Raw genomic sequence first — 144179 nt, 5'->3', positions numbered from 1 at the left:
AGTGACATTTTGCTTTTTAGCTGTTTTATTATTTGCATACAGTGGCACATACATGTGACTTGAACATAAATTGCAATTACATTAATTTTATTTTAATCTAACCAGTTGTTAAATCAAAAGTAAACATGACAGACCAGAGGTCATCAAAGGTCAGGACAGTGAAGGAAAGTATAACTGTAATGTATTATGTACCTAAGTACTTAAAAGGTACAGGAGCATTTCCAATCTTCAGCACTTCTACTTCCTCTCCACTACACCTCAGAGGTGTAGTTTTTTTTACTTCACTACAATGATTTGAAACTTATACAGTAGTTACTAATTTGTAGATTTTGATTGCGACATTAGGTCGCAGATTACCTGCAAAACCTATTAGTCGATCCGTCCGTCACTCCACCATATTTGGCCATCACGTCTCGTGACATGTCACACCACCATAATTGTCCATCACGTCTCGTGACATGTCACACCACCATAATTATGGCCGTATATGAAGATCACGACACTGACCTCATCAAACCCTGGATAGCCATACATGGAGAAGACTGGATCATCACCTAGATCTGCATATGGAGCCGGCCAGCAACTCTACATTTGACCTCAGTCGTGCACGCAACTTTGCCCGTCTTACTGGTTATTTTTACAAAATATTATACATTAACACGCCGAGCAGCAAAAACTAAAACTGAGGTTCACCAGGTGACATGGAGGGATATTAACGACTGGTCCGTCCTGCTCCACGTCACCAGCGGGTCGGCACTTTCAACACCGGGATCGAGTCCTTTCAACACTGGGATCGAGTCCTTTCAACACCGGGATCGAGTCCTTTCAACACTGGGATCGAGTCCTTTCAACACCGGGATCGAGTCCTTTCAACACTGGGATCGAGTCCAAAGGTAAACTATAGTACATTGTCGGTGTCCGGCAGAAACCTCTTATCTCTTTTAATGTTTTTTTTGTGTCTGTCTGTCGTCCATGTTTGAATTAGGCTGTGAGACAGAAAGAATAACCCTAATTTAAGAATCGAATGACCATTGCACAGCCAGCTGCTCCAACAGCTGGGTGGGCAGACTCACACAGATGTTAAAGCTGGGAGGCAAATCAACAATGGCACAGTATGGTCGCACACACACAGCAGCGTTGCCCATGATGAAGGCGTGCATGTTCAGCCAGAGTTGGTATCTGTGTCAAACACTGGTGCTTTTGTAAAGGCTCCCCCAGCACCCAAATACATCTTTTACCCGATGATGGAGGTAGTGTGACAGTATGTAACAGGTGGTCGGTCTAGTAGTGCCTCTGGTGTTAATTCAAACACAGATCATTGTGGTGGTGTACAACTTGTACTCCTCCATAGATATACATGGCCTTCTCCAAGACATAGGCTGAGTGTTGGCACCCTTCTCTCTGGAACAGCCCCAGGAACCTTGGGCAGGAACCATCTGTGGGTGTCATCATCAAATGCATAAAGCACGTTGCAGTAAGGAATCCCACCCCAAATGCAGATGATATCCTCCATGAGCACTGCATGCTGTGTGGTACATCTAGGCGCCGGAGGTGGGTCAGAAGGGTCTATATATGTCCCCCTACTTTTCAGCTGTTGACTTCTTTTCTTTCTGTCGTTTCCCCCCGAGTGGCGCGGGTGTTGCAGTAGCACCGCCCACCCACCGTTCCCATTGTCTTGAAATCGTTGCTTCATGATCAACGGGCAAGACATGCTGTTGACTTCTAATAAACAAGTCGTGATCTCTATCCGTTAGTTATTCAAATGACTCTCTGTCTCTCTCTATCACACACACACACACACACACACACACACCCACACACACACACACACACACACACACACACACACACACACACACACACACAAATATAGTGAAATATACAATCTTATGTCCATTTCGTTACATTATGTACTCTGGACTCCAGAACGGACTATATGAAGGTCCTGACGTCGAACACCTGACCATGCCCCCATGACATCACCATAGCCACACCCCAAAAATTGAGATAAAAAACGAGATCAAGACAGAAAAGAAGAAAGTTTGAGCGCTTTTACCACAAAAAGTTAAATGTGCGTGCGTGCGTGCGTGCGTGCGGGCGGGCGGGCACGCGTGCATGGTGCATGAGTATAGCAGCCACTGTGTCAAATAGAAATGCACTCTGTCAAGCTGCCAACTTGCGCTTTGCACACAAGTCGGCCATGAATGGCCTACTTGTGCGTGAGCCAAGTACGCAACTTATCTCTGACTGTTGTCAACTTACATTCTGTTTCACCGACATACAAAGCCGAAAACGGTACTTGTGCACGCTCTGCTCGCACAAGTACCAATGCCAATTTTGAGATTCTCGTCATTACAAAAGGGTGTCTTTCCACAAATAAATGTACACATAGTACCTGAGATTGTATGTGTATGCAGGGTTAGTGTGTTCACCGTCATATCAAGTGATTGGGGAGGCTCCAGGCTGGTTTCCCCTTGAACAGAGAGAGAGGGAGAGAGAGAGAGAGGGAGAGTGAGAGAGAGACAAGTGTTAATATTCCAGAACCAGGAGAGGGAGGGCTGCATGCGCTGGCATCTGCATTAACACCTTGCACCGTGCCGTCTCAGAGGACCTCCAGGAGGCGAGGACGCCGGTGCCTTCCCTTCACACCTCGTTACTCCTGTCCGCCTCCCTTGACCTTTCCCTGCAGGCAAACAACGCAACCCCCGCGAGACAGCGGCACCAATCAGCACCTCTCTGCTCCGTTTCAAAACCCCAATGCACTGCTTCCCTTACACGCACTTTTTGAGGAGCGCTGGACCCTCCCATATTCAGCTATTAGAGTATATTTCCGTCTTACACAAACATTACATTCCCATTGACAATGAATGTAGAATGAACGACATATGTGGATATATGATTTCTTTATGAATAAAATTTGTTTTCTCCAAATTGTCGAGTATGTTAACAGCCTACAATATAACTTAATATGCAATTGTTGTATTTTCTCTCCCTGATCTCTCGTAATATCGTGTCAAAGGTCATGGCTCACCTAGACACAGGATCTTACACAGATTTTGACTTGAAGGTCGAGATTCAATTCATCCCCTGAGCAAGCAGACAGGCTCTATCTATTGGCTCAATGGTAAAAAAGGGGATTTGTTTCCATTGTGGTCCTATGTACTTCAATTCATTAACAAAACATACAAAAATCAACACAATAAAACACACCATCAACAAATACAAAACTATGTACAAAGGCGATAGGAAGATTACGTTTACCTCCCCTGTTCTCTTGATAGATGGTTCAGTCCACTTTTGAAAGAAACCAGTGTTACACATTTAATAGATTATTAAATGCGCAAATGCGCAAATTTTGGTGGCCCTCTGTTGGTACCAGCCGGAGTTAACTTCCACTGCTTCCATTGTTTCGCTCAGAGTTGGAAGCTTGACGTGACCTTGGGGAAGGCAAGTCATGTGTCTTTGAGGAGAGACGACTCTTTGAAAATGCTGTCTTTCATGTCAGTAATAGACAGGAAGGCTGCCCTGAATGCAGGGTGTTTCGGAACCAGTCATTATTATTACAGAGGCGGGGGCTGCTGCTTGAATGTATCAAACCCTTTGAGAAAGAGAGGGAAAAAAACTAGCCCTGCGTCTGAAAAGGAGAATAGGCCCTTCGGCAAGGTCGCGTGCAGTGGTGGAGGAAGTACTCCCATTCTTTACGTAAGTAAAAGTATCAATAACACAACGTAGATATATTCCATGTTGCAGGTCAAATTTCCAATAGTAAATTAATTACGCAGATTGTCCCATCTCAGCTTAATCTATTCAAAATTATTTTGAAAATGGAAGATATACAAGCTCAGGACGTGCAGCATCACGGGGGCCCAGTGCCCCCAAGGGGCGACTGTGGCCCAGGAGGTAGAGCAGGTCGTCCAATGATCCATGGGTCGGCGGTTCGAATCCCAGCTCCTCCTGTCTACATGTCGAAGTGTCCTTGGGCAAGACACTGAACCCCAAATTGCTCCTGATGTGCTGGTTGGTACCTTGCATGGCTTCCACCGCAATCGGTGTATGAATGGGTGAATGTAATGCACAATCTATGTAAAGCGCCTTGGATAAAGGCGCTATATAAATGCACCATTTACCATTTATGAAGGGGGAAGAAGAAGAGAAAAAAAAGAGTCAGGACTAGACGACGGTGAAAGCCTGGTTTTCAGGGGCTATCGGTCGCAGGAAGAGTAACACCAAGCATTAGTCAGTGATGTCACTGATTGACTGGTTTATAAACAGCTTCAAGTCCATACTACTTCCGTGTTGCATAACAGTGACATCACTATCCACTCCACATGTGTGTGTATACTGTGTTCATGGCGCGCTTTCGCTGCCTGCCTGTCATCAGCACAACAAGCTCAGCTGTAAGAAATAGGTGTTGCGACTGGCGAGGTGTATGCCGGTAGGAACGCGCAGGACGGTGGTTTTGAAATGCAGTCGGACTCGGCAGAGGATTCTGATAATGAAAGTCAAGCAGCCTCCCGTGATGGAAATTATGGATTCAAGCAAGAAAAGAAAAGGAAGAAAGGATCAAACAGCTCAGAAAGTGACATGGAAGAGAGATATTTTATTGGGATGAGGGCGGAGTCGCAGGTCGACGGCATTTTCAAGGATCAACATGATCTGGGAGTGTTTGTGGAAAAGAAAGTGGGGGGAATTAAATCGCTAAGGATTGCTAGGAGCGGGCTGGTGGTTTTTGAGTGTAGCGCTAAGCAGGTGGATGATGCTTTACGCATCAGTAAGTATGGGAAGCACCAAGTGAGTACATTTCGACTTGAAGGAAAACGCTGCAAGGGAGTTATAAGCGGGTTGCCATTGTCAATAAGGCCACAAGCATTTGTGAGCCTTGTTGACGGAGTTTGTGAGGCAAAAAGAATGTCCAGATTCAGAGAGGGGAAACGCGAGGAAAGTGGGTCTGTTTGTTTGACCTTTTCAGGAGATTTACCTCAGAGAGTGTACTTGAGTTACATGAGTTACAGGGTAAGGCCATATGAGAGAGCACCACTCAGGTGCTTTTGTTGACAACGTTATGGGCATGTGGCAGCAGTGTGCAGGGAGAACAGACGGTGTGGAAGGTGTGGGGAGGAAAAATGCGAAGGAGAGGAATGTAAAGAAGGGCAGGGAGAAGAAAAGTGTGTACATTGTGGTGGGGGACACTACACCGGATCAGCTGGGTGTCCTAGGAGAGAGAAGGAGGTAATGGTAAGCAGGATTCAAGCAGAAGTGAAGGGGTTGTCTTATGCCGAAGCGGTAAAGAGAGTGGAGAGGAGCAAGGACAATAATGGAAAAGCGGCAGTGAAAGTACAGCAGGCAATTGAGGGGGAAAGTAATGCAGGCTTAAGTGATGACATCTGTATGGACAAGAAGCGATCACTTTGGAGAGGGCACTATTACGTTTGTACAGGGCTTTTTTGGCAAGTTTTAGTTTTGTCTGATCCACACACAGATCAGAAGGGGGCGGTAATGCAACTATTTGGATGACAACCGCCATAAAACCCCACGAAGAAGAAGAAGAACCTCAGCTGTAGACTATTCTGTCACGTTCCGTCGCGCTAATGAAACACTAGATGGGATTATTATGTCATGTCAGCACTATCAGAAGATGTAACCCAGGTAAAGTAATCTGTCACTCTGCAAGTTTAACCCAGTTTGCCCAAAGTCATTTCTGATAGCCTGATAACAATAATAGTTTTGGGGGCCTACACAAGATATCTGCACCGGGGCCAACTGCCATGTAGTTTCGCCACTGGATATCACTGTTGTAATTGTCTGGATATGGAGCTTCGATGACTCCTGGGTGAGGTGTAGAATTGTCTGATTTGTCAAATGTTATGTAAACCTAAAGGATTGAGTAATGTAATGTAATGTGTGCTTTGAATGAGAGCTGACTGTACAGGACAACACCAAGGTTCTTTGCTGTTGGAACCAAAGTCACCAAGGCATTGTCTATGCCATAGACAAGGAGGAGCTAAACATTTCCATAGACTCTATGGAAATGTTTAGCTCCTGCGTGGGGCAGGACTTAGCTGGGAAGAAGAGAAGCTTGTCTGGGTTTATCTAGAGGTGGTAAGAAGATATCCACTGTGAGATGTCAGTCAGGCATGCAGTGATGCACTCTTCCACCAGAGAGAGAGAGAGAGAGAGAGAGAGAGAGAGAGAGAGAGAGAGAGAGAGAGAGAGAGAGAGAGAGAGAGAGAGAGAGAGTTCAATAACAGGGGTCATTTTCAGCCAATCATTTGTTCCAGTTTAATGTGCTCATTTCTTTGTGTCATCACTTCCTATTTCACTTGTTAAAGCTGTATCCTGACTGAGTTAGAAAAGGAATATGCCTGGGGTGGTGTTTATATCCATGAGCTAACTTCCAGTTAAGGCCTGGGATAATGTCTGCCGCTTGAATAAGGCACCTCACTTTAAAATACCCATGGCACATGAATGGACAGAGACTGAAACAATTGTGGCAGTCAAAGAGCTGGAAAGACAGGGAGACTCCGGTTACTGAATAAACACTGTTTTCTTTTTTCAATTATAGGAAGAGGAGTTGAAAAGTGGTGACGTGGTCCTTTAAACTACCCAAGTACAGTACTTTTGAGTAGATGTACTTTAGTTCCTTTCCGCCCTTGCAGCTCTGTGGGCCTGACATGGAGAGTTGACCTTGACTGGGTCATTGTGTTAATTCACACCACCGAGAGGCTGCATGGAACACTTATAAACATCACATGTAGCCTTCATTGTGTTCACGCCACAGAGAGGCTGCATATGAACACTTATAAACATCACATGTAGCCTTCATTGCAGCCTAAAGTAATTAACCCATTAAGAGGATGATTCTACAAAATGCCTTTTAAACCGGTGGTTCTCAAACCAAGAACCCCCACATGGATATGCATTTGGCTGCGAACCCCCATGCATCTGACAAGGTTTTGTGCCGCCAGGGACCCTCAGAAGTCATCCACACTTGAATAATCAACAGATGGCTATTCTCCCATTTTATACTATAGCTAATTGCTACTACTATAGAGACACAGCGCCTACACATTCACACCCCCACTTCTGGTCTGTTAGAATGGTCAGATGTCAATGCAATCCCTATGAGAGGTGTCATAACATTCCGTAATTTCACTGGTTCATTACTGAGGCTATAGCTATTTTATTATGGTGTTCCATATGTTTGATTTGTCCTTTTTAATGCCACATGCCATCTCAATATACAACCCACAATGTCCTATATTATACTCATTATACTTAGTGTGTCAAAAGTGGTAGCATTGTAAATCTCAAGTTAAAGTGGCTGCATTGTATATGTCACGCATCTCTTGAGGTTTATCCTCCTGGATAATGAGGGATCTATATCTAACTCTTCCAATGTAGTCCACATACCTCCATTCCTTAAGACGTCAAGACGGCACAAACACAAACCCTCACTAATGGCCAACAAGTGAGGAGGAGGAGGAGGAAGGGGACGGGGCGTGAGAAACATGTAAATGAGCATGGGATTGTGGGTTTGTCGGGGGTGGGGCTAGACGGCGCTGTGTGCCTCATCCTTTAAGGCTTAACCCTTAAGAAAAGTTAAAAGTTCTAAATTTAATAAGTAAAAGTAGCAATACTGCAATGTAGAAGTAAAAGTCCGCTATTCGAAATGTACTTGAGTAACATGCAGTAATCCTGGTCTCAAAACTACCTCCCCCTGGCCAGCCAGGGCGCCTGATGGAGGGGAAAGGAACTGGTCGGAATAGCGTGTTCCTTCCACAGGCTACGTCCGGTCGGGGAAATTCCCCCTGCCATGCATAGAAGGAAGCATGAGGTCAGTCCGCTACCCCACCAGGTTGGCAGAGCAAGTGTAGCGCCCAGGATTACATTAGATAATTGACACTGGGTGAAAAAATGGGTTGCAAAATCATGGGATTTTTTTTTTTCCTTTTTTTTATTAAGATAAAAAAAGAAAAAAGTACCAAACGTATTAAGTATACTCTTTCTGCAGAATATCCCAGTTCACGAGGTTCAAATGTATAACAATCTCAAATGGCATTTGCCACTGCTGAGATCAAAGTTTTCGAAAATGGACATACTCAAGTATAGTAAAAGTACCTCAAAATTGTATTTAACCCTCAACCCGTTAACCTCCGGAACAAACCATCCCGAGTTGACCCGGGGAACACTGCGTGAGCTTACCAACGCGGTCGCTCACACATCGCTCCCTCGCCCACTCCCTCGCCCACCTCCTCGCGTACGGACACGCCTGCGGGCTGCGGCGACACGAGGAGTGGCGAGTCGGAAGCGAAAGGCAAAGAGAAAGCAGCCGTTAATTGGTAGCGGTCTGCCCAGCCTCCCTGTCAGCCGAGGCCTTTCATGGCCTTTTCATGCCTTCCTCCTGGGAGGAGTGGGGAGGAGAGCGGCTCGCCCGTAATGAGGCGTCGTACCTGGCCGCAGTGCAGTGGGGGAATCATGGAGGGTCACTCGTGGGCAATTAGGGAGAAATAATGAGCGTTCTCCTGTTCCTCCCTCCCTCCCTCTCTCTCTCTCTCTCTCTCTCTCTCTCTCTCTCTCTCTCTCTCTCTCTCTCTCTCTCTCTCTCTCTCTCTCTCTCTTAATCCCCACACTACCTCACTTCCCATTCTCGTTCCCGTTTGGGACGGAGGGATTCATTGGACAACAGAGGGGTCCTGTTTTGGGACGGGGGGATTCATTGGACAACAGAGGGGTCCTGTTTTGGGACGGGGGGATTCATTGGACAACAGAGGGGTCCCGTTTTGGGACGGGGGGATTCATTGGACAACAGAGGGGTCCTGTGAGAGGTGGCGGCTCGAATGCCCAATTCATGCTCCATCGCATGCTGCCGGAAATAGACGATCTGCAAGCTTCACAACGTTACTATAGCTTTCCACAATGTATAATATATACATTGTTTGACATTTTGCTTGTACATTTAGTTTGACTCTGTTCCATGGATATACATTGTGAATCCATGAAGCGAATCAAACAAAAAAGTAATGCCTCTCAACTCAACTCAAATCGAAGTGCTTGTCCGGGTGGGGGGGTGGGGGGGTCCCCATGCAGTTCAAATGTGTTTTTTCTGGTCGGGTCGCGGCCTGAAACGTTTGGGAAACCTTGCCCCTAGCTAATTTATTATTATTTTATTTTTTGCATGGCGGTATCGAGAACAAAAAAACAGCACAAACCCACGTCACAGTGTTACACATGGAAAAGTTCGTTTTTTAGTTTACACTTAATAACCTGGGAAGGGAGACATAACAGGTTTCTTTCCGACTAGCGACCAATGGTGGAAAGTGTATAATTACATTTACCTTTGAGATATTTGTACTTTACTTGAGTAATTCAAATTTCAACACTTTTACATTATATTCTGTACTTTCACTCCACTGCAATTATTTGAAAACTTTAGTTACTAGTTACTTTGTAGATTTGGATTATTATTACAAAACCTACATTATCAACTTCAGCCTCATATACATTTTGGCCATTTGAAAATGGCAGATCTACAAGCTCACAATGTGTCACAATGTGAGCTTGTAGATCAGCTTTTTTTAAACTCGGAATGATATATTCTGCATAACGGCTTACTTCTGTTGTTTTACTTTAAGTAAATTTAGAATTCCGGACATTCACTTAAAGGACCACTTCACCACTTTTCAACCTATCTTCATATAATAGGTCCTTACTAATAATCATGAAAAAATGGCACAATCTTTTTCTACTCAGTCTGTGTCTCATATGAGGGCTGTGGGCAGTTTAGAAACCGTCTTCCAGTGACATCATCATTAGGCAGATTTATTTTTTAAACAATATTTTTTTACAAAAATGTTTAGATTTTCATTATCGTGAGAACGATGGCTTCCATTTTCACATTGCAACTTTTCAGGACTAGAAAGCCTGCAGTTTTTATTAGCTTGTATTCCCCATCGATGATGTCACTGGAAGACGGTTTCTGAACTGCCCACAGCCCTCCTATGAGACACAGACCGAGTAGAAATAAATTGCACAATTTTTTCATGATTATTAGTGAGGACTTATAATTATGAAGATAGGTTGAAAAGTGGTGAAGTGGTCCTTTAACAGAGAGTATTTCTACACTGCCGTACTGATATTTTTACTTCAGTACAAAATGTAAGTATACGTTTTGCACCACTGCTAGAGACGATACGCCAACTGCCAGAGCTCTAACGGATCATGGTGCCTATAGGAGCTTAGAGGCTTCACATCCAGGCACGTGCAGAGAATTGTACAGTGGCAGGGGCTGAAATTCCCTAAAAAGCTTGGGGCGTGACCCCGCACTCTTTAGCTACTGAAGATGTGGCATGGATTTCTAAACATGGGACAAATTATCTCTGCACAAAATGCTGCGTTAAAGTTCAGGAGATTTCAGGGGAAAATGCAATTCTCCTGAATGTTTGCCTTCAGGTATGGCGCGGAAATGGGGGCATTTGTATACATTTCACCATAGTAAATGCTGCATTCATGGTCTGGAGAAGGCAGTTTCTTTTTTACAGACGGTTAAAGGGGCATGGGGCTGAAGCCCCCCTTGATGTATGTGTGCCTGCTCACAGTCCTCCATTATACAAGAGGCTAGTCTAGACACCCCACCACTCATGGGGGGGAGCAAGTGCTTTTCATGCAGCTGGTGTCGGCCTACTAGTAGCTATACCTCCCTGACTGCGTCTGTCTGGGAGTGACGGATTTCCACCTCTCTGACGGGGATTGATACCGCCCCGCCTGTCTCTCCCAGCCCATACAGTAATAGCTCTCAATATCCACTGCACTTAATATCCCCCAAAATGGCAGCAAATCAAAATCACCTTCAGCCGTGACACCCGGGTGTGGGGGTGGGGGGGGCGAGACACCTCCCTGTGCGCTAAGTGACGGCGGACTTATTTACATGCACGGTGCCGATTCATTTCTCTGCGGGGTTGAGAGGTGATTAAGCATTTACATGCAAGGGAAAGTGCCTCGTCTGTTGCCGAAAATTGCCCACCACCCACCACACCTCGAGAATAATGGAGAAGTATTTGAATCCTAATAGCAAGTCGGTTTCGAGTCGTTACATGCCAGGGAGACGAGAGGGGGAGGGGGCGGCGACGGAAATACAGATTGACTAGCCTAATCGAAGTGAAAGAAAGGAGAAGGAGCTCCCTGAGACATTTCTCATTTTAATTAAAAAGAGAACATTTGTGAGGAGAATAAAGCCCAAACCACACCAATAATTAGTGTGGCAACAGATCCGTTTTAGCATTTGTCGCAGCGGTCTGATATGTCCCATTGCACCGCAGCGCATGACGTTGCATTGTGTTGCAAGTGATTCAATATACTGTAAAGGTGCTTTATTGGCACGAGAAGACGGTAGTTTCCATCCAAGTTATCTGTCCGTCTGTGTGTGTCAGCCAACTCTGGTGTGTGGGTGTGTGTATGGTGTGGAGTGTGTGTGTGCCTTTGCGCTTTACGTCAAGTTGCAAAACAATTGTTGCCTTGGAAACCCAGCAGTTATACGTTACGTTACGTTGCGAAAATCATTGCTGTGGAAACAGCATATTTGTTGCAGCTCAGCGCAACTCTGCGCTTGTGTGTGATATCTATGTGTGGTTTGGACCTACGTAAGAGAAGGTTTGAGTCATTTACCCATTTACATTGTGCATTACACCCATATAATAATGGGAAACATTTGACTTCTCCGTCATCCGAAGATCGTATAGAATGCAACCAAATGGAATCATTTGTTTCCATGTTATACAGTCTTCTGTGTGCAGAATGATAACTAAGCATTTATTGTGTAGCAGTTTAATGATTAGTATAGGCTACTGATGCCTTGTATATTTTTTCTCTCCACGCCGCTCTACTCTGGCCTTGCCTTGAAAAGCGCTTTTGCGTTCATTCTGTTTTTGAATTAAAGACTTATGAAGGGTGAAGGCAACGGCCTCAAACTCAAAAGTTTATTCTTTGCCTTCAAAGACATTTTACAGCTTTTTATTTGGATTCGTGCCCAAGTGTTCTGACATAATTATTTTAATACCTGAGCTTGTAAAGGCGCAAGTTGACTCACAAACTAATCAGAATTTGGCATAATGTATCCAAAAGTAGGTCGTATGATTTAGTCACAAGCTGGTCTTCGTTGGTTTAAACATTGGTTTCATTGGTTTAACCACTTAAACCCCTGCATGCGTATTGTGGGGAAAGCCATTTCCAGCTAAACCATGCCCCACAGTATCAGAAAACAGAAAGGGAAATACACTAGTATTGAGCCCTGGCTGAGCCGACTCTGTTCAACCATCAGGGGATTAAGTGGTCAATCACTTTCACTTTCACTTGAATAAAAAAGACGGATCTGCAAGCTCACATTGTGTCATATTGTTTGTAGATCAGTTGTTCTTGCTACGTTACTCTTGTAGGATGAAGTAGGGCATGATATGGTACTCATCGCTTCACTCTACTCATATTAGAACATTTGATTACCCGTTTCTGTATATATATATTTTTGTTTCCTTTGGTCTTCCTGCCATCCTCATGCAGCCTTCCGCCTCCTTTTCCCGAACGCGACAAAATGATGGAGCCTGTGAGTACGAAAAAAGAACATTCACCCCACTTGTTTACACCTGTAAACCTGTGTTATGTGACAATAAAGCCGATTCTGATTCTGTGGTACGGGGCGATATCGCTGATGGCAATGCATCCACTGCGTCACGTGTTGGTACATTTTTTTTGTTGTGCTCCGGAGGAAAGGCCCATAAATGCATCGGTGAAAGCCCTGCTCTCGTAAAAAAAAAAGCTCCATCTGTGAGCGCTCGGGCACACTCACACAGAGCGCAACGTGCGCGACGGAGGAGAGAGAGGCAGTAAAAAATGAATGTGAGGATTGTGAAATGGCCCAGGGAGTCTGTTAAGCTGATAGGAAATGTAAAGTGCTATAGTCATGGATGTAATGCAGAATGATTGTCTGTCTCCCCTGTTTATTTGCCGGTGTAAGGGCCGTAATGGAGACAAATGTTCGCCTGCAGCCCCGGGGTGCGGCGAGGTATAGCGCTTTGCTTTGGCAATCTGGCTCCCTGCAGGTATGTGTCTGTGTGTGTGTGTCTGGCTGTCTGCTTCAGGCCCCAGCCGATAGGCCCAGGATGTAAGGCCAGGGAGGAGGGGGCGGGGGTGATAAGGGGAGAAAAGGTCCTCCGTTTCACCCAACCTGGGTTTTTATGCCTTAATGACTCCTTGTTACTCTCATGGCTATTTCCCAAGTTGCCACCAATGCATCCACCCTCTTGCGTCCATTAGATGGCAGGGAACATGGATCAATATGTGATGCAATTTCCCCGGGGAACAAGAGCAGAGCGAAACCCCCTCCAGGGGTGGCCGGCGTGCTCTCTATCGTAATCTCTCTTCCGTCGTCCACCCCCCCCCCCCCCCCCCCCCCCTCAAAACAACACCTCACCCCACCCCACCCCTGGCCCTGTGCAGTCCCCTTTCCTCTGCAATTGTTTCCCTCTCTCTACCTCTGTACTCCAACCGACACTCTAACCCCCCTCCGACCCCACCGAGTGGATTTCAAGCACACGTTTCAAACACAAAGGGAGATTTGGCCCCTTGTCATTGATCTAAGCGAGGTAAAAATCAGCTAAAGCCACCCAGGAAGTATTTTGTTTTGTGGCGGTATAGCTAACACAAAAACCCCTGCTGCCATTGTTGCCCAGGCTCTCTCTCTCTCGCTGTGTGTGTGTGTGTGTGTGTGTGTGAGTGTGTGTGTGCGTGCATGGGAGCGGAGGGAAGAATGAGTCATCCTAACACCCACCTGATAGCCTGGCTGGCACTCAGCATGCCAGCCGACATCAAGCACCTTACAAAGGGATGCGGTCCGGGCATTGACTCCACCACAATGAGACACGCTTTGCTACAGCAAGATATCACAAAAGGTCAATATCATTTTGCAATCGGAGTAAAGTGGTGTTTTCATAATGAATCTGCCGAGCCCGCACAGTCCACTAAACACATTTAACCTCTTAAACACTGACGTACAACACAGTGTAAAATATCTACTGTATGTCGTTGCTGTCGGGCAGAAACCTCCTATCTCCATATTATAACTTTTTGTGTTGTTTTGAGTTTTTCTTTTTTTTTGCAGTGCCTATCCGCTCCAATGGACAACTATGTGTGTCCCTAATGTGTATGTATGTAGGCCATGTCCGAGGACAACTGCAATACTGCTGGGTGACTTAAAGTGGCACTGTTTAGCAGTGTATGTATGTGGGTGCTTCTACACAGTAGAGTCACAAAGTGTCTCTTCCTGGTTTTTAGACAGCTGGTGGATGGAAATGAAGCTCCACCCACACCACGCGGCAACTTGCAGCATCAGCCAGAAAACCGGAAACTCTTTGCCGACGTTGCAAGTTGCCGCTAGGGATGGGTCCGATTAATCGATTAATCGATTGATAGGACCCGAAATCGATTATGAAAATTAATAATCGATAATCTTTTTTTTTTCATTTTTTTTCTTTTTTTTCCGTTTTTTTTTTAAATGAAAATCTGTTGGAAAGGCAATATTGTCATCCAAACAGGACAGGGCTATAGGCCTACCAAAGTGTGCCTGGGATGTGTCTGTGTAGCTGCATGACTGAGAGGAGTGTGAGTGGAGATTGATTCCAATCAAGATACAGGTTTGGAGGATTTAGCAGGTGTTGGGAATTTACCTAATCAGGCCTAGGCTGGGGTTGCTATGGTGATCAATTGGATCAACAGTGGTCCAGGGACCACCAGTGGTCCTCATTTAAAAGATGGAGTTAGTAACCAAATGGACCCTTATTAACTCTCAAGAGTTACAATTATTATTAATCAACTACATCAGGGGTTCCCAAACTTTTTTGACTTAGGTACCCCTTGGGGGGAAGATTTTTTTTTATTTGTAGGGTTCATTAAAAAAAAAAAAAAAAAAAAGCCCCCCCCCCCAAAAAAAAAATTGATTAATTGATGAATCGTTAATATTGAATTATTGCGAACGCAGTGAGCCACTTACTATGACAGCAAGGGCTGAATGTCTGTGTGTGTGTCTGTGTGTCTGTGTCTGTCCCGCTGTTACACCACCCGCCCGCCACCAGAGGGCGCAGCTGTAGCACACACACACACACACACACAGGGCGCAGCTGTAGCACACACACACACACACACACACACACACACACACACACACACAACCACACACACACGAGCTGCGTTCGCTTCAAGCGTTTGCGCGTCTTACTTGTACAAATCGATTTTCATTTTGGACACATTTACACATCCCTAGTCCATACACCAGCTGTCTAAAAACCAGGAAGAGACTCCTGCCGCTCGCAGCATCTGGCATCTTCGTGACTCTACTGTGTGGATGTACTCCGCATGTCTGTTTAGGCAGCACAGGGCCGTGCAGAGAGCACTGAGCACTGAGTGCCCAAACCCAAGAAAAGTTGAGGTAGTGCATGTGTACATCTTGTTACCGGGGCGGACCGGGGGGTATTCCAAATCACCCCAAATCACTGAATGCTCCTTTAAATAAACGTTATTTGTCATACCTGCTACGTAAAAAACGTTCACAGAAATAACACAATTAAATTGTCAAGTAAACTTTTACGGTTGTGACAGCCCTACCAGTTGCCACTGTGGGTCGAAACCTTGTAGTCCTATGTCCAAAACCGTTTCTTTCTACTGCAAAAAAAAGCATTGTGAGCTTCTAGATTGTCTATTTTCACGAATTCACTACTACTATTTTCACTACTTTCATTACTACTATTTTCACTCTGTGCAACTGTTACGGCCTTATGTGGCCTCATATTGTGTGTTAACCCTCCTGAGTGATTTTTGAGTGATCTGTGCCCTACATGGTGTTGAGGGTGGAGTCAAGTGGAGATTGGAGGAGTGGCTTGTTTGGAGGCACACCTGTGCCTCATCTCATCAGCCAGCCATTAGAGCCTGAGATGAACACCACTTCAGCCATTTGCCATCCGTCACATCCATGTGCTGAACCCTTTGTTTGTAGCTAGAATTTCAATCCTGTGTTCCAAGTCTGTAGGCTGTGTGCCATGCCTTATGCTGCTGACTCGTGCTGAGTGCTTGATAAGGTAACTTTAAAGGGATTGTGACATAAAAAAAAAGGTTTTGGAATTGTTCTTGTTTTTTTTAGGTTTTCTAATCTCAATTGCACCCAAAAAACATGAACTTTTTAACATTCAGTAGATTTTCTGTGATCTGGGGTTTTCTGGCTCAAACAGGTGCTCTGATTTGCCGGCAGTAAGTGACATCACTTACTGCAAATCCCATATATGTCAATGGGATTTGCCAGCAGATTGTTTCACTGTGTTGCCTGTTTTCATTGTAGCTCAAAAGGCCCCAAAAACCCCAAAGAAAACTTCAGATCACAGAAAATCCACTGAATGTTCAAAGTTCAGGTTTTTTGGGTGTAATTGAGGTCATAAAACCTAAAATAAAATATATAAATAAAAATAAATGAAAATGAATGTCATAAAACCTTTAATACTGAGTGTTTAAAGTAAAGACAAGGGAAGCTTGGTAGGGGTGTGCTGCCATTTAATTTAATCCTTTGTTTATGTTTAGTTAGGGAGCTTAGATTGTCATTTTTGTTTGGAGTGCCGTAGCTTAACTCTTTTCCTTTTCAGGTAGGGTGGAGTTTTGTTTGTTGTTTTGGCCTTGGCCTCCCCGATGATATATGCTTTCCCTATTGACATTTTCTATCAACTTCTGTAACCGTAACCTCAAGATTATTAATACATATTCACTTTTTTGGTTACTCTGGTTTGTGTTACTTTTTAGTTATGTGTAACTCCTTAGCCTCTAGACTCCATATAAGGTCGTAACGGCAACACTAGATTGTTGGATGAGGCAAGGCATTAAGTAACAAAAAGAAAAACACACAAGTTGAAAACAGGTGATAGGCCTACAAGGTTTCTGGCCGACATACAACGATGGCGTCCTCAGGATTATATTCACCTAGTGATATCATGTCAAGGCTTCCAATGGATGATGGCTGACTTGGCGTTTCCATGACAACTTTTCTTTTTTTTTTTTTTGTGACTGCAGGTTCTAATTTTGAATATGACAGCCTGGAGGCCGGGGCACGGACTGTGATGAACATTAGGATAATGAAAGGTAACAGGCCAAGGCATTCGTATCATGGCTTATTTTCCCTCTCAACTTCACCGTCATAACTTCATTTTAGTGGATGTGCGTTATGAATCCCAGAATGCCCTTAAACAACCTGTTTCAATAATACTTTTTATGATCCTCGGCACCGGCGGCGTGTGGCGGCAGCACAATGGTGGGTCTGTGTTGTGGCTGACGTTATAGTGTTGAGTTTAGCAATATCTCTGCCACTTTTTGTGGTGGATTTGTCCCTGCATGACGGCTATTATAGTTTTTATTTTTGATTAGTTTAGTTTATGTTTTTTATGAATGAACCCCCAGAGCTTGCTTGTGCCCTAAATGCGGCAAATGCCGGGCCTTGAAATGTGTTCGTTTTAGTTTAGTTTTTTTGTTATTTCTCCTATTATAAGCTCGATTTGTAGCATGTTAATGTCTGGCTACTAACTGTCAAGGAATTTGGGGTTAAACATTTAAGAAACACCTCAAGGAGACCTTAGGGCAGTTGGTAAACCACAGCTGTGGTTTGGAAAACACAGCTGTGGTTTACTGTGCTCTCTTATCTGTTGTAAATCCTTATTGCCTTAGACCTGTGTTTTCTTCCCTCTTATTAATAGCTCTGAGGACCTGTTGTAAATCCTTATTGCCTTAAGACGTTCCCATGAATGGGTTAGGGGTGGGACTTTCTCTTGACTATATCTAGACTGTCTTCTCACACATGTGCTGTGACACACGACTGTGGGTTTCCATTACATGTCAACTGTGGTATACATTGAATGTAAGTTGTGTGTTTCCTTGATGGTACCTCAATAATAATTACTCAATCTTTAAAACGCTTCTTTGCCTCAATTGATTGTCTCCTGACTGAGTTCCCGATACAGATTTCATGGACATTTTGGAGGTTCTAACCGTGATGATTCCGGATTGCTGACTTGCTGCTGACTTGCTGCTGTGGAGGAGTTTGGCTACACGGAGAAGGGTGTCCCTTGGCCAGGTAGTACACAAATGCTAGCCTCATGGCTTTGGCCAGATCACATAACGTGGATTCAACTACGCCTTCGGTGAGGAGGCGTTGTTGAATCCACTTTGTGTCTGGCCAACGCCAGCCTCTACAATTGCACCATTGACAATGAAACGACACAAGCAATGTAAGAAAATGGCTCTATTTGTTTTAAATCAGTGTTCAGTGTTAAATAATCTTTATTAATATTGTGCTCATGAAAAGGGGTAAAACAATAAATGGAATTAGCATAAACAATAGTAAGTAACAAAGACTACAATACTCCACTGTTCTATTATGGCACTGCAAATTGTGTATACTAGGGTACAGGAGTGGGATGCACTTCTTGGTTGATTTGATAAATCCTATGGAGGTTATGTTTGAGTTTAGGACATGGATATCAGATTTGAAACAATAAATAGAACTGGAAGTATTGCACTTTTTTAGGGGATGATACTTGCTTGGTCCGCAGATACATATTAATCACAAGAACATACAAACTAAACGACACATTTTGTGAGTATTAAAGTGCAAGGACACTTTGGTACAGATGTGGGCTGTGATGTAACTCCAAAGGTGTAGGGTTTTGTGATGTTCTTATTGTCAGCTTTGCATTTGGTTACAGGCAAGATGAGTGACTTTGGGAGCTGTTTCACCGTCCAATGAAAGTCAACAAGTCTTCTTTCTTGTTAATATGTAATAAGGATAGGCATTAATAAGCTACCTTTTCGATCGGGTTAAAAGGCTAAATGGCTCACTGAAAAAAAGAGAAGATAGAGAGAGAGAGAGACGCACATATCAAACTACTACTGATCTACGCAGAAAGATTCTCCCTTATAATGTAACTCTAAAGGTCCTTACACACTGGCGAATTGGCGACGAAATTAAGAGACTTTAAGAGACTTTTTAACTCTTAATATTTCACATTTTCAGATCGCTTATTCGCATCGCGTCGCTAATTCGCCAGTGTGTAATGACCTTAAGTGTGTACGAATGTAAGCAATTTAGTCATACATGCATGCGCCACACATGGATAAATCGTCCGAGGTTTTAATTGAGCATAAACGTAAATGTTTTATTTTATTGTATTCTTTTTTGAGTAATGCATTCTCCTATATCTCCTCTTTCTACTCCCCGGAGGAGCTCTGCATTTTAATGCAAACGCAAGTGTTCACTATACTTACACACACCAATAAAGCACTTCACTTCACTGCCGGTGAACACTGTCACTCTCTCTGCGAACTGTACCTGGTTTTAAATGAGTTTCATTTGCATACAATTGGGGCGGTTGGTATACTGTGGGGTGTATGCTATCTGTTCCATGGGGTTATATGAACGGGGTGTTTTACCTGAAGGTGTCTTGTGCGTAGTGTGCTGGAAGTCCCCAAGGACTGGGAAAAACCCTGAAAAGTAAAAACAATTGCAACACCGTCTCCTTCGACCACTTGAGGTGTCCCCTGGACATGGCACTTAAACCCCAGCATCCGTAAGCTTTCCCCATGATAACAGAAAACAGAAAAGACAAGTACATAAAGCCCTGAGGGACTCTGGTCAACGATATTAAGTCGTTAATCTCTGTCCTGTGCTGGGAAGTAACTATAGCCTATGACTCAATATACTGTAGGTAATAGGTGTGTAATGATAACTGCATTGAAACATTTATTTTAATTTCAAGAATCAAAGTAAAATAATAAGTATTGCATTGTTTTGCAATGTAAATAATCAGTATGAATACTAAGTACTTGTGCGTTGTACTGTATTTAGCATTTTTAAGAATAAAAAATAATAAGGTAAAATGTCTGTCTATTATGCTACCTTAGAATAGATGTAGACCTATACGTATTTAACAGTGCATACAATTTGACATTAACAAGCAGACAGGCACGCACGCGCGCACATGCACACACACACACACACACACACACACACACACACACACACACACACACACACACACACACACACACACACACTTATATAATAAGTTGAATATCCCTGAATTAAGCCCTATCTTTTTCTTCTACCGATTTAGCCAATACAAACTCACAACATATAGGCATATCGCACAATGAGTACTGTATATGTGTAAGTATATTGTGTTTTTAATCCAAATACGTTTGCACTTTAAGTTGCCATTTGAATACTTCTACTCAAGTGTTTTATGCACCTCTGCTCAAAGCTATAACCATAGCAGACAAGTACAGTTAGCTCCCCTGTGTGCTGCCTGTACAGCATGCAATTAGTAAACCTTCAGAAAGAAAAAGTTGCCCAATGTTCAGCATAGTCACTAACGATCCCCCCTGTCAAATGTGTTTGTTTTAAGGAGGCCTGGTAATGGCAGGGAATCATCCCCATGCATTTCCCACACAAAAAAACATGCAGCAAACCCTCAAGGTTAATTGCTTCGGGAAAACATATTGTAAATGCAAAAGAATGTTTGTGAGGCATCTCTCTCTCTCTCTCTCTCTCTCTCTCTCTCTCTCTCCAGTCCACTCTCTCCAGTCCAACAGCTTTACGGGTCAGTGATTTTCATATATTTCCCGTGGACCTGAGGTTTTTGTATTTAGCAGCCGTAGCATTTGAGCAATCTGTCTGTGCGCCACGGCGGGTGATTGCGGAGTCTAAAATTGGCCCGGAGAGAGCACAGCTGTCAGAGAGAGGGAGCGGAGAGAGAGAGAGAAAAAACACAACAGTGAGGAAGAGAAATGGAGAAAGCCGCTCCCCTGCCGAGTCAATGAATACACAAGTTCCTTCTCTCTAACTCCCGCTTGCTGCAAGGCATCGAAAAAAAAACACTTAACAATCCATGGGTTTCCTAAGGGCATAATGCTAGTGAGGGTTATTCACTCCACAAATGCCCAGGTAAATGGAGAGGTAAGTGTTCGGAGGGATATCAGCCCACAGTGGGAGATGTTATGCACTGTAAGAGAATGTGTAATTCCGTTTTGCCATTTGTAGACTTCTAAGGCACGTCAATCAGCTTGTTGAGGTTCAGTACCCAGTTCTGTTCGCTGAGTAATACGTGGGTGAAATAGTCTCTCTCTCTTTCTCTCTCGCTCTCTCTGTCTCTCTCTCTCTCTGATCGAGCTCTGTTCTGACATCACAATGCCTGCCTTAAGGCGACAGTCTGCACCTACATGGCTGGTTAAGACTGAGGTTAGGTTAAGGTTGGCGACCGGATTTAGGTTGGCGAACATGCGTTAAGGTTGGACGAACATGCGCAGCGCCGTGCTTGCGGTTATTGTTAGGTTGGGGTTTGAGGTATAGGTTGCCATTGTGTGATGGCTATAGTGGCTTCATCAAGGGTCGCGCACACCACACATAGAGGCACAAAGTGAAAAGGGTCAGTATTGCCTGAAAAGCTAATTTGCACTGCCAGACTATATGGACATATATGGACACACACACACACACACACACACACACACACACACACACACGCGCACACGTACATTCACACGCACTCAATTTCACCTTTATAGAGTGGATACAAGTCTGCTGTGTGTTAAAAAACAAGATGAATGGCGGCATTCATTTGTTTTTTAACACACAGCATACTGAGGGCGATATTTCTCCAAACAGCATGACTACAAATGTGCCCCCCCCCCCCCATTTATCTTTGTGGGGGTTTATCCTCCCAGAGCTTTGGGCCAGTCCTTGACACCTTTAATTAACATTAGGCATTCCATTAATTCATCCTGCACTGCCCAGCCCTTAAACCAGTGTCCCTGGCAGGACGACCACATAGCCACGGCCAGTTGGCATAGGTCAGACAGGCAGTGATCTAGAGCAGGGGTTCCCAAATCTGTCTATGCCAAGAATCCCCATCTAGCCAGCGCTTTTTTCTGGCTGCAGTCGTCATCCCCTTTTGCGAAATGAGTAAAATAGCCTGCCTTCAGGGGTCATCGCCATGGTGGACATTTTTGTCAACATTACATTTTTGTTATGGATCAGAAACACATAAAGAGCTAGCCCTGGATGACCATACTAGGTCTGTAATTCTTAGCATGTTCAAATGGAACCAAACGGACCCTTATTTGTGTATACCCCCTTAACTAGAGTAAATGGAACCGGTCCATTTGGTGCCCCCCTCCCTACAATTGTGTCCAGACCCAGATGTTAGGGAAGCACGGTGCTAGCCTCCCCTGCATGACCCCGGTGACCTCCTGGAGGCTTAACGCTGCCAGGCCTCCTAACCACCTCGCACAAGGCTTCAACTTTACAAGCGTTAACCTAATTACTCCCCCTCCTTCCGTCCCTCCCCCTCCTCCGCCCACGAAAACATGTTCTACACGCTGTCCGGCATGCGTGCGCGAGCGTTGCTGCAACAGATCGATGTCGTTTGGCGAGGGGTTGTTGTTGTCGTGGTCCGGGGCGGTATAGGTCGTCTCCGTATCGCCCCTGCGGTGTCCTTGGCACGGCAACCGGCTGGAGAGAGAGAGAGAGAGAGAGAGAGAAAAAGGATGCTGTCACTGGCTTTCCAAGCTCTGTTTTGTACCAAGGTTAGTTAAAAGGGACAAGGCCATTGGCCAGGCCCCATTTCCAGTGAGAGAGAGAATATCACACCTGATAGCCTGCCAGCACGGCTCTCAAGCCCGAGATGGTATCATGGACATTTTTGTCCAAATCAATTTTCGGGGCAAAAGGGGTTTGTGATAAAAAATGAAAGAGGCCGAACAGATATCCAGGTGCATGGTGCTCCAACTATGTTTTTTCTTTCTTTTTAAGCCTTCGTTCAAAACCATGAAGACCATATAAGAACATGTCCCGTCCCATCCCGTCTCCTCTCTCTCTCTCCCTCTGCTATAACAGTATGTAAGTCTGAGAGGATACATAGGGTCCATTCTGTTACATCTCTAGTCTCCAGAGCTACAAAAGGGGATGAAACGAACCATAGGACTCAAACAATCTCCACTTCAGGGTAAGAACTATACAGCATGGTAAAATCACACAGGTGCCCTATACACTGGTGTAAGCAACAAAGCTGCAGCTATTCAAATTAATAATGGGTGTGTTGAATTTTCAGTATCAATACTGTCTGTCATGCTTGCACATTTGCCCGACTGTGGCTCTGGACATTCCTATTTAATGCACTCATTATGACTTTGCATGGTGCAGCTGTGTCTTTTAGTTTTTAATCTGCTGTAGTTTTTCACCTGAAATGCAAAACTACCCAATCAGCATGAGGTTATGTCCCCACTTGAACCCCAGCATATACATATTCTATGCAGGGACCCGAGGAAGTCGAGGCGAGTACACCCCATCATGGTCACTGACCTCGACTATGCAGACGACATCGCCCTAATTTCGGAAACAATCGAAAAAGGAAGGGAGTTACTATTGGCAGTAGAAAAGGAGGACAAACACAGAGGACAAAACCATTGCCACTGCAGACGGGACGGTGCTCGAGCGAGTCGAGGACTTCAAGTACCTCTGGGCCTGGACTGCCTCAACTGAACAGGATCTGAAGGTTCGGAGAGCACTTGCCTGGAAAGCCTTGCACGGGATGAGGAGAGTGTGGAAATCAGATATGGGAGAAGACCTTAAGAGGCCGCTGTTCATATAAGTCAGTACTGCTGCCGAGACATGGACCATTACAATACAGGGAAAAGCCCTGGATGGAGTCTACACAAGAATGCTACGAATGGCACTATAGGTGTCACATGGACGGACCGCATCAGAACTGTGGACCTCTATGGGGACCTACCACGGGTCAGAGAGAGAAGGATGAGGCTGGCAGGGCACTGTGCCAGGCACCCAGAAAACTTGACCCTATGCATGGGAGCCAAACCAGGACAATGCCAGGAGTGGAAAGAAGTGTACCACCTATGTAGACGTGCTGCGGCGCGACAGCTTGGCTGACAACACTGAAGAGCTCAAGAACCTGATGTTGGATAGGAAATTGTGGAGGGCAGCCATCCAGGAATCCCGAGTTGGTGTTGGCTATACCTCACTCTCGCAGCAACTAACTATGCAGGGAGTGGGGCATTAGCCCAAAACAGCAGATATGCTATTATTATAATGCAGAAGAGATTTGGTGAGGACGAGAAAAAAAACAAGCTGAGGAAGTCCATTTCTCTACGACTAGAGGGTTTCAGTGCTTAATGCTGGGTGCTAAACAAAAGTTGTATTGCCAACCACTTGTGAAGCCGGTACAAATAAATACACACACATGCACACATGCACACACCACACACGTGCACGTCGCATTCACCTCTGCAGACGCAGAGTCTCTGGTGTGCGTCTGGGGTGCGGTGGTGTTAAGCCGAGGTTGAATTTTTCTCTGGGAAAGCGGGGGGGTTTGCAGTTTTGAGCACACCACATAAGCACCTCTGACACCTCCGGCGGTGCCAGTGGGCTCAGGCATCAGCTCACAGTTGACAGCGTGGCTGGCACATGCCTGAGGGGGCACACCGGTGACTTTCCTGCCTCTATAATTGCGTCCCGTGTCAGCCCTCTGTGACAAGTCGGGCCTGGACCAGCCCCGGCGCCGTGGAGCTCCACTAATCACCGCGGCCAGACCTCCTGCAACCCCTGCCTTTAGCCTGCTGCTCTCACCCACCGCCCACTCTCTCTCTCTCTCTCTCTCTCTCTCTCTCATACATCATTCTCCTTTTGTCTCTTTTTGTCTCTTATGCTCCCTGCCACCATTCACCGCCCACTCTCACTCCGTTTGTCTCTGCCTCTGTCTGTGCATCTCTCTCTCTCACTCTCACTGTCTGTCTGTCTGTCTGTCTGTCTGTCTGTCTGTCTGTCTGTCTGTCTGTCTGTCTGTCTGTCTGTCTGTCTGTCTGTCTGTCTGTCTGTCTGTCTGTCTGTCTGTCTGTCTGTCTGTCTGTCTGTCTGTCTGTCTGTCTGTCTGTCTAACTCAATCTCTCTCTTTTTGTGCTACACCCTGCCCCCCTCTCTCTCTGTCACACTGCTCTGTACCAGCCCTAGCTGTCCAGGCCTTTTTTTATTGTATACGTCTCCATCAGTGTGCGTCAGTCAGCAGGTGGACGTGCGGTTCCTCATTAGAGGCCTGGGCTCTACACAGCGCTTCATGTGGCTGTTTGTCATTCACAGCGTAGCATTGATGGCGGAAACCTTGCATGTCCAAAACCGTCGCTTTTGTCAGGAAATTTAACAGAATGGAGTGACTGATATTGTCCTAATGTGTGAGCAGGCAATGTTTTTTCCAATTACTATTTCTCATTTACTTTTAATAACTTTTGGGTGGAAAAACACAGCCCCTCACGAATTAGAAGAACAATATCACTCACCAGAACCAGGGACAGGTGTTTTTCATGAATGCATCATGGTTAAAATGGAGCTTTTAAAATGACCCCACAGACATGTTTGAAAGTGAAATATCCCCTAAGTGATGAAGGTGAACAATGGATATGAGGTTTCTGTCTGACAGCAACAATCTATTCCTGAAGTATAAATTTCTCCTAGGGTGCACCTCACTAGCCAACACACGAGAGGTTGTATTAATTGAAACCAGTGCTCCCCAAAACAACAATGTCACTCTTTAGCAAATGTTTTAGCAAACAAAACAAAGCTGATTTAGACAATATGAACATTGCAAACCCTAGGGCTAAAATCCTTGATTATGCGATTAAATATGCAGGGTTTTTCTGCGCTTTTATGCGGTGAAATTGCAGGAAATTTGCGGAATATGCGGAACGTTGCGGAATATGCGGGAAGTTGCGGAATATGCGGAAAGTTGCGAGTATGCGGAATATGCGGAAAGTTGTGGAATGTTGCTGAACATGCAGGAAGTTGCGGAATATGCGGACAGTTGCGATTATGCGGCATATGCAGAAAGTTGCGGAAAGATGCGGAATATGCGAGAAAATATGCGGTAACTGGAAAAAAGATGATTCTTCTCAAAAATACCCTGTTAGGCTACTACTGAATGAACAGCAGACATATTAAAGCATAGTAAAAGCAAGCTACATTAGTAAAAGCAAGCATCATATTCACAGTTTTAAATCTTAGGTCACAATATACTGTATTGTTACAAAACAAAAAAAGTGCTCTTAATACAACTCGGTTGTAGTAAAGTGCTCAAGTTGTATTCATTCAAACACTATGCATTCATCATGCAGTCATTTTCCTGAGTCACTTATTGTCAAAATTAAAATAAACCTTCTTAATAAAAGTGAGGCAGAACAATATTTTCAAAGACACACCGTTGAAACTGAGTAACTGTTGAAAATCAACTTCCAAACATCCAAAATCACAGGATAACAGCTCTTGAAAAAACAGATCTCTCAATGAGGCAAACATACTTTTAATTGCTGTTGGGAAGAAACCTCATATCCTTGTTTAAACCTTCGTCACTGTTATTATGCCTTATCTCTAAACTTCTTTGCATTTTTTTTTACTATTTTGAAAAACATTTTTTTATAGTTCAACTAGCCAATTTACATTGACACATTGTGAGCTTGTATACTGGCCATTTTAATTATTCAAAAATGTTTTGCAAAATAGTAAAAAAAAGTTTAGGGGAAAAGGGTAGGCCTATAGTGTTGTTTCCCCCATACTATAATGTCACAGTACTATAATGTAACACAATAGTGTCATACAGAAGTAGTAGTGAAAATAGACAAGCATGTCACATTGGGACATGTTGTGAGCTTGTAGATAAGTACATTTTCACTACTAATGTATGACACTCTTGTGTGACATATAGAGGCATACTTTATGGGGGCAAAAAACATGAAAAGTTTAAACATTTAGAGATTTAGATTTAGATAATGCTGACAGGTATTCAAAAGGAACTCAAATGAGATTTTAACGTCCTGTAAGTAGACTTAGAAATAAAACTAGTGTTGACTAATCATTACAAGTAGCTCTTATTTTGATGAGGCAGTTTCTGCACAGGAAGTCCCTCTCACTTGTAAACAAGCTACGATGGATGAGCCGGGATGAGCTGTCAAAGTGCTAGTCGCTAAACCACGTTAGCGACCATATTTACAATACACGCTGGAATTAAACATGGAACCTGCATGCAGCTAGGTGAGTAATTAATTGTGTTGGTGATTTGTTTGTGATAACGGAGAGCTGCTGCCAGTTGGACCTTGTCTGCAGCCACTGTTTGTGACTATAGGCAGCTTTGCATCTGTTGCGTCTGAATCTGCACGTGAATCACATCACCACTTCAGTCAAATTAAACTTTTCATCTGTTGATAATTAGCTAAATGGTATTGGTTTCATGTTCATGTTGGCCTAATGGGGAGCTACTGTATGTAGGCCTACTGTATGTAGGCCTACTGTACACTTAATCATTTCCCCCAAGTGTGTCATTAGACAAGTAAGTGTTTTAAGTTAATGTTGTGTCTTTCTTAGTTACTGGAAATTGCCCTGCTGGATACTGGGTTTTGTGTGTTGTGACATTTTAAGCCGTTAACTATAATAGTCTTCAACAGAGTTACTTCAGAAGTGCTGCCATTTTATGATAGGAACTTTTCTTTTTTTAGCACTTAAATCCTAGGATCTATATATTCTGCAAATCACATTTACCAAAAAATAGCTGATATAGGCTACTACAAGATCACGATGCGTTGTGAGCTTGTAAATTAAGCAAAGTATTGAGAATGTAAGTGGTTAAATGTCTAAACAAAATACTGATTAACATGAATCCAACATATTCATAGCAAATTAATGTACTGTATCACCATTATGATAGTGCTGTCAAACACCTCTATGAAGCTATGCAATCTAAGAACTTTAAAATGCAACGCAATTAATACAATAGGATATGTAGAGGGAGTCCCTGCAGCTGCTCCCTCTACATAACCCAAGCTCAAAGGGACTTTTGGTCCCTTATTGTAATTTGTCTGTTTTTCTTTCTTCTCCTTCCGCCAAACATAGCAGTTCTGGCTTAACAGTGCGGTCGTTTTTTGCGAAACTTGGCAATATGGTAGAGGGCTATGCCAAACGGTGAGGACGTGAAGCACACGACCATTGGCCAAAAACCACTCAATTGAAAATGAAAACTTTGGACAGGCATAGCTCATGAACCGTTTGTATCAGCAATACAACTTTTGAATTTTGAATGATATGAAAAACAGTTCAAATCTATCTCCCGGGATTGTCCCCTTTTGTCAAAATGGGACAAAAGTTGTGGCGATTTCTACACGTGAACTTTGGACCTATACAAACAAACGCGGGAGTATATCTTTTGAAAGTGAAAAAATGTAAGTTTCATGAGCCAATGAAAATTGCAGTTTTATGAAAATGCTTCTTCTGCCCCTAATTCATACACACAGTGTCACATGTTTATGACAGTATGGTAGAGGGTCATGCCAAATAGCACTGTTTCTCCAATTGGCCAATGGGGGAGCGCTATAGCAATCGTTTGAAAATGAAACCTTTGACTCATGCCTCGTTATGCCAAAAGCCATGGCACTTGTTTCCATATGTGCCTTGACTTATGGGGAACACATCTGTCACTTTGACCAGTAGACCTAAGCTCCACCCTCAGATTTGCCACCATTTTGAGCAGTTTTAAAAACTCCTATTTGCGTGAAATGTGTTACACACAATCTATGGACCATTACCTGAAATCCCAGTTGAAGAGAAGTTTGTACGTGAACATTTCTACAAAAAATATAGCTGCAAGCAGCGATACCAGGCACTCTCCCCTGTCAGGTGAAAAGAAGCAGCTTGGACTCCTCATGCATAGAAGGAAGCATGAGGTCAGTCCGCAGTCCGCTGCCCCCCCAATTATTTGTATATATATATATTAGGGCTGTCAAATGATTAAACATTTTAATCAGATTAATCACAGCTTCAAAATTAATTTAATCATGATTAATCACCGTTCGAACTATATGTCCAAAATATGCCATGTTTTCCTCTTTATTGTTGTGGAAATGGAAATATAAATGACAGAAAGCGGATATACATTAGTTTTTGAATGTTTTTTGTTTTCTAATGCATTTAGTATAGCCATGATGTGATGTGAGCATTTATAGGCCTAGCCTACACTTTGAGTTAAATGAACACTGGCTTTTGGCCATGCTTTTGGCCACTGGGTTCCCCCAGGAGGAAGTCACTAATGTTGCTCTGGAGAGGGAAGTCTGGAACACTCTGGTGGAGCTGTTGCCCCCGCGACCCGACTACGGATAAGCGGTTGAGGATGGATGGATGGATGAATGGAGACTGCAGGGTCCCAGTCCAGAGATAAAAATCATAATGAAATGGCCTAGGCTACTTTCTATCAATTTCATTTGGGGGAATCAATGGGTTAAACTGTAGACTATAGTTAATTCACAAAATACAATAATGGCTGCACATAAGCATTTTTGAAACAGCTAGGGCTTGGTTTAGAAAAGCCTATATTTTGCGCTAAAGTAATTATTGAATAACATATAAATGTAGGTTTTAAGGCTAGAATGGCATTTTAGTGGACTGTAGTGAGAGGCGAGATTGTCTCTCTTTCATTGCGGGACTGCAGGACTAGTCTGGAGATAGTTAGTCATAAATGATCAGCTTCAGTCAGTGTTTTGGTTCGTACCTGGAGTTGTGCATTATCTCCGCTGTGCACAGCAGCACAGGGGAACTGTCTTTAATATATCCATGGTCGTTTTCAGTTGCTTTCCATGTGCGACACAAAAGTATCATGTGTTTGTTTTGGTAATAGCCTATTGCAGGCGCAGCCATGCTGATTCACGTAATCGCGTAGGACAACACAAAACCAGCCGGACCAACTTTAATGGCTTAACACTACGACGGCGGAGCAGCCGTTCTGACCGGATATGAGATTTAAAAGTAGATTTTCTTAGCCCATGGAGTCCAGAGAAAGTTCCCCTTGCATGACTTTGTCTAAATATTCGATTGAAATCATTTTCATTTGAAACGTTTTGTAAAACGTTTTGTAAATATGATTTTAGGCATATATCTCTTACTCAGTCTGGCTATAATCGGCACAATCGACCGCCGTCCCCCTTTCTCCCCCACTCGCCTTTTGTTTGCGCTGCTTGATAATGGTGTTAATGGTGATTCCCCGACATTTCCTTTTCACTTGATATCGTTTCGTAGAGACGGCCTACACAACCGATCTATATACCAAATGAAAGCCCCAATTCCGTAGTGTACAATTTTTTTAAATGAGCAAAAAATGAGCGAGTTATGATTTAAAGAAAAGAGGGGTGGAGAAAAAAAAAGAACACACAACACAGACAGCTGGAGACGGCATTGTTCAAGCCTGCATTCCATGTCCAACGAATTAAATCATATACGTTTGGCTGGTTAATTAACTTTAACCAAATTTGTTTATTATTTTGATAAGATAATAGGAATATGAATACAATGATTATTATCCATGATGAGGGTAGGATGTTATTGAATGCATGCTCGGTCAGACTCGACCCGACATTTACTTTCCATGAAGCGACAAGGCTTGCCGATGCGCGATACAAAATAAAAAGTGTTTGAAATAATTCCAACCAGATAGACCTCCCGAACCTCTAAATGTTTTGTCAGTCAAAAGAACAGTTCTTTCTGCAAGCGACGTGGAATGTATGTAGGCCTGCTGCTGTGGATTAATTTGTTTCACAGCCTATTCTGGCATATAGGCTCAATATCGCCAGCTCTTTGTCAGTCAAAAGAGTTCAGCCTGTCCGTCCTTCTTTATCTGTAAACTTTTCTGCAAGCGACCAGACCCGTGGAACAATAACTGCGCGATGTTATAAACAGCAGCTGAGCTATCACCAGGCTGCAGACTGTATAGCCTATATTTTTCTATTTAGTGTGCAAGGCTTCCATCCGGTCTAAAGCCCACCCACTGTATGCGCTGATTTCCATACACAATACATACACAATCCGTATCCTCCCCTCACCGGATGTTGAATTCACAGTGCTAACGGCCGTATTTGAATGACAAAGAAATGCAATGTTTTTTATTAATTAAACTGATATAACAACATAACGTGGCTAATAATTGTTTATTTGGAATGTACTTTGGCTGGTAATTTAGGTAAATATAACACGACTAACTTGTATAAGTAATTTACGCGGACAGGCCGCATTTAATGCAATACATTGGCTTTAGTAATGTTGTTAGCTTATAATATTAGCAATGTAAGCTAACGGCTGGAGGACTACGGACAATCCGGTCAATAACATCATTACACTTAAACATTAATACAATTATGTCATGTTTACATGCCTAGTCAAGCAGTCTGTACATCGCGTGGGGTCACATATATTAATTACATCGATAACACACAAGAAAAGACCTTGGCTCTTTTGGAAGGAAAAAAAGAACAACAAAAGGCAGCAACACTCTTCCATGGCTATGTTGCAATATAGTACTAACGGGCAACGGCAAAATATATATTTTTCACATGTATTATTAGTTTTATACATTTTAGGAGTGAAAACATGTGTTTAGAAACATATATGATTTAATTCGTTGGAAATGGGATGCAGGCTTGAACAATGTCTTCTCCAGCTGGAGAGGGACGAGTGGGGGAGAGAGTGGCCAATCAAAACGCACCAAAAACATGGTCCCCCTGACCGTTCAGCCGACTGAGTAGTAGTGAAACATTTTCAGACTTTCTAGTGTTAATGCACGTAGGACCCGCATTTTCAAACTGTCCACAAGTTTTGACGGACCCGACGGTACTAAAAACATGCGAGTGATTCTTGCAGCGTGCTGATAGCTACACACTAGTAGTGTGCGTGTGTGCATGCGTGCAGAGGAGGGAGGAAAACTGGAGGAGGCGACGAGGCGTGCGTGCGTGCGTGTGTGTGTGTGTGTGTGTGTGTGTGTGTGTGTGTGTGCCTGTGCAGTGTAGACTTATGGGGCTTTGCTAGGCAGAGAAAGTAACGCAACAGAGTTACCGAATCAAACCACTTGGCATCCCAACTACAATACACAAGCTATCTCTGCTCTGGTGTTGTTCAATCATGACTGTGTGCTACACAGTGACATATGGAACACAACCACCGTAAAGACTAATCATTGTGTATATTCCTGCACTATACCTGCATCGAGTGATCTTGGTACATAGAAATTGATCTATTGAAGATTCTGACAAAGTACATAATTTTTGTTTTGATTGTATTGCTGTATTGTTGTATTGTTCTTTCTGCTTTGGCAATGTAAACGTATGTTTTCTCATGCCAATAAAGCCCTTTGAATTGAATTGAATTGACGCATATTTGTTATGCTCTGGACGTTCCTGAGCCGCTCGCACGGGCGCATGTTAATTGCGTTAAATATTTTAACACAATTAATTAACGCCGTTAACGCGTTATTTTTGACAGCCTTAATATATATTCTTTGCAATCACGTGATTTCTAATGAGACTCAAACGGTGACTCATAGGTTGGTGAAGAGTGCATCAAAAGACTAACTTGGCTGAGAATGAGTTAATGCGAGAACAATGGCTTCTATTAGCATACTAACCTCCCAGGATCAGATGGCCTGCAGTTTAGCTTTTATTCCACATCGATGATGTCACTGGTAGGTGGGTTTCTGAAGTGCAGCACAGAGTGAGTGGACAGAAATTCCACATTATAATGAAGATTGATCAAAGATTAGTCAAGTGGCTGTTCATAGGATGCTGGCCATATTCTGCAATATATTTGGTGGAGAGAGGGGGAAAGCAGTTGACCAAGTATAGATCCCGGTCTTCAAAATATGGGTTTAAGTGGAGATCGGTTAGAGTTGTTGCTGGCTGCTGTAATGGGAAAAAATGCCCAATTTTAAATTGTGGTGCAGACGAGACAGTTGAGCACCTGCTAGTGGACTGCCAAAGGTCTAGCTATGTATGGGGGAAAATGCCACAAATTGGTTTTAAACTTAAGATCAACTATAATGCTGCCATGTATGGGGTGTTCGAGGAAAGAATGTCTGCTGTGGAACAAGATTTTTACTGGTATGTAATTTGCACTGTTGTAAACAAACTGTGGAAAACCAGGTGTGCCATGGTAATTCACCAGGAGACCATCTCGGGAGAGGTGGTCTTCAAACAAATCCAAACTGAACTAAAAAGACAAAGAACTCTTGACACACGGAAAAAGAAACTAACACCATGGCACCTACTAACATTGTAAAAAAAAAAAAAAAAAAAAAAAACTTTTGTATTGAAATGCATTGATTTATATATATTTTTGTAACTTATGTGTATTTGTAATTTTGCATAAACTGTAAACCCTGAATAATTTTCAATAAAGTATATATAAAAAGCGTAATGGGAAAAGTGCTGTATCCAAGTTAATGTCAGTACTTATTTTGTAAGTATCTGAATTGTAAAACCAAAACATATCACACTGCTGGGACGAACGCTGAAACCGCCTCGTCTCGTCCCATCTCGACCCTTCAGCTTTCATACAGAAAGACAGACAGAAGTTATGTGCAATAACCACCATGCATGGTTATTACTTATTGTCGTACGTGTACTGCACACATTGTTTCCGGTAATAAAGTTCCTTATAAACTGATTGTGGTATCACATCCCTATTGTGTTTACCAGCCCTATCCAGTGCATCTAGGTTCAAGGTTGTCTTTATTTTTATCTTTGTTTGTATCTATAGAAGCCCCTACACCTCTATTCTGTGTGTGTGTGTGTGTGTGTGTGTGTGTGTGTGTGTGTGTGTGGTGGCACATAGCGTTAATTCTCAGTCTAAATATAGATGGCTGGAAGAGTAACAAGATAAAAAAGCCTTTAATGTATCAAATGTTGCCAGGTAACAAGGCTTTTTAGCGTCATATTCACACATGTCTGCAGCGTTTCAGGGCTGCGAGCGCGGTGACGACGTTTAGTGTTTACCCGTTTGAGTTTAGAGTCGGGTCGCGATCCGGACATGACTTAAGCTGGCGACGGGAAAGGGCTGCAGGACCCCCGCGCGTCTCAATGTGATCCACCCCCCCCCCCTCGCTCCCTCCCAGTCAACCCTGCGTTAACCCTACCTTTCATTAGCCAAATGGAATTGACTTGATTCAATTAAGGAGCAGCAAAATTGCTGTGGGTGACCGCCCTCCCGCATCCTCTCTCTCGCGCACGCTGCCACGCATGCACGCATGCTTTAGGCATTGCGTGCATGCTTTAGGCATTGCGTGCACTGTGTATATAAGCGCTGTGGCTTGTGCGTGTCTGCCAATGTTCCATGTGCACTCTACTTGTCTGTGTGTGGGTATGTGTGATGGGGGGTGCTTGGGGTTGGGGGGGGATTGGTACTCCATCCTTCTTAAACACACGCAAAATGAGCCCCTCATGCATATAAAAGCAAATGACTCTTCTGTGTACGTTCTCCCGTTTGTGTTCTTGCCGCAGGGGCCTCCCCCCCTCCCCCCCCCCGCTCCTGACACTATGGCAGCCGCTCTCCGGTAGAGCGAAGGGGCCCCCAGAGGCCCCCCCTCCTCATCCCCCCCCCCCCCCACACACACACACACACACACACCACGCCTCGCCTGTGCCCTTGCGCCTCACGTCGCGGCAGGGGGGGACACGTGCCGAGGTGAACGCCAAGGAGCCTCCGTGCTACTCCATCAAGCGGGAGCCCCCTCCTCACCCCTACTTTGACCCCTCCCATACACACACACACCCACACGCACCTAGGGGACGCACCAGCCAATGAATTACAGATTAGATCATTGTTACAGGATCATAACGGTGATCTAATTGCCAATTTCTCTTTTTAATTGAATTTGGTGGAGTGAAGAGGACGGAAGATGGGATTCCGGGGACTTTTTTTTTGCATTGCGGTTTGGAGAGTCAGGGGAGCAGATTGTGTCGGAGGGCCCCCTTTTTTCCGCTCGGCCCGTTGACCGGGGCCCCGCCGCGGTTAATGAGGAGAAGGGGAAAGAAATTAGCGGGGAAAGAAAGCTGCCACATGAGGACCGCCATGACCAGGTCCACATGAGGACCTGTATGTATAAAACAAGATTTAAGTTTTTCTTTCAGAATGTCCTTTTAATGGTACCAAAGGTTACGAGCAGAGAGCCACAGTTTCGATTATTTAGTTTAGTTTTATTTTGTTTGGTTTCCCCGTCTCCATCAGTGTGGAGATCACGGTTTGAGCATCGGTGGCCTTAATGGAACCTGTGTGCACTGTGAGCCGAGCCCCGAGTGGGGCCGCACCCCCTGCCCTCCCCTCCCTCCACCACACTGCACAACGTCCAAACCCCTCCCCTTCCTCCACCACACTGCACAACGTCCAAACCCCTCCCCTTCCTCCACCACACTGCACAACGTCCAAACCCCTCCCCTTCCTCCACCACACTGCACAACGTCCAAACCCCTCCTCTTCCTCCACCGCACTGCACAACGTCCAAACCCCTCCCCTTCCTCCACCACACTGCACAACGTCCAAACCCCTCCCCTTCCTCCACCACACTGCACAACGTCCAAACCCCTCCTCTTCCTCCACCACACTGCACAACGTCCGAACCCCTCCCCTTCCTCCACCACACTGCACAACGTCCAAACCCCTCCCCTCCCTCCACCACACTGCACAACGTCCAAACCCCTCCCCTTCCTCCACCACACTGCACAACGTCCAAACCCCTCCCCTTCCTCCACCACACTGCACAACGTCCAAACCCCTCCCCTCCCTCCACCACACTGCACAACGTCCAAACCCCTCCCCTTCCTCCACCACACTGCACAACGTCCGAACCCCTCCCCTCCCTCCACCACACTGCACAACGTCCAAACCCCTCCCCTCCCTCTACCACACTGCACAACGTCCAAACCCCTCCTCTTCCTCCACCACACTGCACAACGTCCAAACCCCTCCCCTTCCTCCACCACACTGCACAACGTCCAAACCCCTCCCCTTCCTCCACCACACTGCACAACGTCCGAACCCCTCCCCTTCCTCCACCACACTGCACAACGTCCGAACCCCTCCCCTTCCTCCACCACACTGCACAACGTCTGAACCCCTCCCCTTCCTCCACCACACTGCACAACGTCCAAACCCCTCCCCTTCCTCCACCACACTGCACAACGTCCAAACCCCTCCCCTCCCTCTACCACACTGCACAACGTCCAAACCCCTCCTCTTCCTCCACCACACTGCACAACGTCCAAACCCCTCCCCTTCCTCCACCACACTGCACAACGTCCGAACCCCTCCCCTTCCTCCACCACACTGCACAACGTCCGAACCCCTCCCCTTCCTCCACCACACTGCACAACGTCTGAACCCCTCCCCTTCCTCCACCACACTGCACAACGTCCAAACCCCTCCCCTTCCTCCACCACACTGCACAACGTCCGAACCCCTCCCCTTCCTCCACCACACTGCACAACGTCTGAACCCCTCCCCTTCCTCCACCACACTGCACAACGTCCAAACCCCTCCTCTTCCTCCACCACACTGCACAACGTCCAAACCCCTCCCCTCCCTCCACCACACTGCACAACGTCTGAACCCCTCCCCTTCCTCCACCACACTGCACAACGTCCAAACCCCTCCTCTTCCTCCACCACACTGCACAACGTCCAAACCCCTCCCCTCCCTCCACCACACTGCACAACGTCCGAACCCTTCCTCCACCACACTGCACAACGTCCGAACCCCTCCCCTCCACCACACTGCACAACGTCCGAACCCCTCCCTGCACACTCTACAACGTCTGCCTGTTATATGGTACCACATCAACACATTATTGAATTGTGGGCAAAATCGTTTCCAGCGATAATCCTAACCCAAAGTCTTCTGGTCTGAGAGATCTCATCAAATGGTGGTCCATGGCTCACATGGTGGTCCATGGCTCAAATGCCAAATAAATAATGGACCTTCATATGAAAATGGTTGAAAACCCTGTAGAATATGTATGCATGAGGTTCAAGCGGCTTCCTGGCCATAAACAATATTGGTGGGCTGTGTGTTGATGATGGCTTTCCAGCCCTAAATGTACATGAGATAAGTTAAATGTAGTTGAGTTATAAGTTATCCTCTTCCACGGAGCACCTTACATCGTCTCACTGCCGTGTGTGTTGTGTGTGTGTGTGTGTGTGTGTGTGGTGGATGGGGGGGTGTTGGGAAGGAGCTGTCATCGGCCCCCTGCATCAGTCTACAATTCTCCCCCACACCCAACCACCCACGTAATCCTCTCTCAATCTCTCCGTATATTTCTCTCCCTCGCCCTGTCCTCACACGGTTGGATCGCAAGCGAGCAAGCACCGCTGTGTTTTTAAAACGGCGGGGAGAGAGAGAGAGCGCCGCTTCTGACACACCCAGCCGAGACCCCGACACTCCCTCTCCCGGACTGACAGGCCAATCGCAGGCGACCGCTTGCTCTCCTAATATCAGCCCCCCCCCCCACCCCACCCCCCCCCCCCCCCCCACACACACACACACACACACACACACACACGCTCGCTCATCACTTGCTCGCTGTCTCACACAGCCCTCCCTCCCTCTCCACACCACTCTCTCTCTCTCTCTCTCTCTCTCTCTCTCTCTCGCCAGCATTCATTCCTGTGCTCTCTTATCTGTGTGTGTCTGTAGCCAAGTGCTTCGTCCCCTCATCCTGCTGCTCCTGCTGCTCCTCGTGCACCTCCTCATCACAACACCTTGGTCAGATCGGGACGAGGGAAGAGACCCAGCCCAGGGAGAGACGCCGTGGCCGAGAGGCTGACACTCTGACACGCCGACACAGACCTCGGGGGAAAACAGCGAGCACTACACAGTGAGTACAGCCATCAGCGCTTCTCTGCATGCCCTCTCACACACACACACATACACACGTGCGCACGTGAGCTGAACCGCTGCCAAACACACACAGATGCTGCTCACACACACAGAAACACGCACACACGTGGACACAAACTGGACGGACGCGCGTGCGTCGGAAGACGCGGCAGGGCTTCTCATTTTACTCCTCCCGATTAGAAGGTGGGCTTTGTCTCTCTCCTCTGGGCTGACACAACAATGGTCCGAAAAGTGTGCAAACAACAGTGGCTGTGGCGCCGTCGGGTTCCCCATCCGCCTTGGTCTCCCTGTGCTCTGTCGCTTTGCGTTTTGGTTATCGTGTACTTTTTTTCAAATTCTTCTCTCCACGGGGGCTGCGCCTGACAGCCAGAGGTGCCAAGCACTGTAGGTATGGATGAGAGAGGGAGAGAGAGGAGGGAAGAGAAAAAAACCCACTCCTGACAGCTTACACAAGGTCACCAGAATAATGTTTCACACGTTCATGTTTTCAGAGATCTGTTGTTCCGCTGCGCGTGCCCCACGGAGTATTTTTATTGCCAATATAGTGGTATACACGGCACAGAGCACAGTGTATGAAGGCGAGCATCCACCACTCTTATCTTCTATCTTCAACGTATAAGCCAAGCTGTAAGCCAATGGATAGATGGATGCCTGAGGGTGGGAAAGAAGAAAAAAGATAAAAAAAGGGGGGCGTTCTTCCCTAATCTGAAGACGACAGAAGAATTCCCCCACAGCAGTCCTCCTCTCCACTGCTTATTGTTTAGGGGTTGGAGCAGGGTGGGTGGGTGGCTGGGGAGTGTAGGGTGTGGGGGGGGGGGGGGGGGTGGCTCCCCTCGCAGCGATCTGTTCCGTCGCGCCACACTATTTTTTGATTATGTTCCTGGTTCATCTCTGGCCGAGGCGATTTCCTATTTCCTTCTCCCATTTCGAGGAGCGGGGCGGGCAGGGGGGGGTGGGTGTGTGGTGTGCTGGGGGATAATGTGATAGCGCTGCTCGCATGCGGGGAAGTGCAGACAGTGGATCCGGGGGGGGGGGGGGGGGGGGGGGGAAGAGAGAGAGAGAGAGAGAGAGAGAGGACACAGATTGCGTTTCCCCCTGAGAGCGGGCTGGCTGCTGGGGGGGGGGGCTGGGCTGTGTTAAAGGCAATCGAGGGGGCTAGCCGCTCGCCGCTTGTCATCAGCTCCCATATAGTAGTAATGCCAGCAGGAGAGGGGCGAGACGTTGGCCGTGTTTTACAGGCAATCTCTCATTTAAACGGCCCCCACTGGCCCCCTTAATGCCACAGCTGTAGTACACCCCCCCCCCCCCCATTTCAATCCAGCTCATATTATACACACGTGTGAGAAGGGGCCTGGGGATATTGCACAGAGATGCTCATAGCATTCGCTTGCAAGAGGAAGTTGGATGCAAAAAGATTAAACATACTGTAGCTATAGTATCATACATTATGTTTGGGGGCATCCCCCCCGCCCCATGCATTGCTGTGTTGTTTCAAGGATGCAGACTAGAGTAATGTGTTGCGATGATGCTTTTTGCATCGCATTAATGCATTTGCATTGTTTTGCAATTTATTTACATAATGTTGTTCTTACGGCGCTGGTGAATAATTTTGAATCTTATTGTATGTTCGGTCAGTCGTATCCCTATGTATCAGCATCACAATGATGATTTCAACGTGAAATAATATTATATTATGTTATGTACGAATGTTTCGCCTATGAATCTTGCGATATCCTCACGGTCCGCCTGTGGTCCCCGGGCCGCAGGTTGGAAATCGCTGTCTTAACATTATGTGCGGCAGCTTTGAGTGTCACATGTTCCGCCCTGTGTGGTGGTGATGATGATGATGAGGATGATAATAGTGGTGGTTGGGTGGATTTTATTCCCATCATGCTGAATTGCTGCGTTAGTGTTTGGCGTGTGTGTATGTGTGTGTCAGAACAAGTTGAATACAAGAGTGTGACGCTTGTTTATTTTTTCTGTGTGGACACTTTTCCTGTAAGAAGTTACACCGAGCATCCTTACTGTGATGAAGGCTTTCATAGAAAAACAAAAAGACACTAAACTACGCCCTGAGGGCGTAGTTAAGCCCTATACAACAGTATGCGAATATTTTTGAAAACTCTGCCTGTCATTGGTTGTCGGTGGGGTAGGGAGTGCTCCGCTGTGTTCATTTGGACCGCATGCAGGTGGTTATATGCTTAAACCTAACCCTAAACTTAACCTCACAGAGAGAATGTGGTTATGCTTAAACCTAACCCTAAACTTAACCTCACAGAGAGAATGTGGTTATGCTTAAACCTAACCCTAAACTTAACCTCACAGAGATAATGTGGTTATATGCCTAACCCTAAACTTAACCTCACAGAGAGAATGTGGTTATATGCCTAAACCTAACTCTAAGCTTAACCTCACAGAAACTATATGCCTAACCTCAAAAACACTATGCCTGACCCTAACCTTAACCCTAACCCTACTTTATTGCCCAAAAATGTAGTCCGGATCTGGAAAAATAGTGGCAACATTGGGATTCAATTGTGTAGTCTAATGACCAGCGAGGCACGCTATCGAGCTGGCTGCCAGAATGGGTTTTTCTGGCTGTATTAGAATGTGAGAAAGCCCCACTCCACTAGCCGGTAGTGTAAAACAACACTCCCTAAAAATGTGTCTACTATGGAAACAATATTAGTCTATAGTATACTTTGTGGTACGGCAAATGCCAAAGCTCAGAATGTGTCAATATTGTTAGATTGTCTAGATCTGCTCTCTTTCCTATTTCTGTAATCTTTGAACATGTATGAAAATGTTTATTTGAAGATGTCAGATCATGTCCCCCCAAACATTTTGTTTAATGACCCGTTTAATGAAATGGTGACGTCAAGTTGAAAGTTGAGGTAGAGCGGCTGCTTGGGAAACGGAAGGTTCCCAGTCCCCCCCCCCCCCCCCCCCAACACCCCCTGAGTTGTAGTCTCGATGAGCAGGTTGGTGCCTTGCTTGGTTTGTAAATGTGTGTGTGAGAATGGGTAATGCACATTGTAAAGCACTTTGGATAAAATGCTCTATATAAATGCACCATTTACCAAACCACATGTAAACACATCGGGCTAAAAGGAGATAAGCTATTCTGCATGTATCTCTCTTCACGGTTGTATTTCGTGTGCAAGCGGCGTAGTCACTTTGACACGTACAACATGGCCCAGCATGCCTCCCATATACCTCACAACAGGCACCGAGGCCTGCACAGCATACGCACCAGGGTATAATGACAGTGACCATCTCACCCAAATAACATTTAATTAGCAATTTAACCTCTCTCAATTAATATCAATTTCCTTTTTGAATATCCCTGGGGCCTTTTGTGTGGAAAAGTGCACCTAAATTCCCCATTCCAACGCAAAACAACCTTTCTTTATAAGGACGTTCAGTTCCACCAAAAGACAACAGTGTCCTCCATGAGAGCAGATGTTACCCACGCGTTGAGCCCATAACCACAGTTGCAAAGTCTGCTTATAAGCGACTTGTGGGCTGTTTTTTCCCACATAAAGTTGCTTGCAAATATTGGTAGTTTCGGGTTGCGCTTTTCTGGGCTTGTTTCCAAAGTGTAGTTGCTTATTTGGACTTGCTTCCTAATGTTGTTTAAACCCAGAGGTTCCCACATATTTTCATGTCAAATTATCATATTTTGACCCCATCTGAAAATATTGGGGACCCCCATAGAAGATTTGTGTTGTTAAAATGTTTAAAACCAAACATTCCAACTTCAGATTGTTGTTGACAATAGCAGATCTACAAGCTCACAATGTGACATGTCTTGATGCTATTATCGGTATCGTTTGTGCGTGCGTGGTGTTCGTAGACCTTGTTTCTCGTTTTTCTCGCAAATCTAACAACACTATAACCCTTTTTTATAACCGCTTTCACCTCTATGAAGACAACGGGTGTTCTCTGCACAAAAGAGCAGATATTATGCACGTGTCGAGCCCATAACCTCGGCAGTTACTTAAGCCGCATGCGGGGGCAGGTCCAATTACTGTCATTCCTCTGTGTTTATCATTACCTTGCTCCGGCATCTGCTGCTATCGATTAGCCAGCCATGGTAACTAGTAGCCATTATCAATACGGAACCTTACAAGACGGACCGCCGGATAGTCTTTCCCGCTTCTCCCTGCGGGCTCAATTACACGTTATTGGCCAGGGAGCCGCGCGCTGCCTGGATGCGAGGGCGGACGGGATCAGAGCCCTGACAAGGTCAAATTAGACATGTCGGTGTGCTATGATTTTTGTTGTAGTGTTCATGCGTGTCGTCCGCATGTCGGACCTGAAACCTTGTATCTCCGTATTCCGATGTTTTGCTTTTTTTAATGATAAATGACCTACTTTGTCGTAAAAGTAGCAAAAATTGTAGATCTACAAGCTCATGATGCGCCACCATGTGGCGTCGTCTGCTCAAACCCACAGCATCTGCAGTGGTTGGCAGGCACTTCACCACTGCACCACCTGAGCGCTGTTTTTCTCATTGTTATTGTTTTTAAATAAATATTCAACCAATGCAAAGTATTTACAAGAACTTGAATAAATAATAACTACATTTGGATTTTTTTATATTTATTATTATTTCCTGACACACAAGGTTTCCACGCGACCGCAATGATATATGCAATAGGGACGGGGGAGGGAGGGAGGGAGGGGGTTGAGTGGATGAATGTTGCATGCCACAGTTCTTTAACACAGCATCCACAACGGGCTGATTAAATTATGACCGGCGAAATGGAGGGGCTCTCCTCTCTCCCCCACTGGCTATTTTTGATATATTCTCCACTAAATCTCCAGCCGACCTCGGGGTATTGAGCGGCGGTAATTGCATATCTCGAATAAACAAGTGATGGGATTTAGTTTTTTGGTCCTCTTTGTGCTAATTTGCCCGACTTGTTACAGTTTAAATGGTGTCTATTACAATTATGTGACATGTAACCCCATGCACCCCCACCCCTGTCGGTTGTTTTGATCCACCAACAAAGTTGGCTTTGTTTGACGTTTGTCATTGAGTGGACTTTTTACAAGCGACTTTAGGATGGTTGGATTTTGCAGCACTCTGTTAAACCCATTTAGACCTGAGGACAGATTCTACAAAATGTCTTCTAAATCATGACTGTTTTCGGTTCTCAATCTTTTTCATGTCAAGGACCCCCAGAATGTCTGTATTTGGCCACGGACCCCCGTCGGAAAATATGTTGTTCCAGGGACCCCCCCAGAAGCAAATATTTGAGTTAAAAACGTTCACTGTGAAATGTATTCAAAGACATTTTCATGATTTTTCAAAAAAAAAATGCAGATATACAAGCGTGTAGCGTGGAACTGCGCCATGAGATTGTAGATCTGCTATTTTTCAACAGCTAAAGTATAAAATAATGGTTAAAGTGATTAAAAGCTATAAGGTGACACGGACGCGTCCTCAGGTCTAAATGGGTTAAACCCAGCATCCGTATCGTGGTGACAGACTTAGCTGAAAATAGCAGATGGACAAGCACACGACGCATCGCATCAAGCACACGACGCATCGCATCAAGCACACGACGCATCGCATCAAGCACACGACGCATCGCATCAAGCACACGACGCATCGCATCAAGCACACGACGCATCGCACCAAGCACACGACGCATCGCATCAAGCACACGGCGCATCGCATCAGGCACACGACGCATCGCATCAAGCACACAACGCGTCGCATCAAGCACACCACGCATCGCATCAAGCACACGACGCATCGCATCAAGCACACGACGCATCGCATCAAGCACACGACGCATCGCACCAAGCACACGACGCATCGCATCAAGCACACGACGCATCGCATCAAGCACACGACGCATCGCATCAAGCACACGACGCATCGCATCAAGCACACGACGCATCGCATCAAGCACACGACGCATCGCATCCAGCACACCACGCATCGCATCAAGCACACGACGCATCGCATCAAGCACACGACGCATCGCATCAAGCACACGACGCATCGCATCAAGCACACGACGCATCGCATCAAGCACACCACGCATCGCATCAAGCACACGACGCATCGCATCAAGCACACCACGCGTCGCATCAAGCACACGACGCATCGCATCAAGCACACGACGCATCGCATCAAGCACACGACGCATCGCATCAAGCACACGACGCATCGCATCAAGCACACGACGCATCGCATCAAGCACACGACGCATCGCATCAAGCACACGACGCATCGCATCGAGCACACGACGCATCGCATCAAGCACACGACGCATCGCATCAAGCACACGACGCATCGCGTCAAGCACACGACGCATCGCATCAAGCACACGACGCATCGCATCAAGCACACCACGCATCGCATCAAGCACACCACGCATCGCATCAAGCACACAACGCATCGCATCAAGCACACGACGCATCGCATCAAGCACACGACGCATCGCATCAAGCACACGACGCATCGCATCAAGCACACGACGCATCGCATCAAGCACGCGACGCATCGCATCAAGCACACCACGCATCGCATCGAGCACACGACGCATCGCATCGAGCACACGACGCATCGCATCGAGCACACGACGCATCGCATCAAGCACACGACGCATCGCATCAAGCACACGACGCATCGCATCAAGCACACGACGCATCGCATCAAGCACACGACGCATCGCATCAAGCACACGACGCATCGCATCAAGCACACGACGCATCGCATCAAGCACACGACGCATCGCATCAAGCACACGACGCATCGCATCAAGCACACCACGCATCGCATCAAGCACACCACGCATCGTTGTGAACTTATACGCTTGTATTCTCCAGTCAAGATGTTTAGCGTAGAGGGGAAAACAGGAGGAGGCCTGGGATAGATCCCTGGGGGACTCCGGTAAGCTAAGTGGTTATATGGCTTGCTATAGATGGAGTATATAATGTATATAGCAATAATAGAGGGAATTTGTATTCTGGGGCTAAAATGAAAGTGCAGAATAGAAAACATTTGTGAGTCACTTTCCGTGTATACATTACATTGATCTTTGGAAGGAGACTTTGTCCTCTGAACCTTTTGTGGAGGGAAAAAAAAGATGGTAATTATGGGGCAAAGTGCCTCTGAGAACAAAACAGTACAAGGGCATTAACATGCTACTTAATTTTCACGTTTTCGGAGGTTATGGTATGGAATTAGTTTTCCTAGCACAAAATGGCTTCCGGGTCTCGTGTGTGTGTGTGTGTACATGTCAGGAACAAGCACGTGAGTCTCCCTGTAGAAGACCATGTGGTACACACACACACACACACACACACACACACACACACACACACGGTGAAATCGTCTGTGTTAATTTAATTCCAAAGCGTGTTACCAATTAGGTTGCATTTGTACACTCCTTCAGTGGTGGAAAGCAATCAAGTACATGTACTCAAGCACTTTACTTGAGTACAGTTCTGAGGTACGCTTGCTTTACCTGAGTACGGTATTTCCATTCCTTTATATACAGTAATGTAGTAGGCCTACAAGTCGTGGTTCTTTCACTTGTAGTTCCATAATGCTTTACATCTCGACTCCACAACATCTCACGGTCAAATATTGTAGGCTACTACAATTATTTGTCAGCTTTCGTTTCCAGATTCATATCATTAAAAAACCTACATTAATAATAATAATAACATTAAGTGACAAATGTATTTTTATAGTTATAGGTTACCGTTAAACTATACCCAGCAGCACAGTGTCTTAAAATCAACCCCACCTTGAAAGGCACTGAAACGTTCACGTGGTGAACACGCTAATGCATTTCTAATTACAATCCAATAATATGATTGTGAAATTAACTGATCTGCATAATGAGTACTTTGGTGCTTAAGTATATTTTGAGTTTTGAGGGCTTTTTTCCCCTACATTGTGGTATTGTCCCTTTACCTGATACCAAAGTGCTCGAAGGTGTTAAATAGTGTTGTAATCCACATTTTCATGTACTCTGTCTTGCACATAATTTGACTGTCTCAGAACAAGGGTCCATTTGAGTCACAATTCTCTCACGAGTCACTACAATGCAATCAAATAAATGCATTATACACAATTATTCTGAGGAGCCCATTCATATTAACCACATTTTGGGTGGAACAAGGTGAAATACCCAGAATGCTCCTCCCCCCTGCCCCCCACCAACACACACACACACACACACACACACACACACACACACACACACACACACACACACACACACACACACACACACACACACACACATACGAGCACTGTTGGCAGTGAAACAGTGCGCAGTGCGAAGCTATAGCGTTAACCCTGCGTGGGATTCTACCGAAGAACCCAGCCAGTCAGACGCTAGACATTTTAATCAGCTCCTACTCTATATGTTAACCTTCATATCTCTCTCTCTCTCTCTCTCTCTCTGTCATTCTCTCCAGGGTCACACAAAGTATAATCAAATATTTATGATATTAATAACTGGCTTAATAGGTAGGAAGAGAGGCTGAGGTGTGTGTGTGTGGGGGGGGGGGGGGGGGGGTGAGGGGATAAATATGAATCTGCAAAGCGTGTGATTAAGGAGTCCATTCTGAATCACGTTGAATTTGGTCGATGTCGCGTTAGAAACCTTGTATGTATATTTCAACTTGTCATGTTTTTTTTAAAGAGGGAGTGGCATTGTTTTGTACTTTTCCTGTTTCGTATGCGTCTGTGGAGTTAACATTACTCTCAGGTGTGGTTATGTTGAGGCCCAATCAAAATACTTTAAGAAGAAAGCGTGGAGTAATTCCACGTAATAAAGTAACGGGTGCACTGTTCTGGAAGATACAGACTGTAGAAAAGAATACCAGCACTCGCGTTGTATCCTCTAGGATTCTTGTTTTATTTTGTTCCCCCCCAGCAGCAAATGCTGGTTTGCTGCTGGGAAAACACGAATCAACACCACTTACTGACACACGTGTGGGTGGCGCTTAAATTCTGGTGGGTGGTGCTTAGGTGAAAACCAGACCACACTTCAATTAACTGATGGTTGTGGCCACATAAAAAAAAACAATTTTATCACTTTCTTTATACACTTTTTGAAAAAGAAAAAGATCTTCCTAGTATTACCATAATAACAAAATCTCAGTACTCCGTCTTTAAGGGAGCCACGCACGCAGTTCATAGATACCCTTTTGTTTTTGTTACTTTTATTCTTCTTCCGACATTATTATTTTTTCTACAAGACTGGCAGTATCGTTGAGGGCTATGCCAAACGGCGAAGAGACAAAACACAACCTTTTGCCAAAGGCTGGCACTACAGCAAGCAATTGAGAAAATGTAAACTTTGAACAGGCATTGCTGCTCATGAACCGTCTGACCTATATTGCATAAAAACAATAGTCCTGCATATATTCCAAATTACATACACACACATGCACGCACGCACGCGCGGCACACGCACACACACTGGCTTGCACACATGCATGCATGCACGTACATTGCACACGCACGCACGCATATAGGGAAGCTGTTAAGCATTGAAGCCGATTAATGATGTGTATTTCAGCAGAGGTCTGGTGACGGTGATTAGACTGAGGATGGGTCTTTGTAGAGTGGCACGCACGCACACACGCACGCACACACGTTAATGAGAACTCCCTCCAGTACACAACCATGCACACAACACTGCACTGTGTGTGTGTGTGTGTGTGTGTGTGGGCGTTTAGCTGGTTCTCAGTGTGTGTAATATGTGTCATATGCTCAGTCAGTGCATGGGCGAGTTTAGCATAATGCACGTTTGTGGAGGTGTGTGTGTGTATATATGCGTTTCTGTATGCATGTTGAAGAGTCGTGTGTGTGTGCCGTGCAACGCAGAGCAGATGAAAATCAAGCGCAGGGCTCAGGTGAAGCTCAGTGCTGAATGAAGAACCGATAATTGCTGATGAAAAAAGAGTTGAGGCACTCTGACTAAAGGCCGTTTACATAATCAATGTCTTATTGTGTCCTATTGTCATGATTAATATTGCTTTAATGGCCCGTGGCCTTTTCGGTTCGCGCCGGGTCGGAGCTGAGTGGATTAAAATACTCTTCAGCGCGCTGCGCGCAGGCCTGTGCAACTGCATGCGCGCACGCACGAGGGTAGGCCGCGCCACCGTGTCCGGTCGATATCCGGGGTTACGTCCGTTTGGGAAAAGAGAGCATGCTCGCTTTCTTTAGGAGAGAATTATGAATGGCCGTGTCCAAACTTTGCCAGTGCTGGAGCCATGAGGTAGTTTTGAAACTAGGGGACAGACAGCAATACCTTTCCCATGTGACCTGAGAGGCCTGGATGGTTTATGATATCGCACACGATCTGAAATTTATTTTGGCCCTAAACCAGTGGTTTTTCAACCATTTTCATGTCAAGGTCCATTATTTATTCAGCATTTGAGCCACGGATATATTTTGTTGTCGGATAAGATTTGTCCACAATTCCATGCTGTATTGATGTTCGTAGGTACAACATTACTTAAGTAATGTTACTACTTAAGTAAGTAATGTTTAACAATAATTTGACAATAAATCCCCGGACCACTGGTTGAAAACCACTGCCCTAAACCATTTAAAAGCTTTATGGACCAGCAGTAGCAGCAGTAGTAGAAGTGTATTCTTTCACTTAAAAGGGAGCCAGTGTATAAGGATTGCTCTATCTTCTACTGTGAAGTCTCTCGACAGCAGCTAACGAGCTCCATGAATTCCTCGATAACAAAGCAGACCGAAAGCGTGGTAGCATGTACAGTATGTGGGGCTGATTGTGCAGCATTGGTTTGGCACGGCGGGACAAAGTCCTTTCCATAATGAAAACGGCATATCTGGCCCACACGGTATTATTATTTTGTGAAAATGCCAGCGTCGGTGTATGTGTGCAGCTGACTGATAGGTGGATGCCTGGCGCGCCAGGTTGGGCCTTAGGCAAAGATCTTCACCGTGCATCATTTTCCACATACCATTTTGCCACCCAAAAAGTCGATTTGACTCGCTTCTCTCCATCCGCAAAACCATGAAAACTCTGAAAAGAGAACACACAATGTTTCTTTTTTTTTCCCGCACTGCCAACAGAAAGGCTTACCTGGGTCAGCGCTCCATCAGTGTAATGCTATTTCAGCCTCGCTATTAGTTCAGCACTCCTCTCCGCAGTGTAATGTTTTTCTTTCTTTCTGCTCAATTAAAAATGGCCCCCGTCAGTCGTATTCAAATAGAACGGGGGGGGGGGGGGGGGGGGGGGATGACTGAGCACGAGCCGTGTGCATTCAGACATGATGCAGACGCAAAAGAAATATGAAGTTGGAATTGGGGATGGGGGGGGGGTGGAGTGGCGAGTTCCCCATTTCGTAATGCTTTCCACGCCTTCAGAGGTAGAATTCGGGGCAGCTGTTCATTTGGCGGCTGCAGAAATTCCCCCCTTAACATTATTGATGTAGATTAACCTTTTAAAAAAGGTAAGTGGATTGTGAAATGATTCATCGAGGGGCAGCCATGTAGGAAATGTTTTTTTCTTCCCTTTTTTGCTGGCAGGCAGAGCTAAACCGTTAGACCAAAAACACACATGCTCCAGATCAAAGGAGTCTCCTCTCCTCTCCTCTCCTCTCCTCTCCTCTCCTCTCCTCTCAACGCCACTTTATATTTCAGATGCGACTCTGTGGCCAACAGACCAACAAGCTCACAACGTGGCGCGAACACACCGCGTCTTGAGCTTGTTGGATGATGTACCCTTTTTTTTAGTTTTTTGTCGTTACGCCATTGAATTCCTGCCACCTGCCAGTGAGGATCCTCCACCGGGACGATGTACTGTAGAGCCTTCGTCCTACTCCTCCTGCGCAACACTCCCTGCTGCCTGTGCCTCCTCCAGCCCGTATCGATCGGTGCGAGGCCCAAAGTATATGAATATGACATTTCTACCTAAATTGTGGAGAAAATACATTTTAGCTGGTTTCAGCCATTGTGGTTGTGTGGTTGTGTGGTTGCATGCGCACGCCCGCGTGTGTGTGTGTGTGTTTGCGTGCCTGTGCATGCTTTTAGTTTGCCTGTCGTCTCCCCATCGCCCCGGCCACTCTGCTTTATTTAGTGGTAGCTGTCATTTCCCATAAATCCCTGGGAGGAAGGTGTCCGTCAGCACTGCCACGCCCCCTGTGTGGAGCACCTGTAACGGGGGAGGAAAGTGACAGTTTGTGCTGGGCCTGTCCCATCTCTCTCTCTCTCTCTCTCACACACACACACACACACACACACACACACACACACACACACACACACACACACACACACACACGAATGCAATGCAAGCACGGGCAGGCACGCAAGAACAACGCATGCGAACACAGGCACACACATACTGCTCCTCAGCCCAACATATGTGTTAACATTGATCACAGTCTTCAATCAATAAACGATGGGCACATAATTGAGTTCAGACACTGCACACATAGATAACCCGTACCGGTTAATTCGGTAACATCTATGCTGTCTGACATGACGGATTAACACTGACGTTTTTTAATGTTCTCCTTCTGTATCACCACATTCTGAGGTTCCGTGGTGGTGTCTGTCAAGCTGCACACACTTGAAATGAATGGGGCACACGGCCGGAAGTCTTTTACCGACAACAAAGTGGCATGAGGGTGTCTGTCAATTGTTGTTTAGGGGTGACTGGAATCATTGTTTCTATCATTATTATGAAATTAATGACGTTGCAAAACAAAATGTTCGCAGGGTAAACTGAAAAACGGGAGGTAAAGTATTTTATTTTGTACGTTTTCTTTTTTCTTTCTTTTTTTATCTCATTCAGCTGTCAACGCACACGCTCCATCATCTGCGCTCCAGGAAATTAGAGCGGAGAAACATTTGACAGCACAATTTCACAAAACACCGTATCTGCCGCCGTACGTCGTGCCGCCGCATCATTTCACCCCCCCCCCCCCCCCCCCACACCTCATTTATTTATTTCGTTATCGTCTTTTGAAAACAAACAGAGGGGAGCAATAACACCAGTCCACACCCCCCAATTTTATTTTCTTTCCTGTGGTGATTTATCCTTGTAGATGCAAGGATAACTTTGCTCTCCAACCTTCCAAGGGTTTTAACCCCAGTATCCCTACCCACACCCCCCCTCCATCCCGCCAGCAATTAGCCCGCTGTTGTATTTTTCTGTGTCCTCCTGGCAATACAGCCGTCTGAACAATTGCCTTGTCTAAAAAAAAACCAAAAAGAGATAAAACCAGCTGATTAGTACGGTGACAGTGTCAGCGTTGGTCTCCAGGTATCGCACAATCAAACCGATGAGGATTACATTATGGGGTGATGATATATGTCAAGAACCACCCTAATGTACAAATGTATCTGTATAGCATCCAACAGCCATGCCAATCGAGCTCAGCCCTATTGGTTCCACAGGCTGTGTCGGTCTGGCGAGTGCTCCTGAGCATCACTACATATGGTATACAATACACTCTCTGAGTTGCAGGCCTGTAAGGTCCACTTGGAGCCCCCTCAAGTAACCCAGAGGATCCTTGTGACCTCAGCCTTGAGTACCACTACAGTAATATGACTGCAATACTGTATGTGTGCTACTGTACCGTATGGGCTCATATTATATTTTGAATAATGGGAATCGTTAAGGCTTCACACCGAATGGCGTGTGAGTGATCTCTGTCTTATTTTGCCCCTCGCCGTGACGTCGGCCCTGAGACTGCTCTCATGGGCGAGTCTTGCGTGACCGGGAGGCGAGCGGGAGGTCATCCCCTCGTCATGGCAGTATATACGCGCTCGGGCTGCACATCAACCAATGTCAGCGGGCCTGACGGCTGCTTATCTCTCAGGGTATTGATTGGAGGAGAGGTGCGGCACACGGGAGGGGGGGATGGGTTGGGGGAAGGGGGGCGGTAGGAGCGGAACGACACGGACCAATCAATGGGGGCATTTCGTTCTCCTTGAACGTCTGGCCTTTTTTTTTGTTCCACGCCGCTGATTGGCCCAGGGGGCTCTCTCTCTCTCTTTCGCTCACTCACTCACTCACTCACGATCTGATCCGACGTATGTGGGGTGGGGAGTGGGATGTCTTTGTACTGTATGTGTGTTGTTGTTGGTGTGTTTTGGAGTGGGCAGAGAGTGATGAACTCTTTGCCGCAGACCATGCTGGGCCTCTGGCGGGCGTGCGTGGCATATGCGTCGCTCTTGTGGTGGAAACCTTGTATGTCCAAAACCGTGTCTTATTACACAGTTATTTTTCATATTGTGAGAATACCAGATCCACAAGATTGTATATCTGTGATGAAGTAGGGCGTTAATAAGGGCCTTTCTCGGCCCCATCCTTCTCCCATTGTTTATATTGTGTTTAGTATCCAAGATGGCCACAGCACTAGGAGGGGGTGGGGCGGAGGTGAGCGGGCGGGGTCGACATAGGCCCTTACTGGGCTGCATTCAACACACTTGCCTTGTGCCTGACACCTGACTTGTGTCTGAACACAGCTTTGATGGATGTGTTCTGCCCCCCTCTCCCCATCAAACAAGATGTTTGGTCAAACCATATGGGCTTCCATTGGAGCGGCCGTTAAACACAGACACAAGACGGGTTTCTTGAATGTGTGAACGCAGCCCAATAAGGGCATATGTCGACCCCACCCGCTCACTTCCGCCCCACCCCCTCCTGGTGCTGCGGCCATCTTGGATCCTAAACACAATATAAACAATTGGAGAGAGGTGGGGCCGAGAAATGCACTTATTGACGAAATAATTATTAAACAAAAGAGATTTTGATGGAGATGCAATGTTTCTGCCCGACGGCGGTGTGTGTCGATGTTCCTTCGTCGCTGCCAAGAATATTAAGCAAACAAAGTTTCGCTGGATTACCTGCAGTAGCAATTCTCCGGCAGCAGAAACAGATGTGTGGGGAGATGAGCGCTCTTTGTCAGGTTTTCCTGCTTACTGCGATTGTTTTCAGTTTGAACTTTGAGTGAATCTCTACCATAGGTCTGTCGGGTAGAAACCTCTCCATATGAACGTGACATCATCATACCCAGAAGTTATGCGGGAGCTCTTACTGAGTGGCCTTGACAGCCCAAACAGAAAACTCCTATCTGATTGCGTTAAACTCACTTTGCCACACTTTTTGCTACTCAATTTGACACTCACTTATGCATGCGCATTCCCCTCTATTTCACCTTGTTTTTTTCTTCTTCATGAATATTGACAGTGTTGAGCATAAGTAGCTAAAATGGCCGATCTACCACTAAGCTCACAATCCATCCAGCGATGTAAGCTTGTATGTAGATTGGCTATTTAATGGACGCCAGGTTGAACGTCTATCAGAGATTTTTTACAAATGTTTAACCAGTGACTTCCCCTTGTGACTAAATACTAACTACATTAGATCCATTGGAACACAGGTTCTCTCTGATCCATTTGATCCAAAAGGGGAAAAAAAGCAAGGTTTCCACCAGCCAGCGAAGATATGCAATAATAAACGCTCCGAAACAAAATAATTAGTCTGCTGGGGAGTGAAATAATCATCTATAAATACTGTATTCTACTTAAACATAGAAGTGAGCAATAAAGCCGTATTAGTCACAGGATGCAGTTAAATCTCAATTTAACCTTGCAAATGTTTTTTTCCCCTTTCTCCTTATTTATGTACAGAAGCTGCATGTGAGTCATAGAGCAGCTAGACAGAGGCATCATAATGAATTCCTTTAAGTCATGCAAGACAAAAAAAACAACCAGGCTCCGGGTTCACTTCGCTATGATTCATTTTATTCCGATGGGGGAGAGAGAAATGAAACAAGGCTGTTATGACATTCTATTTGCGTTTCCGCGGCGGGATCCAAGGGGAGATCAGCGTTTGCATAATACCTCCCTTATAGGTCTCCTTAACCTCTGCGGAGGGCTTATTGACAGTCACTAACCTTGCACAAAGGGGGGAGCTAGGCAGAGGACACCAGATGAGGCGAGGAGAATAGGAGCATAATAGTCGACCCAAGCAACCACCCCCACCCCACCCCGACCCCTTTGGACGTGACCTATGACTTTTTTAATCTCCTCTTGCCATGGTGACGCCCGCGATGGGTTTCTCCATCGTGGGAGATGTCGTGCAATGATCAGGGCAGGGGGCGGACAGTAAGTATACGTTTACTTGAGATCTAGTTGAGTATTCTCTTTTCTGTACTCTTTTATGATGTGGATTGGTTTGTCAAAATTGAAGTCGGTGAGACGAACGATTCTCGAGTTACGTGCGGATTACAGACGTACACACACACACACACACACACACACACACACACACACACACACACACACACACACACACACACACACACACACACACACACACACACACACACACACACACACACACACAGAGACGTGGTGCATTTGAGATAGATATGCCTAGTCTTGTGTTATTAAGGGACCAAGAAGTCACACTTTGGTCACTTATTGTTTTTGTGTTTATTTTTCTTCTTCTTCTTCTGCCAAAAAAAGCTGTTCTGGCTGAACCGTGCAGTCGGTTTTCGTGAAACGCAGGAATCTGGTAGAGGGCCATGCCAAACTGTGACTATGCAAAGTCCATGACAATTGGCCAAAGGGTGGCGCTATAGCACTGAAAATGCAAACTTTAAACGTGCATGCATGAACCCTTTGACCGTTGGTAATGACACTTTGATACACATATGTGTCTCCTCATGCCGAACAACTTTCGTGCTATGACTTTTGACCTGAAAAAATGAAACCTTTGAACAGTCATAAATCATGCTTTGTTTGCTCAAAATCCATGGCACTTGTTTCCACATGTTCCTTGACTCATGGGGAACACATCTGTCACTTTGACAAGTAAGCTCCGCCCTCAGATTTTCCACCATTTTGAGCAGTTTGAAAAATGCTTATACCTTGTTTGTTTATTTGTTTTATTTTGCAATTTGCGTGAAACTTTCTACACACAATGTATGGACCATTATCTGAAATACCAGTTGAAGAGAGTATGTACGTGAAAAGAATTGCCGCAAAACACACTGTAGTAATGGATAATGACATGCCCAAAATGAGGACACACACTTGTTACCAAAACACTGAAGGATATTACCGTTTACAATGAAACAACTGACTGTCCAGATAGCTCAGTTGTTTGAGCTCTAACCTTCAGACCACAAGGTTGTGTGTTCAAATCCGGGTAACGACAACTCAGCCTGTGATTCTTATTTGTGCATATTGTTCTTATTGTGTATTGTCTTCTTTATTGGTCCCGCCTTATCGCTGCTTGCAGCTATATTTATTATTATTGAAGTAAGGTATTTAATTTAGTGGACAGATTGGGCACTGCACTGGTGGTCGGTGTGATCACTGGGGCTGCAGGGCACTGCCACACTAATGATCATGGCGTTTACCTGGCACTAGAGTTTGGGAAGTTGGGGGTGAGCTGGAAGCCCACATTTGCTGTTGACCACAATAACACAATTTAACACAGTATACATCCACGTTTAAGTAATAATTTGCTGGGAACTGTTGTATCTTGTAATGTACTGCTGAAAATAAATGGTAAAACTTAGGGCTTGGAGTAGACCTGCAATTATTTGCGTGCGCGTCACACAAGCGTCATGTTTAACTCCTCTCAGCCTTTGTTTCTGTCGGCCTGTGCTAACTATTGCTACTGAAATTTAGCTATTAATAAGTTAATGACATTTAAGTTCAAGCCTGGAATATCTTTCGTCCTACAAAAACCTAAAGGTCACTGTGTAAAAAACATCAACCTACCTGGTTAAACTCGGTCAAAATATATAAATACTTCAAAACACTGATTTCAACCCAACTCAAAGTCAACTAGATAAAGTGCCCCTCGGGGCACAGGTCTCCACCAGGGCAGGTCAGGTTGCATGTGGCCTCCTGGTGGCGCTATAATAGACCAATGTGAAAAGGGTACCATTTCTTCTCACGCCTTGGATGGCAATTGGATGATTTGAGGCATTTTATTCAAAAAAACTGTTTTGCAAAAAAAACACCTGTTGGTGGCGCTATAACAGGCCGATGTGAAAAGGGTGGGACATATTCCTCATCCTAGTAGGAAAGTCTGTGAAAGATTTCACGTAAATTGCACGCTGCGTTCATGATTTGAGGCATTTTGTTCAAAACGGGCCAATCCTGCCAACTTTGAAAGCCAATGTTAGCCAATTAGGATGGAATATGAAATATTGCACAGATCCGGCTTGAACACCCTCTCGAAAACGAGAGGACCCCCTCGAAAACGAGATACTGTATCTCTCAATGGGGTATTCCTAAATAAAGAATTTCAAACAAACAAACAAAAAAGTAATATAAAACAATGTGTTTTTCAAAAGTCGGCCTCCTGGTGGCGCTATAACAGGCCGTTCTGGAACATTTGGGGCAGAGGTATCCAGGGAGTGTGTGTGCAAAATTTGGCATCGACCAGGTTAATGGTTTCCGGAGATTAGCTGTACACAGAAGGACGGACGCACACGGAAGGAGTGCAAAACATATTCTCTCCCCATGCCTTCGGCCTGGTGGAGACACTGAAGTCAATACTCCACACACAGAAAGTCAGTTTAAGGTTTTGTATAAATGTTTTAATGCAGTTCAGTTCATTCACTTTTATGTCCACCCCACATTTAAACTCCACTTTAAACTCCTGCTGTGCACTATGATAAACCAAAACAAAAACTCGGTCGACACCAGATTAACGTCAGGCGAACGTTGAATGTTTTTTATTAATGGAACGTGGAAGCGCCGCAGACTTTACTTGCGGCTCACAGGGGAAGGGACAAAGCTCATGCACGTCTTCTTCACACCGGTCTCCACACGTTAGCTCCTAACACTCCCGCGCCTCCATTCACACTGAAAGCTCCATAACAGTTACGGGTTGGGCTTCCATGGAGCATCCATCGTAACCTCCAGGATCTTTTTTTTCACTCATTCTCTTGCAAGTCACTGAAACGAACTCATTACATTTTTACTCGCACCTTAAGAAATGATGTAGCATAATTATGATACCTAATACGTCACACTCTGGAGACCTGCTCTGGGGTGTTTGTGACTCTGCATTTTGCACAGTTAGCACTGTTTTCTGAGCCTCAAGCTGTTGTCCGGACATTTTTCTTATTTGTGCTGTCACTTTATTATGACCTTGTCCTGACCTTCACCAGTGACTATAATAGATGTGCATACAAATGTTTCTTTGAACATCGTTCTGAGTAGATCCCCCTCCATAAATGCGGAACAAAGTGTGGAGTTCAGGTATAGGTTAAAAAGGAGAGAGGGCGAGAGAGAGCGAGAGAGACCGTAGAGAGTTTGGGAGTTTGTTTTGTTTTTTACGATCAAAGAGAGATACAGGGATAATACTTAACTGTTGAACCGCAGCATGCACATTCTGGGGGGAATATAAGGCAAAAATAGCATGCACTTGCTGATCAGCTATTTTGGCAAAGAAACTTGTGTGTGTGTGGATGAAAATAATAGCAGTCTGAGGCCCAGAGTATGTTTTCATCAATTATTTCATAGATAGCTTCATGGACTATAGTATGATAGCCTGTGTTGGTTATTTACTAGGGGTGTAACGATACATATTAAAAGCAATACGCACAATACATGGTTGACGATACGTGGATAGGTTAATTCAAAGCGATACAATATGATTCAATGCATTAAAATTGATAGTGACTATTTAGCAAAACAATTGAATCAGTCTGAAACATGTGGATAGTTTTTTAAGGGAAACATTTATTATGCAGTGATTCTCTGGCAAATTCATGGACATTATATTTGAACGCATATGGATAAACCCGCACCTTGACATGAACACATACAGATTTATCGATAGACCAAGTGTAGCAATTTGGAATGGAAACCCATCTTTTCTTTTCTTAAAATTGCTAAATACAGCTTTGATACAATCTTATTGCATTGCAAAACGATTCAATACTGATTATTTGCAATGCAAAATGATACAATATGAATCTTATATCAATATACTTTGATTCTTGAAATTAAATTAGATTTTTGATGCAGTTACTGTGTTAATGTGGTAATGTGTATTTTCAGACATTTCACCACTTAAACCCTCAATACTTTGTAAACTTGAACTTTGACTGTAGGCTACTTTGAGGGGCGCTATATACAGCTTTTGTCCACACAAGTCTCATATTTGCCATTGACAATGAAAGGAGAAATTAGGTAAAATGTCCGCCAAATATGACGCAAATTTGTGGCAACATAAACACAGGGAAAATTTACGTCATATATGTAGACGAGCAAATCGTCCAACCAATCACAAAAATGCAGTTGGTCATTAAATGATGTATGATGATCTACACAGTATACTGATCATCATGTGGCAGCCAAGTTGTTTGTTTGTGTGTGTGCCTTCAAAGGCACTACTCACTTCACACAAGTGTGATTCTCCCCCAACACCAAACCTCTTTGCCTACAAGCTCACTGTGTGTGTGTGTGTGTGTGTGTGTGTGTGTGTGTGTGTGTGTGTGTGTGTGTGTGTGTGTGTGTGTGTGTGTGTGTGTGTGTGTGGTGTGTGTGTGTGTGTGTGTGTGTGTGTGTGTGTGTGTGTGTGTGTGTGTGTGTGCGCCAAATGCGACCGCAATCAGCTGCAGGGGTCAGGGTCATATAGCCTACTAGAGACAGACAGACTCAAAACAGTGGCCCATCTAGTAACTCTGGGGGTCCAGGGGGTCCTCAGAGTTACTAGATGGGCCACTGTTTTGAGTTTGCTATCCCCCTCTCTGAGGACTCCCTGGACCCCCCTCTCTGAGGACCCCCTGGACCCCCCTCTCTGAGGACCCCCTGTTGAAGACCTGGTCTAGAGAGTTTAAGCGCGTTACATTTAAAAACAAATGCCACTCAGAGTGAGGGCTGGATTTTTGCGGCGTGTGACGATCTATTTGTTTGCAAATGATGTGGATCATTCAGTCAAAGCATCAGTCCTATTCTTGGAAGGCTTTTCCACGCGGTCAGCATTATCAGAGCCAGACGGACCGCATCAATTTCACCCTAACGCTCCTGTCTTTCAAATACCACCAGTTTCCTAGACCGGGAAATAAGCTTGCTTATTTATTTATTTTCTTCTCTTTCTCTGTCACAGTATTATGAATTATATTGGGCTGGATGTGACGGCTCTCAGTAATGCTTGCAGTGCTGCCGCCAATCTGTCTTGCGTTGGACTGTGGCCTGCAGTGGTGCTTACCGGTAGTAACAAAGTGCATTTAGTATCTTTAGGCTACTTCAGTACATTTTGGAATACTTTGGATGACTTTCACATCATTAGATGTCAAGACCAATATTGCACTTTTGACTCTCCTACATTTCTAGGAATGGGGAGAGGACATTATTAATGAATCACTTAACGCTGCAATGTGTACATTTACTTTTTTTCTACCCTACATTTGAACTTTGAACACCCCCATCCACAGCGCGTGCTGTGGATGGGGGTGGTTGCTTGGTTGGGGGACGGTTTCAGGGTCAGGACAAGACGGAGCTGTCGAAACCCTGAGAGCCATCCTTCACGTCTGACTGTAGTGGTTAAAGGGCACCCGGGCTCTTAAAGAAACCATTAGCATTTAGATTTGAGACCCCCCTCCTCCTCCCCTCGTAAGGGATCGGCGGCAGCGGCGGGCCGTGCCACACACCTCAGACTTTTCATCCCCTCGAGTGTGTGAAGCCCTCGAGTGTCTCCCTCCCCCCCCCCCCCCCCCCCCCCCCCTCTGATCAATCCCTCAATAAGCCCTAAATTGCTTTAGATGTCCCGCCTTGGCAGAGAGAGAGAGAGAGAGGAGAGAGAGAGAGAGAGAGGAGGGAGAGAGAGGGAGAGAGAGGCGGGACACACGCCCGTACTGATTCTCTTCTCCGATCGATCGCAGATGGCATCATGGCTCATCAACGATGAAGTGTTTTTAATGGAGGTCAGGCCACGGGAAGATCTAATTCATTTTAATTTGTAACATTGCGGTATGACAAAATTCTAATCAGGCCCTGCATCAGATACCAGGCCTCCAGGGCTATCTCGCTCTCCTTCTATCGCTCTGCTCCCCCCCCCCCCCCCCCCCCCCCCCCCCCCCCCCCCTCTCTCTCTCTCCCTATCCTCCTGCCTTCCTCATACTCTCCATTTTCGCTCTGATTTGCATTCACATCCATCCACGCACAGACTCTGCCGCGGGGCACAGAGCATCGCCGTGGTGCCACGACGGTATGCGTTAGGCACAGCAGCCAACTTCACCTCCAGGCTAACTTTTTTCTTTTTTTTGTACAACACAGAGCGCGTCTCTCCAGACCCCAGGCCGGCGTCTCGTTCAGAGAATGACGCCTCAAAGAGCCCCCCTTCCCCCACACCTTTGTCCGTCTCTCTGACACCCCCCTCACCCCCCCCCCCCCCCCCACACACACACACACACCCGCTCCCCCTTCCACATGTTTCACCTCATTAACCGATGATTGAAAAGATGACAAATATGACATGGGGCGATTTATTACCTTAATTAATAGAGAGAGAGAGGGAGAGAGAGAGAGAGATGGGAAAGGGGGCAAGGCTGTGTCGCACTGGCAGCCTCCTTGTCATTTCGGCAGCGGTCGCAATGGCGTCGTAACGCCTGATTTATACTTGGCCGCGTGGACGAAAATGGCCGACCTCAGGAGCTTCGGGGTGAGAACTGCCCCCCTCCCCCCACGTGCCGCAACCGGGCTTCCGAGAGCCAATCCCCTTCGTTGTTTTTTCCCAGATGATCACCTTAGAGGTGCGTGCCTTCCATCTTCCTGCCCTCCGTTTCGGCTACGATCGTCTCGGCCACAGTATTATGCGACCGCGGGGAATGTCTCTCTCTGCCGCCGTGAGGAGAAATGCAATAGGAAATGGGATGCAGTCCGTCCGTCCATCGGAACTGTCTGTGCCGATGTGCGATTGCTTGCTGATGGACCTGTCTGGCCCACATCGGGCCGCCTCGGCGAGGCCGATGCGGTTGCGTGCGGACACCTCCTGCATGCCGGAGAGGAAGAGAGGAGGCCAGGGCCGGGGGTCACTGTCTCTTCTCGGGGAAGACGGCACGCTCGCTGAGCTGTGTCCAATCCTATTGGCTGCTGCTGGTGGCACACCGCTTCCAATGGATTCAGGCTCTCTGCTCCCAGAGAGAGGGAGATCTGCAGAAATACTCCCCCATATTGTTGACCTCCGTCAGGGATAATTAGACCTGTGTGTGTGTGTGTGTGTGTGTGTGTGTGTGTGTGTGTGTGTGTGTGTGTGTGTGTGTGTGTGTGTGTGTGTGTGTGTGTGTGTGTGTGTGTGTGTGTGTGTTTGTGTGTGCACACGGTTGCTTGCGCGAGATGGGACAGGCCCAGTACAAACTGTCACTTTCCTGCATTTGTTTTCGTTTTGTTCAAATACTGTACGAGGCTATCTAATATGTTGCGTATGTAAGAAGGCAAGATGCAATATGAACAGGAATGACTGTGATAATACATTTATTTATTTTTATTATGTTAAATGTGTCATATAATCCCATATGGGATGGGCCAAAGTAGCATGACACTAAAATAATATATAATTAATACCATTAATGTTATTTATTTTTCATCTGACTTGTCATTCTTATGACACAAGTTGGAGTTAGCTGGTTTGACCGACACACACAGACCTACAGTAAAGGGAGAAAAACAGTGCTGGTTTCTGCAGTCGGCACCACTACCATAAACATGACATGTTCCCGCTAGCAGGAGTAGAAGCGGGTGTTTCTGTGTTTATTCCTGCTACATTACATTGGAGGAAGTGGACAAGAGCTGAACACAAAAGTGTTATTATTTATTTATGTTGACCGAATGGTTTCCCAAATTGGTAAGCAAAATAATTCAAGTCTCTGTATATGTGCCAGCCGGCCGGTATGCCTGCCTGCCTGCCTGCCGGCTGCTTGTCTGTCTGTCTGTCTGTACAATACTTGAGCTTGTCGATCATGCCGTTTTGGCGGCGCGACACCTGGCGCACAACTGAGTATATAAAGGGCTTAAATGTTCCATTCAAGGTCCATTGAAAGCCTATCAGTTATAACGGAGAAATCCATGAGAATATCATTGAGACTAACGGATGGCGAGGGGACAAGGGCACAGCGGCGCTCGGCGGGAACAAGACACCCGCCGTCACTATAGCTCTGTGCGCCCCGCCCCCTCTCCGTTGCACTCCCCCAAGTGTCCTCCATTGATTGATCAGCTCTCTATATTTAGTTGTTATGGAACGCTAATGGATTTGAGGGAATTCATGGTGATTCATGTTGAAGCCGCAGTCACAGAGATATCATAGCCCTGGATTAATGCCGGACGAATGCCATTACTTGGACTTTCCAACATGATTTGTGGTATTTCTTGCACTGCATAAACAGTGTGAACTTAGTAGGTAAAGTAGCATGATCCGTCTTTCATGTGCCCCTGATCACTCACCCTGATGAAGACCAGTTATGGTCGAAAGATGCTGGCAGTTGCCTTTAAATAAAGGCTATTCCTCCTTTTTAACTTTGAGCGCCCATATCGTCTCTCTTTTGTCTCTTCTTTTTCTCTGCCCCTGATCACTGTTCTGGGTTTTGTTTCAGAGGCAGGAATCGGAGATATTAATATCATAATTAACATGTAACATCGTAGGTAAATAATATTTCTGTGCGTCATGTTGAACAAAAAGACTGCAGCTTTTAGACTATGCTTACAAATCCATCAAATTAGTAGTGGTGTAAAGATACATTTTAACAGCGATACATGGACAATATTGGTTCATGTACAGTATGACGATACGATTCAATTCTTTACAGTAACTTTTAGCAAGGAAATTAAATCTGTGTGAAACATGTGGATAGTGCAGTTTTTTTAATGGAATAAGGTATTCCCGAACTATTCAATTCAGATTATTTGCATTACTAAATTATACGATAAATGATACAATGTCATACAATACGATATGTTAACATTTTACTTAGATTCTTGTAATTGAAATTGATTTTTCAATTCAGTTAAGATATTGTTACATAATCAATTATTGCATAGTTTATTGTTGAATGACAATGTGCCACTTTCATTACAACAATCCTAGCTAATTATTTAAAATAAATAGCAAATGTGGACAACTTTGCCTGCTGCTGTTAGCTATGTTTAAGGTAACATTCACCCTATATTATATACCTGTCATAGCAGCAGCTTTACCAATGGATTCCTCATTACAGTGTCGTACTTGTATCGGTAGTGGTGCCTATGGAATCGATGGGTTAAAATTAATGCTGTCAAAGTTAACGCGTTATTAATGCATTAACGCAACACCTTATTAACGGCACTAATTTCTTTATCGCATTAACGCAACAAAAAAAAGCACAGCGATTGGCAGGCGGGATGTTGAGGAATACTGGTTCCTGCAATGCACTCCCTTCCCAGACCCCTTGTTAGGATGTTTTAAGTGGAGTAACAGCCTTCCATTTACATTTCACAAAGGTTTTGCTCGTGTCGTACAACAGTCCAAAAAAGCTTGAGAAACCTGTGCAATTCATCCATATAGAGTCCAAAAGCAAAACCCCCGCTGTTAATTTTGCATCGCATTGTAAACAGCTGTGCCTCGTTATAGCCACACACGTTTCTAACTTGCGGTCACAGTCTCGATACTTTTCAGTTGTGTGGTACTTTTCTATGGATTTAATTGTAACAGAAAGTTCTATTCCAGACTGTCCACAGTCCCATCTGCCAGTCACGGAGCTGGGACTGACAGTACACACAGAGAGACAAGTGGTCTTGCTACCGCACCAGCTAGCTAGAAGCCAGCCCAGAGGTGTTGCCAGTATAACTCTATGGCAGAAACAAGCCACCTAGGTCTATACAAAATAAGACAAAAATAAGCAACACTGGTCGTTTCTGGCCAGTGTTGCCAAATAAGCGATTAGTAAGTAATTTAATTTAATTTATAAGCGATTTTGGGATTATCTTTGTAGATTGAAAAAATATTGGGGGTCCTTTGCTCTTGACATGAAAATGTTTGAGAACCACTGCTCTAAAACAATGTTAGACAAAGTTTGAGCCACAAACACATTGCTCTCTCTCTTCTCCTTTTGTATAAATTAAATAGGCCTATTCATGATTCTGCTTATAGAGAAGTAGTCTGTTAGTTTGTTTTATGGAAACAGTTGTTTGTGTTGAATGTGCTAATTGCACAGAATTATTCAAAAGAGAGAAAATGGGCAAGCCATAAAATAATGCACATTGGACTTGTCTTTTCATCCGTAGAAAAAAGGTAAATAAAAAAAGTAACATTTAATGTTGTCAAACCTGATCGGAGCATCTCTACAATACAGTGTTTTCTTTCAGTTCATCATTGAATTTAGAGCAAAAAAGGTTTTGCGATTAATTGCGATTAATCGCGCGATTAACTACACAAATCATGCGATTAATCGCGATTAAAAAAATTAATCGCCTGACAGCACTAGTTAAAATACAACTTCACCCATTTTCAATCTCCTAATTGGTCCTAATTGGCCTAATTGATCCTAATTGGTCCTTGCTAATGCTCGTTATAATATGGTGATAACATTAGCCACGCCACTCTAAAGGTGGCGTCGGCTAAACAGGGGAGGGAGATTTTCGATGACGTCTCACTCTTGCGCAACATCGAGGATTGTCCAACAGGCGCTCCTAGGCTGCGGAGCGATGCGATCCGTTTTCATATCAATAAACGTCGTCTTTTGGATCAAACTTCGTCTTGGGCGTCGGGCGTTACTAATAGAAAGGACAAAGAACTTCGTCCTGGGCGATGGGGGTGTTAATTATCTTATTAATGCAAGAGCGTCTGCAAAATGCCTAAATTGTAAAGAACAAAGCCTTCTATTATATAGCATGCAAACTTTCCAGGAATAGAACACCTGCAGTTTGCATTAGCTTGGATTCCCCATCGATGATGTCACTGGTAGGTGTGTATCGGAACTGTCCACAGCCCTCCTCTGGGACACAGACACAGTAGACAAAAATGGTACCATATTGTAATGACCATTAGTGAGGACCAAGCATATTATGAAGATAGGTTGAAAATGTCTGAAGCCGTCCTTTAAACGGCTATTATCTCAGAGCTCTGTGATGAATGTCTTTAGTTACAAATGGCTCTTAGGCACACTTGAAGATGGTTTCATGTGGAATAATGTGCCTCTCCACCAATTTCCTGAAAGCACTTGAACACTTAACACACGCTCGGTTGTGGAATTGTTAAGTGGACCCAAAGACAGTGAGGGCAAAGCAGTCAAACGAGATGATCGCTGTGTTTTCATTTATTCAAATACAGTAGCCTTTCACATGAACGCAGGCTAGTACATACTTTGTATACAAATGAATTATGAACACCAGGAAGGACGAAAGCCAAGGCTGTATTATGTATTTTGCGTGTGTGAATAACATTTTATTTTGTGCAATCTGTATGGGAGAGTATGTTGAAACAATATTACTGGTACAATTGGGATAATTGGTACAATTGGGATAATTGTATTTGATCTCTGTGCTATTGAGACATTTAGACACGACCTTTGACATGATCCCATTTCAGTGGTTAAAATGTCAGCACTTATCCCACAATAATTCTGTAACTTTTTTTCACCCAATGCCAATTGTCTATAATCCTGGCCACTACTCTCCCTCTGCCAACCTGGGGAGAGCCCTGAACTGAGCTCATGCTTCCTTCAATGCATGAGGAGTGAGCAGGAGGCTTCTTATCACCTGGCAGGGGTGGGGGGTTCCCCGGTAGGATGTATAGCGTGTGGAAGGAACACGTTGTTCCAACCATTTCTGTCCCCTCCATCCCCGGCTGACCAGGGGGAGGCAGTATAGAGACCAGGATTACTGAAGATTATTTGTGAGGGTACCTACCTATAGGTACCTGCCCTAGGGAGGCTCCCTAGGTTCCCAACCACTGGTACTAGTACCACTGGTGGTACTTGAGCCCCCCTCTGGTGGTACACAGAGGGGGTTCTCCAAAAAGAGAAGCCCCTCTTCCAATTTCAACCAATTGCTTCTGACCAATCAATTGGTTGAAATAGGCCTATCCGTTAATAGAAGATTTGAGAATGGATTAATCACATTAGAAATATCATCAGTTGTGCTGATTAGCATTATACAAGAGTTTTGTCAGAGCAGCAGGATTATTGGCTTAGGAATGGAACAAAAAGGGCAGGTATACGCTCCTGTATTTTTGAGGAGCGCTAGCCCCTCCTATATACAGGTTTGTTTTAAAACCGCCATTGATAATGAAGGGAAAATTTACGTCATATTGTCTCTTATTGTTAATGACATTTAATGTTTGTGCACCGTTTGTTTTACATCGCCATTACATCACCTAATCAACATGAGTTAGACTTAGTGCCCCTCACTTCACACGGGTGTGATTTTTTTAAATGATATTTTTCTCGTCCCGACGGCAAAGGCCGTCGGGACCAGGAGCCGGGAATTGACTATACATTTATCACTCTGATTAACCACATAGGCCTATGCTCTGTTTTGTTTGCTAATTGATTATAATCGAGGCAAACGTTTGATTTTTAAGCCATGCTTAATTATCTTTGTGCCGGGTCCGGAACCCGCCTCTAGGGGACGTTATTTGCTAGGTCCGTATATATACGGACCCTAATGTATACTCCGTCTATACTATAATGGTTGAGTCCCACGGCAGCTTTTAACGTAGGTCCGGTTGCTATGGCAATGCCCCACCGGTCCAGCTATGGGATTTAAAATAGAATCACTGTGTAAAGCAGGTGCAAGGAGGATTTTCAAATGTCCATATATCGTAATCCAGGAGAGCTGTCCTTGGTGGATCTTCTGCCATCCAAATTTTGGATTTAATTTGGGGTGCATGCGTTTGGTCCGACATATCATTGGTCCGAACGACAACCTACCTCGAACCCTAACCTAACCTAACCGCAACCACAGAGCAGCGGACCCCTCACCAACCTTAATCCAGTTGTCTTAATGGACCCCTCACCAACCTTAATCCAGTCGGACCAATGGTATGTCGAACCAAAGTCTGCCTCCCTTTAATTTGTGCCTTTGTACCGCAACGCTCCCGCCATGTAAAAGCTTCTGACAAAGGTAAACAGTGTGTGCTTGTGCCAATGATACTAAAGTGTGTGTAGTGAGTGTGTGTGGGGGGTGGGAGGCAAACTCCGACTCTTAAAGTGAACACGTATGGTGGCACTGGAACTTCATAAATGCTAACTGCTAGCCGGCAATAAAATAAGTTACGACAGAAATCTCCAGTATGGTCCATGTGATAAAAATGGGGATCCGAACGTAATTCCAATGGAGCATTAGTCCGACATGCGGGAACAACGGTTGGACTACCATTCGAACATGCGCTGCTCCCATGCTTGCGGTTAGAGATAGGGATAGGTTGTCGGTCTAATGACTGTCGGAGCCAAACACGTGTTGGAACTAAGTACTGCACCCTCAAAATGCACATCACATAATTTGACTCATAGAAGGGTTTCTATGATGAATGCATAAAAAAAAGACCTGCGAGAACAGATGTCGACATCGGCTCCCATCTATCGATGCTCGTGTCCATTTTGTCCATGTTGGCTCATCGACAATTTTTCATGCCAATCCCCAGTAGTGCATGTATAGTGATTGCTTTTGTGTCTTAACCACCCCTCAGAAGTCTCTCAGCTGTCAAAACTTTTCTGAGAGAAAAATGGAGCAGACTTTAAATCAATAGAGACACGGGCCCGCATGTACTGAAATTAAACATTTGCAATTTCCAAAGCGCCAAGCTGTACCACCACCATCATCAGTCATGAAATGTGTCACTTATGGGTTCCACTTCGCATCAGTTGTGTAAAGGACAAACACTATAACTCGAAACACCCCAAAACGTACACCAAATTCAACTCATTATTCATTACGCTATCATCCAACATGACGCGTCGCGTCACCGGGAATTGATGTCCCAAATGCATGCCAGCTGTGGGTTGGGCTAATGACGTGTGTTGAAAATGTACTTACAAGTACACTTTTGAGGTATTTTAGTTTTTAGTTTACTGGACTATTTCCAATTTTCAACACTTTTACTTACTTTACTTCCACTCCAGGACATCTCAGAGGCAAATATGGTACTTTTACTCCACTACAATCTTTGGAAACATGTTACTTGTTACATTGTAGATTTTTATTATTGTCGCGAAACATACACATGCATTAACCACTTCAGCTCTGTACTTCAGCTATTTGAATATTGCCGATCTATAAGCTCCACGTTGTGAGCTTGTAGGTATGCTACTGTATTTTAAAAAATGTATACATTTTACAAATGTATTTATAATAAACTCTAATCTGTTATGATGGTCCCTGGAACTAAATAGTTTCAAATGGAGGGACTGTGAGCCAATCACATATCTTTGCCCAGAGGTTATCAAAATATTGGCTTAGGAATGCGACAAAACAAATGAATGAAATGATGGCATGAATTCGAGGCTTCATGTGGTGTGTAATTGTTAGAAAATAAGTCATTTTCTTGGGTACTACTCCATTAACCCATTGATAGCTCAGGCCAATTCTAAAACGTTTTCTGACAAAATCTCATATTATTATTATCGAATCTAAAATGCCACAGATGCTTTGCTGGCTTGAATGGGTTAATGTAAGGGTGTGTCACTAAGTGTGTCACTCTGTCACTAAGCATCTTGTGTTGTGAGAGGTCTCCAGCGGTATATCCTTCTAGTTACAGTGTGGCCCCCCAGGCCTTTCCCACTCCCTGCTAAGCTGCTTTGAAGGGGGAATTCCCTCTGTCAATAATGGGTGCTGTCATAAATGCATCCTTTCTCCTGGGACCGCAATAGCATCCTCAGACATCTTCCGAGTGACTGGTTCCCTTCAAACTGACTAGCAATTGTTTAATTGAAATGCACGAATAAAAAAGTGTGCAAAATAAATATGTAAATTGCTTTTTCTGCTGTATGTGAACGATATTTGTAATCCAAGCATAGTAGGTATCATATGTATGCAGATGACACAATTCTGTATTCCTGTGCCCCCTCACTTGATGTGGCAGTGTCAAACTTGGCCTCTGACTTTGTCTCCTTGCAGCATGAACTGCTAAACAGCAAACTAGTTCCTCAACTCTGAGCAAACTTGACCCCCTGTTTCATGCTGCATTGAGGTTCATAACCAATTCCCCCTATAGGACTCATCACTGTACTCAAATGCTTGGTTACGCTACGTCGTGCCCCCAACAAAATCTGAGGCTGGTGAAAAAAGCATTGCTTATTTCGGACCCTGGTCTTGGAATGACCTACAGCCCAGACTCAAACTGGCTGCTGTGATTCCCCTAGTGAGCTTTAAAAGGATTGCCATGGGCACACTTCCCATACATTGCTCTTGCTTTGACGTATAGCAAATGTCTGCTTGCTTTTTAGTCTACTAGCTATTTCCGTTGCTTAGTTTTGATTTATTAGCCCTTATTGGTCGCGTTCCTGTTCTCCCTTTGAGCTTCTTCGGTAGTGGGTACTGTATTTATGAGCATTGTATGTCTGTCCTGTTTTTTTGTTGTGTATTTTTTGTTACTGGCAGAGCTGTGTCACTTATTTTGCCTCTTGTCTTGGCCAGTTCACACTTGTAAAAGAGACTTCAGTCTCAATGTGGTTATTACTGGTTAAATAAAGGTTAAATAAAAAAAATACAAAATACAATTTGTGAGCAAAAATAAACATAGTTGAGTATAAATATTTTTTTTATGAATAAAATAAAATAGAAATAAATAAGTCTGAACATCGGTGTTCACTCTCTTCATTACTGACCCATCACTGAAACCACAGACAGTCCAGTCCGTTCTCGTTCAGATAAATGCTCCCTGCCCCTCCCCTGGCTTCTATGGAGTGAAAGGGTCCTTGAGTATTAGACAACAGCCTAAAGCCCCATTACATTCTCCCACATCTGACATCTAGTATTTGTTCGGCTGGGTTTTAGGCGATCTACACAATGACGTCATTCTCGGGCTGTGCTTGTCCTCTTTGAAACATTCTTCGAGTCGGCAAGCCCTTCGGAAGCCGGTAAATACGATCTTGTTCAGGTGGTTGCAGCCTTTTAGAGCACTGGTTAAGTGCTCAAATGTTCCCAAGTAGTGAAAATATCGACAAGCTTAGAACGTGACGCAAAGCGATGCATTTTGAGCTTGTACAGTAGATCTGCTCCCGGGCAAGCATGCAATTTCTCTTTTGGGTCTTGAGCTGTTTGGGAATAACTGCTTTATAGAGTGTCAAAGTGTCCTTGAGCAATACAATGGAAACCTAACTGATCTAGGATGAGAGTGGTTGCCTCCACTGTGTGTGTGTGTGTGTGTGTGTGTGTGTGTGTGTGTGTGTGTGTGTGTGTGTGTGTGTGCGCGCGTGTGTGTGTGGGGTAACTATAACTTCATAAAGGTCTTTGGATAAAAGGCACTAGAGAAGCGCAGCAATGATGAGGACACGCAATGTCAGTTAGTGCAAGACTCATGGGTTTACGCAATACTGTATCTAGACTAGTCAACCTTGGAGGTATTGCAGCCTATACACAATGTTCTCTGTGTGAGCCATGTACTCTTAGTATGTTGTCGCTGTCATGCAGCAACCTTGTATCCTCGTTTCCTCACAGATCAATGTCGTAGTGTCACACAAAAGGAGTGAAAATAGCCAATCTACAACTTGGCTTGTGAAGTTGTATTTTCACTATTTTTAAATAGTTTTAAAACAAGGAACACAAGGGGGCACGGTGGCACAGTCGTTAGTGTTGTCGCCTCACAGCTAAAAGGTCCTGGGTTTGATTCCCACTGGGTACGCTCTGGGCACTGGGGGCATGCTCTCTCCTCTGCGTCATCAGTGCCCATACCTGAGGCGGGGTTGGCGAAAGGGACTTTCTGTGTGGAGTTTGCATGTTCTCCCCGTGTCCCCTAGGGTAGGTACCCTCATAAAAAACATGCAGTAATCCTGGTCTTTAAACTACCTCCCCCTGGCCATCCGCTGGTAAGTGATGGAGGGGAAAGGAACTTGTCGGACATACAAGGTTTCCACCAGACAGCAACAATGTGCTTTTTCAGTTCTTCAGTTTCGCACAGTTACCCAAGCACAGTGTGTCTACTGTAGGCCACAGTATACGCCTACAATTTTAGGTACTTTAACTTTTTAGGTACTTTAACTTCATTATTTCCATTTTCAATACTTTAGTTTATACTCATCGTACCTAGGCAGCGCAGATTTTTTTACCTTTTAAACATTTTGAATCAAATGTGTTTACCCTTACTTACGAAAACAAAACCCTTGGGTATCCAGTCAACTAAGTATACACGGGGTTTAAGACAGTAGTTGAAACAGTATGAGAGACACAAAAGTCAAAACTAAATAACACCAAAAAATAAGATTGTAAAAGAAACAGGATGTTACAAAGTGTACATCTACTGTAGGTGTCAGTCATTACCATGATATGGCCTAACACAAGCTCCTATTGTGAGTCTTCTCGCAACCATGACTTGAAATTTGTAGTTGTAATTATTGGTTACTTTGCGGATTTAGAGTATTGTTAGAAAACATGCATTAACCAATGAAGCCCTAGCTGTTTCATTCATCACCTTTTTTCGAAAATAGACGATCTACAACCTCAACACCCGCCACGGCATGTTATAAGCTTGAATATTGTAGATTGTAGAACTACATAATGAATACTGCAAAGTACATTTTGATGCCAAAGCTTTGCTTTCGTACATCCACTCAAGCAATTAGGCTATTTTGAATTGGATACATTTTTACTAACCAAGTATTTCTATGCGGTGGTATAGAAATCCGAGTACTTCTCCCAGCCACTGGTGAAATGTTAAATCTGGCATTTTTCTATTTCCACAATCACCCACCAGCCGACATCCAGAGGCGTTCACCGTTATGTAATGCAACTTGTCACAATATGCCACTTTTCCATCTCACAGACCTTTCATACGACACAACTGGTTCAGCCTTCCTGCGTCTAACCTGTGTTGCGAATCAATAATTAATGTTGTCTGGTTGGCCGCTGATGGAAGTTACCGTGACAGCAATGGCACTTCAAAATATGAAACAATATGCCTGTGACATGGCTTGCCAGCTTCCCTTTGCCACCTGGGAGATAAGATTGTTTGGCGAAAACATTCTTTTAAGACATCAAAATGAATAGTGGAATATTATCCTGAATACCCACAAGGTCTCTGCTTTGGCAGCCGTCACTGCCCTGTGAATGACCGGATTGTGGATCGTCAAGTGTTTTCTGGTTAGATTTCAAAAGATTTCAAACTTTATTTTGTCATACCACACTTACTTTTGTAAGTGGTGGTTATCTAGATGAAGAGCTGTGGTTTCAAGTAGCCGTGAATGTCGGAAACGGCCTAACAATCAACCAAAATAGAAGAACATTCTCTGAAATAAAGAACAAGTAGAGAAAATAGCCGTGACTTATGAGCTTTTTTAAAAGCTCATGAGTCTACTTATTAAAGCAATTGTATACGTTTTAACAACACAAATCTGGGCACACGTGATTTTCAGATGGAGGTCCGTGGCTAACGACATTAATTTGGAGGTCCTTGACATAATAAAACAATGAAATAAAAAAACGTTTATGAACCACTGTTGAACACAATTCACCCTTTGTCAAGTCCTGCCCGTGGTTGTGCCCCTCTTCGCACCCATTGGTTGCCGTTTCGTGGTTGGACAAAAATCCACTCTCTACATCCACTACCGTTGAAATAATATCACGTTTGTTTTTAGTTTTTTCCATAAATTATGTTTTTACAAATTCAACAAACAAGGCAGAACCAGGGCGGAACAAGTCAGAACGAGCCTGCTGGTTAGTCAGTCAGGGACCAATCAGAAGGCTGACAAAGGGTGAATTGGCCGTGTTCAGGGGTGAAAAGCCAGCAGGGGAGGGTGGTCTCTGCACTGGCGACTACAGCTTGGTCTGAACATTAAAACATATTTGACGTCAGCGAAATTACTTAAAAAAGGTTATATATTATATTTAAGAAGTATTGAAAATAGCCGATCTACAAGCAAAGAAATCACACCTGTGTGAACCGAGTGGTGCAACGCCCCTCTCTCCCCCCTCCTCTCTCTCTCTCTCTCTCTCTCTCTCTCTCTCTCTCTCTCTCTCTCTCTCTAGCGGCAGGCAGCCGCTAGCAGGCAGCAGTCACAGCATACCCCCCTCTCTGTTTCTGGCGCCCCCTACTGGTATTAATAAGTCACATACTTGTGTCGTTCCAATTTCACGCATGCGCACACCACTCATGCTCATACACACAGGTACACACACAGGTACACGGACATTGCTGGTTGTAGGAGTGGTTGCACCACTCAAAAATGGGTCAAACTATACCATATGCTGAATGAGTACTTTCTACATTGAGTCATTTTAAGTACATTTTGATACCAATACAAGTACATTTTGAATTCCGGAATTCTACTTTTATTTCTATATTGCAGTATTTCTACTTTTACTGAAGTAAAGAATGTGAGTACTTATTCCCACCGCTGCTTACAGTATGTCAGATTGTGGTACGATGTTGAATACATTAGAATATTATGTTAACACAAATGTTCTCTTTTGGTGGTCCATGGCACCAAATAATTTCCAATGGGGGTCCAGGCAAAAACACATTTGAATGTGGAGGTCCCTGCTATGAAACAGGTTTTAGAACCATTGGTTTAAATAATATGCAGTCTGTAATCGCAAAACATGACATACGGTAGTGTTGACGACAACAGCATAAGATTTCCAGTCCAGCACACTTTGAGAACGTTTTTTTACCGCATGCCCTCCTGGAAGTGAAACCAACATGCATTTCCACTGGGAGTTGGGGGGTGGGGGGGGTTGAAGTGAGGTTATTGCACAACTCTCAGCCATCATCTATCACAACATCACCTCCAGGGGGAGGCGGGGAGCCAAGGCGTATTCAAATCCTCAAGGGGACATTAAAAGTTGTCCCTGTCAGTCCTTGGCCAAGTAATAGGTTATGAGAGAAGGGCGGCCGGCCGGGGAGGCGAGGGCGAGGCAGTGGCGAAGCCTCACTTGGTCATCGGGACCTTCCATCCGCGCTCGACGGTCTGATTTCCGTGCCGCGGCACAGCGGGTAATGGAGATCAGTAATTGGGTGCTATAAATCCTGGCTGGGGACAAGGTGGGTCAGTACAGGCTGATTACTTAGGCATTACAGTCAATCTACGCCCAGACCTTGAATTGAAAGATTTGGCGAGGTGGGATTCTCATTATCGCAGGGCGGGGAGCGCGTTTGTGCAAGAAGGAAGTTCGGGGGGCCAAGGTCCCCCTTACCAACCCCGACCCCCCCCCCCCCCCCCTCCTCATTCTGCTCTGACATTATGCAATGCCTCAGTGCCCTCAGCCACCGAGACTCATAAACATCACAAGAAATTTATTTTCCTCTTCCTCCCCTTGCAGTTTTATAAGTTTTTATTTTTATATTTTTTATTTATTTTTTGACTTGTCAGAGCGTGCACTGTATGAAAGGCCCTCTCTCTGCATTTTAAGACCTCTCTCTTGAAGACGTGGCTTAAGGACCAAAATGTCTGGCCTGGTGTGACACATTTCACCAGGCCTACGTGCCGTTTCGCCGTTAGCGCTTCCCAAACAACGGCACAACCTGTTGTTTGTTCCGGGCAGAGACCTTCTGTGATTATCTCAATAGAGGGTCTAAGATGGTTGAGGATCATCCTGTCTTGGAGACTTGTGGGCTCAGGCTGATGCCACGGTAGTTATCCATCTTGGTGAAGTCGCCTGACTTTGGCACTGGAACAATGTTCATTGTGCACCATAGCTGGTAAAATATATGTATCTCTTCGTATTTATTGTATAATATGTTTTGTTGTTGATTAGTCACCTTTAAAATGAGGTATAGCTTGCAAGGATCGGACCCAAACTATGTGGCAAAATGGCAAATGGTTGGTATTCACCCTCGCTTTGTTGCTTAGTGGATTGGATGATAGCACTCTCCCATTGTAATAAGGTAAAAACAACACAAACATGTCTTCGCTTTGTACATTTTATGAAGATGACAACGATCATGTGCCAGGATCATCACAGAATACCTCCAGAATTTGGGAGAGGAGTGGGTGGAATGGCCTGCATGAGTCCAGACCTCAACCCAATTGAACACATGTGGGATCAACCGCTTATCCGGAGTCGGGTTGCGAGGGCAACAGTTTCAGCAGAGAGCTCCAGACGTGCTAGAATGACAAACATAACCACGTTGGCTGACTTGCAACAAATCCTGGTTGAGGAATGGGATTCCATCCCACAGCAAAATGTAGCTAGGTAGGTTGGTTACCAGCATGAAGAGGAGGTACCAAGATGTTGCGGCTGTGTATCGATCTTCCACACGATATAAGTTCCATTTCTGAGTGTAAAATTGGTAAGTGTAAAACTGTCCAATATGTGTTTTATCCTTATTACTCTGGAAGAGTGCAATAATCCAATCCACTAAGCAACTCAAAGCAAGGCATCTTGGCACATTTTTGGGGGGCACTACCCACACGTTTAGCTGTTTTGCTCATTTCACGAATGCCTGATCCTTACAAGCTATACCTCATTGTGAAGGCGAATAATCAACGATAACAATGTTATAAAATACAATACCATTTGATTTTATTAAAAGGGAGATATAATCGACCAAAGTTAGTTTCCATAATGACCTTGCTAAAAATCCAAATAGCGACATAATGAGCAAGTTGGATAAATGAAGGCACAATGCGTTTAGAGCTTTTAAACAAAATTATCAACAAAAAAGCATTATCGTTGCTGTTGGGGAGAAACCTTGTATCTGCATATTCTAACTGTTCCTTTTCTGTAAATCAATGCCCTACTTTGTCATAGCCTACTACAGTGCCATGCGACACATTTTGAGCTTGTAGATTTGCAATTTTTTGCAATTTTTGAATTGTCATTTTAGATTTTAGCGTTGGCTATTCAAAAACAGCAGATTTACAAGCTTACAGTGAGTGTGAGAACTGCTGATTTAGAAGGAAACATGTCCTAATGTTTTAATGAAAGTGGAAAACTGTAAAGCCTTTTTCTTTGGACATACAAGGTTTCCGGCCGACAGAGACGACATGGCAAATGGGTAGCGTGGTGACTCGGCAGCCAGGCAGGCACGGAGCCCTGCGGTGTGAAGTGTTCCCACTCAGAGAAGCACTCATGCTAGGTAGCATCATCCCTGGACTCCCTTGTAACAGCATGCTACTTCACTTAGCACGGTAGCAGCCTCCATTTGGGATGCAGAACAAACCACAGCGTTTCTCTTTTAGCGCTTTTATCTTAATGCAGTGAAACACCCTGTGGCACCGGGAGCATGATTATTGCACCGAGACGAGTGCGCACGGCATGCATTAAGCCAGACTTTTATTCAGATACAGTAGGGGAACTTATCATAGCCTACCATTTCTGTCCACTCACTCTGTGTCTCAGAGGAGGTATTTGGGCAGTTCAGAAACCCGCCTACCAGTGACATCATCAATGGGGAATCCAAGCTGATATAGGAACAGCAGACTTTCTAGTCCTGGAAAGTTAACATGCTGATGCTATAATGGGAGCCATTGAACATCTTAATTGCCCGGGGTTATTTAATCCATTAAATTATAGCGCCCAGTCGATTTATAGCAATGGAGCACTTTTACCGACGGACCGGATGTTGTTCCGGATGTGGCTGTAGCAGCTAGATGTAGCCAACACAGCTTTTTTATAATTAGACGGGATGATTTATATCGCGAGTTATTAACGTTTTAAGATTTTCGGTGTCGTCCGCTAAACAGGGGGGGAACATTTTCGATGACGTCTCACTGTTGTGCAACATCGAGGATTGCGCAACAGGTGCTCCCAAGGCTGTGGAGCGATGCGATCCGTTTTCATATCAATAATCTTTGGATAAAACTTCGACTTGGGCGTCGGGCGTTACTAATAGAAAGGGCAGTGAACTTCGTCCTGTGCGTTCAGGGTGTTAATCAAATCAAAATAAAATGTGTCCACAGCCCCCATAAGAGACACAGCTAGACTAAGTAGATTTTTACCAGCTGCTTTCACACCCACTTTCTGTACTGGCTGGCTTGTCTCTAGGCAACCAAAGCCATGGAATGGGACAGAATTGCAGCCAACAACAACCTTAGATCCCATTGTATAAACGGCTAAACCCATAGTCTAAACACCCTGATACAGGGTGCACACACAAACACACTCCGACAGTAGTCTACTCTCTATCATCGAACCAACAATCCAGTGTCTACACGCCATTACACGCACATGCACACGCACACACAGACACACACGGCATGACACGCACACGCACGCGCACACACACACACACACACACACACACACACACACACACACACACACACACACACACACACACACACACACACACACACACACACACACACACACACTCCATGTACAAATCGTTGTCAAAACAAGATACAAATAATAATCCGGACGCTGCCATGTTTCCTCCGAATTATATTAGGACAGATCCTGTTGGTTCCACACACACAAATACAGATACACAGATATTTACATTTCATAGCACAATTCTGCAGATAAAAGGCAGCTAGTAATTAATTGGTGTACAGTAATCATCAACTCTTGTTTTTTACTTTTTTTATCCAGTTGAGTAAAAGTTCTAAAGACTTGCATAAAGGTATTGCCTCAACATAATATGCTTGCATTATGAGAGTAAAAGTACTGCAATATTATGTCATATCGTGTTCTGAGCTTGTACTGAGCCAAAGCCAAAGTAGTAAAATAGGGTGTAAAAAGTTACCACGGCCTCTGCAAAGTAACTAAAGCTGTCGAATAAAACTTAAAACATTCACCGGGATGTAGTGGAGTAGAAATATAAATTATCGAAAAATGGAAATGCTAAAGTATAATGTAAAAGAAAAATCTAATTTTTCAGTGCAGTGCTTGAGTAAATGTATTGTTTTAGTTTCTAGCACAGCTGTCTTCCATGGCACTCAAGGGCAGGTGGCTGTGACTTTGCGTCATGGGTTAAATGGTCTCTTTGTGTACCTTTTTAATGTGACACTGATAGTTCTCAGTCACAAACATAATGATGCGCTGAGGGCGTTTACAGCCCTGGATGGCAGTTTGTCCAGGAAGATCCTGCAGGGCTGTTCTCCCTCTTAACCATCTGCTGGCTAGTTAGCCTCAGATGTACTGTTCAAGGAAGCACATTAGCTGGGTCATACTGCCATTTCATTGGTAATCTGCATTTAGTTTTTTTGCGATGGAAGCTGGCGGCACGCTTTCGATCTTGAAAATGAGGCCTATGTGGAAGTAATGGAAATGACGCAGTTCTCATTAGTTGCCCAGCAGCTGGCGCTGATTCCCCGGCTGCAAAATAAGGGGTATGCTTCCAAGGTTCTACTGAATGAAGACCCACCCCTTGCTCCATGTATGTGACATGATGATACATGTCCATGATTTGGACATGTCATTCCCGAGTTAGTGCACACAGTGGGGAAAAAAACACTGGAGATAAAGCCATTTCCGCAAAATTAGCAAACGTCTGTATTTCCGTTTCAGTCCTTCGTTTTACAGCTGCTGTTCGCTGACATTTGAGAATGGAAAATGGAATGGCGACCAAATTCCATCCACTGCAGAGTTAATTTAACACTGAGGATTTTACAGTAGAGATTGGAGTTCCAGTGATAAAACATATTTTTTATTTTAGCAAACAGTCTGTGGGATAAAAGCAAGACGATCACTAGTCTAGGAAAAAAACATGTTACTGTTGGATCCGTGCAGCCCCCCCCCCCCCCCCCCCCCCCCTCAGCTTTCAGCGGAGGCCATTGATTTAATGGTGCCACGGTGTCAGTGGTGACCTCATCCCCTGATGTCTTCACAGCTAATGCCCCAACATGTGACACTGACACTTCAACAAGACAATACAGGGGAGGGGAGGGGAGGAGGGAGGTGTGTGTGGGGGGGAGAGAAAGAGAGAGATGGATCAGGCAGGGAGTCATATGTCTCTCCCCCTCGGAACAGCACGGAGTGATGAGCGGTAGACGGGGAGGGGGGGATGTCAACAGAACAACACAAAACCTAGCAAGATGATACAAGCGGTTGTCTTTGACAGGATCCCTCGGCGGTTCTTCTGTCTGACGTGACGAGACGTTTTCGTGTTCTCTCCCCGGAGAGAGACGGATTGTTAGGAGGACGTACGTCCGCGTCCCGGCACGGAGACCATGTTGGGCGTGGGAACTGTGGGACGTCTCTGTTCTGCCGTGACACAACAAGCAAAACCGTGGCTACTGCAATCTGTTGTCAGCTTTTAAAACTAGCGTTAATTGCATAGAGGACATGCATTACTATAACACAGGTGCTATGTTCCTCATGCTGTCTTATTAGCTGTCAGTCATGCTGATGTAGTTGTTGTTACAGTCTAAGTGATTCCCTTATATTCACTATATTCTCACCTTGCTACCGGAATTACGTGTATGTGGGGGTGGTTACGTGTTTGTGGCGGGAGATTACGGTTCCGTATTATTCACTCATTGATATACATGTATTGTGACGCTCGCGGTGGCTTTGGTGTGCATGGACCTATATGTTTCTCTGTTTACAAAGTGTGCGCTATTACTTGCCATCCTGACCGTAAACAAAAAAGAACTTGATATTCCTTGTCCTGATAAGTATTCCTTCCTCCTGCTCATGTACGCTAAATGTGCACAGTCCCCGATGGGCTAATTCTTTTTTATGTAACTTTTCAGGAAATGGGGTCGAATCAATCTGAAGTAGTTATTATTCTGTGTTAATATTTTCCATTGGTAAAATATTTATAAAACTCACTGTCACACAAGACGGTGTCTTACCTTAAGATGAAGACTTGTACACCCATTAGTCACTGGAAAAGCATGCTGAGCGTTCCGAATTAGCGGATATACCCTCCATGCGGGCCAGATCAATTATTCAATCGCGTTGTTTACATCTGTTAGATGATGTGAAAAGTGGAGTGTTGTTGTTGTATCACTTCCGCAAAGACGACAGTTGGGGTAAGGCCCCGCCTACCTTTTCCAGCACGCTATAACTTTAGTTTTCTCTCTTAAAAAAATATACACGTACATTAACAACATCCTATCCTTTAACCATGTTCACCCTAGGTGTGTCACTTTATGATGCAACTGGTTGTAAGTTTATAGATTGGCTCTTTTCGCTATTTCCGCACAATGCTTTCATACAATGTACAGAGTATAACATCAGTTATTCATTTATGAAAATATAAAACCAGATACAGATACAAAGGTTTCCGCAAGACATCGGCAATATACATAACCACATGTGTGCAAACATGTGGTTTGGTTATCCCAGAGGATCCCAGGCTGGATTTGCAAGGAGAAAATCCTGGATAGTCAACGTGTCACCAGTGTATGCGAATGTCACCAGCATTGATGACTTCATATGCACACGTGTTTTAAAATGTAACACTATATGTGAGCATTCTTGACAAGTGACATGAGTTTTGTTGTCGTTGTGGTGTCCTTAAGGAATCAACCTAATTATTTAACAACATGAAGCCTAGCATTGTTTCACCCAGACAATTGCCGAAAATGTTTACCAGCTCACAACGCGACAAATAGTGAGTTGTAGATGGTGTGAGTGGAGGGAGGTCAGGTCTTATATCTTATATAAATATCTTCTACGATTTATTTTGTAATTATATTTTTTACTTCACTGTGTAAAAGAATCCTTGAGGGCTTAATACAGTTTAGTTTTTAGACTTTTTTGTGTGATTTTCAATGCCAGGATGTATTTCAAATAGATACCGTCTTGCTAGTTGATTGACGGCTACTAGTCGGTGAGACCTTGTTACTGTGGCAATTGGCAGCCATGTTGTGGTGTCATCATTATAATTGGGTTCTGACCTCAGAGCTTTTCCAAACATAATTCTGTAGTGTGTTAATTAGAAATGGTCTGTGTGTGCAGTCGTAATCACATGAGTCTGCCTTCCATGTGAATTGCTGTCATTCTACCGTCAACAATCTGAGCATTGTGGCAAATAGCGATGCTAATATAGCTCGTTAAGCTGTCACTATTTTGTTTGCGTAAGGCGACATTGCTAGCTGTGGTGACATTATATGAGAATTAGTTAACCATGTAAATCCTACGTATACTTAAGGCTCTATACTAGGTCCTCCGCCGGTTTCCGCTCGACACTAAATACTGTGGCTGAATTTAGTCGATCTACAAGCTCACAATGTGCTATATGGCTCAAGTGGCTATACATATGTTGAAATATTCTGGAATAGGCTCTATGCACAGCAGCCATATTGGAAAGAAATTGGGCCTCGTAATTACCTTCACAGGTCTTACCAATGATACTAATGAAGGCTCTGTTCCAGGGTGCTGATATTGTGCACGATAGCTCACTGGAAACACTCACACCCGTGGGGCTCAAAGAGTGATCCAGGGACTCTCACTGTTCTTTGAAGGCAGTCCTTTACTGGTGTGTAACTCTGAGATTGTACACATGTCATGTGTGTGTGTACACTCTCAGAGTTATGGGGTAATTTGCTTGAGCTCCTCTGTGCTACACACTAAATGGAACGGAGACTTAATTAGTGTACTGCAATTGGTAACACTGGTGAAGGAAGTGCGTAAGTGGCCCAATGTCCTTCCAAAATGGCTGTTGTGCATAGAGCCTTCAAATGCTATGTTTTCGTACCACAAACCGATGAGGGCCCCTCGTCTCAAAACCAAACATTGTGTCCAAAGCATCAAAATGCCTCAGCATCCTCGTCAGTCTGTATAGCCCAACTTTGGATGGGTCTGTTGTGCAAAGTCTTCTCCATAGTGCATAGCTGATGCATCTCATCAGCCCAATTTGGAGTGGAGTGAGATACAAAGCAGGTGTGTGTGTGTGTGTGTGTGTGTGTGTGTGTGTGTGTGTGTGTGTGGTGTGTGTGGTGTGTGTGTGTGTATGTAGTTTGAGTATGTTTTATCCATTTGTATATATGGGTCCATAACCAAATGGACCTGTTCAGGGTGCAGTGCATGCATGCTTGTGTACCCTCTTACCTTGTATTACTGTGAAATTCAGAGGTGAAGGTGGCTTGATGTTCTTCACCTCATATAATTTGCCTCATTCATGCATCCCTGAACAGATGCATAAATGTCTTTATGCCCGTACAGTAGAACAATGATATATTAAAATGAAATGGTGTGTACCACAGAATAACTAACATTGACCCAAAACCCCAAATTATTTTCTGCTCAGTGATCTACTCCTGTTTAGAGCCTACTGCACCCGATAATATTCAGGCAAACACAAATCGTCACGCACAGAGGCAGTTTCCATATCCGGTATACACTGGATCTGCAGCCTGTAAAGGGAACAGATCCCATCACGCAGTGCAGCATTGTTGCTCACGCATGTGCAGTTTCGCACCACAGACAGCCTTGACTCGGCTTGAGAGTAAACAACCTCTCTGTGGAGTTAATAAAGACCACAAACGGCACCGCATTTTTGACACAACACACTGGAGCGATTTAGAAGCACTTTATAAGAAAACTTATAGGAGGCACGGTGACGCAGTTGGTAGTGCTGTCGCCTCACAGCTAGAAGGCCCTGCATGGGTTTGATTCCTCTGAGTCATCAGTGCCCATTCCCTGGGTGGGGTTGGTAAAAGGGACTTTCTGTGTGAAGTGTGCATGTTCTCCCTGTGTCCCCTAGGGTAGGTACCCTCACAAAAAACATGCAGGTAATGGTCTCTAAACTGCCGCCCCTTGGGCCAGCCGGGACGCCTGATGGAGGGGTAAGGATCTGGTTGGAATAACGTGTTCTTTCTACACAACTACCCCTTGTCAGGTGAAAAGAATCAGCTTGGACTCCTCATGCATAGAAGGAAGCATGAGGTCAGTCCGTTGCTCTCCACAGGTTGGAGGAGGAAATGTAGCGCCCAGGATTACATTAGATAATTGGCACTGGGTGAAAAAATGTGCTGCAAAATCGTGAGAAAAAAATAAATAACACTTATGTTGATTGCACATTATAGCCTACATTTGTTTTCTTGATAGGCATGCATTCAACACATGTTATATGGTCTTTTGACATCAATATGCTTTCCCTGAGTGCTGTCCGGCCCGTTCTGGCCCTCTTTGACCCCTGGTGTCATTACACCATTTTAACATAACACACACACGGAGACAGAGAGAGAGAGAGAGGGGAAGGAAGAGAGAGATTGACATGCGGGGGAGAGTCGGTGCCGCCTACTGCCGCCCGGCCCTGACACCTTGTGAAGAGCGCTCATTCATCACGCCAGGCGCAGGGGGCTCGGGCCTCCGTAAATCACGGCGGATAAAGGACGCGCCATAAAGAATGGAATAGTGAAGGTAAGGGTTTTAAATCCCCCTAGATGATCCCAGATAAACACCAAGAGACTTTTGACAGTCCCTCGTTATGCCGCCGCGAGCGGAGAGAGAGAGAGGAGCTGTCAGCGTCTCCCTCCCCGCGTTTCATCTCCTGGTAACAGCCTGGCTGCTAATATCCTCAATTATCTCTGCAATGTGTTGCCGGGGGTAAAAAAAAATAAAAAGGGAAGGGGAGAAGGCATTCGGCACAATTTTAAAAGTTTTTCTTTTTAATTTGACAGCTTGTGGCGTAATGATGAGTTGTGATGTGGCGCGGGGTGGGTTGGTGGGTGGCGGGCCTCGGCTGATGGGGTGGGTGGGTGGTTGGGTCGGGGGGATCACTGTCTGTGACAAACGATGGGGGGGTAGGGGGTTGGACTGAGAACAGCGTGTGGATGCCGGTAAGCTTTTTTTTAAATCAGATATCAAGATACCAATTGCACGTTGTTACAGGGAGTGTGATTTTAAAAGAATGAACTAAAAGAAGGATTCACCCTCACTCTACATAGCCTACTTAATAATGTGTAATAATAATAATAATAATCGATCCTTTACTTTACTATTCAAATAATGACTCCAGTGAGAGACAGCGAAATGCCTTCACGACGGACGACGTACGTCGCGACGTATATTTTTCCGTCGCAACGTATATTCGAGTACGTCCTGGCGTAAATATCAATTCGTCCCGGCAGAACGGACTCGTCGCGGCTATATCTACCCGTTTGCGACGTAATATGTTGGCTATTATTTTCCGTCGCGCCAGAACGGGACTCGTCGCAGCTATATCTACCCGTTGTGGCGTGAGCTGGACTCGTCGCGGCAGAACGTGACTCGTCGCGACTATATCTACCCGTTTGCGACGTGCGCCTCGCCGGTCCGGTCTCCAGGCGAGCCTGCGTCCTTCATATATTTTTTTTTCTGCTCTCGTTGGACTTAACTTTAAAAGTCCAATGGAACACCTCTTTGTAACGGGTCGCTGTAGTATAGTGGTCTAATTCCTCGCCTCTCTATTCTTTTTTGCTGAGGACGCTGGTTCAATTCCCGCTCGCGGCAAACCAAAATTATTATATTTTAGACAGACAGACAGACAGACAGACTGCCTGTCTGCCTGCCTGTCTGCCTGCCTAATGTATTTTAAATAATGTATTCATTCCATACGGCTATTTTTTTTTAATATAAAAACTTTTGTCTTTCGCGCGATTCGAACCAGCGTCTTCAGCACCAAAACATTGAGAGGCGAGTGATTAAACCGCTGGACTACAGCGGCCATACGTTACAAAGAAGTGTTTCATTGGACTTATAAAGACAATAGCACCCAGCTGCAGTCTCGCAAGGGGAGGGACCGGAAGTGCTTTTATTTCCGGCTTCCACGTGCACAAGCGCACATACACGCACGCGAAATATAATGCAATATGTAATAATCAGCTCATACATTATAAAGACATTATTGCATTATGAAGTTTTATTACAGTATGAGTCGCCTATGTGGAGGTTCTTAATGTAACACATTATTACATTATAGAAAAATCTATTAAGTTATGTGCTCGTCTTTTAATTACATTATGAGCTGATTATTACATTATGAGGTCAGATGTAGAGTTGCTGGCCGCCTCAGCTCCATATATGGAGATCTAGGTGATGATCCAGTCTTTTCAATGTATGGCTATCCAGGGTTTGATGAGGTCAGTGTCGGGATCTTATATCATATGGAAACGGCCATATATGGCGGTGTGACGTGTCATGAGGCGTGACCATATATGGAGGCATGACACGAGGCGTGACATGACACACTTACTGACTGACTGACGGGAAATGCAGGTTTTCATAGTAAATTAAATGCATATGGTCGTGTGTCTGTGATCTATGGTCTGGACATGGTGTGTGTGGGACAGGGGTACGGGGTTATAGCAACTTATTACATTACTTAAATGCCTTGATATCATTATGTTATAATCGACCATATAGGCCTAGCCTATTATTGCATATCATTTTATTATTGTTAGATTTGCATTTCTTCAAATATGCACACTTATACCACCAACTAATAAGCTTTCAATTAAAATATTACCTACAACAAACTACTTCAAACTTTTCCAAACCGACCACGTAATTATGTTTAAGCACAGATGGTACTATATACACCCGGCATTTAAGCGCGCACCAGCAAGTGCGTGTCGTGCACGCGCATTATATTTCGCGTGCGTGTATGTGCGCTTGTGCACGTGGAAGCCGGAAATAAAAGCACTTCCGGTCCCTCCCCTTGCGAGACTGCAGCTGGGTGCTATTGTCTTTATAAGTCCAATGAAACACTTCTTTGTAACGTATGGCCGCTGTAGTCCTGCGGTTTAATCACTCGCCTCTCAATGTTTTGGTGCTGACGACGCTGGTTCGAATCGCGCGAAAGACAAAAGTTTTTATATTAAAAAAAAATAGCCGTATGGAATGAATACATTATTTACAATACATTAGGCAGGCAGACAGGCAGGCAGACAGGCAGTCTGTCTGTCTGTCTGTCTGTCTAAAATATAATAATTTTGGTTTGCCGCGAGCGGGAATTGAACCAGCGTCCTCAGCAAAAAAGAATAGAGAGGCGAGGAATTAGACCACTATACTACAGCGACCCGTTACAAAGAGGTGTTCCATTGGACTTTTAAAGTTAAGTCCAACGAGAGCAGAAAAAATAATATATGAAGGACGCAGGCTCGCCTGGAGACCGGACCGGCGAGGCGCACGTCGCAAACGGGTAGATATAGTCGCGACGAGTCACGTTCTGCCGCGACGAGTCCAGCTCACGCCACAACGGGTAGATATAGCTGCGACGAGTCCCGTTCTGGCGCGACGGAAAATAATAGCCAACATATTACGTCGCAAACGGGTAGATATAGCCGCGACGAGTCCGTTCTGCCGGGACGAATTGATATTTACGCCAGGACGTACTCGAATATACGTTGCGACGGAAAAATATACGTCGCGACGTACGTCGTCCGTCGTGAAGGCATTTCGCTCCACCTGACTCCAGTGACAGTTTGTTCCGTGTTAACGGCCCCCGCAAATAATCATTTTATTCTTTTGTTCGCATATTAGTTACAAATTATGGGGACTTTTCTTTTTCGGGGCTCAATACTGTGGCGCACAGAAACGGCTGGAACATGACATCTATTTTTCTGAAAGCACTGCTGCTCCTGAATCCATTTCAATAGACTGGCTGGCTGGCTGGCTGGCTGGCTGGCCGGCAGGCTGTGGCAGGCGGAGAGCATTTGCATAGATAGAGCCACCGTCCGTCCTGATAATGACGGCACAAAGTCACAGTGCATGATGGAGACATGAGGGCCGCGAGACTGTCACATGAAGGTTGACACTCGCCTAATGTCCCCCCTCCCCCCATGCCACCTATAGACGGCAGGCAGAAACCTTAAACTCCATGTAATGGTTGGTTTTTCACACAAATTAAGGATTTCATATTCTCTACAATCTTATTTTTGAAAGGTAAAGCTTGTTCCACCTAAAATGGGGACAAGGTGGAAAGTGGTTAAGTTTGTCCATGGATTTTATAAGGGATAATCACGGCGCTCCGGTCATTGTTGAGAAATAACCTCCAACATGACGATTAAATCCTGAGGCGGAAAGCGGCAAATACATAAAATAATATTACAAAGTTTGACCCAAAAGTAACAACATTACAAAGTATTCCAGTGTTTTGCTGGCCGTCTGCATTGGTTACTGCATTGTCTATAGCAGTGGTTCCCAAACATTTTCATGTCAAGGACCACCAAAATGATACTCATTAGCCTGAGGACCCCATAGACAAAAAGTATCCTTCCTCCAAGTTGTACTGATTGTCAAAGTGTGAATTGCAGACTTGAAAAGAAAATAATCCAAGGCACTCCATCTTTGGTAAAAAAATAAATAGTTTATTTGATGATGAGCAAGGCAAATAGGACCTACAGTACACGTTTCGACCAAAAGGTTTTCTTCTGTCTAGCCTGAAGACCCCATTTGAAAATACATGCCCCCATAAGGACCCCCATAAGAGAAGATCTTTACGGCAAGGGGCCCCGGTTTGACCTGAATTAGGCTACGGACCCCTATTTAATGGCATTTCTATCTCTGGTACCCTGTAAAATCAAACTTAATTTAACTCTGAGCGTGTACAAATGGAACCAAATGGATCAATTTGGTTCCATTTGTACACTGAGTTACAGACCTAACTATCATAGAGCTGGGGACCCCCTGAACTCCCTCAAGGACCCCTGGGGGTGCCCGGACCCCACTTTGGGAACCACTGGTCTATGCGTGCGTGCGTGCATGCGTGCACCACGTATACATAACTTAAAATTGGATCGACCGATTTATCATGCCAAGGGTCTTGGTTTATAAGCGAACGTGATAAATCATCTATAGCGCCACACTCTGGGTTTATGAAAGATTGTCCATCTAGTGAGTGATGAGGCATTACCTCCAGGCTGTGGCTCATATAGGGCGAGCAGAGGTGCCAGTGTCAGGGCACGTATAGGCAGTACTGCCATCCCTCCCTCCACACAATCCCCCCACAGAACATGGACCTTCGAGACCAGCGGTTCTCAACCTTTTTCAGGCCACGACCACCCTGCCCAAAGACTCATATTTAGGGGACCACGCAAAATAATCATATTTGAACTGGGGACCATTCCCCCCCCAAAAAATAAAGAAATGATAATAATAAAAATAAGGCAGCGGAATCTTTGTTTCTGGGTTTTTTCCCCCCGTTTTTTTTTTATTGCATTCATTGTTATGAGCGAGTATACAGGACACAGTTAACCGTAATCAATTGATGTTAAAAAAGGTGTGAAAAGGCGATCTCAGCGCCCAAGGCGTTTGGACAGGCTTGAAAAGGCGATTATGGCGCCCAATGAGTTAAAAAGTTCAAGCTAGTTCAACATCACGGCAGCTCATGTCAATCTTGTCTCTTCTTGCCGGTGCCGTAATTGCCTCTGGGTGCTTTTTGGAGTGGAGTTGGTCTCAGGTGAAGTCAATAGCCTTAGCCAGCCGTAATGACAGAGTACACACTTTCTTGCTCGCATTAGCAGCTTTTTTTCCTCCTCGATAGATAAAAGTCCCAAATAATGGGCGCTGGTGATGGAGTGTAACCCGGGATAACAAATTGGTGCTTTTGCGATAACAACCCCCCTGTGAGCTACCCGGGGTTGTAGAGGAGATGGACAGAGCAGCCAGGGGAGAGTCAGCACTTCCACGTCTGCATGGGTTTGTGGGGGGTTTGTGGGTGGCCCCACACAGAAAGGCCCCACACAGAAAGGATGGATAGTCTAGATTTGTAATGGTCCTCTGCTTTTTTTTCTTTCTTTCTTTGTTTTGACAAAGTGACCCGCCCGCAACCTTCATCCTTATTGGCTGGATGAAAGGGCACTGGCAGAGGAAGCCGGGTGCTGAGATAAGTGAGGTCTGTCGCTTCGTCTGGCTGCTGTGTGGTTATAAATCGACCGTCATACCGCCGTCATGTGCCCGAGGCGAGAGGGGGGGGGGGGGGGGGGGGGGGGGGGGGGGAGAGAGAGAGAGCTGTCTTCTTTGACTTGAGGGAGTCTTGTCTGCTTTAACGTGAGATAGTTTTGGCCAAAAGAAGAACAACACTGTGGTATGAGTAGAGCCCAACGCATATATCGGCCGATATTTGGTGCAATGGTATTAGCGTTTATGGGCATGTCATTACAGGATAACATTTTCGAAAGTTTTCAAAACGTATGGATTGAGTGGTTAAAAAAAATAAAGTTCTGGTGTGTATTTTATATTAACTTTATTCGCTCTTCCGTTGGATAATTACAGTTTAATGTTATCTTCATATATTAATGTTCATCCATCCATCCGTCCATCTTCAACCGCTTAACCGGAGTTGGGTTGCGTGGGCAACAGTTCCAGCAGAGAGCTCCAGACTTCCCTCTTAATGTTATATTAATGGTTCATATGCTTAATTCAGTCTTATAGTTATTTAGTTTAGTTAATTAGTAATGCTAATCAAGTCTGAGGTTTTCAAGTTGATTTATCATTATATATCTGTCAAAACATGGGTCGTGGCCTTCAGCAAAGGACTGAAATTATAGGGCACCGGTCAGCCTCTATGAGGGAAGCAGATGGTATAAGACTAAGTGTTTAAGGAGATGTTTTCATATTTTTTTTATATACTATATCTTCCTCCACAAGTTTGTTTCAAAGATCAGATCAAAGCATGCTGCAAGAGTTGATAATGGAAGTGGACTAATTGTGTGTCTCTCCTGCAGTATATAACCTGAACCTCCCGCCCGCCTGTGCCTCAGCTAAATCTGAATCGCCGATCCACTGCTATTTTTCAATCTCATGCATCAGACATGAACAGTAAGAGTGTCCATTATTACTGTTGCTAAGTGCTCTTGGCATGCCACACAGCAGCAGTAGCAGCAGAGAGGAAAAAAGCTGCTGCTGCTGCTGCTGTATAGGCTAAAGAGATTATACAACCTTGACTGTGTTTCATGTGGGCGTTGCTTTGGACAAAGCACAGCGCTTTGTTGATCAAAGTGTCTCTGAAATAGCAGAGATGTTTGACAGAGGAGGTTGGCTAAGGAAATGGATGCTTTCCTTTTCAGCCTACATACTCTGGTCCCGTAGTTCGCGGGCAAAGTGTTCTTGTTTGACCGAGTGGGGTGCACAGCAAGCAACAACACTTTTCCTATTGTGAACCCAAAAGAAAAAGGCCAGGGCATTAGCTCTTTTGGCAAGTCCCAGGCTGGTGTTATTAATCACATGAATGCAGTTCACCGAACTTTGCCGTGAGATATGAGACTCGTTTCTGCCTTCCTGGATAATCAACCTGAAACAAGAAAATAAATCAGGCTTTTGAGGGTTTTTTTCTTTCTTTTTCTCCCCTTGAAGCACTCCGTAAGCTGTTGCTGTGAATTCCAAAAGCCACCACTGGGGACGTGGCGTAATTCCATTAATTCTAATCTCCTAAATGGTTTTTGATGTGCCGTTAATGCCAATGCCAGAGCAACACAATTAATAGCTTAAATGGAAGCTAGGTTTTCTGATATTGTCTCTGTGGGAGACACTTAGGGTTTACTCGTTAATGCTCACAATCACATAGTGAATGTGATGTGTTTGAGGTGTTACCTGGTACCTCAAATACCTAAGAACATTTTTGATTCTGTAATGGTTTGTTGGTCTATCGCTGCACTACAATGCTTCCCAAAAGCAATGAGCAGTCTATGTGCTTTAGGCACAGTGAAATCCTCTGTTGACTTATACATTTGTAACTCTGAGTATGTGCAATTGTGACCAAACGTGGACCCTTACGGTTCCATCTGGTCACATTTGTAACCTTTTGGAGTTAAAGGGCACATGATAATTGATAAAACATTTTGTGACTGAATTGTGAAAATGAAATGCATCCACAGAGGAATGTGTTTTTTCCCAGGATTATAGTTTCCGTTATACTTCTGTGAGCTGCCACAATTATCCATATGTGCTTCCGTTCTCGTTGGGTACTTTTCCCTTGCCCTAAATAAATGCTTGTAGGCCGCCGCCACCGCCTTACAACAGCAAACAGCATAATGACTGCCTCACAGATGCGAGTCAGGGAGCTAAGGAACCTCCAGTGCAACATCTAGAGGCTTCATTGTTGTCTATTGCAGCTTTAAATTACCCGCCGATTTGGCTGTACAACTTCTATACTTATATAACTTTGGATTCATTGTGACAGGAGAGGGGAGAGGTGCCATAATATCTCTATAGCCATATGGGAGGAGGACAAGTTGACATTTTTGTAGAGTCCTCGGTGGCACAGCCGTGCTATGATACCACCTGTTGCAGTGCTTGTGCACTCTTGTAAGAAATGTAGAATTGATTGGTGTTTACGGTTTTTCTTTCTACTAAAGAATTTTCGCTATACATAAAGGTAAAATAACCTTCTGTTTGCATGCGTGTGTGTGTGTGTGTGTGTGTGCATGTGCGTGCGTGTGCGCGCGTGCACTCACATTTTTTATACGTTTATTCTTAATGTCCTCCTGCTCTTTAGAAAACATAGATAACTTAAACATGTTTACACCCGGCTGGTTTGAACACACAAAGCAATTCTCACTCTCGTGGCGGCAAACGACAACACTAAGCCAACTGGCATAACGTTGTGTCTCCTATCAGCGCCATGTCATTAACGTGTCTCCTATCAGCGCCATGTCCCAATATAATTTACATTAACGTTGTGTCTCCTATCAGCGCCATGTCCCAATATAATTTACATTAACGTTGTGTCTCCTATCAGCGCCATGTCCCAATATAATTTACATTAACGTTGTGTCTCCTATCAGCGCCATGTCCCAATATGATTTACATTAACGTTGTGTCTCCTATCAGCGCCATGTCCCAATATGATTTACATTAACGTTGTGTCTCCTATCAGCGCCATGTCCCAATATGATTTACATTAACGTTGTGTCTCCTATCAGCGCCATGTCCCAATATGATTTACATTAACGTTGTGTCTCCTATCAGCTCCATGTCCCAATATAATTTACATTAACGTTGTGTCTCCTATCAGCGCCATGTCCCAATATAATTTACATTAACGTTGTGTCTCCTATCAGCGCCATGTCCCAATATGATTTACATTAACGTTGTGTCTCCTATCAGCGCCATGTCCCAATATGATTTACATTAACGTTGTGTCTCCTATCAGCGCCATGTCCCAATATGATTTACATTAACGTTGTCTCCTATCAGCGCCATGTCATTAACGTTGTGTCTCCTATCAGCGCCATGTCATTAACGTGTCTCCTATCAGCGCCATGTCCCAATATGATTTACATTAACGTTGTGTCTCCTATCAGCGCCATGTCATTAACGTTGTGTCTCCTATCAGTGCCATGTCATTAACGTTGTGTCTCCTATCAGCTCCATGTCCCAATATGATTTACATTAACGTTGTCTCCTATCAGCGCCATGTCATTAACGTTGTGTCTCCTATCAGTGCCATGTCATTAACGTTGTGTCTCCTATCAGCGCCATGTCATTAACGTTGTGTCTCCTATCAGCTCCATGTCCCAATATGATTTACATTAACGTTGTGTCTCCTATCAGCGCCATGTCATTAACGTTGTGTCTCCTATCAGTGCCATGTCATTAACGTTGTGTCTCCTATCAGTGCCATGTCATTAACGTTGTGTCTCCTATCAGTGCCATGTCATTAACGTTGTGTCTCCTATCAGCGCCATGTCCCAATATGATTTACATTAACGTTGTCTCCTATCAGCGCCATGTCATTAACGTTGTGTCTCCTATCAGTGCCATGTCATTAACGTTGTGTCTCCTATCAGCGCCATGTCCCAATATGATTTACATTAACGTTGTGTCTCCTATCAGTGCCATGTCATTAACGTTGTGTCTCCTATCAGCGCCATGTCATTAACGTTGTGTGTCCTATCAGCGCCATGTCATTAACGTTGTGTCTCCTATCAGCGCCATGTCATTAACGTTGTGTCTCCTATCAGCGCCATGTCCCAATATGATTTACATTAACGTTGTGTCTCCTATCAGCGCCATGTCCCAATATGATTTACATTAACGTTGTGTCTCCTATCAGCGCCATGTCCCAATATGATTTACATTAAGGTTGTGTCTCCTATCAGCGCCATGTCCCAATATGATTTACATTAAGGTTGTGTCTCCTATCAGCGCCATGTCCCAATATGATTTACATTAACGTTGTGTCTCCTATCAGCGCCATGTCCCAATATGATTTACATTAAGGTTGTGTCTCCTATCAGCGCCATGTCCCAATATGATTTACATTAACGTTGTGTCTCCTATCAGCGCCATGTCCCAATATGATTTACATTAAGGTTGTGTCTCCTATCAGCGCCATGTCCCAATATAATTCAGCCAACATTTACATTTACGCCTAGGCAAAATGTGTCCCACCACCACACGCACACATACAGAAAACAATGCCGATCAGTTCAGTGACAGGTCACATAGTGTGTTCAAAACATAGTTTAGAGTGGTGGTTCTCAAAGTGGGGTCCGGGAGCCCCAGGGGTCCTTGAGGGGGTTCCAGGGGGTCCCCAGATGAATTGGAACCAAATGGACCCTTATGTGGCTGTAACTCTGTGAGTGTACAAATGGAACCAAATGGACCCTATGGCTGTAACTCAGAGTGTAGAACAGTGGCGCAGCCAGAAATGTGATTCTAGATGGGCCTCTGTATCCGCTAACTTTGTGCGCACACCATAGGCAATACCGGATCTCTAAAGTGATCTGAGCCCATGGAGTTATGTTGCGCATCACGTGAGTGTTGGAGTGGACACAACTTCTCTCCATTGAATAAATAAACACCGAAACCTTGCAGTTCCCGTCCGGCCATTCTACCGGCCACTTTTCTTTTTTTCACAAAAAAACAGTGAAAACACCAAAATACAGCTTGGGGGCAGTGTGCGGATAAACACCACTACACTTCTCCAGCTGGTAGATGGAAAAGATTGGTACATATAAGTCATTGTTTTGTTATGTAAACATACTATTACTATATGCCTTAAAAAAAAAAAAAAGCATATAGGAACGTATTGTAATAGGCCTATACTGTGGTCAGTCAGTAGTTGCTGTCCAGATGCAATTTGATCAAATTCTGCCCGCCCCGATATAATCAAGTTATCTGCTAAAAGCAGGCGTGCAATAGCACCCAACAATGACATGAACACGGCTAGGGGGGCCTGAGGCTCTGTCTCATAGTCCATAGTATGAAGAGGAGAAAACAGATCTACAGGCTTGTTAGCTTGTTGATCTGTTATTTTTGGTTACCGACACCATGCACAATGGAGTGTAAAATGTGGCTTGGAGCAAAATAGCTCCAACCATTCTTGCATAATATATAAATATATATACTGTATATAGGCTATATATATAGTTTTTTAATTGAACAACAAAATATTGTTAATCACGAACGTCCAAAAAAAAAGTATTTTGTTTCAATTGCCATGTTTTCTCTGCTCCCAAAACCATACCCATATTCACTAAACAAATATTTGACCCACTCTTGCGCGCGCACACACACACACACACACACACACACACACACACACACACACACACACACACACACACACACACACACACACACACACACACACACATACACACACGCACACACAGGCTCACTCGCCATTTTGGAAAATGCACCAAAACAAATCTAAAACGCAACAGGAATGTAGTATTGTATTTTTTAAGATAGGATAACCCTGATTATTTGAAATACAATGGAAAAAAGGAATGTATGAAGAAAAATGTGGGTTGCATACCGGAAGGATTGCATGGGGCTGGGTGGGGTCAAAATCACGGGCCCCCTGTCACCTCATGTATGGCTGTGCCTCTCAGGAAACACTCTGCATTCAATCCATTCAGGATGCCGTTGCCCTTCCCACCAACATGCTGATGTTTAATTCATTCCCTGACACCCAGGGGACGGTCGGAACACACACACACACATGCACGCGCGCACACACGCACACACACACACACGCATGCACGCACGCACGCACAAAAGAAATTAGAAATGTTTCTCGTTTTATGTTTCCCCGTCCTCCAGTGCCACGTGATAAAACAAGGAGGAAAAAGCCATTTGATGGGGACACAATAGGAAATAAAAAGCCATTTGACCCATTCTGACCCATTTATATGATTCATAGAACCGTGTTTTTTTCATTTATGTTCTGATGAATTGAATATGAAGGACCCCAATGGAAACTTGCATTTTAAATCCTTTTAGCAAACCTTGTGTTGAACTGTACTTTTTTCTACAAACTTGTTAATAAACTATTCAATCAATGCAATCAATCAATGCGCAACCGAGTATAAAATCTGATTTTCTGCGAATGTTTGTGGAGTTGATCCGAGGTGAGTGAGGGAGAGGTGGGGTGGGTGGGGGGGGGATCGGACTCCTCTGCGTTTGCGCTCCCTCTTAATCAGAGGTTGATTAAGCACACTTTCAGAGGCATGGATTACGGCGACTCCCTTTGGACCGCCGCTAAATTGGCCGGAAAGGAAGGGAGGCAGAGCAGAGCCGAGTGTTGGCCGGGGGGAAACTTTTTGATGTGTCAGTCACACAGTCTGCCATGGTTTGCTTTTATTGACCTCTCCCCCAGCCTTGATTTGTGATGGGTCCCCCCGGTGGCCCATGGATGAGCAGTGGTGGAAAGTAGCTAAGTACATTTACTTATAAGTGGGCAAGTAAGTACAATTCTGAGGTATATTGTCCAGTTTCCAATTCCATTTGTCTCTACTTCACTCCTTCTCGGGGGTCTCCTGCCGTTGACTTGATCAATTTTTTTTGGGGATGATAATGGCAACAACAGATCATTTCCCTCAGGACTGGTTAATGCCAAACTACAATACAATTACTAAATAATAATAATAAAAAAAGGGTTTGTACCACCTGTCTCTTCTCGGAATGGTTACACTTATCCCTGTACCCATATGATGACACTATACACTTTAAGTTTGTTCATTGTTAAATACTGGTCACGATTGATCACATGGCTTGATTCCAGGCTTATAACTTACTGGGAAAGAATAGCGAGTACCGTCAAACAAAAGTGGACAGAAGCTATTGAAGCTCTAAGGTGCCCTTGCCCCACATCACATGACCCCGTAATATATGTCCTCTTGTATTGACATGCGTGCATGTTGTCATTTGTGAATTTATGGATGCCACCAGTCAGATAACCCCCCCCCCCAACCCCCACCCCGCTGTCACATTGGTCTGTAACCCCTTCAGAGATGGTATGGCATTATTCATGTTGCCACTACTATTAATGTAATGAGCCAGTGCCGTTAATGTGAATCCCTCTTCTGACACCAAAAGGGGGGGGGGGGTTGTCTCTGAACCACCTGAGCCGGGGATGCCTCAAACGTCAGGAGACACGTACCCGCGCATAACGATGTGCGGGGACGTGTCATATCTGATTTATTCTGCCCTTGAACCTGCCAGTTGATAGGACCTTGTGGGATAGCCTTTAAAAGAAGCGGCCGACCGCGGGGGGAGATGACAGGAATGCTCTAGTCTGTACCCACCTTTATTGAACAGGCGCCGCCTGCCACGCGCTTACAGCTGAAGGCTTTTAGTGTTATGTGTGGAGAGCGCTGTAATCTAAAATGTGCTATTTCTCACACGGGTGGCAACAACTCCGGTGGAGCGTCAGGGCCGATCAGATAGCCCCCCGGATGAATCTTAACTTAACCTGCGAGGCGAGCGGCAGTCACTGCCCCCTCCCCCCACCCCCGTCACCATAGGAATCTGCAATAAATTCGTGGGGCGGGGTGGGATTATTGTGCCACACAGTTGTATCTCGGTCGATTTGTATCTTTTTTGTTTAGATAGTAATCACCTGAATTTCAACTCTGGCACACACAAGTTGATAAGGTGGAGGTATAGCAGCCAGGCCAAAAACATATTTTACAACCAGTAGATAAGGATTAATGTCATCTCCCACCAGACAGGTTGTCACCAGTGAGCTTATCGTTTCGCCACAATTCTGTTTACATCCCATGAACATACAGTATATTTGATGTGACCCTTTCTGACCCCGACACAGTCATCGTGGGATGATTAACTGCTTTTTCCTTTTTTTTCTTTTTCGTTTAAGATGATCTGAAGCCATATTAGTAATCCTGTAATTTCAGGCTACATTTCACTTAAATGTCAGAGCTTAACTCGGCATGTAAACATGACATAAATGCATTAATGTAAGTAATGTGTAAGTGTAATTCTTTTATAGTCCTCCAGCCGTTTGGCTAAATTGGCAAATTTCTTACATTAAATCATTGTATGAAGATAAACACAGAAATGTCACGTTATTGTTACCTTAGTTCCAATTAACAATTATTAACCACGTTATACAACCAATAAGTCAATTTGAAGCTATGTTTCCCTGCTTAATGGAAATTTTATAATAATTCAATTACTTAGCCCCGTCACGGTTGGTCACATACAGTATCGTTGCTGTCAGGCAGAAACCTTAACCATAACCGATCTCCATATTCTAACTTTTTGTGACTTGATCACACTACACCGTCACACAAAAGCATCAAAAGTAGCAGATCCAAGTGCTTGTACACCTGCTAATTTGCCACTTTTGCTACTTTTTTTATTTGAATTCTGAAAAGCAGCCTAACACATGTGACATGTGAGGCAGCAGACAGAGACGATAAACAGCCTGCCCAAACCTTTCCATACCACATTACATTAACCGATTTCAAAAAGCAAAAAGCAAAAAAACAAAACATGCCCATCTACAATCACAACCTCTCTTTTTTCAAAGCCCACACTGCCAAAAACGTATTTTGATGTATTCTGTGTGTTTTTAGTTTATACGCTAGATGGCGCCCTTCGCTAACCTATGATTCACCGTCATTGAAACCAGGAACCAAGAAATCACGTGATCGCTTAAAAACATAGCTAGCTTCCATCCACTCCCGCGTTACAGGACTTCCTCAAATGCCTTTATCTAAGGTCGTCCGCCAGCACATTGATAATCACTATCAATGGTCGGGGCATCGATCGTAGTGGAGATACATATTCTAACTACTTAAGTTATGAAAAAATGGGGGGGAAAAGCTGTCATGGTTGTATCATTTATGTACTCCGGCAGTGAGAGGGGGAAAGTAGCCTATATTTTACGGTTGCAGTTAGTCTGTTTCCGTAATTTGTACGCTGTTTTACGTATAAAACATTTCTTAAGTGATTAAACACAGCTCCTCGGCGTCACATTCATGCATTGGAGTGTTTTCTGGACAGGCCTTATTAGCTCGATCCTCTTGCTCGTGTAATTATTGCCTGCTTATCGTAGCAGCTAAAATCCACTGTGTAACCCACGCACGCAGACACACGATAATTATTCGGCGGGGGTCTGAGTGACAAATATCAGGAAAATCAGGAAAACAAATAGAGGAGGCCTGCCTCCTCATGCTTCAGTCAGGCAGTCAGGAGAGGACAGGAGGGATGTTAGGGAGAGGGGGGGGGGGGGGGCAGGTTAATGGCCATCCCCCTAGGAAGGATTAGCCATCACTGGAGAAACTAGTGGGACCCATTCAATTCAGTCTAATGATCTCAGATAGTTTCTTGGCATTTCTTTTTTTTTTCTCCCCCTAATCTCATTGTCACAGGCCATTTGTAAGTTCCCGCTCCAAGGATTTGTTTTTTTATTTTCCTTTTTTTGTGAGCAGGCTTTAGAAAGACAAAAAGCAGCCTGGTGAAAGAATGTAGAGAGTGTGCAGGTAAAGAGACATTGGCAGATGGTCTTCGTAGTGGAATAATCGATCAGCTGGCTGGTTTGGTCCGAGTTGACCAAGCTGTGCCGGATGCACTGCGGTGGTTTCAACCACCCACACCCTGTGCAGTGGATCATGGCAGGTACTTTACTTCACCTTGGGCTAAAAATGGCCATAGCCACTTTCCCTAATGTGTCCAAATGTGATGACCTCATCACATTTGTGATGACTGCTATGGCGTGTTTTTTGTGCAAAACGAATGCTTGGTATGGATTCAGAATCATGAAAGCCCCCTAGTTTGACAGGCCTGTCACATGCAACTCAAAGCCTAATGAAATGTTGAAATTTGCCTTATAGGTTGTTAATGGTGGCCATATGGATTTTGGGCTCTCGCAAATTTAGCTCGCATTTTTGCTGGGCTCGATTTGTTATTTAATCTTCATAGATGATAAATCCACTGAGAAACGGACATTTGCTCTCCAAGTTTGAGTAATGACCCAACTATTAACCCATCTGTATGGTAGAGTAGCCTATGTTAATTCAGTACAACTAGTACATCTACATAGCACAGTATGCTAATTATATCAAGTATATAATGTAGGCTATGGGGTATTCTAATACAATACCTAGTACATACTGTGTGGTAGAGTATACTACAGTATAACTGGTACTTATGTATGGTAGAGTTTGATTGATTGATTGGATACTGTATTTGTTGAACATTCAGCATGGACGTAGCCTACAGTAGAGTCCTGAACATAGAACATGTAATACAGACTTGCACGTTATGCAAGTACAAGAAGAGACATTAAGAAACGAAAGCAATCGGAAACCTAAAAGACTCATTAAGCTATAAAAACAATCAAGCAAGTTATAAGATACACAGAGAAATTAAGGATGAAGTAGTAACCAATTTAACATTGCAATTAAACCAAACCATACAGAGAAATACACTTCCACACAGATGCCGATCTACAAGCTTGTAGATCGGCCATAATGTGTCACTTTTACTTGTAACAGTATTTCTATATTTTGGTAGGATTACCGATACCTTTAGTTAAGTAAAAACATGTCAGTACTTCTCCCACTACCGCCGGTAAGTGTCCATTTGGTGCCATTTGTACACTCTTCCGCGGAGGTTCCATTTGTACACTCCTGAGTTCTATTAACACAGAGGATCTAATAGTTTGGACTCTTGAGCCTTGGGGGTCATTGAAGTCGGCGCTGGGAGAAAGGTCTTATACCACTTGTAGTAGTGGAGTGGGAGCAGTGATCGATTGGGATGTGAGCTGGCTTAGCCGTGCCTCTCTTTGTGTCAACATAGCGTCACCTTTTTTTTACTCCCCTCAGTCCTGTGATAAACCACAGCCTCACTGTGGAAACCCCCACTTTGAGTCGAATTATGATCCTGTGGAATCATTGTCATCATTTTAGCAATGTACAGTGAGCGAGGAAGAGAAGAACTCGGTGATTAAAAATTAATGCAATTTTATAGAAACTAGATGTTTGCGCCGTTGCCCTCACATATAGGGTACATTCGTAAATTTGCACTGAGCGCACTGGTGTACGTGCCCTCTTGTCGTTTGTTTATTCAGTGCACTCGGTGGGTTGTCGTTCGAAAACCTAGTGCGCTGAGTGGCTGCGCCCCAGGTGTGCTGAGTGATCAACCTTACTCATAAGTTGGTTGTCCAGTGTGAGGGCATCACTGCGGTGTCTCAAACGCTCCCTGGTGGCGAACAATGGTGGAGGAAATGGTTGCAAAATGCAGCATTTGCGGCTTAATTGGTCCTTTGAGCTTCATTATTTATTACAGGAAGGTGTGTTGTTTTAACCGGTCGTTAGTAAATAAGCCACACTCGGTGTGCTCTATGACGTCAACCCACCAGCGCACAAAAAAAACGGAGCACATTCCCAGTGCGTATATCTGAACGCACTCCCTCACACCATATGTCGCACTGCCAGCCAGACCAATATGTCTGTTGCAAGCTTTGTAAGAGAAACCATTGTGCCCATAATATGGAGCTGACTGATTTGTTTGCGGCTGATGTCATGACGACACATTGAGGTTACTCAGGTTAGACAGTTTGGGCCTAGCTGCATTGGGACCTCCTTATGGCTATGGCTGTGTCATCGTGTCATGGTAAGGTCAGAGGTCCGCCGGCCAATTTTAATATAGGATACCATATATTTTTGTATTTGATTTAGCATTGGTTTGCTTCATAACATGTTGGCAATATGATATGTAGGCCTATTGTTATAGATATGCTAATGTAAAGCGTTCTCGACTGCTCAGAATGTCCTTCTTAAAGGTATATTGGTGTCCAGAAAAGCTTGTGTTCAGACTGGCTGCTCAAATCAGACCTCAAGCTGTCCAGTATGACACTTTACGACCGCCCTGCGCCTCTCACTATACATAATGCAGCATGGAACTGCCATTACTGATGTTGTCTGGCGTTCTGCACCAAGACTAGATATTGCTATACGGCATGAAAGCTCTCTAGTCTTACTGGCTCTTTAGGTTAAAACAATCCAGTACGCACAGTGCACACACTTATGACATTAGCATAGTATGCATGGCTGTCAACTATTTATTTGTGAAATATTAAGTTGGTTTGCTCCTCGTCGTCATTTTTTCTATTGTAAACTTTAGATATAACTTACACTTTAATTGTGACAGTCTATAACTTTCAACAGCCAGTAGCCATTGTAAAACCAACATTACAATGTTCAGTTGTAAACCTCCCCTACCTGAAAAGGCAGGGTTAACCAGCCATTACATAGCCTATTGGTTGATTAAACCAACCACTGCAGGAAGAGGGAATGAAGGGTTTGAGAATAGATCCCATCAGGGTGTGGTGTGGAGGTTGGTATCTTAGCAACACTGAATGTGCTGTCCCATTGCTCGTGTGCTCGTGTCATGAGCCAATGGGCTGCAGCTGAGCGCTTCTTCAGACACCAGGTTCACAGCTCACACAGGCAGTAAACTTACCCTCACTGCACAGGCACAGCTCCGCTCTCTTGTTGGGAGGAGGAGGACGCCGACAGAGTTGTCAAATAAATTGTGCCATCATTCATATTTATTCCCGACCTTAAAATACGGAACAATGTGTGTCCCGTATCAGTTAATTACAGGACATATCTTGTTGTTCCCAAATAGGGAAAAGTGGGCGCATGCACAGAGTCCTACAGTAGGTGACAATACCGCTCACAGCAATACCGCTCACAGCAGTTGCTGTGAAGTATGCCATCCTACAGACACAAGCAATGCCAGAGAGACATACTGCAGAAAATATGGCCAATACTGCAGGTTGCTCCTTCAGTTTCAGATAAAATCACTGTTGAATCCTTGGTATCTTTATGCTAGCCTCTTAGTGTGCGTGCAGCGTTGCTAAACTGTATTTCTTCACGCTCGCCTTATGAAACACTAAACAGGATTATTTTTCCATGTCAACATTCAAGCACAACTATCAAAAGATGTAACCCAACTTATACAGGTAAAGTAATAATGCACTCTCCAAGTTTAAAGCAAAAAAAATAAACTATCAACGCGTCGAATTTCGGCCTCGATTAATCGATTTGCCAAATACTGAGTTGTTCATGTCCCTAGCAACAACAATACAATATACGCACAATAATTTTAATTGAAATAAGAAAAGAACACGAAATATAGTTTGGTTAAAATAAGGTTAACAAGACACACACTGATTGAGGGGTACATTTAGAATAAAATGTTTGGTATGCGTATATGTACATCAGCGTCTGTCTGGGTGGTTAGTTTGCAGTCTGTTGATTTCTGTCTTTAGTACAACTCTGCCTAGTGCCTATGACAGTCAACATATTGAACTCCCTCGAGTGGTGAAAAGGACCAGATCGGGCCAACACCAACAACACATGAGCACGTTGATTTCCCATGGGTTACACAAAAGTTATTGTTTGTCATAAAGCAAACAGATCTGTTTGTGTCCTCCTCCGCCCGCCCTGGCGCACCAGGAAGTGCTGTGCATGGTGGAAAGTACTGAAGTACTGTACTAGATACTTTATTTTTTCTCTCTGACAGTTTCACTTTACAAATATTATACTTTGGTTACGTTGGTTGCTAGTTGTAAGCTTGTACAGCAGCTATTTTCGAAACATTTGGAAAGTTGTGTAGTATATTTTGCATATGAGCATGTTTACTTTTTGTGCTTTTAAGTACATTTTGATGCCAATCATTTTAAAATTATAATTTATTACATTTTGAATTCCGATCTTTCACTTAACGTAATTGTTAAGTGAATTGTGGTATTGATACTTTTAGTCAAAGGTATGGCAATTGATATTCCATTGTTAAAATAAGTGTTAAATAACTGATTATGTCTCTCTCTCTCTCTCTCTCTCTCCAGCTCTTATACGTAGTATATCATCTGTATCATATCTTTAATAAACAGAAAATGCATTTTCAGGTTGGGATACCAATTTTATCCAATCAGGTGAGATAACTCATTCAGGATACAGGATGAACAAGTGAACTTGGAACTGATGGCACGAATAGCCTAAACGAGCAGACACAATTTGAACTGGAACAATATCAAATTTAAGCTGATACATGGGCATTCTCTCCTACCACGTATACCCTAATAAACTGCATATTTATTCCACGAGTGGAGAAGTGTTCTGCTTGGGGGTGGTTGTTTCCAGGTCCATCTCGCTAGAGGTTTAATTAATAATTGATCGGCCCACAAATTCCTATGACTATCAGTCAACCAAGAAGGTCTTTTAGTGGAGGACATGTGCCCTATAGAATAGCAGATGGATTAATGATGGCCTCGAACACACACACACACACACATGCACACACACACACACACACACACACACACACACACACACACGCACACACACACACACACACACACACACACACACACACACACACACACACACACACATACACACAACCTGATCACTTTGGAAATAAATATGTGGACACTAAGTCCCTAAAGATCGGATGTGCCTGCAGTCCGAACATAGCCTAAAGTCATCCATCCAATCATGGGGAACCTAATACTGACCTCGCATGCACGCTAAACTGTACATAAGCACACTCATCTCTCCAAAGACACACAGTACTTAATATTGAATTGACAACAAAAAAATTAGGATGCACTTCACAGCGCCATAGACTGGAGAGACAAGGATTTAATTGGCTCCGTATCAGGGTTAGATAGCGGCTGTTGACTTTTGATTAAGGGGGGAGAGAAAAAAAAAGAACAAGGTGACTGATATTGGTGTGATAAGCAGAAAAAAAGATCCCAACTCGATTGCATCGATACGTTTCTCAGTTACGAAACAGGTGGCTGACCTTGCAACCGGTGACTTTGGGGCCGCCGTGCTTCACACAGATAAGAAGATCGAAGGTTGCCCACTGTCTCACACTGTCCCAGCATTGTCACGCGTTTATTGCTGTGTGTGCATTGTCAGTTTGCCTGACAATGGACTCCTACATACATAGTAAAAGTCCTTTGTGTTTAATCTAACTCTGGTGAGTGTACAGATGGGAACCAAATGGACCCTTATGGGTCCATGTGTATCCCACCTGCACACTCCCAGAGTTGCACACGGATGAATTAATTAATGTTTTTCTTCTTTTTTTTACTGTGTACTGTTTGACTTGGAGGTCAAGACATGCAAACGCATAAATTTGAGGCGCCCGCTAATATGGATGCCTGGTTAATTCACAGCGTGCGGGCAGGCGCAATGGCTCTCCGGGAAAGGTCACCTTTTGGAGCGACGCTTTATGGCGTATCTGTTTTATAGGCGAGCGTGCAGATTCTGCACCGTACATTAGTCCGATCTGAATCACCCCGCCCGTGTCCGCCCACCACCCCCTGAAGTAGATTACGTACGCCAGCAGTGCTGTATTTGGGAGGATTATGTACCAGTTTCAAGTGGAGCAGTTCTGACAGAGTGGTGACAAGAGTCCCGGTGTCCCGGAGATGTATAGAAAATGTCCCGATGTGGAGTTAGTGTGTCTGCATTGCTTTCAGAATATAAATTGGGGGAGAATTGTCTTTCTTCAGATCCACTTCAAACTGGCAACCTTGTGTTGAGGGGAATTCGCTTCGAGAGCTCCGTCCAGCTGGCGGCTGCTCAGGTGGCTCTGATGAGCACACGTTGCTTGTTGTGAGCACTCTTTCCATACAGACTCTCCACTTATTGCAGACTGCAGAGACGAGTGCTGAGAAAGGAGCGGAGACTGTAGGCACAAGGCGCCATTTCTCGCACATCAGTGCCGGAGATGAGCAATAACAGGATGCCGCCAAGGAGATTCAATTCGGGTTCTAAGGCACGCTCGCTCTCCAGGCACAATGTCTCTCTCTCTCTCTCTCTCTGTATCAATGTGCCTCAGTAGAATTAACAGTGATATGTTCAATTATCCATCTAACTCTGCTAGTGTAACCAAATGGATCCGTACAGCTCCATTCGGTTACATTTGTACACTCTCAGAGTTGAATTGACGCTGGGGATTTTAGCCATTGCAGGCGTGTTGGACATGTGTCTCTTTGTTTAAGCCGGCACGCTGTTTCCCCTTGTTGTCCACCCATTCCCCAAATGCCGATACTACTGTGCATCTTTGGTTCGCGAGCATGATTTAGTCTCCATGGAAACTCATTTTTCGACGATGACCCCCACACTCACTCTCACTTTGTGCGGAGGGGAGGGGGGGGGGGGGGGGTTGCTTCTCAGAGAGATTAAACAAGCGGAGGGCCAATGGAGGGCTTGCTGACTTCAGTTTGCCGCCGGAGGCAAACTGGGGAGGGGGTATACTAACGGATAAGCACACAAATCACACAAATGGCAGAGGGGTGGCCAATCAGAAGATGAAACTACATGTGGATATAATCGTCATCTGCTTCGGCATGCAAAAAATGTCCACTCGACAAAAAATAAAAGCCAGAGATTTGTCAGGGTTTTTTCAGGTGAAAAATAATATAATGGAATGAATTTGCAATCAATGTGATGAAAATCCCCAAATGCTGTTCATATATAATGTTGACTATGCCAGTGAGCAAAATAATCACAACAACAAGCTGTTTGACTGAATAGATTAATGATGTATGTGCCTACTTTGTCTGGCTTTGGGTTTGACGTCCGTCATGAAATAAATATTTCAAGTATAAAATATGTGTTAATAGTGGAGGTGCTGCTGTGGCCTCTCGTGGTGCAATATGCACAAGGGGGTTTGGCACTGATCAGTCCAGCGGTTTGTGAGATGGACAGACAGACAGACAGACAGACAAGAAGTGCGCACATACTGTACACACAGACCTTCTTATAGACAAACCGGGACCCGAACTAGAGAAATTGGCCGATCTATAAGCTCACCACATGTACTGTTTTCACATTGTTTTATTTTTTATTTATGAAATAATTTTTATACAATTGAGGTTAAATCCTGATTTTTTTTTTTGACATAATAAATAAAAACTAAATTTAGGAAATGTACAATAAAGTGATCATTACTCGCGACCCATAAAAAATAATCTGTGACCCACAAACGAGTCCCGACCCACTGTTTGGGAAACACTGTAGACGGCTCACCTCTGAGGAGCCCGACTGTACAAAATCAATAAATAATAATAATTGTAATAATAATAATTAGGGGTGCACGATTATGAAATTATGACCGATAAACGATCTCCGATTATTTGCAGGGTCATATCTGCCGATACCGATTCTGACCGATTCCAATATTATAAGCCGTATAGGGGCTTGGTCCAAAGCTGGTAATAAAGTATTCAATCAATCAATAAATAGCCTACACTCTTTTCCAAGTGTCTGTTTTCACAACTGAATGACTACTGAATGAAACGAGTACACAGATTAAATGTAGAAAAATGTAAAGTTTATTTTTACTTGATTTTACATCATATTTGATTTGGCTTTTGTTAGAGGTAGGCCTTTTGATTTATATTGAACTCATTGATGATCTTTTACATTTTTCATTTAAAAAACAAATTATTTTGAGACCGTTCCGATACCGATATGGCATTTTTATGGCCGATATGACCAATTCCGATATGCTACCGATTAATCGCGCATCCCTAATAATAATAACAATAATAATAATAATAATAATACGGTAATACATCTTCTTCCTCCCAGCATGGTATTTGTTACACTACATGCACTGTTTTCATAATTCCTACGGTGTTGTCCTGGCTTGCATATACAGTAGTTGCCAAGTTGCAGCTTTACTCTAGTATTCTATATATTGACCCGTTATCCGTTTTCAGATCTGATCCGGATCGATGCTGCCAACGACGTCCCTGGATGTCCCCTCGGAATATTTATTATGCTTTTGTCTTCTTGTCTCTTGAAAGGTCTGCGAGCTAATTGCCTGAAGGGAGAGCGCGTTGGAAGGTCGGCCAAGAAGCTGCACCGCGGGAGCCAAAGAGAAATCTACAGGACTACAATTACTTTGACAGTGTGAGACGGCGGAGACAAAGTGAATGACGGGTAAGAAATAATTCATTCAAAGTCGCCCGCTTCTATTGTGAATAGCCCGCCCGCTGGGAGGACATCACACGGTCAGTTATCCCCGCAATTGGTTCTGAATAGCCCTTTTTATATGTCACTTGTTGGTAATTAGCCCTAATTCTCTTTGGATGGTAGTCGAAAATGTAACCTCTGAGAGAATATCTCTTCCTTAAGGCACAGACAGTGTTGAAGTCAACATTCTTGCTACTTATGTCCTCTTTTATACTCAGCTGTGTGTTTGCTTTCTTGTTTGTTTATTTGTTGTTTGGTTTATGGCGTGCACGGAAAGATGGCCATATGTATTGCTCTTATGTAGTCCTTGACAGAAACTAATCATTTCAGTCAGAGTAGGCAACAATGAATGTACAGTATCTGAATCACATTGTACAAACAATAATACAATATGCAATAGATATACACCATGAGAGCATACAATAGAATACCATCTAACCTGGGTTTAATCTGGGTCGAACTGTACGATGCTGTTGAGTGTTGCCCCTTTTCATCTGCCACTTGTTTTCATCGTCTAATGCTGCACGTTCACACTGGCAGATGCGAAAGATACAAAGCTACAGCTGCTCAGCATATTTGTAGCTTTGTATCTTTGTAGCTGAAGTTGAAACCAGTGTAGCTTTGTATCTGCAGCTTTTGCAGCAGCTGCAAATGTCTGATGTATCTTTGTATCTTCATGTAGCTGGCTTCCACTGAAAATTAATGACTGTATCTTTGCATCTGACTGTGTGAAAGCAGCACTATGGCCCTGTCCACACACCTTTTTTTTTTTTTTTAACTGAGTTTTTTTATATGCGTTTGGGGGTGTCGTCAACATGCGAGCGTGTTTTTGGCACATGAAAAAAAAATATTTTTTTAAAACTCCATCCACAGTATAAACTCTGTTTATGAGGCCCCCTGTGGACAAGACAAATAGAGTTTTTGGCTGCCAAAGTCAATTTAGCTGTGCTGTCGTGTGGACGGATATATTTATGTAAACGGAGCCATGTAGACAGGGAGATAATTTTTATTATTTTTTAATCTCTGTTAACAGAAATAACCATGTACGTGTGGGCAAAGCCCACACTTTTTAGCTCAAGTTTGCCCCGGACCCAGACTCGTGAAAATAGTAGATCTACAAGCTCCCAACATGCTGCGTTTTTTCCGCAGAAACCGTGCTCTAAAAAAAAACACCAAAACATTTTGAATCCTGCTTCATAAAAACTCTTCCCGGATCACTCGCCGTCCATTTCCAATGGGATACATCTGACCTTGTGGCGGTCAGACACGAGACACATCTGTCAAACTCATTATGCTGCCTTTGTTGCCTTGCACTCGTTATATATCTGCAGCCAGTGACTAAAATGAGCTCTTTTTCGCCCATTTGCAACCTCATCTTCGTATAATTGATCCTTACTTTGATCCTTAATTGATCCTTACTTGTTATAAGATGTTATAAGATGTTGCCATTTCTGTCTGCTCGCTCTGAGTCTCAGAGGTGGGCTGTGGACGGGGCAGACGCCTGCCTACCAATGACATAAGCGATGGGGATTCCGAGCCAAAATAAACTATAGCCTTTGTCTTTCATTCCCTGGAAAGTTAGCATGCCGAAATAAAAGCCAATGTTCTCGCATAAAAAAGAACAGAAGAACAAATGTTTCTACTTCCTGTGACCAGAGACGCCAAACGTGCACAGTGTAGTGCATAATAGACGTTCACCACCTTGCCAAGCTGCTGGTCTTTCTAAATATGTTCCCTCCCATTAAAACATTTTAAGACATACCGTACGCTGCGCTCTGGGAAACAATGCCGTGTTGGACACAGCTCCTTAGTGAGGGCCCAGATATAGAGGTTGAATAATGTTGGGGAAAAAAGGGCAACATGTTCCTTTAAACTCTGTTATTCAGAGCACCTCACAAAAAAAGAGCGCACGCCCCTATGTGCCCTTTCTCCAAATCTTTGTGATTGCCCCGGGGTAAGGTGGAAGGAAGGTGGGTGGGGGAAAAAAACGGCTTAATTGGTTGCTGAATGAAGTCAAGGCCGTTAATGGATGGCGATAATAGTTTGGGCTTTATGACTCCCTGAGCATGAGGACTAAATCTATTGAGAGGCTTTCAGCGCAGGAAGGACAGCGGGTCTCTCATTGCCCCTGACTGCCAAACTTCAAGAAGCTATAGAGTAAAGGTCGGATGATTAAGTGGGCGACTGTTTCTGTATAATAGGGCAGGAATTAAAGGTGCTGTTTCACTGTACAAGCTGGGTACAGCACACAGCGTGTCTGTGTGCTTTCTAATGTGTCATTTGGTTTAGCTTAAGTCGTGCCTTACCCAGTGGTGGAAAGTAACATGGGCCTCGCCTCGCCTTTAACAGAACCTTTAACAGAACAGAACATGACTCCTGTTCTCCATGTCGACACAATCGTTCATGTAGTGTTGTGCTGCCGTTGATCAGAGATCATGGTCTACAGATGTTCTGTTTGAGAACTTCACATGTCCTGCCATTGGCAATTCAATAGATTGTGCATTGTCAGAAACAGACAGCATCGGTGAAAAGGGGAGCATTTGCCAAGGTGTTAAGTTAATCCGATGGAGAATACCTCTATAGATAGTTCCTCTGCTGGACACTTCTTTTCAGTAGCAATGCAATAGAATTATAGCAAGGCTAATCAGTGAATACAACCTTCAGGAAAACATGCCTTTTCAGAAAACCACAGGAAAAGATCAGGAAAGCGTAAAGAGTTGTAATGGCTGTATACGGAGACATCTGACAACTAAAATGTGATGCTGTTGCTGGAACAGTGGCCGAAAAATAAACTCTGATAATACAGTGGGTGCCACTCACTTTAGTTTAGTTTAGTTTATTTCAAAACTTTCACATAACAATACATAATACATTATACACTTGAGTGGCCCGAAAAGGTGTAGGCTGAAGCTAAACGCTTATAATTGCCTACCCTATTGTAGCCCATGAGTGATTTTTGTTTGGTCTTGAAAACGCATGTCTTGAACAGCCTGCAGTGAGTAAGATGACTCGATATCGCAGCTCACCTTCACATTATGAACAAGCTGTTATCAGTGCAGGTGTGTATAGTGGCTCCTTGCCTCTGGGGCCTCGAGCTATGGCGTCTCTCCCCCAACCCTACATATCTCTATCCTCAATTATACACGACTCAAATGGGAAATTAACACAGGAGTATGTCATTAAAAGGCCCTGATAACGCAGCTAATACAATTACATTGCAAGTGATTAAAAAGAAGAAGAAAAAAAAAAGGTTAAAAAGGTGATCTATTACACTGATCATAAATGCATTCAGAAGTAATTTAATTTAACAGCGCCTATAATGGCCGTGCGGTTAAAAGATGTCCTATTAGTGTTTGGCGCGTTAGCACACATAAGGATTAATTATTGAGTAATTGTTTCGGGCATTTTCAACACACTGGCAGGCTTCTGAAGGATGATTTATTTCCCCTTTCCGTGGCTTGTCCAGAGAATGGGGTGGGGGGGGGCTTAATTACAGCGGCTAGTCTTATCTCTCTCCTCTCTCTAATCCTCTCTTTGGAGTGTCCCCACTGCCTCTCGCCCCATCTCACCCCGTCGATATCATCAGACTGTTGGCAGAGCCCCCGACAGGGAAAGTGATCCCCGGTTTTCTTTCCCTCTCTCTCTCTCTCTCTCTCTCTCTCTCTCTCTCTCTCTCTGCACATTAAGGCCCCCATTCATGAAGTCCTCGGTAGAACCCAAGGCAGAGAGGAGATGAAAGCTTGCCTGCTCGGTGTGAAGTCCATCCGTACTAACGGCAGGGGAAAATACCCCAAAAAATGTACGTTGCGTGTTTCGCAAAATGCAGCTGATCCGCGAGCTATCAGCGCTAAGCTGTAACTTAGAATTGATGGGAGGAGAGCTCCCCTCATTTTTACATTTAACTCAATCAAAGTCTGTTGGTCCTGGGGTTGGCTGAGAAACGCAAGCCAAATTCTCACTATAACTTTAATACCACACACCCACCGCCCGCCTCGCCTCGCGGGGACAGTAATAGCGCTGTCAAGTTTGACAATGTCGAGGGGGAGGGGAAAAAAAAAACAATACTGTAATTCCCCCGTTTTCATTTTTCAAAAATCTCATTTCCCTTTTCCTTCTCTTCTCCAAACACACAGAGCTGTCAGGCTAAACATGTCATTCAATAAGCTTCACTTCAAGAAGTTAGCCCCGCTGATTTCACCTCTTCATAATCCGCATCGCTCGTCTCTCCCCAGCGGCGAATATGCTCGTTATCTTTTTTTTTTTTGTGTCTGCACTTCCTGTTTTGTCGCCTCAGCTGGACACGTTATTTAGATGGCCCTGCGAGGCATGTTGTTTACTTGTTGACAGATGCTAATTTTCGCACCAGGAATTCTCAACCTGTGGACCGGTGCTCGCTGGCGGGCCGTGAGGATAATGCAAGTGGGCCCCCAAATAATTGGTTTTATTTAATGCCTTAATAAGTGAGTTTTCTGTGTGACACCGATAAATAACTACTTTGGTGTACGATGGTGGTGTTGCTTGCCAAAAAAGTAGCAGTCTCAGTTCTCAAAGCTGTCTTGTTTGTATATCAGCTATTTTATGTGTTGTTGGTTGACTGGGGTCCATGCATGCACACTGCTTGTTCTGATCTGTGATCTGATCTGTGTAGGTCTGCCTTTCCAGTGCCTTTCCACACGCCTAACATTGTAATGGTGCCAATTTGGCCCGACTCAAGCTCAAAATGTGAGATTCAATGGTTCCTTTGGTATAGTGACTATAGTTCTAAGTGATAGTCCACCCTAATATTTGGATATTTTGTTCACCACAGCGCTAGAGTGTTTTGAGGTGTGTGATGTGTTCAGTATTCTGGTAGAAGCGTGTTATTATTATAGCGTTATGGGCAGGATGGCCTGTCAAAATGGAGGAAATTGAAAAACGCTCAATATTGTGCATCTTAGGCTGCCGAGGCATGCATTGTGGGAGTGTGCAGTCAGAGCACATACGTGCACACACACACACACACACACACACACACACACACACACTCCACTGACCTGGTGCATCACGCAGAACAGTACAGTAAGCTCCACAGAGAGTAGACAGTGGAGCGTGTTCAAGGGTCAAGGTCGTTCCGATGTTATGGTTCAAAGGAAAACAACAGCCCTTTGACAGTCATCTGCCGCCTGCCCCTGCACCAACCAGCATCCAGGTGCACACATCGTTTGGTTTATTGTACTCTCGACTGGCCTGTAATTTACAGATCCTATATTGGTCGTGTTTGTTTCCCTATACTGAGTTCCCATAGACTTTTCTTTTATCGCATCAAATACGAACTGTGTTCCAAAAATAAACAAATGATCCCAGCGGTTTTACTCGTATGGATATGATGACTGTCACCAAGTTAGTTTCAGTCAGATAATTCACGAATAGATTTAACCAATATTTATTATAGAATGAGAATACAAGAGTGCATATGATATTTTATCTTGGCATTCGGCTATGCTACTGCCACATCAGCGTATGACATGCATGTGGGTCTTGCAAACACTGTATACACCCATAAAGTAGTGCATACCGTATATTACCAAATAGTAGCCCGGGCCGTTAATATGCAAAATCGATTCGGACCCCGGGCTGTTATAAGGAGCCGGGCCGTTATTTGCCATAGGCTGTTATTTATTTTTGCACCGGCCTGCACAAGGCCATTATTTGGTTTCAGTATACATACAGTAACATACAGTAACATGTAGTGCAAATATTTTTTGGAACTGGTATTACCGTATTACTAATAAAAAAAACAAAGCTACAGTAGGCTACATACAGTAAAGCGTTTACAAGTATACTGTACAAAACAACATACTAATACTGTACAGGGTTCCTACCGCCATGAAATTCAGTGAATTATTTTTAATTTTAAAATACAGGCATAGAAAAGCTAATTTGGAATTAAAATGTTTGGATATCATTTCATAAATAACAACCTAACAATATACGTAGTTACTTTTTTACATCTGTTCTTTTTTCCATGTTGTCTTGCTTGGGGGGATTGATAGCATACAATATCCTCATTAATGCATATAGGCCTGGAAATGGGGTAAAAATACATTTGGAAACGTTGTAGAATATGAATTGTTAAAAAAATAATTGTGGGAACTAAACTTGTGGGACTGTAGCAATCTCAATGCTACCAATACTCATCATCCTCCTCCAATTTAGTGCATAAATATTGTACAAGACCTACAAGCTCACAACGCACCGAGGCTCAACGCATTGTGAGCTTGTAGATCAAAAGAAGAAACTGTAGGCCTACGCTACGTACCGGTAGATTTTCACCCAATGAAAATTTACACTTCACGGATTATAGGCCATTTGGAATTAGAACAATCAGTTGAAAATTGACCGAGAATATCAAATCAAATCAATCAATCAAATCAACTTTTTTGTTGCGCCGAGGATTTGTTGCGCTGAGGTGTTTTATAGTACTATACTTGTGAGGACCTGGCTGGCGCACGCCGTGCACCGAAAAGGGTTATTTATTTTTTTCTCTGCAAGCTCAAAAAGCGCTGTCATGCAACACTTGGAGCTTGTAGACAGTGATACACGGATGACAATAAACATTACACAGAATATACACCACTTTGCATTAAAACAATTGGTTGTGCATAGGAGGCACTTGTGAAACTATATATCCTAGATTTAGTTTATGGAGGACTGGTGTTGCGCTGTTGTGAAATGATCGAGTGGCGTGCGGAGATTTGCAAACTCAACACGGTGAACACGCATATAATAATATAAATGAGGGCTGAGGCTGATTAAGTTTGCAAATAACGGCCCATGGGCCGTTATATAGAGGAGGGCGGTTGATGGAGGCGGTTATTACGCAAAATGGTGTCGGAACCTGGGCCGTTATTTGGTGCTGGGCGGTTATTTGAGCATGGGCTGTTATTTGGTAATATACGGTATTAACCCCTCGAGTACAGTATATCTGACTGAACTAACTCCGCAAGCTACGTATCATAACTTTTTCGCTAGAAACAGACCGTATCAAATATGACTGACTATTGTAAACGATACAGAGACAACTCCCCGACAATATTGCAGACCGTTTATTTTTGGCAGCTTTATTATCACAATGCACACATTAACCGCCCTATTTTATATTTAGGCTATTCTGGGGAAAGTCTGTGTACTTTTACTTTTGTACTGTAACTATATTTCAATGCCAAATCCTTAGGTTCTTTCAATTCATGTTGCGTACAGGCCTTTTAATTGTAACAGAGTATGTTTTATATTATTTTGACAACTTCACCAATTTTCAACCTATCTTCATGTAAATGGTCCCCACTAATTGTTTTCTACTCTGTATGTTGCATAGGAGTCCTGGAGACCATTCAGAAACCTGCAGTGACATAAGGGCAAGGTTGCGTTAACCCATCCGCCTGGGTGACGGCAGACTGCTGGGCGAGCGCTGGCGCTTTAACATGGGGGGGGTCAGATAAACATATATGGAATGAATTCTATACTGGCCATATATGGATCGTGTCTTGAGTGTACAGGGTTTGATGAGGTCAGATCAACATATTGAATGACAGAACAGGTCAGCTCCATATATGATGGTCAGATGAGGTCAGATCAACATATGGAATTAATTCTCTATTGGCCATTATATGGAGCGTGTCACGAGGCGTGACGGACTGACTGACAGGTTTTGCAGGTTTTCATAGTAATCTGCGACCTACAGTCGCAATAATAGATATATAGATTATAATAACTATTCCATTGGTTAGTGCTCCATTCCAACAATGAAATGTAAAACCTGCAGTTTCTATTAGCTTGGATTCCCCATTGATAATGGCCCGGTTTCCCAAAGGATCGCAAAAAGGGTCGCAACTTGAGCCACGTGAGCTAAAGGTGCGACCGCCTCCATTGCGGTCAAAAACTATACTTTATCAGCCCAAACGTCTGCAGTTGTTGTAGGCAAGAAGGACTTCCGCGTTGGCTGGGGTGTGGTTATAAGCATGCACAAGTAGGATTTAGAATGTCACTATGAAGATAGGCCGAGAATGGCTGAATGTCCTTTAAGTAAAACAATCTGAGTACTTCTTCCACCACTGCCCAGTAACTGAACAGAGGGGGAAGGAAAGCTTTCTAGACAAAACTGATTCTGCTGTTCTCACAGGATTTAAGAGACCGCCTTAATCTCCATCCACTCCATCCACAATGTCACGCCTCTTATTTTTAGCCCAGTTCCTTGTACTCACATGTTGAGGGAGATTACAAAGGGATCATGGCTCGTTTCCCCAGCTGTGAGTGATAGGGGAATTGGCCATGCTGCCGTAGTGGTGGGAAAAAAAATACTTGCATGTTTACTTAAGTAAAAGTATCAATAGGCCTACTGCAATGTAGAAATAACTGTCAGGAATTCGAAATTTACTTGAGTGAAAGTACAAAAGTATTGGCATCAAAATGTACTTAAAGTAACACAAGTAGAAAGTACTCTTTATGCATAATGTCCCAGATTTCAAATTTATAAAATCTTTTGAAAATAGCAGATTGGCTACTTTTCAAATGGCCAAAATGTATACGGATGAAGTGGGGAATGTATGTGTTGTAATAGTATAGTAATAGTAGTTAAATAGTTGTAATCTTCAAAGTACAGTTTTAAAATAATTGCAGTGGAGTAAAAAGGTACAATATGTAGTTGTGTAGAAGTAAAAGTACAGACAATTGGAAATACTCAACATTGTACATGAGTAGATCGTGGAGTTGTGCGAACAACACGCGTTGTGTCATTTTCATCAGCTCCTCTTGTTCAGGTAATGTTCCTTCAGGCACTGATCTGCAGGGCTTATCTTGTTAAGAGCTCCCTGCTTCGGCGGAGATTCGCTTCGCTGTCAGAGGACGGGCACGGGAGCCTTCCTAAAGGCCTATTAGCGGCGACGGTAAGAATGACACTAATTGAAGTCATTGATGTTTAAAATCATGCTTGTTTTCGTCACAAAATGGCTTAGGCGGGAAGACAAGCTAGGTTCCAAGGGCTCGATTGTGCATAAAATGTATCACGAAACCTTGTATGTCCAAAACTATTCAGGGATAATAATAATAATAACCAGTAAGACGCCTGAGGGCGAGAAGCGACCTTGCCCGCGTGCACGCATCTGCATGGGTGACAGCAGACTGCTGGGCGATCGCTGGCACGTTGGAATGGGACGTCAGATCAACATATCCGCCTGGGTGACAGCAGACTGCTGGGTGAGCGCTGGCGCTTTGGCATAGGGGGTCAGATCAACATATGGAATGAATTCTGTACTAGCCATATGGAGCGTGTCTTGAGTGTACAGGGTTTGATGAGGTCAGATCAACATATGGAATGTCAGAACAGGTCAGCTACATATATGGAGATCTAAGGCAGCGGGGGCAGTGTCTTGAGTGTACAGGGTTTGATGAGGGGCAGTGCCTTAATTTTCGGGCCTGTTGAGAACTCTAGTTTTCGCCGGCTGCCGGGCGCGGCTGCACTAATAACTTTGGGGCGGGCCCGTCTAGAGTTTGAATGGACAGGTGTCAGTCAAAAGGGAGACATCGAAGAGGAAGGATGGGTGAGGAAGGATCAACATATGGAATGTCAGAACAGGTTAGCTCCATATATGGAGATCTATGGGTTTGAGGTTTGAGGTCAGATGTAGAGTCGCTGGCCGGCTCCATATATGCAGATCTAGGTGATGATCCAGTCTTCTCCATGTATGCTATCCAGGGTTTGATAAGGTCACTGTCGTGATCTTCATATATGGAGCCTTGTGACGGACTGACGGCCATATATGGAGCGTGTCTGATAGGTTTTGCAGGTTTTCATAGTAATCTGCGACCTACTGTCGCAATAATAATAATAACAATAACTTGTTTTCTAAAGCATCCAATTATTATGTTTTAGTCATGAGCTCTTGATAACAGTGACACTTTTAATTGGTTAAATATTTATAAAATCCACAGACTGACTTAACCACTTACATGCAGACATTTTGATTACCGGTATTATTACTAAACACTCATAATCCACATCTCTGTCGGGTGGAAGCCTCATTATGCCTCACTATGCCCAAAGAAAAACTAGTGAAGAAGTGGAGGTTAAGGGAACGGCACAGCTCTCTCTCATACACTCTACTTTGCATTCGGCGGTCGGTCGACGGACGTTTCCACTCGGCTCGCTACAGACCGGCGCGCCTCTCACCTCGCTGTTGTTGTTGATTGGGTTTTTATGGATGCCCGTCACACGTTCCACCTTTTCTTTACCCGCTACGCGGCGGCTGGCTGGCCGGCCCCCATATATACCGCCACCCCCGGGCTGCTTAGGATGCAGCGGAGGACTCCCTGGGGTTGGTGGTGGGGGGGAAGCTCTATCAATCTGCTCCCTTCCGGCCTCCGCCACCTTCCCCAGCGCGGTTTAATCACTGCCACTAATTAGCGCTAATTACTCATCGCTGCCCTGGAGAGTCCTCGTCGACCCCCACAACCCCCCCCCCTTCTTCGCTGGGCTGGTTGCTGATCTGAAAGTCCACCGCTGTGCTGGTGCCTGTTTGGGATTCCTCAGGTGAAAAAGGGGAGAGACGGTGCTTGTGTGTGGAGTGGTGGTGGGTGGGGGGGGGTTGCAGACACAGGGACGAAGGCTACGGCGGCTTGTCTCTTTTTTAATGCATTTTTTTTGATGGACGTATTTATTTATTGGTAAGCGGAACACATCCCCTGGTGATAAGTGGCGCGGCCTCTCGGGTGTAAAGGCTCCAACAGTGTGCATGTGGAAACAGCACGGTTCCAGGCCACTGCCTCTGCTCTGTGGTGCGGCGACTGCAGCCCTGCATGTCAGCATGCACACACCTGGCCGCATCGGCTTAATGAAGCAACAAGTCCTTTTAGATCGTTTCGACCATTTGTAACAGTACTTCATGTATAATCATTTCCAAGTACACAGAGTCAGATTCTATGTCCTAGAATGTGTTGGTCCTTTTTAAATGATGTCATAGGCCAGCCAAGTCTATGTACTTTAATTGTTTAATTGTTTGTTTAAAAGAACGCCACAGCCTCAACCTACTCTACCGCCATCCTCCAACAACTCTAAGCAAGCGCTTGCTAATGGTGCCTTAGGCCGTGAGGCTGCATGTTGCGTCACATTTAGCCAAAACTATTTTTTTACATTTCTTTCCTTTCATTCTTCATCTCTCTCTCCCAGTAATATTGCGTTAATATATTCAATTTGCTTTCATTTGCTTCCTATTGATTTATTTTTCCTGCTCTGTCTCGTCAACCGCAGAAGCGAGGTAATTTCTCACAAAAAAGTTTTCAGAGCCATTGGTGGAGAAGTCGGAAAGAATAAACTTGTTTAATTTGCTAATATCGAGCAGAGTTATTAAAGAGAGAGAGAGAGAGAAATGACAAATGATCTTGATATGGTCCATAAGTGAAGCTTGACTGGAGCGCCGTCTAACTCCTTCTGGGAGTCGTCTCTCGTTTCATAGTCGCCGGGCAAGACGAACGGCATTAAAATATTACCTTTCAGATCAGGTGCAAAACAACCAAGCTTTAGTAATGCCTAGGAGAGGTCACAAACCCTATGAGCAATCTGATCTAACCCATCATTTATTTTACCCATTAAGACCTGAGGCCTATTCTACAACGGAAACTGCCCATAGATACGAAGTCCCGTTAGTCCGAACATGCACTGCTCCCGTGCTTGCGGTTAGGTTTAGGTTTGCTCCCGTGCTTGCGGTTAGGTTTAGTAGGCCGTGTTGGGACCCATGAAAAAGTGCTTAGAAAATGAGTTTCGTTCCCATGTCATGGGAACTACTCATTCAATGCATTTTTTCATAGATAATACCCTTCTGGACTTTGGGTTAAAAGTTCTACTCATAATATCCTGCAGTATTTTGTCACAAGCCAGAAATGTATAAACAGTGTATAACCAAAAAACGAAAATCTTGTGCTGCTGTTTTTCCTTGTAAAATGTGTTTTTGGCAACACAAAATCTTTCTCAAATGTCAAATGCATATACTTAACATCTGAAACAAGTATTGGTGCCTTTAGTTTACTCATATGTGAATTTAGATCATGGAAATGTAGCATATTTGTTAAATAATATGCTTCAACTTAAGTGTTTTCCACACAGTACAATGAAACCTACACAGTAAATTGTGCCAAAAGCTTATGTTTCATACATAGAAAATGTCTCAACCTACTGTGTAATGAAAGGTAGAAAAGAAAATCAGGGCACCTTGGACCAAAATGGCAGAAAATCTATCCAAATGTTACCACGCCCCCTAAATTGGAATAATGCAAAAAATGCACAAGACTAAAAATTAAGTACTAGAGGTCAGAATGATTACAACATAATTGTATGAAACATTTATTTATTTACAAGTACCGCAAGTGTGTCACAGCAGCTGTCATTTGTACATAAAATTCTGAAGGATCAAGAGTACGATGTTTCAACTCACTTTCTAATTTGTTGACTTTATCCCTAAGTGATTGACATTCAGCATTTAAAGATTTAATCTGTTCATGTAATGAGGCAATGTAATTTTGTGTTTCCTGTCTGGACCCCAATGCCTGGGACTTCAACAACAGTCTGTACCTCTGCTGTACTTCGATCAGTGATGGAGGTGAAACCAAATAACCTTGGCACGTAATCAGGATGTAGAGGATCATCACTCTTTTTCCCTTAAATAACAAAAACAACAAAAACATTTACTAGAAATATGATATTAATTTGTTTACATATATGGGGTGTTTTCACATACTGTATGTCCTGTTTCAGACATCAGCCTCAAAACAAACTCATCCGGGACGGGGCTGCCAAATCATTGTGAGATTATGTTTTTACATTAACCACTGGAACAATAGCATCCCTATTCTGGAGGGAACATTTGCAGAAAATAGCAGATCTACAAGCTCACAACATTGTTGGTGTAGAGCAGGGGTAGGCAGCTTTAACCACGGGTGCCAAGGGTGAGTGAGACACTGGCAATGCCAGTGTCTCACTCTAATGCCAGTCTGGCATTAGAGTGAGAGAGGATTAGTCTGCATGTCTGTAACTGAGTGTACAAATGGAACCAATGGACCCCATTGGACCCCAAATGGACCCTTCTTAGGCCTTAAGCCTACAGGTCTGTGAGAGTGGAACCAAATGGACCTTACAGGTCTGTAACTCTGAGAGATGGAACCAAATGGACCCTTACAGCCTGAGTGTACAAATGGACACATGCAGGTCTGTAACTCTGACACTATGGGTCCATTTGGTTCCATTCGTACACTCTCAGAGTAAGTCCATTTGTGCAATAACAATCAAAAGTTATGTGGGTCCTTGAAAAAACAAAACAAAATAAAGTTTGATATTAAACCACTGTAGTGGTTATCAGTGGACTCTTAATGTGTCATATAAATCAGTGTCATATGATATTCTGAGGGAAACCATGGAGACTTAACATTCAGTAACTGCAGGGTGTGTTGATCAAGAACATTAACATCAAGTCTTTCCACTGACTCACGTAACATGTTGATGAGTAATTACTCCTGACCAGATCTCTTTCAGGGGAACGGACTATGTTAATCCACTTCTTGGTCCACAAGAAGAGAACTCCGTTAGGTTCGTTTAAAACGGGACATTGTGTGAAAAGGCCCTTTTACATTGAACGTATGGTTTTACAAAAAAAGCAACATACCTGACACAAAGTGAAAGTGGCACCCGCAAATCCATGGATTCCAGTAGCCCTGAAACATGACTACATCGGCGAAGTGCAGCGATCCATTTACTACTTTTTTCTTTACATTTCGGCAGTCTGTAAAAGGATAGCTCCGAGTTCTTTTTTAATCTGTTTGTACAGTCAATCGCACAACGGCTCTTTCCCATTTTCCCAGTTTAGAGTGAATGAAAACAGCGTCGCAACAGTGAGTTGCTAGGTTGCTATGGACAACAACAAGTTCTTCCGCATGCGATGACGTCACGCGCATACTCAAGGGAATAAAGCGGCTACGCGATTGGTCCACGTGACCAAAACCACACCACTCCCCTTGCACATATTATTACGCCTTGTAAGAAATAGTCCCGTCTTCGATCACGGATTATAAAAAAACTGCAGGAGGGCACGAGTAGACTTTTTTTTTTACTTTCTACCTATAAATCTCTTTTATGGAGAAAAAATTGTGTAGTCCCACTTCCGTGGGAACGGAACTGAACGAAAAGGGACCTCACAATACGGCCTATAGGTTAGGGTTAGAGATAGGGATAGTAATTTCGGAACAATGAACCTTCTGACTAATGACACGGCACCTCTACAACACAATGAAGGTAGTGCACACAGAAATATAACAAAGAAGAATTGAGTCTGCACACTGGTGATCCTGATTTTTTTAGCTTGTCAACGTTTCAATCTTCTTCAATCTCCATCAGGATATACATCTGAACTGATGCTCTTTATCAGTGGTTCTCAACCTGTGGGCCGTGAGGATATTACAAGTGGGTCCCCAAAGCAAAACGCAGTTAGTTTTCATTGATCTTTCTTTATTATTTTTTTATAACGCGGCCCACCCATCTGACCAACCGTGTTTTGTGGTCAGATGGGTGGGCCGCGGAACCTTTTGAGATTGTTTAAGTGGGCCCTGAACTAGCGAAAATAATGAGATACCACTCAGCAGGCCATGGACATGTTAATCCATCACGTTTTAATACCTCTTCTTTAAGACGAACCATAAACGGAACGCATGGAAATCCAGCCCCAAATCAAACAATTATTATTATCATTATCGTTATTTTTATAAATAATATTAATATATGAATGCCTTTAACGGTCTGAGATGATGTATATTTATTGGTAGAATACCCTGAACGATAATTCATCTTTCTTGTTGGCTTAATTCCCTGAACATCCAGCCTATACCTCATTAAACCTCGTATGGATATCGGGTGAGACTTATCGAGGTCGCTTCCACACTTATTTCACAAAACAGTGCTTTGCGCTCTTGTTTTTACTCTGTGGCCGTGGGCAACTGTACACAGTAAGAAACCTCAACGCTCATTAATCCATGTGTACTGTACATCTCAGAGGGTGCACATGTAACCAAATGTGGACCCTTGCAGAAGGGTTCGTTTAAATTGGTGGCATTTTGTTAGCCTCATATAGCATTATTGCCTAAGTAATTTTTTGCTCAAATTAACTACTCTCCTAACACTGCTGCTTCATTGTGACTTATTGCCTATATCCTCAGCCTACTGCCATTGACGTGATACACGTGATCAATCATAATGTTGATTCCTGCCGTTGACGTTATTGACGTGAGATATATATATATATTAATGATTCAGAATGATCTCGCTAATATCTACCCGTCACTAGGCAACGCTCGGCTCGATGTATTTGCCTGGACCAAGATGGCCACTGCATAGATAGATGCTGAAACTGCCGTGATCTTTCGCTGTGTTTATCTCGGAATTGAGGCGCAGAGCTAGGTGATTGAACAGAACACGGATGTTAGGGGCTCAATACTAAATTGTGGCTACCTTGCCTAACGCTTATGAAGACTTTTAAAGTTTCGTTACAGATTAGTTGTAGGCCATTTTGCTTGTTTTTGGGAAGTGAAAGTGAAGGTTTTCAAAATTGAAGATCTGTGCATTTGGGTGGCAGTAAAGGGACTAGCACTGGAGTCTTTGGTGGCAGTCAAAGTGTAATGCCGCGTTCACACCAAACTTAACCAAAGGAAGCTAGGGAAAAAAAAGCAACCTAAAATTAATTCGAAGCAGCTTTTTTTTCAGAAAGTGGGCGTGTACAAGATACCTGTCAGTCAAGTGGCCTGGACTGGCCTTGAGACGAGACAGAAAATAGGCAGTCCGAGCATTTAAAAAAAGTTAATGTAAAATAGCGGTTGTAGAGGAGAAATAATTATATATTTAATTACATCATAACCTATTTATGGATAAATAAATAATATATTATTGGTAAACATGGTTGTAAATAACTGAACGAGACGACGGACCGGTCCCGAGACTCCCTTGTCTACCCCGGCTCATGTACTCATCTTGGGGGCGAAAACAGCCTCTGCTCCACTCCGCTAGCCTCGGAAACCCAGACGTTTTATTTCGCATAGAGATAACATGGGAGCATGAAGCAAGAAGCTGCTTCTAGCTTCCTTGGTGTGAACGCAGCGTCAACTTTTGACTTGGGCAGATTTTTAATCAAGCATTCTGAGGGACATAGAGGCAATTAGGCAGGGTGAATCAGCAGTATTAGAAGCATATAGTTTAGGCATAAATAAATAAAAGGCAGATTCATTTGAGTTGTCTTTTAAACCTTAAAAATATGACTAGACAATATTATCTATGCGGCTAATGATTTGTAACCTCTTAGAGGGGAGTAGAGCTCTGGGGACTGTCAATTGCGGTATGCTTAAAGAAATAATAGAAATAACGAGGAACGAGAATGTCATCTCAGTAGAGAATATTGTTTCCTTTTGTCAGCTGTCTTTAATGGAATATTTGGCATTCATACATATCCCCACCGCATTCTCTCTCTTTCGCTTCCCAACAACATCGGGTGTTTTTGAAGGTCAACCTTTTGATATTGGAACCTTTTTTATTTGTGTTCCCTTCAAATGAATGCCTTGCCGTGTGTGTGTGTGTGTGTGTGTGTGTGTGTGTGTGTGTGTGTGTGTGTGTGTGTGTGTGTGTGTGTGTGTGTGTGTGTGTGGGTGTGTGTGTTTGCGCACGCGCATGTGCATGTGTTTCTTTATTTAACGAAAACAACAGCATAATGGAAGTTTGATTGTAGTGTTTGTTTTTTTATTTTATGTTTTTTTTTTGTGTATCAAACATGCACTCGACATGGCACAAAACCTTTTGAGTTTGAACAATAGCAAAGAAGAAGTGCCTTAAAGAAAAAGGGATTTGGGACAACAGAAACACAAGATGGCCTGGGCCAACGTTTCAGTTTCAAAGGACACTTTGCTCATTTGGAACTTTATTTGTCAAACAAAGGCCCTTAGAAGCATGCTAAATTGACACTTTGTTTATGAGATAATTTTCTGGAGGATTTGGTCTGTATGGTTTGGTTATTTCCCTCCCTCTAAGCCCAAAACACAGTTCATTTTATATACTGGAGCAAACAGCGGGTGTCCGACATCTGTGAAGAATGCCTTTTGTCTTGTACATTGTAATGTCTTTGATGCTGTTCCACGTCTCCACCATGAAAATGTTATGCAGATGCACAACACAAGCCCCTTAAAAAGCACCTCAGACTTGAAGAGCACTGTAGCACTGAGGGGAGACGCGGTAATGGAAATGGAACATGTGTTTGTAAATTGGAGATCCAGTTTACAGTCCAGTCGGTAAATGTCACAAAATTGGGGGGGAACAATACTAAACAAAACATCAAACAAACTGTAATCTGCTGTGTTTTCCCTCCAACTCTTAATTGGCCTTTTGTTTTTCACCCACTCCCTTCCTGGGTCCTCCTTTTTACTTCTCAATTCGGACGAAATATAGCCACAAACCTCCAAATTAACTCGAAAGAAACTCCACATGAAAAAAGGCCATTCTTATTCATTAGACGTGCCGGGTTGGTTGTCACTGCCACCCAGGGCCCTGTCTTGTTGGCTGCGGCTGGCATCTGTTGGCATAATGTTTTGTGCCCATGCTGGCCTGATTGAGGCACCAGGAGCTGATTTATAAGCTTCTCCGTTTTAGTGGGTGTCTTATGGTAATTATGAACTGGTGATGGGGTTGCCCGCTAATTGTACCTACCCTGATCTGTAATGAAGGCCACACAGCGTGAATGATGACCCCCCCCCCCATCAGCGGAGTGGCCTACAGTTAGTGGTGGGGTGGGTGGGGCAGCTGAGCCTGACCAGTTAGTGTTGCTTTAGCGCTGGGCTGGAGCTATTCTCACCTGCTGTTGGCTGCCACGTCGTCCTCCGCCATATTTCTCTTGAGTAAATTAACCATGATGCCACATATGGCGAGGTTGTGGGTAGATATTGATCGCTATAGTGGATCTAGCCTGCACGGCCCTTAGTGTGTGAGAGAGGGAGAGGGAGAGACATACGAGGTACCTGGTTGTGACCAAAGTGATTAAATGGGATGACTGGGTGATACATATTTTGGGTGATTTCTTTCCTTCAACATGCATGATTAGAAAACAAATGTTGTCGACCCGTGACTTGCGTAATTAATCACTAAACAAACACATTATTTGGGAGATTAGAGAATGAGGTAGATTAAGTGCATTAATGATCCGTTAATTATTAACAATATTTGTATCGGTCGATTAGAGAGGCGTTGCAGAAAAGAGAAACCGTCCGCCAACATAATGCAAAAGTAATTACGGATTGGTTTTACATGCATTATACATGATGGGGAAACTCCAGTGGGGGAAATAAATTAAATATATTAAGATGAACATGGTTGTCAGATAAAAAATGCAAATAGTAATTATTCCTGAGAAAGACATGCAGTAATTAACATTATTCTATTTCCCCCTGTCATGTTGCCATTAACTCCACAAAGCATTGCAATGTGATGCATCCACACTAGGGGCAGCAAAGTGTTCTCATACAGCTGTGTAAAGCTAGTAGTGCGTCTAATATAGCCTGGTGAAGCTTTTCATGTACCATTTCCAGGCAAAATAGGCTACAGTTTGGAAAGCCTATGTCCGAACCGGATTTTCCAACATCTGAAGGTGTGCTGGCCTTAAATCCAGATAACATTTTAGGTAGAAATGGGCCGTGTGTTTTCTCAAACTTGATTCATTTCACATCTACAACGGGTAGGCCTATAGTTTAAAGGTTTAACGCTATTTGGGGAATGAGTTACCAGGGCCCAGCATTGACAAAAATGTCTTTACATACACAACATAGAAAACAAGGTGCACAAAGTACACAACACACAAAAGAAAAACGTAAAACCAAATATTACAAAAAGCAGGTGCATAAGCCTTCTTCTATAGTATGAGGTCAACATCATGTCTTTTAAAAATCGTGAAAAATCATATTGTGAACCTATTATCGTCATTTGAATCCTATCGTGACTTGGTTAGTGAATCGTTACATAGCCTACCTATAGTATAGTATACCAAGTTAACCATAGCATACTGTGCGTCCCCACCCAGAGGCAGGCAGGGGTGGGTCATTACACAACCGTTTTGGTATATATCACGCACCACCCACATGACCCCCCCCCCCCCCTATCCTCTATCCCATAGAGGACATTGTATGTGAATGCTGCCTGCTATAGGCTACACATTTCTGAGACATTAAATGCATTGTTTGCTTTGTGTTTCCATCGATTGTCTCAGTGAGCTGCTATAGCCGGCTACACCAACTGCTCCCTGGATCATCATTTCACAGTAGAAAACTGATATTTTTATGTTATTTTGTGGTTATAATAAATTTTTGACAGATGGTCGAACCAAAGCTGTAATATTATAATGCTAAACCAAGTGAAGTGCATTATACTTCCATCAAGACTCTGTTCCATTTAGTGTAACAGTTGTTTCTCAAATGTTTGGCCCCCATCCAGGGACGAATAGTTTTCATAATCCTCATGGGGGCACGTATACCCCCCCCCCCCCCCCCCCCCCCCGCAGCCCCGCCGCAGCGGGTACTGGTACTTTTATTTCCATATTGGTAAAGTTGGCGAACTGTAGCTTTCTCTGGACGAATACCTTCTTAGCTGGTGGTGGTTTCATTGTGAATGAAAACAAGTAAGCAGAGCACAGTACTGTAGGCATATTTTATACCTACATGGCTAGGTGAAAACAAAAGAAACCTGATTAGCATTTGAGTACTTGGATGGGGCCAAGAGGTGTTAAAATTGTAGGAATTCCCCGAAAAACCTCATGGGGGGGCCCTGGCCCCCCGGCCCCCACAGACTCTACGTCACTGCCCCCATCATTCTGAGAGTGTACACATGGACCCCTTGCCGGTCCGTTTGGTTCCATTTGTACACTCTCAGGGGTACATACCCGTAAGGGGCCATTTGGAACCCCCACAATGAACCATGAGGGTCCCCACTTTGAGACCCACTGGTGTAGCAGAGTGTTTCCAGTGAGCCGACCTGCACATTCTGTTTAACCAGAATGGAACACAGCCTTCATTACAATCATTGATAACACCTATGATGGAAGTAAAGGAAGAGGGCCAATTTCTTTCCAATATGGCCACTGTGCATAGAGCCTATTGAGACTGGTCAGGCCTATAAAAAGTGAGAGTGACTTGTGAACAATTTGCTTCAGGCCTATAAAAGGCAGTTTATTTTTTTAACGGCATCATTCTGTTTTTTTTTGTTTTTTTGGAGGCAGCTCACGTCTCTGTCTGTTCATAGTCCCATTGCTATCCTGAGCTTGTCTGTAGAGACTGCACGTAGGTGTTGTGGCGAATACAGAACACTGTCAGTGGATTTGGCTGATCCTAGTTAGCGGCTGACTGTGCGTTGTTCCTTTTTTCTGAGAGATGTCTCAGGCTTAGCTCAGGGTGGAGGGGGAAATTGATGTGCCAACGAACTGGCAGTTCAGGAACAGGGAGGTGCACATAGAGCGCATGTGTATATCCGTAAGTAGGCGACAGATCAAGGCGAATTAAGACGGAGAGAGAGAGAGGTGAGACGACGGCTGCATTGAGCACTCGGTCGCAGACAGGAATAGTTTCCGTCGAGTGAGTGGCACAAAGGCGAGATTAGGGGATCAAGTACAGAAAGCCGAGAGAGGCGTTTAACGGAATTGACAGCACGCTCAAGGGTTTTCGGAACAAAAAGCGAGGTGACAAGCTGATAATTTTGGCGGGCGATTTGACAGGTCAAGATTAAGCCGTCTGATAGCCGGAGCGAAATGAGCCAATTCAGAAAATAGATGGAAATCTTGCGCTCGAGAGAGAGTCTCGAGAGGGAAGAGCCTGTTCTACCAAAATGCTTCTCCAAAATTGCTTGATTGCCTACAACAGGCTAGGCCCTGTTTAGCCTGATAGACGGTGTGCTATGAAAATGGCAGTGCATCACGTCGTATCATATCTCCACTTGCATTCATTCTCCACCAAAGTGCCTTTGTTTCACCGCAAATGAAAACAGGAGAAAAGAACTGAACAATGCAACACCGGCGAACAGAAAACCGAACAAAGATTAGAGAGGTGAATGCAATTAGCGAGACATTTTTAATGGCGTCCGTATCAATGCATTGCCATGGCAGCATCCTGAGCCCGAGCAATATACTGCCTTGAAGTGTAATTTCTCCCCCGGGCCTTTAGAAAGCTGAGATATCGATTGCTTTCAGTGAATGATCTGCTCAGAAACCCATCATCTGGTTTAATAATGTCGCTCCGCCGGCACATTCTCCCCGCTTGGTTTCCATTAATAGCTGGGCTACGCGACATTGTCAACATTCTCCGCTCAAACAACAGGGTCTTTGAAGCAAATGCCTGGTTCGCAATCGGGTCATTTAATCTATTTATACAATTGAACCTGTTTAACATATTGATATGCAGTTACCCTGTAATGTGCGTGGCCTTTTATACCCCCCCCCCCCCCCCTCCCTTCCCTCTGGAGTGAAGGGGAAACTCTGAGGGAGCTTTTTCAGCTCCTTTGCCGTTATTTATCATGTGACATTTACCCGAAGCCCAGATGTCGGCGGCGCTCCACTTTAATTAAAGGTTCAACCTCTTCACCGGATGACAAATTGACTGGTTTGTGGGCTGCGAAAAGTGAAGGAACAGGTCCAGTCTGTCCTGGTCCCTGTGCTAATGGAGGGCCAGCACATCAGAGAGAGAGAGAGAGAACGCTAAATCCTTTTGTGATTTGACCCTATATGCACTAAAAACTCTTGTTAAATGTTAAGCCCTCTGTTATGTGCATATTTTGATATAGTTCATGTTTTTTGGGTACCTTCTGCTTTTGAGATCTGGCAAACCGGGGCTTGGCGTTGGCGGTGAATGAACTAATGGTCCATCACTGCAGTTATTTTACGGCAGGCTGGAGAATGTGTCCACACTTCGCATGGTTTCTCCTTCTTCCATTTTTCAAACTTGGCCTGCGTTGTGCAGGGTGACACAGCTTGAAAGGGGGGAGGGGAGGGGGAGCTTTCCGCAAGGAGCGGCAGTCAGTCGCACAAACGGAAGAGTGAGCCCAGATGATACGATCACTTTGTTCAGCATGAACACTTCTGCAAACATGTCGGAATGGAGGGGTGCGGGGGTTGGGGGGGGGGGGGGGGGGGGGTCTAGGGGGGGAGGGTTCTGCACAGTGGTGTAAAAGTAAAAGTGTCAATATTGCAATGTAGAAATACGCTGTTACGAGTAAAAGTCCCTAAAGAAAGTACGAAAGTATTGGCATCAAAATGTAATTAACTTACCGAAAGTAAAATGACTCGTTATGCATTAATGTCCCATTTCACAAAAATAAATTAAAAGTGGCTGAAGTAGCATGTTTTGCAAAGTTTTCAAATGGTTGTCGTGGAGTAAACGTACAATATTTGTCTCTGAGATGTAGTGGAGTAGAAGTAAAACTATACTGAAAATGAAGTAACCTCAAAACTGTACTCAAGTACTTGCGTAAATGCACTTAGTTACTTTACGCCACTGGTTCTGTGTATGAGACGAGACGCTGTAAAGCAGGCTGATTGGCTGTCTCTCCTCAGACCGTATAGCTCCTGAGATTTCATGCCGGCTGGTTTTATGGCGAGCCGCTGTGCGTGCATGGTGAACGCGCCTTCGGGGGGTCCTCCCTCGTGGACCACTAACGCTGAAAGCACGGAACTATGAACCTCGAAACGATGAAGGCACATACCATTCTTACAAACAAGGGACACGTCTCTTCTTTCAGTTTTATTTTATTTCTTTTTATTTCTTTCCCTACCCACTTCAGCGATGAATAAAAAAGGCAATGATGTGAGCTGGCGATGCGTGGGTGGTTGCAGTGAAAGGACGGTGTGTGCCAGTCCATGCCTGTAGAGCTAATAATGAATACATGTCCTTACAGACATATTGTTGTGTCCTGTGGGTAACAGAATAGGTGGGCATTAGGGACATCTAGACACCTCAATGTAAAATTTGCTATTTTGTAAAATAAAAAATAAATAAAAAAGAAGAAAGATCTTGAGTAGAGTATGCATACTTATAACATGCTTAAACATGCCACTTCACCCCTTTTGCAACCAGATCTTATTTTAATTATGTTTGGGAGACTAGAAACACTTTCCTGGGGCTTTTATGTGTTTAGATATTACTGTCATGTATTGTGTTTGTTTAGAGCTTAATTAAAAATAACAGGTCGCCAGCCAAGTCTATGTACTTTAATGTTTGTTTAGGGCAGTAGCCTACATACCATCATAAGATGTCATCTGGCTGATATATATATAAATACTGCCCTCACTGCGCACCCAACTTCACATAAGTGTGTTTTTTAAAACACAACAAAGTTATAGACTATATGGAGATAGGAGGTTTTTGGATTGGAGGTGGCTGCTGGACTCCACGCACTGCTGCTGGTTCTGTTGACGCTGCTGGTTCCGCCATGCAGCTCCCTGGTGACAGCCCCCCTGCAGAAGGCCAGAGTGTCGTCGTGTCCAGTCCCCCCCCCCCCCCCCCCCTGGCTCGAAGCCCCGCTTTTTCCTTTGACGGCCCCTGGGATTCTCCAGGACGTGTAATTGCCCAGCCGCCACACTAATGAGTTTGCAAACTAATTAAAGGGGGCTACATTACAGGGCTGGGGTGCACATCTACCAAGAAGGCCAGGTACATTCTTTAATGAGGGGGTCTTGATAGCCCTTTCAAAGGGAGGACCGCGTTGTGGTAGTCTGTGATGATGCCCAGGGTATACAGCCCGGCCTTGGCTGGGGTGGCCTCTCAACCTCCTCGTGTGTGTGTGTGTGTGTGTGTGTGTGTGTGTGTGTGTGTGTGTGTGTGTGTGTGTGTGTGTGTGTGTGTGTGTGTGTGTGTGTGTGTGTGTGTGTGTGTGTGTGTGTGTGTGTGTGTGTGTGTGTGTGTGTGTGTGTGTGTGTGTGTGTGTGTGTGTGTGCGTGCGTGCAGAGACTTGGTGGAAAGCAGATGCCGGGTGTTTTCCATCGCCCACAGCTGCCCATGCGTCCCATGTCCTATATCAAAGAGCTCCGCTCTTCCTGCCGCCCGGTGAGCTGCTTCAAAGTGAACGCAGCAGGGTGTCGACATACTGCATACCCAGAGCATTCTTATACATCACTTCCTGAGGGTTCATTTAACTCGGGTGGTACAAATTGATAAATTAACACAGCAATACTCGTTTCCGAGTGATTCAATTTATTAACGAATCACAGGAATCGTTTCGGTGTGCTTTTTTTGTGCTAATTAATTGAACTAAGGCTCTCACAGATAACAGCATCACGTGGTTAACAACTCTGTAAATGTACTGGTGCGGAGAACCGTTGAAGACGGATCTATAAATACCTGCCTTCGGACAGGTGGGAATTAATTTGGCCATCGGAATTCATGAAGGTCGTCGTTAGTCCTTATTTGGGGATATCATTAAATCAAAAGTGTGGCGCTCTTTATCTTCCCCGGCAAACGAGTCGGCTTTGACATCTGCCGAGGCTAGGCCCACAGTCTGCCCTGCCCACGGAACTCTCTCTCTGTCAGTGACACAATAAAGCCAACAGCCCCCCCTGCCACCCCCAAGTAAACAAGCACTTTTGTTTGGTCACAATATTTCCCGGGCTCTGACAGTGACGGCTGTTATTTTGCCTGTGGGCTCCTGTCAAAACTAACATGGCTTAATTGACTGCGAGCGAATGAGCTTCTGGATTGATCCTGTCAGCCTCCTGAGGAAGCCATGCTAGCTTCCATCTGCGATGCCGCAACTCCAGCGACAGCGGCAATCTGTTGCTGTTGGGGGCGAGCCAAGGCTTTATTTTAGAAAAAAGAGAAGGAAAAGGGAAAATAAAATAAAAAAGTCAAAATTACAGAAAGTACCTCGGGCGCTGTGTGTATTCTGATCAGCTGTCAACACGATGACACCCTCTGATGAACACACATGCTCAGACGCACACCGTGTACCGCAGCTGTCTGCCTGCGTCAGACAGGCAGATGTATGCATGCACGCGCGCACGTACAGTACGCACAAACACACACACACACACACACACAGACACACACACACACACACACACACACACACACTCACACACACACAGGTTTGTATTACTATATTTGTGAGGACATTAACAATGTTATGAATGTCATAATATATTAGCCAGTTTTGATGTATTTATGGCTGTGCTTAGACACTGCCAGGCTTTTTGGGTATGTGCTTACCTTTTAAGTAGTCACAGAATATTAGTCTTCACTGCGATCGCATCCCCAAACATTGATAATCCAAGAGACGTTCATGCAAGTAAAAAACAATAAAGTTAGTTAGTTACGTTGAATAGAGGAAAGAAGCGCTGCCGTGGTCATGGGACCCTGACGAAGGCTTGTAGCCAAAAGGCGTCCATTTTTAATGATCTTTCACTTGACTGGAACAGATTGCCTTGGACCCCTTTTTATCTTTTAAAGTTAGTTAGATAATTGAATGGTGGTCATGGCAAAAGTGGAATGATACAGGTAGAGATATGTGAATGTTCTAGAAAATTCTTGTGGTATATGGAAATCACAATTCACATTAATATAGCTTAAATAACTGTATAGTATATTGTCTCTCAGTTGAGCAAACATGTCAGGACACAGAGTCCTTTATAGCAGGCAGGGAATCTCAGAATAACTGTTGACCCACAAACAAATGGTTGGGGTTTGCTATACATGCTAGGACACAGGACTGTGTTCCTGTTGTGCTTAGTTCCTATAGCAGGTGACTTGACCATTATTACCATATAGGGGGACAATGGGGGTGGGAAACCAGAGACCACCTTTTGCATTTTCCCTTTGATGTCTCTGACTTGAGTTGTAAGAGTCTACTGAAATGTCTATAGTGGGTCCGGTTAGTCCTGAAGCCGTCAGGCTGAAGGATGGGGCTCCGGCCCCAGTGATGCTGTTTTTGTACACTGACAATAAAATGGACTCTGAAACTTTCATTTGCCTGTCCGTCGTCGACTCATTCTCCGTATTTTTGGCTGAGTATTTAGTCAAGTCTTTATGTATGTTTATGAGCTATATAGTTTAGCTCATTTACTTCATTCTCTAACATGGAAGTTGATGGAAGGTGGTTTACTTTCTTGTCCTTCGCTTCACTGGGACTTGAAGGGTGGATCATATAGGTTAGCCAAGAAAAATGAACCACAAAAGGAAAATGCCGTAAAAGTCGTCCTTGGCAGGTTAAAACGTCATCTAAGCCAATAACTGTAAGCCTAACGCCAATAAATAAACAAATCAGATAAAAGGATGGATAGATAGATAGTTTTTCTATACGACTGTTGTCTATTTCTCATTGTACTATAGGCCTACTTATAGGACATTCGGACCATATAAGTAAAGAATAATATGCACGCGCACACACGCGCGCGCACGCACGCACGCACGCACGCACGCACGCACGCACGCACGCACGCACGCACGCACACACACACACACACACACACACACACACACACACACACACACACACACACACACACACACACACACACACACACACACACACACACACACACACACATTTGCGTGTGCAGGAGGCAATTTTTGCATTACGGTTAGCAATGTCAAATGCAGTCTGTGTTATTTGTCCCTGAAGGTATATAGTATAGGCTAGCTATAGCAGGTAAATCAGAATGGTGTTGTCTGGCTTGTTAGACATCAAGACATGTGATGTAGAGTGAGGCTGTCTTCAGGCTACAGATTCAACAACACAACACCTGTCGTCCACCGCAACATGCTGTCATTTGGCCAAACAAAAGTAATGCTGGCATATATTGTCATCTAGTTTTTTATTTATTTTTCCCTCCGTTTTTTGTTACCTTCAACTCAACAAAAACATCCACCATGTCGACCCCTTCACCTCTCCCTCCCATCCTATCAAATATACTCTGGCCTCAGGAGTCTGATTCCTAAATGTGGGGTCGGGACCCAGATGATTAGCTTAATGTACAACATTGTTTTCTCACTCAACAGTAAACAAACCAGCATTCAATGTAAGTGTATACAGAGAGACGTGCAAACACGAGACTCTTGAACTATGAGTGAAAATAGACGATCTATAAGTTAATTGTGAGCTTATAGATCGACTCTTTTCACAATGTTTATCTGTGGATGGAAGCCTCAACTCCTACAATTCAAAATGTGCTTGCCAGGGTGGGGGGGGGGTACCCAGATCAAATATGATTATTTTGGGCCATCGCGGCCTGAGAAGTATCGACTAAAGCGGCGCGGCTGGTGCTCCGTCTGGCGTGATTAAATATTTAGGCGGTCTATCTATGTAGATGGCGGGCGGGGGTGGCGAGGCGGGCGGCGCGGGCGACGCGCATGAGGAATAATCAGGGGGACAGCTGCTGTCGCACATCTGGGTGTCACTGATAGAGCGGAGGAAAGGTGCGCGTCGCTTGTCACCGCAGACAGAGGAGACTTCAGAGATGCAGCTGTCAATCAGCCCCCGATGGAGTGGGCGGTGAGGGGAGCTGGGCGCCGCCGGGGCCCCGGTGTTTTCCCACCGCCGCGGAGGTGGGGCTGACTCGGGAGAGATTGACGTCTGACAGATCGCGTGGCTGTCTCCTTTGCCTGCCTGCCTGCCTGCCTCCGGGCCCTGTGTCCTTTTTTTTCTCCCCTGGCCATTTCATGCTTTTTGGCGAAGAGTTAGGTATGCTATTGCTAAGCCAGTGGTTCTCAACCTTTTCAGGCTGTGACCCGCCCAAAATAATCATATTTGAACTGGTGACCCACCCCAGACAAGCACTTGCAAATGTATATGTGATACACTATAGGCCTATTTTTTTTCTATAGTTTTAAATACTTTATATGGAAATCTCTATGGGGAAAAATAAATGAGGTCTGGATGGAAGGAACCTTAAAATGGCCGCCACTGCTATGCCCTACATGGTTGTAGATCTGCTATTTTCACTCGTTTGGTTCCCTGCAGGGCAAAAGTGGAATCTCTCTTCATGGGTCTCAACCTGAAAAGGGAACCACTGGCGTAGGTGTTATAAGATCAAATCTTTAAAGACGGAGTTACATGGCCCCCAGGTCATCAGGTGTTATGATTATATACTAGGAGGAATAATTGATGTTAAATTATGTTTTTATGTGGCCACTTCTGGTTTTGACCATAGCACCACCCATTTGAACTTAAGCTGCTGTTGCAGCTATGATAATGGGGGAGGGGTTAGGTGTGTCACTAAAGTGGTGTATTTGGATTGGGCCTTTTGACTCGTATTTGCTTATTATAACCACACCCGGTCTATTAGACTAGTCTTAACTCCTAGTATAGACACATATACGAAACTGAAAAAAATACTAAACTATGGCACCCCAACTTTAATATTTATTGATTACGCTTCACAACTATGTTCTGGACGTGCACTCCGGTTAGGGTGCGATAAAAAATAATTGTCCGCTGGCTTATGCTGTCTATGGGAACTGAGTTTTTAGAATCCTAATATCTCGGATTCTTCTTCCAGGCTGCGTTTTGGATTAAAACAAGCTTGATTTGCGGCTAGTCTAAACGATATGATCGCCGGTTACAAAATGTATATTTTGGGTGAAATAAATAACATTCATAAAACAACATAAAACCGCTTTCATAAGATGGTTAACATTGAAGTAAACTGTGGTGGTCTTCAAGAATAGATTCAGCCACCAGATGGCGGTGACAGTGGCGAATGAGTTGCGCTGCCTGCAACAGCCAATACGCTGAAACGAAAAGGGCCAGTTAGCGAGCCATCTCTATTGTCTGTGGTGTCACAGTATATAAATTAAGCCTGATACATCATACGATATGGCATCGCAGACCGGGAAATAGCCGATCTATAAGTTCACAGCGCGTGTTGTGAGCGGTTATTCCCCCGGTTCCGTGACGGCCTCATTCGACATAAATATTTCCGCAGTGTTCCTTTTCACCGGGCGGGGGGGGAGGCGGGCATTGTTTAAATAGCAGCCAGTCCTTGGTTGGGTTGTGCCGGGGGTCTGCTCTGCGTGTTATGCATACGGTGTATACCGGGGTGCTGTCTGGTTGGCTCTGGGTGCGAGGAGACGTTGTCAGGACCATTTGACAAAGATTGAGTGCGAAACGGTGCTCTGCCGCCCCCACTTCCCTCCCTCCCTCCCCTGTCTGCTCCTCTCATCCGCATCTTGGCGAGAGAGAGAGAGAGGGAGGCGAACCGGCAAGGCCCGGGAAGTGGTGTAAGTAACTAAAGTGTCAGGATGCGACACATTGTGAGCCTGTATCTGCAAAATATTCAGTATTTATACGTTTTATACACTTGAAAACATGTGAAATGGGACATTCTGCATAATGAGTATACTGTCTATATACTTTGGCACTTTCAGTACATTTTGATGGCACTACTTTTCTACTTTTATTCAAGTAAACTTTGAATTCCGGACTGTTACTTGTAACAGAGTATATGTCTACATTGCAGTATTGATACTTTTACTTACGTAAAGCATTTGAGTACATTTTCCACCACCACCGGCTGGCCTGAATATCACTTGGAGCTGCTTCCTCCTCCTCCTCCTCCTCCTCCTCCTCCTCCTCCTCCTCCTCCCCCTCCCCCTCCTCCTCTTCCCCCTCCTCCTCCTCCTCCCCCTCCTCCCCCTCCTCCTCTCTCCCAGGCCACACGCGACAGGATATGGATGCGTCTCCTGCTCGGTTCCCCGGTCGGTCGGTCCCTCCTCGACACGGTGATTAATGGCACTGGCTTGTCCCCCCAGCCCCCCCCCCCCCCACCCCCACTCCCCCCCCCCCCCCCCCCCCCCCATCTCATTCTGTGACTGTCACCGCTAAGTGGGACGAAGACAATAATAAACACTCGCTCTTCTGTGAAATCCCCCCCCCCCTCTAACACGATCATTCCACCCCAACCAATCCACCCCGCACCTCAGCCTGACCCACACACACACACACACACACACACATACTCTGAGACACATGCACACCCTTCAGAATGAGAAACAGAGCAAGAGAGATGGAGCGAAAGATAGAGAGAGGGAGGGAGTGCGTGCATGCGTGCATGCACATGACAGACCAATGAAAATGTAAAAGGCCCACTGAGAGGTTGAGTGAAATGGACAGTGGCACAGTAGGAAAATAACAAATATTAGAACATAAACAAAACGGAACAGAACCGTAATAATAGTGGCAATTAGAAAGAAACTCCATTAGCATGGTGGGACAAATAAACCAGTGACGCACGCACACACGCACACCCAGGCCTCTGTCACTGTCACGTCCTCTTCAGCCCAGCACTCCTGCGCTGTCTGTGGGACTCCGGCGGGGCCACACGACACTCGGCACCACTTTCCAACTCACTGGCCATGCAGATGTCCAAGTCTGACTGATATGTATATGTATGTAGAGGCCGCTCCACTGATGTGGAGCATCGACACACACTCAAAGACCTCCACCCATATAGCCTGATGGCTGCGTGTCCTCTCCTCCCCTCAGCTCTCTTCCCTCGCCTTCCTCCTCCTCCTTTCAACGTTCTCTTCTCGTCGGCTACAGTAGGCCTATAGACCGATTCACAGAGGGGTGCCCTGGGCGCGGCCATTACTGAGGGGTAATCCATGGAGCAGGTGCTCCGTAGGCCAGGTGTAGCTAATCAGTGCTGCAGTACTCAATGGTACACCCTCAGTAATGGCCGCACCCAGGAAACCCTCTGTGAATCGGTCTATATGTCTCGTCTCCTCATCTCTCCTTCTCTTCTCGCCTTGCCGCGCCGTGTCAGAGCTCGCCGGCAGAGATACAGCCATGCAGGCTTGCACCATACCCACCACAACCCCCTCCTCCTCGCAGACGGGGACGATCGCCTCCCGTTTCCATAGCCGAGGCGCATTGGCCTCTGAGAAATGAGAGTGGCATGATCTCATCACACCCCAAGCCCATTGTTTTCACTCTCATACACACTGTGTAATAGGCAATGGAGATAAGAGGGGATGATTCAGGGCCTTTTCACAGAAAAGGAAATGTGAAGAACGGAAGAAAGTGAAATGACTGTTTTGATGGCTTTTGATGGTGGGGGGCATAATTGCATGGAAAGGAAGAATGGAAGCATGTGAGGAGTCTTTAGCACACGGAAGGGAGGGATGGATGAAGGGAGGGATGGGGGGGGGTGGAGTTTCTAATACCGTAGGCGGTTGGTGGGAGTGCAAGGCCAAGGTTACACATACGTAACCTAATGGAGTTGCCACGCTATGCAGAATAGGCAGGCGGATATATGTACAGAAATAGCTCATTGTTCTTTCCATTCCATGCTAACCTTTGGGCTCCTCATGGATTGAAAACTCCAGTTTTTTTCTTTCTTTCTATTTTTTCTTGTTCCTGATGGCAAAACCTCGCCGCTTTGATTATGATATTGTTTCCACCGCACTCGTTGCCACGGCGACGGCTGGGTTAATTTCATATTGTTGCTTTGCGTGCTGCCGTTCCCCCTGGAAGAGGAAGGGTTGTGTGTGTGTGTGTGGGGGGGGGGGGGGGGGGGGGTTATATTTGGCGTGTGTTACAAGGCTCATCAGCACGGGGGGGGGGGGGGGGGGGTCAGAGGATTACAAGCTTGTAGTAATGTGTACGGAGCGCCGCCACAGATACCCATAAATGCTGGGGGTAGTTTATAATTAGCGCTAATGCATGAGACACACTCGGAGTCAAACTAAGACCAACGTTGACTTCTGGGGATGGTTTCAACCTTTTTTTTTCTCCTCTGTACAATTTTCTTCGCTTTCTTTGTGTCTTTGTCTGATCTGTGTTCTGTTAAAGATGAGACCCAGTATGCAGACACAAAGCAGAGTGTCAGATTAGCACCAGCACCCCCCACCACACATGCACACACATGCACACACGATTGTATTACAATACTTGTTTTTGTAAAACAATTTTATGATTGCCCTTTTCTCGTCAATTATTAAACAGTTTCCGTGCCGGGAATGGATTACTCCAGGTTAATGTCGCTGCCAACCCCGCTAATACCGCCTTTTGTTTTATGTGTTTAATCCGCCGTAATGTAATAAATAAAAAGAAAATCCGTCTTCGCCGCGGAGATAGAGAGTAGATGCATTTGTTTTGATGACGAAACCGGAAATCGTCACATGCTGTGGGCTGCTAGGGCTTCTGGGAAATTGAGGGCAATGCAAACGAATGGGGTTCAACGCCTCATGGAGGAGGGTCCTGTGCTGCGTCTTCCGGGTGTACCAAGATGGCGGGTGGTGCGATCGTTCATAACAAACGGGGGAAGCTTTTTTCGCTCGATTTTCGCGGATTAAAAGCCCAAATAATTCAGCGTATGCTCTAAAGGTAATACAACAATCTCGGCAGTGAAGGGGGGTTGATTAAAATGCGGGTTAAGCGTGTAAAACAGTCAAACTTTTAAGGCACTGTTCCATTCTGGTCAAACAGAGTCAGGGTGCTGATATTGTGCATGTCGGCTCACTGGAAACATCCTGCACCAGTGGGTCTCAAAGTGTGGTCCAGGTTCCCTCATGGTTCCTTGAGGGGATAATGGGTTCCAGTGGGTCTCAAAGTGTGGTCCAGGTTCCCTCATGGTTCCTTGAGGGGATAATGGGTTCCAGTGGGTCTCAAAGTGTGGTCCAGGTTCCCTCATGGTTCCTAGAGGGGATAATGGGTTCCAGTGGGTCTCAAAGTGTGGTCCAGGTTCCCTCATGGTTCCTTGAGGGGATAATGGGTTCCAGTGTGTCTCAAAGTGTGGTCCAGATTCCCTCATGGTTCCTTGAGGGGATATTGGGTTCCAAATGGACCTTTATGGGTGTGTAACTCTCAGAGTGCACACTCCCATTTGGTTCCACACGCAATAATTAAAGTTTGAGAACCACTGTGCTGCCCTTAACGGAAGAGAGCCTTTAGACAGTTGGATTATCATCAGTATCATTAGGCCAATACCTGTGAAGGAAGGGAGTATGACTATATGACTTTCCAATATGGCTGCTGTAGAGCCTAGTAGGCTACTGAAGGTCTGATGTCACTCCCACAACCCCTTGGTCACGGCGTTATCCATCTTTCCATAGGGGACATCTTAGATCAGGTCATAAGAACTGTTCTAAAAATACACAAACCATTACATTTGACAATGTCTGTATGGAGAGAAAGAAATATATATTTTCTCACGATTTGGATACATTCGTACAGTGTTTACTGTCTATAGATGCTTCATAATCCATAATGAGTAAAATCTCCAGGGTGATATGTTTATTTCAGATTCAATCCACAACTGTATTTACTGGTCAAGCAGATAAATATCAGTTCCAAGCATATAATCATCAGAGAGAGAGAGGGCGGGGTGGGGGGTGGGGGGGGGGGGGGGGGGGGCTGAACCTGACAGGAATAAGCTCTCTCTCTCTCTCTCTCTCTCTCTCTCTCTCTCTCTCTCTCTCTCTCTCTCTCTCTCTCAGGGGCTGTGCTTTCCCATCCAGAAGTGGATACTAGAACTTCTGAATGTAATTAAGTTGCAGTGGACGGACGCTGCATTTGTGGCTTGCACGCATGGCTTTGAGACGGACGGGGCGGGCGCTGTTGTTGATTAGTGGGGATAATAATAATAATGGCAGTGGAGCAGACATGCTGTGCAGTCAGTTAGAGAGAGAGGGAGGGGATGAGAGAGGGGGCCAGATGAGCTCACCTATGTGTTAATCAGCACGTCCGTCTGTTGAAAGCATGTGGGGGGGGGGGGGGGTTGAGTGTCAAGGCAAGGCAAGGGAGTCGAAGCTGATTACGAGTGCAAATTCTGCTATGTTTGCTATGTTACATAGCAACATAGAAATCTATGTGCCCTTTATTATTATTATTTTCACTAAACATCTCATATCAAAGGTGTATCCTCAGTCTCTGTCAACTATGTTTGTTTTTTGTCCAAAATTAATCAGGAAATACTGTGGACAGCTATTAGGCTGGAGACACATTTTCCACTTTATGTTTGCTGCAACAGTACCTGGTCTGATCACCTCCATGCCATGCCCCTTTGATTAAATCATGTGTTCAAAAGTGGCTGTTCTGGTGCTTCGGAGCTGACTTAGTTGTTTCTCCCTCAGCTGTCATTTCCCTGCAGAGCGGTGAAGAGGACTGATGTGAGCTGTGAGTGATCGATTGGGCCTTTTACTAGTTTTCGGAAGGGGGGGTTGAACTCATTGGAGGTGTGTGGAAGCGTGTTACCTCGACGGTGTCTTGTGTGGCGCCTATCAAGACATTATGCCATCCACTCTGTGTGTGTGTGTGTGTGTGTGTGTGTGTGTGTGTGTGTGTGTGTGTGTGTGTGTGTGTGTGTGTGTGTGTGCGTGCGCGTTCATGAGTGGCAGCATCTCCTCAGGAGCTTTTCAAACCAATGTGGCATTGCTTGCACTTGAGCCATAACATCTATCATCACACCTGAAATATGACTCACATATACAGCTCTCTCTCTCTCTCTCTCTCTCTCTCTCTCTCGCCTATATATAACTGTCTGCCCCGTTTTGGTCGTCGGAAAAAGTTCGGACTGATGACTGAATCCTGGAATTTCATAATCGTATGCACGGCTGACTCATTGTGATGTCATCGCGGTGACACCACTATCTCTGATTAGATTCACCTATCTATGATATGGCATACAGTATGTCACAACCAGAACGTACAGTATACCATCCTGCTGCGTGTCACCATAGCTATTCCTGGACGGTAGGCAGACATCAGCCCTTCGACAGGCCGTCAGTGAGATGAACCCATACCGTGTTCTTTCAACGCCACAGGTCGTGAGCTTGATCTGCTGTTTTCACTATTTCTGAAAAACAATTGTCATATTGCACTTTTTATGCTTGAGCTTTTACTTGAGTATATTATATACAGTAAAAGCAACATTTACACCACTACTGTACTGTTTTAAGGTATTTTGACTTTACTGAAGTATTTCCAATTTTCACTTTTACTCCACTACATCTCACAGGCAAATATTTGTACTTCTACAGTTATTTGTAGATTTGTATTATTATTACAAAACGCATACATCCAGCCCTATACTCCAGCTAGTTGAAAATAGCCAATCTACAAGTGCGTTGTGAGCTCATTGAACAGGACGTCGATGTTAGGGGCTCATTAAAAAAAATGTACGCTATACCTCGCGGTTACAATAACAACGCTTCAGATGACTTTTAAAGTCAATCGGCACAATAGTTTTAGGCGATTTTGCCTCCGGTTCATTTGGGTTGAATTTTTGGTTTTTTTTCAAAATAAAAGTCATGCTGTATCTGGGCGGCAGGGAAGCGAGTAGCCCATGCGAGGAATAATGGATGGGTAATGTGGAGCGACAGCTTGCAGAGTACTATCATTAATGTTGTAATTCACTTTTAGTGTTTCTCGCATTGCGCTGCAACAGGAGGCGCAGATGTCACCTGAATCTGCTCCCTGCAGCAAGCCAGCGCGCCACCCGGCTCTCGCCAGCTGTCTGGTAGGGTAGGGCACCCCTGCCAACTCCACGCTAGTGTACGCGGTACGGTGGTCGGCAAGAGTGTGTGGGCTAGTTTCGATCGCGTTAGCGATTAGACGCGTGTGTGTGTGTGTGTGTGTGTGTGTGTGTGTGTGTGTGTGTGTGTGTGTGTGTGTGTGTGTGTGCGTGTGCGTGCGTGCGACAACTGCAAGGTACATATAGGCTTGGGAAAAGATGCAGGATGGGCTTAAAGCAGCCGTATGTAATACCATTCCTCTCCTACCCCGGATTTGAACCCAGTTTCCTGTGCAAGTCCTGACATTTTTATGTTGAGCCAATAAATAGAGCCTGCCTGCTTTGCTCACTTTGATGAATTGAATGTTGATCATCAGGTCCAAAGGTCTAGGACCATGTCTCATGGACCATGTCTCATGGACCATGTCTCATGGACCAGTCTCATGGACCATGTCTCATGGACCATGTCTCATGGACCAGTCTCATGGACCATGTCTCATGGACCATGTCTCATGGACCATGTCTCATGTACCTAGACTCTAGGTACATGAGACATGACCTTTGGACCATGTCTCATGGACCATGTCTCATGGACCATGTCTCATGTACCTAGACTCTAGGTACATGAGACATGACCTTTGGACCATGTCTCATGGACCATGTCTCATGGACCATGTCTCATGGACCATGTCTCATGGACCATGTCTCATGGACCATGTCTCATGGACCATGTCTCATGGACCTAGACTCTAGGTACATGAGACATGACCTTTGACACAATACATGTCTCAATAGAAGAGCACAAAGACAAAATACAACCACCCCAATTGTATAAGTTATGTTGTATTAACATAATAATTCAGATTGGACAAAATAATATTTATTCATATAAAAGATAATAAAAACTAAAACGTTAGTGAGGCTTTAAGGATTAGGTATTTAGAGGTTAGTTTCAATTTACAATTTTACAATTTAGGCATTTAGCAGACGCTCTTAATCCAGAGCGACTTACAATAATCAAGAACAAAAGCATGGGAAATACATCACAAAAGCATTTATCATAAAACATGCGGTGGAATATCTATATTATGAGACTATACATATAAACTATATATATATACTACTATGCTATACATATGTACTATGGCGTGCTATGACTATATACAATGCAATTATAGTGCCGTCTACATAACATGCTATAAGTCTGTATCAGATGCTATCTAAGTCTACAGAAATGCTATCTAAGGGGGTAGGGTAAGTGCTATGGGCCATGATGGAGTCTAAAAAGGTGGGTTTTCAGACTACGGCGGAAGATTGGGAGTGATGCTGCAGTTCTGACTGCAATGGGAAGTGCATTCCACAGTTTTGGAGCCAGAAGGGAGAAGAGTTTGGGACGTGTGTAGCGTTGTCCCGGCGTTTTTAGTGAGGGTACTTCCAGCTTCCCTGCGTTGGCTGATCTGAGTGCGCGGGAGGGTTTGTAGGGTTCAATCATACTTGCAAGATATGGGGGAGCCATACCTTTGGTTGCCTTGAATGCCAGCATCAGAGTTTGGTATTCTGTGCGGGCAGCGGGCAGGGGTTGGGGTTTACTGTTTTAACTCAACAAGCTAGCTCACGAG

The sequence above is a fragment of the Protomyctophum parallelum genome, assembly GCF_964188405.1.
Source record: "Protomyctophum parallelum genome assembly, chromosome: 13".
Classification (NCBI taxonomy): domain Eukaryota; kingdom Metazoa; phylum Chordata; class Actinopteri; order Myctophiformes; family Myctophidae; genus Protomyctophum; species Protomyctophum parallelum.
The sequence above is the reverse complement of the archived record's forward strand: the minus strand, read 5'-3'. Positions refer to the sequence as shown.